The sequence below is a fragment of the Trachypithecus francoisi genome, unplaced genomic scaffold (assembly GCF_009764315.1).
Source record: "Trachypithecus francoisi isolate TF-2019V2 unplaced genomic scaffold, Tfra_2.0 Lachesis_group3, whole genome shotgun sequence".
NCBI classification, from domain to species: Eukaryota; Metazoa; Chordata; class Mammalia; order Primates; family Cercopithecidae; genus Trachypithecus; species Trachypithecus francoisi.
In genome coordinates, this window is record NW_022681468.1 from 114,366,959 (window position 1) to 114,505,020 (window position 138,062).

Below are 138,062 nucleotides of genomic sequence, written 5' to 3' on the forward strand. Positions count from 1 at the left end.
GGATTACAGGCTTGAGCCACCCCGCCGGCCTAGAGATGGGGTTTCACTGTGTTAGTCAGGATGGTCTCGATCTCCTGACCTTGTGATCTGCCCACCTTGGCCTCCCAAAGTGCTGGGATTACAGCGTGAGCCACGGCGCCTGGCCCTCTTTCTTTCACTTTTTTTTTTTTTTTTTTTTTTTTTGAGGCGGAGTCTCGCTCTGTCGCCCGGACTGGAGTGCAGTGGCCAGATCTCAGCTCACTGCAAGCTCTGCCTCCCGGGTTTACGCCATTTCTCCTCCCCCAGCGCCTCCCGAGTAGCTGGGACTACAGGCGCCCGCCACCTCGCCCGGCTCTCTTTCTTTCATTTTTAAGACAGGTCTCACTGTGTTGCCCAGGCTGTAGTGCAGTGGAGGTCATGGCAGCCTTGACCTCCAGGATTCAAATAATCTGCTCACCTCAGTCTCCTGAGTAGCTGGGACTACACGCATGTGCCACTGGGCCTCACTCCTTTTAAAAAAAATTTTTGTAGAGAAGGGGTCTCACTGTGTTGCCCAAGCTGGTCTCGAAATCTTGGTCTCAAGCAGTCCCCCGGCGCCAGCCTCTCAAAGTGCTGTGATTACAGGCATGAGCCACAGGACAGTCTTCCTACTTAAAGCCCACACCTTTCTGCCTTTGAGCTGAGAGCACAGGGATGATCTTTTTCTACCATGAGGGGCTGAACTGTTAGCTCTGGAGCTCCTATGCCTCTTGTTTCACATCTCCTCAAAACCTGTTCTAGGGAAGCTTGTTTGTGCTGACTGGTGAATTATGAGCCCTGATGTTCTGCTCTGTCAGGATGTCATCGGCACGTTAACTCACCCTGCTGTCCTTTATTTTGGTCATTGGCAGCTTTTAAGTTTCCTGCAGGTGTCAGAGAAGTCCTTGAAGTAATCCTTCCTGCCATTCATAGCATGAGTTTTCCCACTTTGAATCGCTTCAAGGGTCGAGCAAAATCAAAGGAGACTTGAACTAAGTAATTATACGCTGTCAGGAGAGTGAAAATGTTTTGCTTCTTTCTTGGTCTCAAGGTGTCTTAGCCAACAGGAGCCCTCAGAGCAAATTCTGATAACTTGTTCCTTAGAACATCAGGGAATTCTGAACATTCCTCTTGTAGCTTAATGTTTCTTGACAGAGCCTTTGCAAGGACCTTGTCTCTTATGTAAGGCAAACAGTCATCTCTATTCATCGAATAAAGAAAGATTTGCATTTTTTTTTCTGCCAATGTCTTCTGGTAACAGACTTTAATTACAAAACTGCTGCATACTGGGGTTTGGGTTTTAGTAGGATCTTGTAGCCTTATGGTGTATGCCGTATGTGATGATTTTCCATTTTTTATGTGTTTTTTTTTTTTTTGTCCTGTCAGAATCAGAAATAAAAAGTCTGATGCTGTCTGACAGAGAGGAAGTCAGTTGTCTAAAGATGCAGAGAGCTTTGCTCTAGTGCTAGCAGAGGGCAAGATAGTTCTACCCTGTATTAATAGCTGCTTGACAGTCTTAAACCTCATCTCGGGCTCCAAAAATGACTGTGCAAACTGTGGTAGAAGTAACTTCTGCATTCTAGCAAGACAGTCTGTCCATCAGGAAGCCCCAGGAAATGGCATGACGGGAAGCAGCTGTGGTCCTGTCAACCAGCCACATCTGGTGGGGAGTCCTGGGTGGGAAGGAGAGAGCTGGCTGGCTGGCTGCGATTTGCTCCTCTTCATCCTGGGCTGGGCTTTTCCTCTTGGCACACAGTGGTATGGGGAGAAACAGCTTTGGATGTGAGGCCTCTGAGTCTTCTCCTGGTCAGAGCTACCCGCCCTTTCCTTGCGATGGTGATGTCTGCTTCCCTGACTGCCAGGGCTGGGGTGTTGGGAGGTGCAGCCCTTGGGTGCCTGGGTGTGAGCCCAGCTTCATTTACTCAGGGTGTTGGCACCAAGCTCAGGAGAGAGCAGGTGGAAAAGCGACAGACTCAGAAACTGTCACACCTAGTCACACTCCAGAACAGTCGTTTTTATTTCCGTCATGCAGTGTAATGGTGGATTGCAAAAATATACCTGGTGTTCAGAGTCCATGGTTGACTGTTAGAGCTGAGAACATTCTTAGAACTCTATTCTAACCTCTTCAGTTTAGAGATGACGAAACCAAGACCTCAATGAGGATGGTATGTGCCAGAGTCATCAGCTGTTTAGCAGCTGGAAGGGGCTGACCTGGGTCTCATTCCCAGGACAGGGCTGTTTTAAAGGTTTTGAAGCTCAGACATTGGTGTTAAACTGCACTGGGGCTATTTTAGTCTGGCTAAGGAAAGAATGGAATGTAGCATCATCATGTTGTCACCATTCTTGAGAGTACTGGCAGTGGTGAAAGTAACAAATTAGTATTAGCTAAGCTACCTTTTTTCTCCAGTGTGAGGGGATGGAATAATACAGATCTTGTGCTTTTGTTTTTTAAATTTTTTATTTTTGGCCGGGCGCGGTGGCTCAAGCCTGTAATCCCAGCACTTTGGGAGGCCAAGACGGGTGGATCACGAGGTCAGGAGATCGAGACCATCCTGGTCACACGGTGAAACCCCGTCTCTACTAAAAATACAAAAAACTAGCCGGGCGAGGTGGCGGGCGCCTGTAGTCCCAGCTACTCGGGAGGCTGAGGCAGGAGAATGGCGTAAACCTGGGAGGCGGAGCTTGCAGTGAGCTGAGATCTGGCCACTGCACTCCAGTCCGGGCGACAGAGCAAGACTCCACCTCAAAAAAAAAAAAAAAAAAATTTTTTTATTTTTTATTATTGTTTGTTTTGTTTTATTTTTTTTTTTTTTTCCCACTGGAGAAAATTCTTGGGCTTTTAAGACAGTTCTTTAAAGCAATGCCAGTCCTGAAAGGTGCTCAGGGTTCTGTGGTCAAATAGGTTTGGGATTGCTACCTATTTCATTTTTGTTTCTTTGTTTATTTTTTTTGAGATGGTGTTTCGCTCTTTTCGCCCAGGCTGGAGTGCAATGGTGCGATCTTGGCTCACTGCAACCTCCACGTCCTGGGTTCAAGCGATTCTTCTGCCTCAGCCTCCCGACTAAGTGGGATTACAGGTACCCACCACCACACTCAGAATTTTTGTATTTTTACTAGAGACAGGGTTTCACCATGTTGGCCAGGCTGGTCACGAACTCCTGACCTCAGGTGATCCACCCACCTGAGCCTCCCAAAGTGCTAGGACTACAGGCATGAGCCACTGTGCCCAGCCTGTTTGTTTTTTCAAAGATTCACAAGGATTGGCCAGGCACGGTGGCTCATGTCTGTAATCTCAGCACTTTGGGAGGCCAGGGCAGGTGGATCACTTGAGGTCATGAGTTTGAGAATGGCCTGGGCAACGTGGCAAAACCCCATCTCTACAAAAAATACAAAAAATTAGCCAGATGTGGTGGCATGTACCTGTGTGCTCAGCTACTTGGGAGGCTGCAACAGGGGGATCACTTGAGCCTGGGAGGTGGAGGTTGCAGTGAGCTGAGGAGTGCCATTGCATGCCAGCCTGGGTAATAGAGTGAAACTCTATCTCAAACAAAGAAACCAAAATAAAGATTCACAAGGCTTGTTAGTTTGTTAAAGGCTCTGAGAAATCCTACAAAAAGACGTTGGCTCAGCTTTTTTTGACCCAACATTTCTCACAGTTATTCGACCATGGAATCTGTTTTCTGCTCACTTGTTATAGCCTTTGAAACTCCAGTGCACCATTTAGTTGACTTCCTCATCCAAGGTTCTTTATTAAGTGCCTGCTTCCACCCAGCACTGTGGGCGTGGGCTTTTATGACCTCTTCCTTGCATGTGGTTATAATTGGGATGATTAGAAAACTTCCTGTACAGAAAGAGCTGTGAATGGGAAGTTAAGATATGAGTGTGCCACAGGGGTTTGCCCACCTCCTAGGAGGAAGCAGGAAACTGCAAGCCAAGTGTTGTTGATTTCACAGCCTCCACTGGCACACCCTAATTCCTCTGTTGGTTATGGTGGCTGCTCTGTACCCTCTGAGTATTTCGGTCTCTGCTTCCGAATGATCCAGGGTGTCTGCTCCCAAAAGTTTCTCATTAAGTCTTGTCAGGTGATGAAGGGGTGGAAAGCTAAAGGGAGGCATTGTACCATCCATTTTTCGGCAGTCCACTAGAAATCAGACCACCCAGGCAAGTGCTAGGGCTGCTTTCCCACTTGGCACTTCTGCCAGATTATCCCAGGCAGACAGCATTGATCTCAAGGAGAGGAAGTGGAATAGGTAGTGGCATTGAACAGAGAAAACCTTTCAGTATTTGTAAGTTGCCAAGTCACACAATATCACTTTCACACATTGCCTCCTTGCAGTTAAAAGATAATCTCGGTGTTGTGGCTGCTTCCCAAGGATTTGAAATACTTCTCTCCTGTGGGAGGAGAAAGTGGCAGCAGAAACGTGATTTGGGTGTGAACAAAAGTTATTGAATTTCCCTGTGCAGACACTGGGACCTTCCCAGAGAGGGTCGGCCCCAGCTTGACTGTAACTTTGGGAATTCTTGGAACCACCAGATGGACCTGGTAGAACTTTACTGTGTAACAGCTCATTGTCTCAAGAAATTTGAAAATGGCAAGGTTCTTACAGCTTCACTGTGACTGCAGACAGCTGCCCAGATGGGAGGATTCCTGCCTTTATTGTTGGCACCTGGAGCCAGGTTGGGTGTTAAAACTTGGGTAGAGAGACAGATGAACTTTGACTCTTTTGTTAAGTCTTCTTGGAAACACTTGGGGTAAGATAATCTTGTGTTCAGAGAAATGGTAATATTTAACCAGGACAAACAAGGGGTACTTGCTACTCATTCAGAGAAGAGTGCTGTGCACATTTGCAAGCTGTGACCCATCATCCAGCAAGTGCTGCTTTGAGATGTTCATGTTAGTGCACATCACTAAGGTTGTGCTGCTCCGCAGGCCTGTGCAGGAGACCATGGTAAATGAGCACAGTATGTGGTCAATGGCTTCTGGCAGGAGAGCTAAGAAATACTCACGCCTGTAATCCCAGCACTTTGGGAGGCTGAGGCGGGCGGATCACAAGTCAGGAGTTCAAGACCAGCCTGACCAATATGGTGAAACCCCATCTCTACTAAAAATACAAAAGTTAGTCAGGCATGGTGGTGGATGCCTGTAGTTCCAGCTACTTGGTACGCTGAGGCAGGAGAATCACCTGAACCCGGGGGACAGAGGTTGCAGTGAGCCAGATTGCACCACTACACTCCAGCCTGTGCGACAGAGCGAGACTCCATCTCAAAAAAAAAAAAAAAAAGAAAGAAAGAAAAGAAGTGCTCACTGAGAGTGACAGCACATCACAAGTGGGATCAAGGCAGTGTTCAAAGGAGCTGGAAGGGCTCTCAGGAGGAAGGGCAGAGCCCTATGGCACAGAGGGCTTGGGCTGAAAGCAGAAAGCCTGGCAGGTGGGAAAACAGGGTTATTCATTTATTTTTTGAGACGGAGTCTCACTCTGACTCTGTCACCCAGGCTGGAGTGCAGTGGCACGATCTCAGATCACTGCAACCTCTGCCTCCTGGGTTCATGAGATTCTCCTGCCTCAGCCTCCTGAGTAGCTGGGATTACAAGTGTGCACCAGCAGGCCTGGCTAGTTTTTGTATTTTTAGTAGAGATGGGGTTTCACCACGTTGGTCAGGCTGGTCTCAAACTCCTGATCTCAGGTAATCCACCCACCTCGGCCTCCCGGAATGCTAGGATTACAGGTGTGAGCCACCACGTCTGGCCAGAAAACAGTATTTTTGGGTGAAGGAGTGCCAAGAACCAAAAGTCACTCCTGCTTGCTGTCATCCCTGCACTCCTGTGTCGACCCTCACCCCTGCACCCCGAGGCACATCCTCACTCTTAGATCTTATGGTCTTGGAGAGTCATGAGCCTGGGATGTGTCTGCTGCTTGTGACTCACATGCTTGTTTGGCCAGTCTCTTGAAATTCTCTCCATCTTTGGCCTCTTTTATCCTCGTAATTCTCACCTTCCTCAGCCTGTTTTCACTTCCTGTCTTGTACGTTTAGGAGTATTCCAGAGTTCTTTTTTTGTTTTTATTCATGCTATTGGAAGTTCAGAACTTAAACTTTTTCTTTCTTTTTTTTCTTTCTTTTTTTTTTTTTTTTTTGAGATGGAGTCTTGCTCTGTCGCTCAGGCGCCTGCCAACACGCTCAGCTAATTTTTTGTATTTTTAGTAGAAATGGGGTTTCACCGTGTTAGCCAGGATGGTCTCGATCTCCTGACCTCGTGATCTGCCCGCCTCGGCCTCCCAAAGTGCCGGGATTACAGGCATGAGCCACCACGCCCGCCTTTCTTTTTTTCTTGAGACAGCGTCTCACTGTGTTGCCCAGGCTGAAGTGCAGTGGCACAATCATGGCTCACTGCAGCCTCCATCTCCCAAGCTCCAGCAATCCTCCCATCTCAGCCTCACAAGTAGCTGGGACTACAGGCAAGCACCATCATGCCTGGCTTTTTTTTTTTTTTTTGGAGAGATGAGGTCTCACTTTGTTGCCCGGGCTAGTCCTGAACTCCTGGACTCAAGCAATCCTGCCTCACCCTCCCAAAGTGCTGGGATTACCCTGTTCTCACTTTATACCTTCATTTCTATGGCTTCAGAATAGCATCCACATTCCAGCGATTCCAGATCTAGATCTCTAGTTCTCAGCTTCCTCCTGAGCCTCAAACCACTATTTCTAACTCACACCTGCACCTTCCCAATCCTTCCAACCAGAAATATTCCACAGCTATCTCCAACCTGACTCAATATCTTCTCAGATCCTCTCCCTACCCCACCACACCCACCCTTGAAAAACCTGTTCCTTCTCTCCCACAATCACTTATTTTGGGCACTCCTTTCTTTCTTTTTTTTTTTTTGAGACAGAGTCTTGCTCTGTCGCCCAGGCTGGAGTGCAGTGGCACGATCTTGGCTCACTGCAAGCTCTGCCCCCCAGGTTTAAGCGATTCTCCTGCCTTACAAGTAGCTGGGAATACAGGCGCATGCCACCATACCTGGCTAATTTTCGTTTTTGTTTTTGTTGTTGTTTTTTTGAGACAGAGTCTCACTCTGTTGCCCAGGCTGGAGTGTAGTGGCACACTCTCCACTCACCGCAAGCTCTGCCTCCTGGGTTCATGACATTCTCCTGCCTCAGCCTCCCAAGTAGCTGGGACTACAGGCGCCCACCACCACATCCAGCTAATTTTTTGTATTTTTAGTAGAGACAGGGTTTCACCGTGTTAGCCAAGATGGTCTCGATCTCCTGACCTCGTGATCCGCCCACCTCAGCCTTCCAAAGTGCTGGGATTACAGACGTGAGCCACCGCGCCCGGCCATGCCCGGCTACTTTTTGTATTTTCAGTAGAGACGAGGTTTCACTATGTTGGCCAGGCTAGTCTCAAACTCCTGACCTCAGGTGATCCACCTGCCTTGGCCTCCCAAAGTGCTGGGATTACAGGCATGAGCCATTGTGCCTGGCTTCAACTCTGTTATTTCCCTTCCCTTACCTGCCCTATAGTCTTTCCATTCCCAGGCCAACCCGGAGAGTTGCTGAGCCCATGGCATTGACGTGAGGAAGGACTCTGAAGTCCCTCTTGTTCCTCTTCTCCGTCCCTAGCTGCTGTCCCCCAATTTGGTCCTCCCTTCACCCATGTTGACAGTTGTGTCCTAGCCAGTCTTCCCACTGTTGTCCTCCCATGCTGTTGCACTCCCTTCACTGCTATTTGATCATGGCACCCCTGCCTGCAAATCTCTAGTTTTTCCCAGTTGCCTGTAGAGCCACATCCAAAGTCCTACAGTCTGGCCCCACCCTCTTCAGACTGGTTCACTGATACCCCAGACTTCTCTCCACACACCCCTCTACAGCCTCTATAACCTTCTCTCATCTTCTGAACACATGCAAGCCGTTTTTAAAGATTCTCGGCCGGGTGCAGTGGCTCAAGCCTGTAATCCCAGCACTTTGGGAGGCCGAGGCGGGCAGATCACGAGGTCAGGAGATCAAGACCATCCTGGCTAATACGTTGAAACCCCGTCCCCACTAAAAATATAAAAAATTAGCTAGGTGTGGTGGCGTGCACCTGTAATCCTAGTTACTCAGGAGGCTGAGGCAGGAGAATCCCTTGAACCCGGGAGGCGGATGTTGCAGTGAGTGGAGATCGCACCACTGCACTCCAGCCTGGGTGACAGAGCGAGACTCCATCTCAAAAAAAAAAAAATATATATATATATATATATAAATAAATAAATAAATATTCTGTGGTTTTGCAAATGTGGTTCTTGCCTTCCTCTTTACTGTTGCTAAGTTTCTTTCATCTCTCAAGATCCAACTCAGATTCCAGCTCAGTAGAGCCTTTCCTGACTCTCCAGACAGCTTACTTGCTCTCTCCTCTATGATCACATTGTTTCTGCCCTCACCCTGTCACGGCGCTGATCATGTGCCATCACCTCTTGCCCTGGTTTCTGTGTGATTCTCTGTACTATTGCTTCTCGAAGGCAGGAATCAAGGCTTTTTCTTGGTTTCCCTAGCCCAGTGCTTGGCATGGAATGGTTTGTGTATGGAGAGACTACACGGAGGTGGGAGGAGATAGTAACTGTCCCATTTTGAGGGTAGACTCCTTTAGAGGAGTGGTACCAGGTCCTGGAAGGCCTTGAATGCCAGGCCAGGTGACTCAGACTTGCTTTTCTGGATGGTTCCACACATCGCAGCTAGTGGCAGGGAGCGAGGCCTGAGACTGTACCTTGCTTACTGACTGCTTTTTTTTCTTTTTCTTTCTTTCTTTTTTTGGAGATGCGGTCTGTCTCTGTCCCCCAGGCCAGGGTGCAGTAGCACAGTCATGACTCACTGCAGCCTCGACCTCCTGGACTCAGGCAGTTCTCCTGCCTCAGCCTCTGGTATAGCTGGTACCACAGGTACCCACCACCATACCTGACTGATTTTTTTTTTTTTTTTGAGATGGAGTCTCACTCTGTTGCCCAGGCTGGAGTGCAATGGTGTGATCTCGACTCATTGCACCCTCCCCGCCTCTCAGGTTCAGGTGATTCTCTTGTCTCAGCTTCCTGAGTAGCTGGGATTACAGGTGCCTGCCACCAACAGCTGGCTAATTTTTGTATTTTTAGTAGAGACTGGGTTTCACCATGCTGGCCAGGCTGGTCTCAAACTCCCAACCTCAGGCGATCTGCCTGCCTCAGCCTCCCAAAGTGCTGGGATTACAGGTATGAGCCACTGCACCTGGCCTAATTTTCGTATTCTCTGTAGAAACGGGGTTTCACCAAGATGCCCAGGCTGGTCTCAACTCCCGGGCTCAGGTGATTCTCTCGCCTCAGCCTCTTAGAGTGCTGGGATTACAGTCATGAGCCACTGTGCCCAGCCTATTTTTTGTTTCTTTCTCTTTTTAAAAATATGCTTGTGTGTGTGTGTATGTGCATGTGCGTGTGTATGGTGTTTTTTTGTTTTGGTTTTTCTTTTTTTTTGAGATGGAGTCTCGCCCTGTCACCCAGGCTGGAGTGCAATGGCACGATCTCAGCTCACTGCAACCTCTACCTCCCGGGTTCAAATGGTTCTCCTGCCTCAGCCTCCGGAGTAGCTGGGATTATGTATGTGTGTTTTTAAAATCAAAATAACATGATCACATTATAGAAAATTTAGAAAACAGAAAATAAGTCTTCTATATTTCTACCAGTCATTTGCAACCATTGTTGTTTGTTTGTTTGGTTGTTTGTTTATTTATTTATTTTGAGATGGAGTCTCGCTCTGTTGCCCAGACTGGAGTGCAGTGGCTGGATCTCAGCTCACTGCAAGCTCCGCCTCCCGGGTTTACGCCATTCTCCTGCCTCAGCCTCCCAAGTAGCTGGGACTACAGGCACCTGCCACCTCGCCGGCTAATTTTTGTATTTTTAGTAGAGACGGGGTTCCCCGTGTTAGCCAGGATGGTCTCGATCTCCTGACCTCGTGATCCGCCCATCTCGGCCTCCCAAAGTGCTGGGATTACAGGCTTGAGCCACCTCGCCTGGCCTTGTTTATTTATTTATTGAGATGGAGTCTCACTCTGTCTTCCAGACTGGAGTGCAGTGGTGTGATCTCGGCTCACTGCAGCCTCCACCTCCTGGGTTCAAGTGATTCTCCTACCTCAGCCCTCGAGTAGCTGGAATTAGAGGCACGTACCACCATGCCCGGCTAATTTTTGTGTTTTTAGTAGGGAGGGATTTCACCCTGTTGGCCAGGGTGGTCTTGAACTCCTGATCTCAAGTGATCTGCCCACCTTGGCCTCCCAAAGTGCTGGAATTATAGGTGTGAGCCATCGCACCCATCCTGTATTTTTTTTTTTTTTTGAGACAGAGTCTCACACTCTGTCACCCAGGCTGGAGTGCAGTGATATGATCTCGACTCACTGCAACCTCCACCTCCCGGGTTCAAGCGATTCTCCTGCCTCAGCCTCCAAAGTAGCTGGGATTACGGGTGCATGCCACCACACCTGACTAATTTTTGTATCTTTTTTTTTTTTTGGTAGAGACAGGGGTTCTCACCACGTTGGCCAGGCTGGTCTCAAACTCCTGACCTCAAGTGATCCGCCCGCCTCGGCCTCCCAGTGTTGAGATTATAGGCATGAGCTACCGGGCCTGGCCCATAATTTAGTATTGATGTAACAAAGCCCTTTCCTTTCCTTTTCCATTCCTTTCCCTTTCCCTTTCCCTTCCCTTCTTTCCCTTCCCTTCCCTTTCCCTTCCCTTCCTTCCCTTTCCCTTCCCTTCCCTTCCTTCCCTTTCCCTTCCCTTCCTTTTTTTTTCAACACAGACTCTCGCTGTGTCGCCCAGGCTGGAGGGCAGTGGCGCTATCTTGGCTCATTGCAAGCTCTGCCTCCCGGGTTCACACCATTCTCCTGTCTCAGCCTCCAGAGTAGCTGGGACTACAGGCGCCCGCCACCACGCCTGGCTAATTTTGCTTTTGCATTTTTAGTAGAGACGAGGTTTAACCGTGTTAGCCAGGATGGTCTCAATCTCCTGACCTCGTGATCCGCCCGCCTCGGCCTCCCAAAGTGCTGCGATTATAGGCGTAAGCCACCGCGCCCGGCCAGGAAACCTTTTCTGTATTGCTGCATCATCTTCATAGTTGTGATTCTTAGTGGCGGTGTGGGCCTTCAAGGAGATGGGTACCAAAACATACCTGTGCTCTCTGTCATTGAATGTTTGTTTCCTGCTTTTTTTTCCTATTGTAAGTCCTGGTCCTATGAATATCATTGCAGGCACAGAATTTTATATGTTTTTGTGATATTTTCTTAGGACAGATTCTCAGGTACTAGGTCAGAAAGCACCAAGGTCAACTGTGGCTCTTTGTGCACTGGGACCCAGCTAGCCACTCTGGAGATGATTGCTTTTTCTTGCTCTGTCACACTCAGCCTCATCTCCAAAGCCCATAGGACTTCACAGAGGTTCCAGAGTGTTGCTGACTCTCTGCCTCTCAGCGTGACCCTGAATTTTTAATTTTTAAAAATTTATTTATTTATTTATTTTTCCCTGAGTTGAGTCTCACTATGTTATCCAGGCTGGAGTGCACTGGCACGATCTTGGCTCACTGCAACCTCTGCCTCCCGGGTTCAAGTGATTCTCCTGCCAGCCTTCAGAGTAGCTGGGATTACAGGCACCCGCCACCATGTCTGGCTAATTTTGTATTTTTAGGAGAGACGGGGTTTCACCTTGTTAGCCAGACTGGTCTTACACTCCTGACCTCAGTTGATCCACCCGCCTCAGCCTCCCAAAGTGCTGGGATTACAGGCATGAGCCACCATGCCTGGCCAAAATTTATTTATTATTATTATTGTTTATTATTTTTTTGAAACAGAGTCTTGCTCTGCTGCCCAGGCTGCAGTGTGGTGCCTGCTGCGATCTCAGCTTACTGCAGCCTCTTCCTCCTAGGTTCCAGTGATTCTCCTGCCTTAGCTTCCCAAGTAGCTGGGACTATAGGCGTGCACCACCACACCTGGCTAATTTTTTCTTTTTTTTTTTGAGACGGAGTCTTGCTCTGTCTCCCAGGCTGGAGTGCAATGGCACAATCTCGGCTCACTGCAACCTCCACCTCCTGGGTTCAAGCGATTCTCCTGCCTCAGCCTCCCAAATAGGTGGGATTATAGGCGCCTGCCACCACGCCCAGTTAATTTTGTATTTTTAGTAGAGATGGGGTTTTGCCATCTTGGCCAGGCTGGTCTCGAACTCCTGACCTCAGGTGACCCACCTGCCTCGGCCTCCCAAAGTGCTGCAATTACAGTGTAAGCCACCACACCCGGCCAATTTTGTATTTTTTTTTTTTTTTTTTGAGGCGGAGTCTCGCTCTGTCGCCGGACTGGAGTGCAGTGGCCGGATCTCAGCTCACTGCAAGCTCCGCCTCCCGGGTTTACGCCATTCTCCTGCCTCAGCCTCCCGAGTAGCTGGGACTACAGGCGCCTGCCACCTCGCCCGGCTAGTTTTTGTATTTTTAGTAGAGACGGGGTTTCACCATGTTAGCCAGGATGGTCTCGATCTCCTGACCTCGTGATCCGCCCGTCTCGGCCTCCCAAAGTGCTGGGATTACAGGCTTGAGCCACCGCGCCCGGCCAATTTTTGTATTTTTAATAGACATGGGGTTTTACCATGTTGGCCATGTTGGCTGGTCTGGAACTCCTGTTCTCAGGTGATCTGCCTGCCTTGGCCTCCCAAAGTGCTGGGATTACAGGCCTGAGCCACTGCGCCAGGCCTCAACTTATTTTTTATTTTTAATATTAAAAAAAAGAGACAGGGTCTGGCTATGTTGCCCAGGCTGATCTCAAATTGGCTTCAAGCCATCCTTTCACCTCAGCCTCCCAAAGTCCTGCATTACAGGCTTGAGCCACGGTGCCCAGCTGGCCCTGAATTTTTTTTAGTGCATGAGATAGATATTTATTTAATGTGTTTTTTGGAGTCTGAAATAAACCTCACACTGGGAGCCTGGGTAGAATACAGGAAGGGAAGGCAAGGAAAAGTCACAGAGAGCTCAGACAGCCAGCACCTGTGAAATGCATAGAACGAGGTTTCCAAACCAGTGACAAGTGTGGTTTTCAATTAGCTGGGCGTGGTGGTATGCACCTGTAATCCTAGCTACTCCAGAGGCTGAGGCATGAGAATCTATTGAACCTGGGAGGTGGAGATTGTAGTGAGCAGAGATCGCGCCACTGCACTCCAGCCTGGGCAACAGAGCGAGACTCCGTCTCAAAAAAAAAAAAGTGTGGTTTTCATGGCCCTTCCCGGCAGAGCTGCAGCCTAACTCTGCCTTCCTCTCTTCCCTCACGGCCTTTACCCTCCAACTATGTGGAAGTGCCCCACTGTCCTGCAGTGGTGGGGAGCCTTACTGATCTGGACCTTTGCTCTCTGTCTTGCTTCTGCAACCTGGCCTTTCTTGAAGCCCACTGAGGTGTCTCCCCTTCTTCCTGTTTTTGCTCTGCACCTTGCTGTGGTCCCCAGCACCCCCTCAGGGGGTGTCCACTTGTCTCAGATACCAGATTGTGGACTCCAGAAGGGTGAGAGCTGTGTCTTATTCGTTCCTCACACTATAGCTGGTTGCCGAATGAAAATAACTGAGGTTAAGAGCCTTTTATTTGTTATAAATTCAGTAAAGGGCATTAGCCAGTCTGAGTGGCACTGCAGGGGGTTTTAGGTTACTCCTCCTTGTAGGTGAGACTTAGCCCTCACCATCCTAGGGCCGGGCACGGTGGCTCATGCCTGTAATCCCAGCACTTTGGGAGGCTGAGGCGGGCAGATCACAAGGTCAGGAAATCGAGACCATCCTGGCTAACACAGTGAAACCCCATCTCTACTAAAAATACAAAAAAATTAGCCGGGCGTGGTGGTGGACGCCTATATTTCCAGCAACTTGGGAGGCTGAGGCAGGAGAATGGCATGAACCCGGGAGGCGGAGCTTGCAGTGAGCCAAGATCGCGCCACTGCACTCCAACCTGGGCAACAGAGCAAGACTCCGTCTCAAAACAAACAAACAAAAAACCCCAGCTCTTTGAAGGAAAGAAGAAAGCAATGAAACAAGCGGAAGCCCTTGTCAGTGTCTTCCTGGAGTGGGGTTCATTCATTCAGCCACATATTCACTGAGTGCCTTCAATTTGTCAGGCTCCATACCAGGCTTCGGGATGCTTTGCCCACTCAACTTTACCATCTTGTGTCCCTGGAGACAGACTTGGATTCACTGACTACTACCCCTGAGATCTTAAGACAAGCTACTTCCCCTCTCTGAGCTTGAACTTTTCCAGCTGCAAAATATAAATATTCCTCCCTCATAAGGCTGTTGTGAGGGTTAAATGAGGAGCTGTATTGTAGCTTTTCTCAGCCAGGGTCCCGAGCTGAGCCACAGAACAGAAAAGCTGATTGGAGTGACTCTCTCAGCTCTCTCAAGTATGGAGTATAACTAGTACCATCCTAGGTAACAGGGGAGAAGTAAAGCCATTATAAATAGTGGATTAGGGGGTCATAAGTCTCTCGAAGAACCAGGTCAAGGAAGGCCAGTACAACCCTCTTTTCTGACAGCTCGACATAGTGGCCAGTTCTAGGGCAACTAGAATTTCTCAGTAGCATCATTATGTGGTGAGTTTGGCACACCGTAGACACTAAGTAAATGTCAGCTTCCTTCCCCACTCCCTCCTCCTCCCTCCCTTTCTTGCCAGGACTCAGCTTCTCTTAAAGCCACGCACATCTTTCAGAAAGAGCCTAGGTTTTCTTAAATGGGAAAATATCCACTTGTCTCAGCGTTTTAGGTCACTCTTCCTAGGCACCGTGCTTCTAGGCCCTTGGGCTACTGCTGTGATGAAGGTGCCTCCTGTTTGCTATGCCCTGGCACTTGGGCAGTGCTTCCTAGAGAAGGGGGAGGCCCTACAGCATGCTGCATGTCTTCTCAAACCACTGAGCTGCTGTGCTGCCGCAGGCCCTTCACCAAGCACCAGGGAACTCAAGTATGAACTAGACACAGATGCACATGGCTGCAGGGAGTTTCGAGCTTACTAATGGAGATCAGATTTGTTTATGAGGAGCCCAGTGAGGGGTGCCAGGCCATGTCTTTAAGATTTTAGGAAAAGGGGAAGGATCAGAGTGAACAGGGCAGTCACCCTATCATCCCCATCACAGTCCCCTTCTGTCTGCCATTCATAAAGGAAATGGCATCTCTTTGTGGGCCTGGAGGTCACCTGTTAAACATGTGCACCTTGGCCAGATGTCTGTATGCTAGCACCTGAAAGTGCTACCAGAGCGGCCCCTCTTCTTCTGTCCTCTGGTGACTCAAGACTCGAGGAGCCAGTTCTGTGGATGGTAGATCCGATTTCAGTGACTTCAGCGGTGGCTAGGTTCTGCTGAGTCTGAAAGGGGAACAGATACCAAGCCCCAAATCCTCCTTGCAGGAAGCCAGATGATTCTAGTAGTAAACCGCTGGTCATTCAGGCATGAAATAACCTCAGGGCCAATTCCTCAGCAACACAGAGCCTCCTGAACTTCACCTTGGCACTTCGTCCAAGTTGCAGGAGCCATCAGGGCAGAGTTGGTATTCAGCAGGAAGGACACAGCCAGTCTGTCACAGAGGAGGTTGGAAGGGGTGGAGGCTGTAGTATGAGGCCCGTCCAGACACAGTGAGTTCTGGCTGTATGCCTGGGGGCAGTCAGTCATACCCTCTATGAACTGATGACTCAGGTGGGAAGATAAGAGGTAGTATCTGTGATAAAACCAGAGAATATTCAATGCTGACCCTCAGCTCTATGAATGTTTAGAGTAAGGAGAGAGCTCCCATTTTGGGTCCTTGGATCATGGTGAATATCAGTTTCTACATCTGTAAACTAAGGGGGTCACTCTGTGGATGCATCTGATATTAGCATTGTATTTAAGAATCGGATCTGGACAAGGTGAGGTAGCGCTTTGGGAGCCCAAGGTGGGAGGATCACTTGAGCCTAGGAATTCAAAACCAGCCTGGAGAACAAGGCAAGACCCCATCTCTACAAACAAAAAGCTTTAAAAATCAGCCAGGCCTGGTGGCTCATGTGTGTAGTCCCAGCTACTCAGGAGGCTGAGGTGGGAGGACTGCTTGAGCCCAGGCGTTTGAGGCCACCATGAGCTATGATTGCACCACTGCACGCTAGTCTGGGCAACAGAGTGAGACGCTGTCTCTTAAAAAAAAAAAAAAAAAAGAAAGAAAGAAAAGAATTAGAGTCCAGGTGCAGTCCTGCCCAACATGGTGAAACCCCATCTCTACTAAAAATACAAAAATTAGCTGGGCGTGGTGGCAGGCGCCTGTAATCCCAGCTACTCAGGAGGCTGAGGAACGAGAATAGCTTGAGCCCAGAAGGCGAAGGCTGCAGTGAGCCGAGATCGCACCACTGCACTCCAGCCTGGGCGACAGAGCGAGACTCCGTCTTAAAAAAAAAAAAAAAAAAAGAACTGGCTCTACAGAGTCTTCCGGTGGAGGTGAGGCTGGGCCTGAAGTATGGGAGCATCTGGTTTAATAATTAGGGGTGTGGGGTGAGGTGTGGAACCCAAGCAGTATCTCCACAGGCAGGAACAGCCCTGAATTTGGCCACCCTCAGGGCTGTTCCTCATGGAGCCCAGGCATGGCTGTGAAGCTGGACCTGAGCCCTGCATCTGTTACCAGGAAGGGGAGGGTGCGGAGGAGCTCTCCTGGGGGCAGGACAGGGTGAAGACAACTGCCCCAGGCCAGCAGGGGCGCAGTAAAGAGGATAGCAGAGCCCCATGCAGAGATCAGATGGGAAAAGGAGACAAGGTTGTGTTCTGAGGACATTCTTGGATTTTATGAAAAGATTTTTTAAAATCCCCAAAACCCAAAAACATTTTCTTGGATTTTCATCTGAGCCTGTCATGTCTCTGCTCTTAGCAAGTGTGCCCAATTTAATAAAATCAGTACTGGCAGCCAGCAGCATGTTTTTGTTCTAGAACCTTAGACTATCTTTTTTTTTTTGAGACAGAGTTTCGCTCTTGTTGCCCAGGCTGTAGAGCAGTGGTGCGATCTGGGCCCACCACAACCTCCACCTCCCAGGTTCAAGTGATTCTCCTGCCTCAGCCTCACGAGTAGCTAAGATTACAGGCATGCGCCACCACACCCAGCTAATTTTATATTTTTAGTAGAGACAGAGTTTCTCCATGATGGTCAGGCTGGTCTTGAGCTCCCGACCTCAGGTGATCCACCCGCTTCGGCCTCCCAAAGTGCTGGGATTATAGGCATGAGCTGTGTGTGACTACCTTAGACTATCTTTTGGAAAATAAGAGGAATGGCCAGGCACGGTGGCTCACGCCTGTAATCCCAGCACTTTGTTAGGCCAAGACAGGCGGATCACGAGGTCAAGAGATGAGACCATCCTGGCCAACATGGTGAAACCCTGTCTGTACTAAAAATACAAAAATTAGCCAGGTGTGGTGGCAGTCACCTGTAGTCCCAGCTACTCAGGAGGCTGAAGCAGGAGAATCGCTTCAACCCAGGAGGCGGAGGTTGCAGTGAGCCAAGATTACGCCATTGCACTCCAGCCTGGGCGACAGTACAAGACTCTGTCTCGAAAAATAAAAAAATAAAAAATAAGAGGAATAAATGAATAATAAATAAAACAGTAGAGAAAGGTTATAAAGTCAATAGTAAGTCTCTGCCCTCACCACCCCATTCACTTGCCCCTCAGCACCCCACCCTGCAAAAAACAAAAGAAAACAAAAAAACAAAAAAAACCCCACTCCCTAGAGGTAAATACTATGAACCATTTTGAATCTGTATAGGGTACCAACACAACAGGAGCCTGTGTGGTGTGTACTCTCAAGCTTCCGGGTAAAGCTTGCTCTGGGTCTCTCCTGGGCTGAACCTTTTCCAGGGAGAAGGGACTACAGCTGTGGTGTGGCAGGGGCAGGCACAGAACCCTTCCAGAGAGAGGTTTCTCAGGATCCCAGGAGCGTGATCACCAGCCCCACTTCAGTCAGGCGTCACCGGCTTGCCCGCCGGCCCTGGCCAGGGTTTTCTCCTCTGTGTCTGAGGGCTCTTTTTCACCTTCTCAGGATCCCTCTGTGACCCAGCTGACGAACGCCCCACAGGGCGGCCTGGCGGAATTCAACCCCTTCTCAGAGGTTGGTGAGCAGGCCCTCTTTCCAAGTCCCGTGACCCTCTGGGGTGGTGCCGGGGTCTCCGGGGCAGGGAGCCTTGGCAAGGACAGAAGCAGCTCTGAGAAGCGGCAGTCCTCAAAAGGACAGTCCTAACATGAACCCGGGAAGCAGGGTAAGGATGGGAAAGCCACCAAACGCTCTGTGAAATTCTTCCCTTGAGATCTGTGACCAGGGCCCCTCCCCAAGGAGGTCAGGGCAGTGCCCAAGAGTGCTGAACCCAGCGAGCCCAGGGGTGCTGGGTTAGGGATCAGATGGCCTGAACCTGAGGCTTGTTGGCTGGGAAGCCACAGGGGAAGGCCCAGTGCAGGCCCTAAGGGTGTCCCCTCACAGGCAGGGGCACATCACCCATCCTGCTGTGGGTTTGCCCCCTCGTCACCAACTAGTGGAGTCCCACTCACTTCTGTCCTTTGATTTGTTCCATGTAGACAAATGCAGCGACAACAGTTCCTGTCACACAACTCCCTGGGTCCTCGCAGCCAGCGGTTCTCCAGCCATCAGTGGAACCAACCCAGCCGACCCCCCAGGTACTGCTGACAAAGAACTCTGGTCTTTTCTCTCCAGTGAGGGAATCACCCAGACCAGTAGCTGAGCCCTGAGGCTCGGGGCAAGCAGAGAGCCTTCAGCCTTGGCCCCCTAAGGGCCCTCTTGCTAATTTGTTTGGAGCTGCCCACCAAGTAGAGGGGCTGCTCTGCCAATTAATATCCTTACTCCCTCCATCCCATCCACCACCACCACTGAGAAATAAGCTCTACTCACCAGGCTGGGCTCCTTGGTGCCTCCAGAGAGGGCATTTGTCCCTGTTGTACCCCTCCAGGTCCTCCTCAGGCCTTTGACTTGTTCTCTCTTCCTTGGGGCCCAGAATCTCTCTTCTTTTTTCTTTAACTTCATTGATTCTCACCTTCCTTCCTGTCTTCCTTTGTCCCTTCACCACATACTGTGAATCTTTTCTGCTTTGTGCCTGGTGCTCCACTGCACTGCCTCACTGCCCTCCCACCGCGCTCCTCGCTGCCCCTGTGAGCGTGGCCCACGGTGGAGTTGTGTGTTGCAGCTCCTGCTTAGACAGGCCGGCAAGTTCCTGCCTGCCCAATTCCTGGCAGCGAGCGAGCTCTCAGAGAGGCAGATGCTCCTAGGAGGAGAAAGTATTCTCAGAGACAGCTACATGCGAAAGCTTCCGAAGGTAGGCCTAGTGTAGATGAGCAGGAAGAAGGGCAGGGCACCCGGAGCCTGCCCAGCGCTCCTCCCAGGCCCCAGAGCCCTGTGGAGGTGAGGCAGCCCTTACATGTGGAGGTGCCTTTCTGTGCAGCTGGGTGGTGGGCTATAGGGAGCTGGGTCCTTCTCAACTGATGTCACAGACTTGGAGGAGGTCAAGACCCCCAGTGTGGCACAGCGGGGTCAGTTCTGCTTCTGCTTCTGCCACCAGTGCCTGAAACTTGCCTCCCCAAGGCAGCCTTAGGTCTTTGAAGAGTTTTTGGAGAGGTTGATGTGTGTATACATGTGTGTGTACACATGTGCCTGGTTTGTCATCCTGTGAGATGACCAGTTTGAGATCTCTCCCTAAAAAGGACTGGAGTCTCATCTATCAGGAGGAACCTGGCCCAAATGGCAGCAGCTGCCAGCAGGTGCACGCCCCGGGGCCAGGTCTGTTCAGCCTCATGTATAGTCAGTCCCTTACTGTCACTCAGAGGCTCTGCCCTGCCTGGAGAGGAGATAAGTGTGGACTCTGCACACCACTAAAGCCAGGCAGGGCAGGGCAGGGCCACACCTAAGGGGCTGTCCTGGGGTGTAGCCAGTCGCAGTTTAGGGGGACCTCAGGAGGCAGCTCCTGGGGGCAGGCCAGGGGGCAGGGTGCTTGTACAGATCCTGAGGCTCAGGCACACACCATCTGCCCTCACGTCTCCCCTTTCCACTCACTGCTAGCAGGCTTGCACTGTTTTCCTTCTCACACATACACCCAGGCTCTTCAAATGAGGCTTGGGTCTGTGGGTTTCTTGTTATAGTTTAGTTTCTTGTGAGGTCTTTTTCCCAAAGGTCACAATCACTGAGCTCTGCCTTGACCCAGTATGAGGAAGAGGTGGAGAAGCCACTGGGGATAGTTTTCCCAACTCAAGCTTAGGGATGAGGGCAGAGGAGAACCTAGTCATGGCCAACGGACCAGGAAGGTGCGGGGGCAGTGGAAGACAGGTTGGCCTCTCTAAGGTGGTCTCTGGTACCTAAGACAGTCTGGGAGGCGCGGACTGCTTCTGGGACTCCTTGCTGGCTGTCCCTGCCTGGGGCAAGGCCTCTCTGCCTGCCCACCCAGGCTGACACTGTTTCTGTTTGTTGTGTCTGGCTGTCCCTGTACCTCCCCTGTTCTCTCCAGGCTGTGGTGTCTGCAGCCCAGGCAGGCCTGCTTCGGCAGCAGGAAGAACTGGACAGGAAAGCTGCTGAGCTGGAACGCAAGGAGCGGGAGCTGCAGAACACTGTAGCCAACTTGCATGGTAAGGGAGGCTGCTGGGGCCTGGGGCTGCCCTGCCTGGCATAGATGAGTGTCCTGAACCCTGTGTGGAAGGCCTCCCAGCGTTCACCCTGAGCTGCCTCGGAGTTTTGTGGGGCTCTTCTCATCACAGGATGCTGGTCCTCGGAAGAGCAGTACATTGCAAGTCAGGAGACCTGTAGTGTGGTTGTAATGGCTGTAGATTACTTTCTGCACTCCTTCCTAGCTCTAAAATGCCTTGATTCTTTGATAGCATAGGGGCATTGGTCCCACAATTCCTTGCTAATGGTGATGAACTGAGTTATCACACTTGTGGGCTGCTTGTTAATAAAAATAATCACTTAGGCCGTTTACTCTGTATTTCCCAGTGCATTTGGGATCTGTTATCTCAGTGTGAGCTTGTTGGTATCTCTTTGGGTTCCATTTCTGTTCGTCCCACTCCATGCTCCATGCAGACTCCAAGCCCTGCTTGCTGGAGCCCCTCTGGGAACCCTGGTTTGGCCCATACACTGTGCTGGCGTGCACGCACCTCGATGCCCCTTCTGAGGCTGGGCCCTCACCTCGTCACTCCTTTTCCCCCACACAGTGAGAAACAACAACTGGCCCCCCCTGCCCGCGTGGTGCCCTGTGAAGCCCTGCTTCTATCAGGATTTCTCCACAGAGATCCCTGCCGACTACCAGCGGATATGCAAGATGCTCTACTATCTGTGGATGTGTGAGTCCCGCTCCTGCCCTCCAAGCTTAAGGGCGAATTGGGTGTGACTTCAGAGCCCCATCTTGGCCCTGGCTGCTCCTCCCTGGTAAACAGGCTTTTAGCAGACTCCAGCTTTCCTCAGTGCCTGGGCTGGGTTGGGGAGATGACTCTGCCCACAGGCTGCCCCCTGTCTGGAAACCTCCTTGAAAGGGGCAGTCCAGACCACAAATCATGGAGGGTGGGACTAACTAGAGGCTTCCAAGTTCCTTCAGAGCTCAGTGCACTAAAAGGCCCTCCTTAGGTGAAGGCCTTCCCTGTCCACAGGCCTGTGGATTCTGAAGGGTGAGGAAGAAGACTTCTCCTGCAGCTCCATCGGGGGCCATCCAGGGCCAGGGAAAAGCATTGCTAAAGGAAAGACTTCCTTCCCCGAGGACCAGCCCTGGGTCTGCATCCTCCCTCCACACCCCTCAGATACCCGGGCTGTCCCATCACCTCTTAGGAACATAGTTTGATCCCTGGTTTTGAGGTCCCATAAAACCAGGATTTGGGAGCTATCCCTGCCTACGTACAGAGCGGGCTCCTCTGTCTCTGCAGCTGCCTTCGCAGCATGAACCTCACCTCTCCTAGGGAGTGGCCGCCACATTGGAGCCCCTCAGCCACCGTGGCACAAGTCATACTCTGTCCTGTCCCCTTCCCCAGTGCATTCAGTGACTCTGTTTCTGAACCTGCTTGCCTGCCTGGCCTCGTTCTCGAGTGACAGCTCCAAGGGAGTGGACTTCGGCCTCTCCATCCTGTGGTTTCTGATCTTCACTCCCTGTGCCTTCCTTTGTTGGTACCGACCCATCTATAAGGCCTTTAGGTGAGTGAGGCCGGGGCAAGGGGTGAGATTTTATGGCTGGCACCCCAGGTAGCAGGCTAAGGGCTAGAGGCCCTGGGACCCCATCCAAGTCTTAGAGCAGAACAGAATGTAGGGAAATCCACTTTCCCTACATTCTGTTCCTCTGTTCCCACCCAGAGCAGAGATTGGGGGCCCTGTTCTTCAGTTTCTGTACCTGAGGTCTACTCTGGGCCCTGTCCTTGGACCAGGCACAGGAGACTTAGAGAAGGGACCTGCCATCCCACTGCTCCCAGTCTAGCTGATGCCGTAACTGGGAAGAGGGAGGGGACGCTCTTTGGGAACTCCCTTCTGAGGCTCTAGGGTGTGCTTCTCTCGTAGTGTCAGATGAGTGCTCTCCAGGGCTCTTCTCCATGACTATTGATGCTTCCCAATTACTCAGAGTGCCAACACCTAAGCTAGGTACTGGGAACATAGCTGGATACACCTTACACACCCCCAGGGGTTCTGGAATTGTACCTCAGGGTTGATGCTTTCAGGGCTGGGAGCCCAGCAGGCCCTGGGAAGAGGGGATAGGGCAGTCGCTGAACCATCCCTGTACCATTGGAGGCCCTGAACCCTCACTGTGCTCTAGCCCTCAAGGACACAGAGATGGAAGTCCTGAGCTCTTGAGAGAGTTTTGTCTGGTGTCCCCTATTCTCCAAATATTTTTTTATTCCACTCAGATGTACAGGTTTTGTTTTGTTTTGATTGTTCTTTGTTACCACATATCCTTAAGTTCTATTGTTTTTTTTGTTTGTTTGTTTGTTTGTTTTTGAGACGGAGTCTCACTCTGTCGCCCTGGCTGGAGTGCAGTGGCCGGATCTCGGCTCACTGCAACCTCCGCCTCCTGGGTTCAAGTGATTCTCCTGCCTCAGCCTCCCGAGTAGCTGGGACTACAGGCGCCCGCCACCTCGCCCGGCTAGTTTTCTGTATTTTTTTAGTCGAGACGGGGTTTCACCGTGTAGGCCAGGATGGTCTCGATCTTCTGACCTCGTGATCCCCCCGTCTCGGCCTCCCAAAGTGCTGGGATTACAGGCTTGAGCCACCGCGCCCGGCCTGTTTTTTTGTTTTGAGAGGGAGTCTCACTCTGTCTCCCAGGCTGGAGTGCAATGATGCAATCTTGGCTCACTGCAACCTCCTTCTCCTGGGTTCAAGTGATTCTCCTGCCTCAGCCTCTGGAGTAGCTGGACTTACAGGCGCACACAACTACACCTGGCTAATTTTTGCATTTTTAGTAGCGATGGGGTTTCACCATGTTGACCAGGCTGGTCTTGAACGCATGACCTCAAGTGATCCACCTGTCTTGGCCTCCCAAAGTGCTGGGATTATAGGTGTGAACCACCGTGCCCGGCCTGTTTTGTTTTTTTGAGACAGAATCTCACTCTGTCATCCAGGCTGGAGTGCAATGGCGCAGTCTCGGCTCACTGCAACCTCCACCTCCCAGGTTCAAGTGAGTCTCCTGTCTTAGCCTCCCAAGTAGCTGGGATTACAGGCACACACCACCATGCCCAGCTAATTTTTGTGTTTTTAGTAGAGACAGGGTTTTGCCATGTTGGCTAGGCTGGTCTCAAATTCTTGGCCTCATACAGTTTTATTATTAGAGATTTATGCCTTTGGCTTAGTTTTTCTTGCCTGTTATGAAACGCAAGTACTCCAGAAGATGGAGTGTTAGGCTCTTTATTTTTTAATTTACTTATTTTTCTGAGACAGTGTCTTACTCTGTTGCCCAGGCTGGAGTGCAGTAGCACGATCTTGGCTCACTGCAGGAGCGTTAGGCTCTTTATATTGTCCTTTGGGGGAGCAACTTTATCAGCTCTTTGAGGAAGGGGCCAAGCACTGACCCCTTAAATTGGAAGGCAGTGAAAGGCAAGCTCTTCTTGATTATGGTGGGGTATGTGTGTGTGTGTGTGTCCCTGTGGATGGTGTGGCTGGGCCCCTGGAGCTCTGTCTCTTGCCCATGCTGCCTCCTAGCTCCTAGTGAAAAGAGATGTCACACCAAGTAAGGATGCTGAGGAACATGGCCCAAGCCCTCTTGTGACTTCTCATTTCCCTCTCTCTCCACAGGTCCGACAACTCTTTCAGTTTCTTTGTGTTCTTCTTTGTATTTTTTTGTCAAATAGGGATCTACATCATCCAGTTGGTTGGCATCCCTGGCCTGGGGGACAGGTGAGACCTGGGCATCACAGAGGGAATTAGGCTTTGGATAGGGGACTCAGCCTCTCTTGCCCTGTTTTCTAGCTCCCAGAGAGCCCCGCCAGTGCCCTGCTTTTCCTGTGGCGGGGAGTGGGTGAGTGGGCCAACTCAGATCTGCTTTGGGCCTTCTTTCCAGTTCTTTATCAGTAGCCACTCACTTTTTTTTTTCTCCTTGATGCTAAAGGCATCAAAAGACACTCATTATCGGTCGGGCGCAGTGGCTCATGCCTGGAATCCTAGTACTTTGGGAGGCCAAGACAGGCAGATTGCTCGAGCCCAGGAATTCGAGACCAGCCTAGGAAACACAGGGAGACTTTGTCTGTACCAAAAATAAAAAAAAATTTGGTGCAGTGGCATGCACCTATATAGTCCCAGCTACTTGGGAGGCCGAAGCAGGAGGATCGCTTGAGCCCAGGAGGTTGAGGCTGCAGTAAGCCATGATTGCACCACTGGACGCCAGCCTGGGTGACAGAATGAGATCCTGTATCAAAAAAAAAAAAAAAACTATCTTTCCCTGCTCTCCACTTTCTAGGGTGTTGTGGGTGAACTTGACTTGACTCTTTAGGCTACCATGACAGTGTCCTGCACTGGATTGCAGCCTCTTCCTTTTCTCCTGCCACACCCTCCTGGAAGCTGATGGATGCCCAGGCCTTTGCAGACTGAGCTGCGACTTTTTTCAGATGCCTTGTAACTAAAGGAGACAGGTCCCTCACCTCCCCTGGACAGGCTGCTTCTGGCTGCCCTCTTTGAGCATACAGCTGGTTTGAGTTTCCAGGATACCTCAGTCCTCAGCTCAAAATTAATCTCAAAAGAAAAGCTGATGGCTTATGTTTTCCTTTCTGCTCCAGTGCACAGGGAGCATTGCAGAAAGGTCAGACTGGCACTTGGCTGACAGCCTGAGCCTGGAAGGGCGGTGCTATTTTGGTCCCCTCCCTCCGGCAGAGCTGGCAAGTCCAGAGCAGTGGGGAGAGAAGGGCTGCCTCCCCTTACCCTCCAAGCAAGTGCACGCTGCCCTCCCACCACCCCTCATGCTTCTTGCCCTGCTGTTGTTAATCTGGTCCCTTTTGACCAGTGACCCAATTTCATTACTCGTTACCTAAGTAAGACCCTGGTAGAAAAACTGTGATTCATGACGGCCATTTGCACCTGGACTGGGAATCAGAAGGCTTGAGTTGGCCGGGTGCAGTGGCTCACGCCTGTAATCCCAGCACTTTGGGAGGCCGAGGCAGGTGGATCACTTGAGGTCAGGAGTTCGAGACCAGCCTGGCCAACATGGCAAGCCCTCATCTCTAAAAAAAAAAAAAAAGGAAAAAAATACAAAAAAATTAGCCGGGTGTTTTGGTGGGAGCCTGAAATCCCAGCTGCTCTGGAGGCTGAGGTAGGAAAATCGCTTGAACCTGGGAGGTGGAGGTTGCAGTGAGCCAAGATTGCGCCACTGTACTGCAGCCTGGGCGAAAAGAGTGAAACATCATCTCAAAAAAAAAAAAAAAAAGTGTTGCTGTGTCACCCAGACTGGAGTGCAGTGGCAAAATTATAGCTCACTATCACCTTGACCTCCTGGGTTCAAGTGATCCTCCTGCCCCAGCCTCCTGAGTAGCTAGGACTACAGGCATGCACAACCATGCCTGGCTAATTTTTAAAATTTTTTGTAGAGACAGGGTCTTGCTATGTTGCCCAAGCTGGTCTCAAATTCTGGCCTGAGGTTATCCTCCTGCCTTGGCCCCTCAAAATGCTGAGATTACAGGCATGAACCACCGTACCTGGCCTACATTAATTTTTGTATATGGTTGAAATAAGTATTTAACTTCATTTTTCTGTATGTAGATATCGTCGTTTCAGTACCATTTGTTGAAGAGACTATTCTTTCTCTTTGAATGGTTTTGGCATCCTTGTCAAAAATTAATTGACCGGCCGGGCGCGGTGGCTCATGCCTGTAATCCCAGCACTTTGGGAGGCCAAGACAGGTGGATTACCTGAGGTCAGGAAGGAGTTGGAGACCAGCCTGGCCAACATGGCAAAACCTCATCTCCACAAAGAATACAAAAATTAGCCGGGCGCATTGGCAGGTGCCCATAATCCCAGCTACTCGGGAGGCTGAGGCAGGAGAATTGCTTGAACCCAGGAGGCAGAGGTTGCAGTGAGCCAAGATCATGCCACTGTTCTCCAGCCTGGGCTACACAGCAAGACTCAATCTCAAAAAAAAAAAAAAAGAAAGAAAAAGAAAAATTAACTGACCATAGGCGTATGGGTTTATTTCTGGAATCGCAGTTCTATTCCATTGATGTATTGATCTATTGATCTATATGTCTATCTTTATGCCAGTCCTACACTATTTTAGTGACTGTAGCTTTGTAGTAAGTTTTGATGTCAAGAAATATGAGGATATCCCTTTTACAGATGAGGACATGGGGCTCAGACAGGTGACAGCAAGTTGGCCAGTGATCCTCCTTCCAAGAAGGTGGGTCCTCAGGAGTGAGCAGCCACGCTTTCCATACTCCCCACCAGCAAAGCATCAGAAAAAGGCCCAGCCCAGTGCTACCTTATTTATTTATTTTATTATTATTATGTTTTGAGATGGAGTCTCTGTTGCACACGCTAGAGTGCAGTGGTGCGATCTCTCACTGCAAGCACCGCCTCCCAGGTGTTCACAACATTCTCCTGCCTCAGCTTCCTGAATAGCTGGGACTATGTAGACATCTGCCACCACCATGCCTGGCTTATTTTTTGTATTTTTAGTAGAGATGAGGTTTCACTGTGTCAGCCAGGATGGTCTCAATCTCCTGACCTCGTGATCCGCCTGCCTTGGCCTCCCAAAGTGCTGGGATTATAGGCGTGTGCCACTGCGCCTGGCCCTTTTTTTTTTTTTTTTTTTTTTTTTTGAGACAAGGTCTCACTCTGTTGCCCAGGCTAGAGTGCAGTGGCGTGATCACGGCTCACTGCAGCCTTGAACCTCACAGGCTCAAGTGATCCTCCCACCTCAGCATCCCGAGTAGCTGGGACCACAGGTATGTATGACCACAGCCAGTTAATTTTTTTTTTTTTTTTTTTTTGAGTCGGAGTCTCACCCTGTCACCCAGGCTGGAGTGCAATGGCATGATCTCGGCTCACTGCAACCTGCACCTTCCAGGTTCAAGTGATCCTCCTGCCTCGGCCTCCCGAGTAGCTGGGATTGCAGGCGTGTGCAACCACGCGCAGCTAATTTTTGTATTTTTAGTAGAGACAGGGTTTCACCATGTTGGCCAGGCTGGTCTCCTGACCTCAAGTGATCCGCCTGCCTCGGCCTCCCAAAGTGCTGGGATTACAGGCACAAACCTGGCCTTTTTAAATTTTTTGTGGAGACAGGGCCTCTCTCTGTTGCCCAGGTTGGTCTTGAACTCCTGGGCTCAAGTGATCCTCCTGCCTCAGCCTCCCAAAGTGCTGGGATTACAGGCAAGAGCCACAGCACCCAGCCTAGTGCTACTTCTGACTCTGTGAAGGCAGCAACCACATCCTCCCTTTCAGACCTCACATAACCAGAAGATTCCCCTTGTGAGTGGGGTAGTGTGGGCCCGTCAGCCTTCATGGAGGTCTGGCCTCACAGTCCAAGGGCTTCTGGCTCAAAGGGCTCCCTGTGCTGTGGGGAGATGCCAAGGTGATGGTCAGGACACAGTGGCCAGTTGGAGAAGAGCCCCTTATGCTGACTCTTGGGGCCCACTACCACTTTGTTCCCTCTGGCCTCTTCTTTCCTTATAGCGGTTGGATTGCAGCCCTGTCTACACTGAAGAAAGGGTCCCTGGCCGTATCAGTCATCATGATGGTGGTGGCTGGCTTCTTCACCCTCTGTGCCGTGCTTTCAGTCTTCCTCCTGCAGCGGGTGAGTGGTGTGGGCAGGGCTGACAGCAAATGGGAGGAAGCAGGCAACTGTTTCCTGCCCTTGACACGAGATGTTCTTCACCACTGCAATTGGGTCTCCTAGGCTCCCAAAGGTCTAGCACCTTTCTCCAGGGATCTGGGTGGGGGGTCAGGCAGTGCCAGGCTTCTGGTGACCCCTTTGGGAGTATGTCCTGGATGGCTGGGTTCCTGGTGGACCCAAAGGGCAGGCTCCTCTCACCCCACCCCTCTTCGCCAGGTGCACTCCCTCTACCGCCGGACAGGGGCCAGCTTCCAGCAGGCCCAGGAGGAGTTTTCCCAGGGCATCTTCAGCAGCAGAACCTTCCACAGAGCTGCTTCATCTGCTGCCCAAGGAGCCTTCCAGGGGAATTAGTCCTCCTCTCTCTTCTCTCCCCCTCAGCCTTTCTCTCGCCTGCCTTCTGAGCTGCACTTTCCATGGGTGCCTTATGTGGTGGTGGTTGTGCCCAGCACAGACCTGGCAGGGGTCTTGCTGTGGCTCTTCCTCCTCCCTCAGCGACCAGCTCTCCCTGGAAGGGGAGGGACAGGGACTTTTTTTTCCCCCTCTATGTACAAAAAAAACAAAGCTCTCTTTCCTTCTCTAGTGATGGTTTGGTAGGATTCTTTTGTCTCTGGAAGCAGTGGGACTGAAGTTCTCTTCGTCCTGTGCACACACAGACACCCCCACACAGTTGGGATCACAGGCTGACCTGGGCCCACCCCAGCTGGAGTTTTCTGCCAGGGTCCTGGGCCTTGACTCCCCTACCCTGCAGGCCTGGCCTGAATTTGGCTTCTCAGACACAGCCCAGCCCTTCCTGCCCCGGCTGGGGATAAGCCTCTCACAGGCTCTGGTGGACAGATCTGTTCCCCAGGTCACTCCAGTGGTCTCCAGGCTTCCAGAGAAGGCTGGTTGCCTCAAGCTCTTGCCTGCCTCATAAATGGATCCAGAGAAGACTGGCTGCCTTCGGCTCTTCCCTGCCTCACATTCCTCATAAACGGATTCATAGCTCTTTAGCCCCCTGCACCCTCCTGCAGGGGACTGCACTTTGAGCCCTCTGGAGCCCTCCCTTGCTGAGGCTTACTCTCTTCAGACTCTGAATGTGCAATGCGGTTGGCTGGGGTTTGGGGACCGGAAGGGACCAAGGACACTGACCCCAAGCTGTCCTGCCCAGCGTCTTCCAGGAGGGCAGGGTCTGCCTGTGCTGGTGTGGTTGGTTTGGCCCTGTTTGCTGTGACTTCCCCTCCCCTGAGGGACGGCTGCCTTTGCCTCTGCCTCAGATGCCACCTGCCCCACCCATGCTCCCCATCAGCAGCATCCAGACTTTCAGGAAGGGCAGAGCCAGCCAGTCCAGAACCGCATCTTTCAGCAGGAACTGATGAGCCATCTCTTGGAGGGCCCCCTAGTACCCAGTGGAGTCTGGCTCACACCCGGGGGGGGGGGGGGGGGGGGTGTCACTGTGATGGACAACTAGGAGTCCACCTTTAAGACCAGCACCCTGTTCCCCTAGGCTGCCGAGCGGGTGTGTGGACTGGGGGGGGCCTTCCCACAAAACTAGCCTCTGGCTCAGCCCCAGGCAGCCGCAGGCCCCGAGCCACTGAATGATACTGGCAGCGGTTGGGGTTTTATAAACTCCTTTCTGGTATTTTTTCCCCTCTATGTACAAATGTATATGTTACGTCTCAATTTTGTGCTTAAATAAAAATAAAAAGACATTTTCAGACAACACTGGTCCACATGTCTGGTGGACTTGGGAGGACGGGGCAGCCCACAGAATTAGGGGCTGGGCGCTGCTGCTAAGATTGGAGAGCTGGCACAGTTAAGATGCAATAAATAGGTCCTCAAGGCCCTTCCTCAGAAAAGTGAAAAGCAGCTGGGAGGTCCGGGAAGCCAACGCGGCCTCTTCCAAAGACGCCTTCTTGTTCCAGTACCTCTGCTTTCAGAGCTGCGGGTCCTGGGGAGGGGCCCTGGAGGCCTCCCGGACGCCATCGCCCCCACACACATCCGCTCCTCTGGAGCCCGCGTCCTCACGTGGGCGATCTCTAGACGCCTCTGCGCCCGCTGGGAGTCCCCAAAGACCGCGCCGGCAGTCCTCCGCTCACTTCTAGGCTCGCGGAGCCTCTGTGTCCCCACGTGGGCCCTGCAGAAAGTGGCGGGGCGCATGACCCGAGGAGGTGTGGGCACAGGGGAGGGGCGCTGGGAGCAGGGCGGAGCCGCGTCTCCGAAGCGCGCTGCATTTCCGGCGGGCGGCGTTGGGGGCAGCGTGGAGCAGCCCCGTGCTCGGCCCGTCCCCCAACCCGCCGGAACCGCCGCCCGCAGCGAGGAAGCGCCTGCGCGGGCGCGGGCGGCCGGGATGGCGGGGCCCGGTTGGGGTCCCCCGCGCCTGGACGGCTTCATCCTCACCGAGCGCCTGGGCAGCGGAAAGTACGCCACGGTGTACAAGGCCTACGCCAAGGTGGGTGCCGGCCCCGTGCCCGCCCGAGCTAGCCCGGCTGGTGCCGGCCAGGGAGACTCCGAGAGGTTAGCGACAGTGTGGGAACAGTTAGGGGCGGGAGGCTGGCTTCGTCCCAGCCAGACCCTCGGCGGAGGTTGGAGCCGACCGCCACGCTTAGGTCTTAAAGGGCGCACCTGCACCCACCTGCAGGGTCAGTGGCTGAACAGGCTCAAAACAGGTTACCTAGTGGGCTGGGAGGAGTCTGGGACTGGAGCCAGTTAGGAGGCAGAGTGGGCGGTTCTGGAACTCTGAGTGACATGCCTCTGCTGGGAGCAGTCCAGAATGCAAAGAAATGGATCATCTAGCTGAGGGTTGGAGAAGACCAGGCTGAGGCTGGGTCGGGAAGCCAGGACTCCAGAATCAACATTCCTCACTGACTTCACAAGGGAAAGCTGGGAAACCCGTTGCTGGTGTGCAGTAGGTAGACCCGGGGAGGGGGCGGAGTCGGGGGACAGAGGGAACCAGACAGAGCCTTTCCAGTCAGGCAAGGTCCTGGCCTCCTCAAGGCAGAGCCCGCAAATCTCCTGTCCCGCAGAAGGACACTCGTGAGGTGGTAGCCATAAAGTGTGTAGCCAAGAAAAGTCTGAACAAGGCATCGGTGGAGAACCTCCTGACAGAGATTGAGATCCTCAAGGGCATTCGACACCCCCATATTGTGCAGCTGAAAGACTTTCAGGTGCGAGCCTTGGGCGGGGCCGCTGCCAAAAGGGAGCTGGAGAAGGGACACTCTCTTCAGGCTGCCTCTCTACCTCTAAACACAGTGGGACAGTGACAATATCTACCTCATCATGGAGTTCTGCGCAGGGGGTGACCTGTCTCGCTTCATCCGTACCCGCAGGATTCTGCCTGAGAAGGTGGCGCGTGTCTTCATGCAGCAGTTAGGTAAAGGACTGTGACCTCAGCCTGCCACTCCGTCCCTTGTTCTCTGCCCCCCACCATCCCACCCCTACCCTAGGCTTAGAGCCCTGGCACACATTGCAGCTGCCTCCTGCACAGTCTGAAATTTTGGGGTCCTGTTTATCTCATACACTCAACCCTTGCTCAGGGATGCTGTGGGACAGATGAGGGAGTAATACCCCTCTGTGGGGTGTTGAGGCTTCCATACATAGAACATAACATAAGGACCTTGTAGAACATTCCAGAGTCCTGTAGGTAGGACTCAAATGCTTTGCCAAGGAAAAGAGCAAGATTCTCAAGGACTGGGGCATCCAGAGAGGCTTCTGAGAGGCGGGGAGACTTGTGAAGGGGCAGAGGGGAGGAGGGTGGGCACTCGAATGGGGTGGCAAACTCCTAGAAGTGGTGGGATCTTGGTGCTTATATGGAAAACATTAGACTAACCAGGCAGGAACTGGGGTTGTGTAGGCTTGAGGAGGCAGATGTGAGCCGGGCAGGCAAGAGGCAGGTGGGAATGGGCTCTGAACTGTCTCTTTGTGGGTCCCACTCCTCAGCTAGCGCCCTGCAGTTCCTGCATGAACGCAACATCTCTCATCTGGATCTGAAGCCACAGAACATTCTGCTGAGCTCCTTGGAGAAGCCCCACCTAAAACTGGCAGGTCTGTGTCTGAAACAGCAGGGATGAGGTTTGGAGAGTGCAGAGGCCCCCCTCTCCCTGGGCTCACTCAGCAGCCCTAGTTCTCATGGAGCTCTCTATAGAGTCCTCAAAGAGTAACAGGCTGCAAAGTCTGGGGTTGGACCCTGTCATCAAAAGGCAGAACCTTTCTCAGGCTACCCATGCTCAAGTCCAGCAGCATAATGGGTGGAGTTAGGGCTCAGTCTGTGGCCAGAGTTGGGACTCGCTGTGTGTCCAGGTTTGGGGGTCAGTCTGAGAACAGTGCTGGGGTTCAGTGTGTGACCAGCATCAGGGATCACTCCGTGGTCAGGGACAGGACTTGGTCTGTCATCAGAATTGGGGCTCAAGTCTGTGACTCCATCTGTGGCCACATAGGAGAGTGTGTGGTGGGGGAGTAGGAGGGGGTGACCCTTGATAAGATTTGGACAGGAATTGACACTGGAGGCCAGAGACTGTGGAAAACCTAAGCCTGGGGGACAGTGAGAGGGTGGGGGCTTATCCATGTAGCTAGTGTGATCAGGTGGCCTTCCTAGGAAAAGGTGCCCAAGGGAGCTGTGCAGGATGGGTAGGTTTTACACCCCAGAGGCAGATATGAGAGGGTGTTCCAGGCTAATGATGAGCAGAGGCTTGGAAATAGGGTTGATCGGGTCTGGAGGGTGGAGAGGAGCCTGGGGTGAGGCTTTACAAGCCAGGAGTGGAAGCAGCTGGAATTCAAACCCTGCTGCCTCACCTCTTGCCTGCAGACTTTGGTTTTGCACAGCACATGTCCCCGTGGGATGAGAAGCACGTGCTCCGTGGCTCCCCACTCTACATGGCCCCCGAGATGGTGTGCCAGCGGCAGTATGATGCCCGCGTAGACCTCTGGTCCGTCGGGGTCATCCTGTATGGTGAGACCTCTTTTCCCTGCTTCTCACCCTGAGGCCTATACTGTGTCCTCAGGCAAGGCCTCTCTGGGCCACTCCTGAAGGGTTCTGATGAAAACTGACTGCTGGCCCAGGACCCCTGCTGAGGGGCTTCAGGCCAGGCTTGACCTATTCCCTCCCAGCCTCCGCTCTGCCTCCCTTCCACAGAAGCCCTCTTCGGGCAGCCCCCCTTTGCCTCCAGGTCGTTCTTGGAGCTGGAAGAGAAGATCCGTAGCAACCGGGTCATCGAGGTGGGTCTAGCAGGGCCTTAGCGACCACTGGGGGGCAGAGGGAGTCAGGGCCCTGAGGGTTTACACCTCGTTCTCACCTGCAGAGACTGGAGTGTGGGCTCCAGGCTGCCTTTGTAGTGGAGGGGCATGCTCTAGACTGGAAGTCGAGGTGCCGGGCCGTCCCAGGGACTTAGGTCAGCCCACAGCAGGCAGCACAGTGCCTATTTTGTAGGCCCTTGTGGGGAAAAAGCCAAAGCAGAGCCAGACCAACCTTCCCAGGAACATAGTCCAGGGAGGGAAATAAGGACCCAGAAACACAATTCTAGCTCAGCTCAGGGCTCCAGCGAGGGTGCGCCAGGAGCCCAGGGATGGAGGCCTGGCTCCTCACTGGCTCCATCATCTTGACCCACCTGCTCCTCCTCGGTCTTAGGTTCCCCACCTGTCCAACGCATACCTTGGGTTCCTCGCCGACCCCTGGGCTAGGGGTTGAGGGGCTGGAGCCCAGTGTGATCTGTCCCTGCCATTCCCTTCCCTACAGCTCCCCCCGCGGCCCCTGCTCTCACGAGACTGCCGGGACCTACTGCAGCGGCTCCTGGAGCGGGACCCCAGCCGTCGCATCTCCTTCCAGGACTTCTTTGCGCACCCCTGGGTGGACCTGGAGCACATGCCCAGTAGGGAGAGTCTGGATCGAGCAGTGAGCAGGCGGGTGGGGCTGGGGTGGGCTGAGGGTGGGCTGAAGGTCTTGTTGACCCCTTTGGTGGTGAATAGGTGACTCACCCAACAGAGACAGAGGGTGGGCTCAGGGGAGCTGATCTCCCATCTTGGTGAGCGTGGGAGGGTAGGGAGGTGGACCTGACCCCGCTCTGCCCATCCCCCAGACCACCCTGGTGGTGCAGGCTGTGAAGAAAGACCAGGAGGGGGATGCAGCAGCCGCCTTATCGCTCTACTGCAAGGCTCTGGACTTCTTCGTACCTGCCCTGCACTGTGAGTCCCAGGCCATGCCTGAAGCCCCTGGGTGCAGCAGGGATGGGAGTCGTCTGTGGCTGCAGCAGGGATGGGAGTCATCTGTGGCTGCAATAGGTGGATTCCAGTTCTCTATCCAGAATGTTGTAGGCAATAAAGCAAAGCATAAACCTGGAATATTGTGTTTGGAGGGATTCCAGAGGGTTCGGTGTGGGGCAGGGGTTCTCCCAGACTCCTCATATGACCTCACTTTCTGCAGATGAGGCGGATGCCCAGCGGAAGGAGGCAATTAAGGCGAAGGTGGGTGAGAGTCCCCATGAGGAAGTGGGGGGGCAGGGGGTAAGGCCCTGAGATCTCAGGGCCCCTGGGGAATGGCTGTCTTAGAATTGGAACTTCCTCTCCTGCAATGCAGAGCTCGGAATGGGTCAGGCCAGCCTCATTTGCCCCCTGACATGTTTATAGCTTGAGGCAGTCACTAACAATGCAGAGGGAGAACTTGGATATGGGTTCTGGCAAGGGGAGCGGGTGAGACAGCACCTCCTCAGGCCCTTTCCCTACAGGTGGGGCAGTACGTGGCCAGGGCCGAGGAGCTCAAGGCCATCGTCTCCTCCTCCAATCAGGCCCTGCTGAGGCAGGGGACCTCTGCCCGAGATCTGCTCAGAGGTAGATTTCCTGTTCCTGGCTGACCCCAGGGGCCCCAGCAAACCTCCCCACAGCCTGAGGGGGAGGCGGGTGGGGAGAGGCATCCTGCAGGGAACAGGCGGCTTGCTTCCCCCACCCTGAGCCTTTTCACTCATCCCAGAGATGGCCCGGGACAAGCCACGCCTCCTAGCTGCCCTGGAAGTGGCTTCAGCTGCCATGGCCAAGGTTTGTGCCAGTGAGAAGGGTCTAGGTGGGACAAGATGGGGCGGGGCGGGGAGATATCCAGGCCATGACCCTAAGCAGCCTGGTGTCCTTGTGGCTGCAGGAGGAGGCCGCTGGTAGGGAGCAGGATGCCCTGGACCTGTACCAGCATAGTCTGGGGGAGCTGCTGCTGCTGCTGGCAGGTGAGGGCCCCCATTTCTGTCCCCCAGAGGGCCCCTGGCTGCCCTGCCCTCACCACACGCCCTCTCTTTACAGCGGAGCCCCCGGGCCGGAGGCGGGAGCTGCTTCACACTGAGGTGCCCACTGAGCTTGAGAGGGTTGGGAGGCTTCCTCTTCCCCTTTCTTTGCTCTTACCTGTGGGGATCTCTTTGGGTTCCCTCTGGAGTGTCCCACTCTCAGGGTGTTCCAGGTCTGAAAGTCAAAACCATAGGGCTGGGGTACTCAGACAGGGCAATGGAGGATCTGGGAACCCAGCAGCAAACAGTCTGGGAAGGCTTCCTGGAGGAAGGAGCAGAAAGGGACTCAGGAGGCAAGTTGTTCTGACGGGGCAGAGGGTTCTGGAGAGCATCAGGGTTGAGGAGGAGTTCCCTTTGAAACCCCACCCCCCGCCACTCTCCCCCACACCCAAGGGCGTATCTTTCCTTGGCAGGTTCAGAACCTCATGGCCCGAGCTGAATACCTGAAGGAACAGGTCAAGGTGGGCACATGGGGGCCACGCTGGGGCTAGGGTCTGTGGGTTCTATTGCTCTCTGCTTGTGGCTGTCATCCTTACCCTGCTGGTGTATGTCTGCTGTCCCACCTCCTCTGCAGGCCTCCCTGTCCCTGTATCTGCCCTTCACTCTCTCTCTTGCTCAGCACTGTGCACTGTGGCTCGTGTCCCCGTCCTTCACTCTCTCTCTTGCTCAGCACTGTGCGCTGTGGCTCGTGTGTCTGCCTCCTGGCTGCCTCTCATCCCTTGTGCTGCCTTCACATCCCACAGATGAGGGAATCTCGCTGGGAAGCTGATACCCTGGACAAAGAGGGACTGTCGGAATCTGTTCGTAGCTGTGAGTCTTGCCCTGGGGTCGATCCTCCATCCAAAGAGGGGTGAGGGCTGGGGGCCCTGGGTTCTGCCTCTCTTACCAAAGACCTGAGACTGACCCTCTCCCATTGCCTCCCTCCCCCCCATAGCTTGTACCCTACAGTGACCCCAGAAGAATGACTGGACAGACGTGAGCCATCTGGAGCAGAGGGATACTAACCCAGGCTGACGCCAAGAATGAAGTGGCCCACTGCAGCCCTGGCGAGCAGGCTTCTTGGGTAGACAGTGCTGAGACCCCCACATTCCAGAGTCCCCAGACTCCCTCAGGTTACTCTGCACCCCACAGACAGTTTGATGGCTGTGCTGTGTGCTGGAGGGGAGGGCAGGACTCTGGGAGAACAGCACTTCTTTCATGAGACCTTTGTTATTCGGTGGTTACTGGGTCCTGTGCCTGTCAGTTTTGGAGCATGCAGCCGTCTATCATTTTTTTGCTCTGAGAAGAGGGCAAGGGGCTCCTGCAGGGCACTTCTGTGCTTGCCCTCGCCCTGCCAGCAGGCAGCTGTGCCCCTGGCCTGCCCTTCCCGGGACCCCTTATTCCAACTCAGCTCCTCCTTGCACTGGAATGGGGCACTCCAGCACCCCTCAGGGACCACCCACCCCACAGTATGCACTCAGCGCCACAGAACCCGCCAGTCTTTCTGGGAACTCACACCTGCCCGCCATCTCGGCACTTCAAATCAATCCTTCCAGCATGGAAGTTGTATCTTTCGGGGTGGGGCAAATTGAAGAAACCCATTTCTTGTTCCTGCCCTGGCCTAGGGAGCACTCAGGAAGGTTCCTTGGTCCTCATCTCTCCCACCTCCGTTCCTCTTTGGGCCCCACACTAGCCACAGCGCGGGCCTTGCTGGAGTTTGAGCCTGGGAGAGGGAGACGGTCTGACCCAATGCACTCCAGGCTACCTACTTCTAGGCCTGCTCTGCCACTGTGGAGCCCTGGGCAAACCCCTTCCCCTTTGTGGGCCTGGGTCTCCCCATCTCTTCAATGGGGCTGATACCTCCACAGCCCACAGCATGGGCACTTATGAGGACAAAGTGAATTTAACCTGGAAAATAGTGTATTTGAGAGTTTCTTTTAAATAATCAGCGGGTGTTGGTGATTTCTAGCCCTTCTGCCCTTAAATGCCTCCTTGGGCAAGAGTTGTCTGTCCTCCCTGCAGGAGGCTGAGTGTGAAGAGTATAATTCACTGTTTCTCTATTAAATTATTTTCTTTACTTGGGCATCTCTTCTTGCCTTAAGAACAACAGGAGGGGGGGCCGCTGCCCACAGGCTGGGACAAGCAAAAGCTGCAGCAAAAGCTGGGGAAGCTGAGGTAGGGTTGGGGAGGTCACGGGGTGGAGGGGAATGCTGAGAATGATGCCCTCAGCCCCCAGGGATCCAGGAGAAAGGCTGACCAGGGTCATTCCTGCCCACACCCAGGCGACCGGTGGGGAGAGGAGCACAGGCCTGGGAGCTGGGAAGCCTTTTTCCCTCTTTGCTTCTCAGCTCAGCTCCAGGAGTGCAATCTTCCAAAATGCTCTGCCCTCCACACTGCACACTGTCTCACCCCAGACAGGATCTCTTGGCCTCCTATCCCTTCTTACCCTGGGCTAGTGAGGGAGCAGTGGGCTGGACTGGGGGAAAGGGCATCTTTTAAGGTATCATGCTCACACCCAGCCCCCAGGAGCTCCGTTTCCAGCAGACTCTGTACCCTGGCCTTCCCCCAACCCCACACACACCTCAGGTGTCAATCTGATCAGCACTTGTTGGGAGTAGGAGGGGAGCACATCCCCCGGCAGCCAGCAGGGGAGCAGTTCCTTAGACTTACCCATTCCCCGCGGGTTGCTCAGTCATCCCAGGGTTTTCCATACCTGGATGGGAACAGACCCTAGGAACTATTCTCCCTGAAGCCCCTGGCCTGGCCATCGGGGGGCAGTGGGGAGCAGTGTCCCAGAGGGCAGGAGGAGCTGCTAGAATTCTGGCTCTGCTACTTGGCCTTGAAGTTTGGGATCCATCCATTAGCCTGTTTCTTCATAAAATGAAGATAAGGGCCCCATGGGAATTTGTAGTGAGATACTGCACATGGGCATGGCATACAGTAAGAATACAATAAAATGGGACTTTCAGATCTAGGGAGAGAAATGTACTTCAGATTATCTCTGGAAATGGGCCAGACAAAAAAGCCTCAATATATAAAGTGAGGGAACAGGAGGGGAATGAATGGACCTGGTTGGGTGGATGAATCGAGAAGATGGGAGGGGTTGGGCATGGTGGCTCATGCCTGTAATCCCAGTACTTTGCAAGGCCAAGGCAGGTGGATCACGAGGTCAGGAGACGGAGACCCCCCTGGGCAACATGGTGAAACCCTGTCTCTACTGAAAATACGAAAATTAGCCGGGCGTGGTAGCAGGCGCCTGTAGTCGCAGCTACTCGGGAGGCTGAGGCAGGAGAATCACTTGAACCCAGGAGGCAGAGGTTGCAGTGAGCCGAGATTGCGCCACTGCACTCCAGCCTGGTGACAGAGCGAGACTCCGTCTCAAAAAAAAGATGGGAGGAAGAGTGGAAATGGAAGACGAGATGGAAGACTAGAGGAGAGACTTGAAGGGTGATAGAGAGAGGGTTGGCCCATCGACCCCAGTTGCTTATTTGTGATCACTGTATTGACTGGCTGAGAACAGAGGCCTGAAGTTCTTATTCAAGTAGGTGTGGAGAGCAGTGGGCCCCCACAGGGAGGACTCAGTACCGGAAAGGCCTGGGGACTGAGGCTGCTGGAGGAGCCTCTGGGAAGGGGCCCTCCTTGAATAAAACATCTAGATGGCCTCTAGGTTTTTCCTGTGTCCAAGCCGCCTGCCAAGCAGGGAGGCAGCCCAGTCGGAGGCTGGGGCGAGTAGGGGCAGGGCTTGCTTCTAATGGCAGAAGCCTGTAGGAAACGTGCAGATCCACTTTCCAAAGGTTTTCTTTCTTAGGAGACAGAGTTGTTTTCGCCTCTCACTTTCAACACTCTGAAGGTGCCTAAAGCAGGATGGCTACCTCCCAGCAACGTTCAGGGGACTGCCCTGTCCTCCTACCTCTATCCCAGTCACCCAAGCACAGAGCCAGCCCTGGGCCAAGCTAGGGGAAGCACCCGAGCCTTCTCCCACGGGGCCAGCCCTGGAAGACACAGATGGGCCTCAGGAGCAGAGAGAGGTACCCAGGTGTCCAGCTGGCCCTTCTTTATCCTCTTTAGCTGGGATGTGGGAGAGGACATAGAACCTTTGTTCCTGTGGAAGGTCATCTAGAAGGGCTCTTGTCCCCAGAGGCCGGGTTGCTGTCCCAGCCCTCCCTGAAAGGGCAATGGCCCAACACCGAGGCTGGGGCCTGAGGGAAGGAGCACACCAATGACAGCTTCCCTAGAGGAACTCATCCCTGCACCTACACACAGCAGATCCCACAGACAAAAGACAGCCGTGTGCAGGCTCATAAACCCCCGCAGGCCCCACACACATGCTCATGAGCACACATGCAGGCGCAGCTCCTGCTGAATGAGGCTGAGGCCTCCTCAGTGCTGCTGCTGCTCCCCTGATCTCAAACCTCAAATGGCCTCTGGTGACAGCTCTGCCTGGCAGGCACTGGGTTGGAGGCACGGCCGTGGGCCCTGTGACTACACCTCCAGCCCCACCTCAGGTCTGTGGGATAGAGGCCAGAAGCCCCAGCCTCACAGCTGAGTGTCAGCTGGGTCAACAGGCAGTGTCAGCAGCTCGGCTCAGCTGACAAGCATGTCCCAGGTGTCCTCAGTGCCTGCCTGGGGCCTCTGGTGTCTGAGGAGGAACCATCTGGCTGTCGAGGGAACAGGAGATCCTCCATGCTCCAAACCCTGGTCACCCTCCCCAGTTCCTCCCGGGGGACCAACTGGCCTTGGGAAAGTCACTTGTTTCTTGGCACCCTCTTCCTGCTGGCAACTGGGCCTGAGCTGTCCGGGTGGGTAGAAGGTAGGAGTAGGGGACTGCAGGCTTCTTGGGTAGGGTTTCCCTGAAATCTTTTGCATTGTGGAACCAGAGCCTCTGAGGGTGAGAGGTGGCGGAACAGGCAACCATCTTTGCCTCTTCCCTCCCGCTGAAGGGGTTTGGGGAAGTTGGAGGGGCTCTGTTAACTACCTTTTAACATTTTTTGTATGCTCAGACTGCCCACAAGGGTATGAAGGAGGAAGGAAAGGGGAAAAGAAAAGGAGGGAGGGGGCCGGGCACGGTGGCTCACACCTGTAATCCCAGCACTTTGGGAGGCCGAGGTGGGCGGATCATGAGATCAGGAGATCGAGACCATCCTGGCTAACACCGTGAAACCCCGTCTCTACTAAAAATACAAAAAATTAGCCGGGCGTGGTGGCGGGCACCTGTAGTCCCAGCTACTTGGGAGGCTGAGGCAGGAGAATGGCGTGAACCCGGGAGGCGGAGCTTGCAGTGAGCCAAGATCACGTCACTGCACTCCAGCCTGGGTGACAGAGCAAGACTCCGTCTCAGAAAAAAAAAAAAGGCCAGGCGCGGTGGCTCAAGCCTGTAATCTCAGCACTTTGGGAGGCTGAGACGGGCGGATCACAAGGTCAGGAGATCGAGACCATCCTGGCTAACATGGTGAAACTCCGTCTCTACTAAAAAATACAAAAACCTAGCCGGGCGAGGTGGTGGGTGCCTGTAGTCCCAGCTACTTGGGAGGCTGAGGCAAGAGAATGGCGTGAACCCGGGAGGCAGCGGAGCTTGCAGTGAGCTGAGATCCGGCCACTGCACTCCAGCCCAGGCGACACAGCGAGACTCCGTCTCAAAAAAAAAAAAAAAAAGAAAAGGAGGGAGGGAGGGAAGGGAAGGAAGGAGCAGGCCATAAACATCAGAGTCATAACTGCAGGGTACTAATGGGGTTCTAGGCAGAGGGTGAAATGGGAAGTTTTGGTGGCAAATGACTCTGTGGCCCTCACATCACACCAGGTGGGTGGACCAGTCACAGGACAAATATGTAAATATCCTATTTAGACATTGGATTGTCTAAATAAGAGAGGGTAGGAACAGCTTGGGAAGACAGTAGTAGTTGATGTATTCAGGGCCCAAGGGCTTGGGAGTTGGGGGCAGGTGAGAGGAGGAGCTCCAGTTGGGCCAAGTCAGTCCCCAGCTGCGGGCGGGTACAGGACAGGCACTGAGTCAGCAGAGCGGCAGTGGGTGAGGGCACACAGGTGAGAGGGGTGCAGACTGACAGAGACCCAGATTGCAGGGCTGATGGCGAGGGGGAAGGAAGAAGGGAAGCCAGGCATGCCCAACAGAGCTGGGGACCCCTCAGCCTGCCCTCATTGTCCATCTCTATCTGAGCCCCACAGCCTCCTCCACCCCATTCCAGGGGTAGTGCAAACCAGTCAAGGTTTCTTGGGGTTCCGTTCCCAGGGTGAAGGGGAAACAAATGTTTCCCTTTCTTTAATCCAGCTCCCGATCTTTAATCCAGGTTCCAACCAGCCTTGCTTTGACAGGGTTCAGGGAGCGCACGTCCCCCAGTGCCCACTGCCCACCACCCTCTCCGCCCTCTCCCTCTCAGCCCTGCAAAACACTGAGGGGGAAGGGGTCTGTCCAATCCCATTAGGCAGAAGGCCCCGGAGGGTGGAGTGCTGACGTGGGCCTTGCTGCTGATGCTGCGGAGGCAGCCCATGACCCCCCTACCCAGCTTGGGGCTCCGGCTTGGGTCTCCTCCAGCTCTGAGAAGGTCAGGAGGAGGCCCTGGCCCGGGACAAGCTCAGGAGTAGCTCAGAGGCCCCGGCCTGTTCCCTGGGGACACTCCAGGGCTGGGCCTGTGTCTCTTCCTGCCCTCTCGCCCCTCTTCCAGCCCCCCATGGCTTCCTGTACAGGTTCGATGTGCTTTGTTCTTATTTTACAAAGCAGATCTCATGGAAACTTTGCCCTTGAAACCCAACCCGCAGATGGCTGCTCCTGCCTGTGAACCTTGGCTGGCTTCCTCACAGGCTGGGCCCTGGACCTCGGGGTGGGGCACCTGCGGTTGGCCCCGTAGCACCTTCCTCCTGCCCAGGCCCCAGGGGTGACCTGCTTGGGGAGCTTCCTGGCTGGTTTCTGAAACCTCCCCTGCCCCCTGCCCCTCAGCGCCTGCCACAGGTGAGCAGGATGAGATCTGGGCTCTTCATTTTTTTAAAAGAATGAGTTACATTTATTGATAGTTTGTCACATGCTTTACAAATGGTCACCGTTTGAAACATGTATTATTACTATTTTGGGGAGGGGGCTCTTCATTTTACAGGGGATAAGCAAGACAGGCTCAAGGAGGGAAAGGACAGGCTCAAAGCCATCACAGTGTGGGACTGGAATGCAGTTGCCCTGCCTCCTTTCTTTTTGCACATCTTCCATCTCCAGGGTGAGGAGGGGTGTAGCACAGGCACCCAAGACAGCTGCGGTCCAGCCCTGGCCCCACCTGTGGTCTCAGTGACGCCCCAGAGGTCCTATCTTCCCCACATAATGAGGCTGCTCCATCCTCCTCAAAGCCAGACCTATTTCATAGGCCCCAGACCCCACCTTCACCCAGGGCCCCCAGAGAACAGAGCTGGAGACACTTCCACTCCTAGCAATGGATGCCTCCTCCCTCCTGTGAAGCTGTAGGTTGTGGGGTGGAGGACACCCCTTTAAGGCAGGCTCGGAGGGGCTGTGAACTCCAAGACTCCTGGAAGCCAGTAAGAAGTGGGAAGGTAGGCACACCATTTGGGATTTTTATTTTTCACTGAGTTAGGAGAGGAGATTCCAGCTATGGAATCCAGAGAAAGTTCTACAGGAACAGAACAGAAATTGGCTGGGCCCTGGGCCCAGAGAAGGCCTGGAGCCGCTTACTGTTCAGTGCCAGCTTCATCCTTGGCACTCTGCCTCTCACACAGCATCACTCTGGCTCCCAGAGCTCACAGTGGCAGCCGCTGGAGGCTGTGGTGGTAGCTGCTGCCCTGCCCAAGGAGGGGTGTGGGCTTGGCTCTGAAAGTCCAAACCAGAAAGAGCCTTAGAAATCATTCAGGCCATTCCCATTTTACAGGTGATAAAATAAGGCTCAGAGAGAGCAGGGGCTTTCAAGAACAATAAAGGTGGAGACTGGAACTCAGGCCTCCTGTCTGCCCAGGGTATCTGCCCAAGCTCTCTCTGAGAGTATCTCAGTGTTGGTGTCTAGAGGGGCTGGACACGCAAGGGAGCTGGCCTGTGCGTGCATGTCTGTGTGTGCTGGGATGCATCTGTGGCTTCTGTCTCTGAACGTGCCAGGGGTTTTTTGTCCTGTGTGTGTCTTTCTGTGGGTGCTCTTGTGTGCAGGAATTTGAGGCCATGGCCAGAGAGGGATGGGCATATTCCTGCAATCTTGGGAGGCCTCCACAGGCTGAGCTGGTGGGGAGGGTCCTGAAGAGTAAGGTGAAGATGGGGGCTTTGCTCCCAGCAGAGAGGAAAAAACCAGAAGATAGGGTTGAGGCATGGATGGGAAAGGTCTTGGAACTAGGATGGGGCAAGGAAAACAAAGCCCCAAATGGAGTATGGGTCTCTGGAAGTTGACACACTTTCAGCCCTCATGGGGGCCCAGCCCAGTGGGTAACCCCGGGGAAGTGGTCACATTACGTGACACTTCTCAGCTGATTGCTTGAGGTCCCCCAGTGTGGCCTGGGCCTTGTCCTTGAGTGAGCCCAGGTCCAAGCCAGGAAGGCTGGCCAGCTGCCCAAGGACTGAGGCCTTCTCCTCCTCCTCCTCTGTGTCCTCCTCGATCATCTTGGCCAGCTCCCGGGGCAGCTCCACATCTCCACCTGCCATCTGGATCTGGCTCTCATCTGTCTCGTTCTGAAGGGAAGAGAGGGTGGGGTGGAGTGGAAGTCTGTGAGAACCCAGAATTGAGAGGACAGGGAGGAGGCTTGGTCTGGGTTCCAGGCCCCTAGATTCTGTCTTATTTTTTTATATAGATGAGGTCTCCCTATGTTGCCCACACTGGTCTCAAACTCCTGGGCTCAGGTGATATGCCCACCTTGGCCTCCCAAAGTGCTAGGAATACAGGAGTGAGCCACCGTGCCCGGCCCCCTAGATTCTTGAGCCCCATGTGCCAGTGAGCTCAGCTCCCACCCCTACATCCCAGGATCAATCTTTGGATGCTTGGACATGGAGACCTTTCATATTACCTTATTTAACTCTGAGATACTGAAGGACCAGCACAGTGAGTAAAGACAAAATGAAAATACTTATGAGTCACACTGTTACAGTCAGCTAAGTCATGTTTTGACTCTTGTTATGCTTAAGGGTGTAACCAAAAATAGTGATGGGTACCATTTATCAAACATCTATTACATCTATTACATGGCGGATGTTGAGCTGGGTGCCTTTAATTCTCACAATGACCCTGTGAGGTAGGTAGGTATTGTTACTCCAACTTCACAAATAAGGAAATTGAGGTTTACAGGATTTAGGTAACTTACTTTAAATTTAAGTTACTTAACTAACTTAAGTAACTTAAATTGTCCAAGGTCACACAGGTAGGATGTTGGGGAGCTAGATTCAAACCTATGTCACTGATTCCAACATCTGTGTTTTTTTGCATGGCACCTACGATGGCCATGGCCCTTCACTGTTCTTCTGGGGGGCGCCTCAGGTCCTATTCAGTTGCATCCAAGTCTTGGTTCTTCTGCTCAACTCTGACTTCCCTGATGGCAGGTGTCTCTTATATGCCTAGCACAAGTATCTGAGGAATGACTTTATTTCCAGGAGAGTTTGCAGTGAGGCAGGCTTTCTGGACCGGTTTTTCCCTGTGAGAGATTTCCAAAAGATTGGTGCCCTGTGGGCAGTCAAAAGCAGCTGGGGACTTAGTAAATATTTGTTGAATAAGTGAATGTGATGTTCATATATTTGGTCATTCAATTCAAGTGGAAGATCAAAATCAGGAGCACTATAGCCCTGTGCTATTTTCCCGAGTCCAGCACAGTTCTGGGTGCAGCACGGTGATATTCTGGGAGAGATTTGTGCTTCAGTCCCCTCCTTAGACAACAGGAGCAGCACACTTACATGCCCTTCTGGTGCTGCACTGCTCAGGGGAGCATGGGGGCAGGGATCTCCTGAGACATACTCTCTGGCTGCTTGGCCAGCCAAGGGGGTACTTGGCTCTCTACAGGCAGACTCCATACCCTGGAAAGCAGCCTGGGGCCCTAGAGCAAAGGCAGGCTCATATTCACCAGCTTGAGGGCTGGTCCCAGCTCCATGGCTCACTGGCTGTATGATCTTAGCCAAGTCCCTCCATCTCTCTGAGCCTTAGTTTCATCATTTGTGGCTGTGAGTGATGGCTGCCTGGCAGCATTATTGGGGGTTAGATGAGAAAATGAAGGTCAAGTACTTGGCACACACAGGGCTTCTCTCCCCCACCTTAAGTTCTGCCCTCCAGTAGGTTCAGAAACCCCCAGAGCACTCACTTCTGCAGTCAAATCTACTGCTTTCTGCCTCCCCTGTGTCTTCCTCTGCCCAGGCCTGGCCTAGGCTTGGTGGGGGTACGGGGCGGGGGGGTGGAGGAGAGAAGAGGCCTAGATTGGCTCCAGAAATACAGACCTGTCAGTTTCATGAGAACTGGGGTCCCCTCAGCACAAAGCCCTGGCCCTTGGTGGGCACAGATTAACTATGAGTGAGCAAATGAATAAATGAACAAATGAATGAGAAGGAAGGATCTAACCAAGCACCCTGTGAGTCTTAGAACTGAGGGCTGTGGTGCCCAGAATGGGGCGAAGGAGTTGAGAACCCAGAGCTCAGGGTCCCAGATGTGCCTTGCAGCCAGGGCCAGCTTACCTTGGGTAGCCGGTATTTGTCTCGGAAGTGGCTCCGCAGTGTGGCCCGCTCTGCCTTCCTCTGTGTGAACTGTGCATCCCGCTCCATCCTGCAGGGTCACCGGGGGCAAAGTCACCATGAGGGCAGAGAGACGGGAGTTGGAGTCTTCGAGGGAGGGACAGAGGGGTCTCTGAGTCCTGGCAGCACTGCTGCATTGGTCCCTGTGTGTAGCAAAGGCACTCCAACCAGGACAGCCAGGTCTCTGCTGCCTCTCCCCATCACAGTGCCCTTTGTTGTCTCTGCTGCTGGATGGAACTAGGGGGCCAAGGTGGCAGTCTGTCTGGTTCTCTCTGCAGACCCTAATTATTTGTCCCTCATGGCCTCCAACTTGGTCTGTTGTTCCCTCACTGAGAAGCTATGTCGTGTAGGGAAAAGTATTCAGGCCAAACTTGGGTTCACACCCCAGCTCCACTACCATTTTAGGTATATCCTTAGGTAAGTCACTTACCTTCCTCTTCTGTAAAATGGGGATAAAGTTTTGCAACTCACAAAACTGGTATCAGGATTAAGTGAAATAATAGCTATCATTTATGAGACTTTATCATGTGCCAGGTGCTGCTAAACAGTTTACATGCATTGGCATTTAATCTTCATAAATATACAAGACATGTATTATGATTACCATCCCCACTTTCCAGAAAAGGAAACAGAGGCACAGAAAGGTTAAGTAACTTGCCTAAAGTTACCCAGCTAATAGGCAAAGCCAGGCTCTGAACCCAAGTAGTCTAGTAGCAGAATCCAGCCCCAAACTCTGTCCCAGCACTGCAGGCGCACAAGTAGGCTCAATGTCTGTGAGTGCCCCCATCTCAGGGTCTGCCTCCGCGACTCTGAGCCTCCTCGGCTGCACCACTTTTTTCAGAGCCTCAAGCTCAGAGGAGCCCCAGTTGGAAGACATAGGCGGCTGGGACCAGATCGGATTAAGGGATTATTGTTTCGTCAGAAACGCACGTGCATCCCCCTCCTCGTCCCAGACTCCGGTCGCCCCTTCCCCCACTCCCCCTTGGCCAGAGTATGAAGCTGGAGCGGGGTTTTGGGTTTGAGATGGGATGGGTCTGGGGGCAGTGTAGAGGACACCTCCCGGTCTCTTACCGTGTCTAGGAAGGTAGGGGAGAGGGGATTGGGACCTGAGGCTGGCCCGGGGATGGACTGAGCAGTTGTGGGGTTGGGGAGGGGGAGGTCGTTGGAGCCAAGAAGGAATCCCACTCACTTCTCTTCCACCAGTTGCTTCTGATACTCCTCGTACTCCTCCCGGCTCATGCCCTGAGCTTCCGCTGCCGACTTGTCCGCATCCCCCTTGTCCTCGCCGCCTCCTAGGCTCCCAGTGAGGTTCTTCAACTGGCCGCCCACCATGGTCTTCACCATAAACGCCATGGTCTTCGCCGGCTGGGGCACTGGGCGCCTGCTACCACGCGCTAGGCACCGGGCACGTCCGCGCCTACTTCAGCACTAGGTCTCGCGGACAGCTCCCCACGCTTGGCGCCGCCCGCCGCCCGCCCCCGCCCGGGCCCGCCCCCACCTCCCCAAACCCCTCCTCACGGGGGGCGGGGGGCAGCACGGGGCTGAGAAGGCTGGACCACGTGCCCGCTCCCCACTCCCGCCTCCCCCACGTGCCTCCTTCAACGCCGAGCTCCGCTGGGCACTGCTGACAGCGGATTAGAGCCTGCGGTGGTGGGGTCGCTCTCCCGGGAGAGGGGTTGAGCTGATACACTCCTGGAACCCTGTTCCCTAGCGTCTTCCAACTTTCTCCTTTCCTGGGCCACTGATAACTGGGATTTCAGCTGGGAGATCCAGGTAGCAGCAAGGGGTAAAAACCCAGCCTTGGGCGCCCCCCATTCTCCCCACCCACCCAACTCACTGAACTCAGCAGCTGCCCAAAGAGCTTGACGCTGGAAAAGGGAGGGAGACCTGAGGGCGCGAGCGGGAATCCCAGTTATGGTTCCGCGAGTTGGCCTCTCAGGGTTGCTCTGTCACGCGCCTCCCCTGCTGCCCCTGGAGCAGTTAGGAGTGGGGAGGGAGAGAGCTGCTCAGTGATGCTGGCTGAGCTGGAGGGACTCAGGAGGGACACTGCTCTCTGTTCTGGGTGAATTTGAGGACAGCATTATATACAGTCATGGCTCTCTTTTCCTCCATAGTCGAGGGTTCAAAGCCCGTGGGTATCTGGTCTTTTGGAGGTTAAGCCAGGCCTTGGCCTCCTTGCCTGCTTGGAGCGCACTCCTAGCCAGCTACTCAGAAGGGGAGGAAGCCTTCACAGAGATTAGGGTGAGGCTGGAAAGAAGACCATCATATCACAGCATGGGGAGAGGGAAATCACCTTTAATAAGGTGGGAGTGTGCTGAAAGCTCAGGTGTGGGTGGGAGCTGGGCACCCAGACGGAGAGGATGCTGACCAAGCACCCACCCCAGACACTGCCTACTTCCCAGTGATGCAAAGCAGGCTCTGAGGTGGGTCAGGCAGGCATGCTGGCAGGGAGAGGCTGCCTCCTGAGAATCCCCAGGGCCCTGGGGGTGTGTGGTGCAGGACCCAGAGGAAGGCTGCCTGTGGACAGACACTCCTGCAGACTCTCGTTCAGCTCCTGCCTGCTGCAAGAGAAAAGGTTACAGGCTACTTGTATCTCTCCTTTATGGGCTTTCGAAAAATCAAGACTCTCGTGCTTGTCTTGCTACACTCACTGCACCACAACTTCCCCTGTTCTTGGACTTTCTGCGGCTCTTTGGCCTGCTGCATATGATCCACGCTTTCCCCCCGGGCATGTAAGGTCTGTCCTAGTAGCTCTAGGCTGATTGCCACCACTGCACTCCTGTGCATGTGCTGAAGCCTGTGAGCATTTCCACCTTGTGCTTTTTAAAGCTTAGCTCATTTTACTCCTCCTCCAGGACCATCCCAGCCCACACGGACTCTTCTTGTCTTGAAATTCCACCAACAAGGATTGTCAGTCTCATTGCTGAGGCCCTTAGCACACCCCACATCTCTAAATGGTGCACGTTCATTCAGCAAACACACACCAAGCAAAACTAGTGACCTCCTCTCACTTTTTCAGATCTCTTTGCCCAATTTCACAAAGGTCCTGCCCTTTGCTCCAACACTACTGAACTTCCCACTTTTTCTCTAAAATATTATGTTTTTCTCACACCTCCCTGCCTTTTCTCATGCTGTTTCCTCTGCCTCTATGCCTTTACCTATCTTGTCAGGGTGGAAAACTCCTAGTCACCTTAATGACCATATCAAATGTCCCTTCCAGGTTGATTCCCTAACCAAGGGGGGTCAAGTATGTTCTCCTGCATTCTTGTAGCCCCTCAGCTTCCTGACATCATGGCATTGACTACACAGGGTCAGTTAAACCTGTGTGAGTGAGCTCCGTGAGAGCAGGACCCAGATGGGGCTGGGGGCTGAGCAGGTGGTCAGTGGTGCTTGGTGAGAGAATGGGCCCTATCCTGCACTGTGCTCTTTGTGATTTGGGGACTGGGCAGGTCCCCTCTGGGCTGAAGTGTCCCCTCTCCTAAATCCAATGGCTATAGCTGAGAACCAGGAGATGCCAGTGCTGTAGGAAGTCCTACTCACGGGGTGGCCCACCTGAAGTGCACGTAGCTGAAGAAGCCTACAGTCTGAATGAGGAGGAAGAACAGGAAGATGCCAGGATGCAGGCACGAGGAGGCCTTTGGGGGCTGGCCAGGTGGGCGGGGGGCCTTGGCCGCTGCCTTCTGAAAGGGGAAAGTCTAAGGTCCTAGCTTAGTTTCTTACTCAAAAGGAGAGGGGACCTGGAATCTAGGCCATGTGCATGCTCCGTTTCCTTTCCCCAGGCTCGGGGTGTCCTGGCTCTCATCCAGGGAACTTGGAGAGGGGGCAGTGTACAAAGCTGCCTCCCTCACCCCAGCTCCCATGGCTGCATTTGTGGGAACAGCTGGGAAGGCCTGGGATCATCAAGGGGCCCAGGGCTCAAGAGAAGAGAAAGAGAGAAGTAGAGAGCCAAAGACAGGGTGAGCAGAGTGAGGGCGAGGGAAGGAGGATGGGACAGGGCATGGGGAAGATCCGACTCCACCACTGGACTCTGAATGATCTTGGACATGGCCCACCCCATTTGGATTGAGGGGTGTCCAGGGCCCTGCTGGTGCTGAATCTGTGGGACTCTCCAGAGAGCAGAGAGGGCAGAGAGAAGATGAGATGTGTGCTGGCATGTATGCATGCACATACAGACACTGACACAGGCACAGATGTGCTTGCCAGCAGTCCTGGGAGGGGAGGGCAAAGGCAGGATGGCTTGGGGCTGCCAAAGTGCTAGAAGAAGGGTGGCTGAGCCCAGACATCAGGGTTGGGGACCCCATGCTCCCCGCTCCTTCCCCCTCACCGCCGGGCCCTGAAGCTCCTTCTGCAGGAGGCCCAGGATGTGGTCCAGCTCTAAGAAATGATGCTCAGTGCCCACAGGCAGGTAGGAGACCTGGGCTTCTGCGGCCATGCGGACAGCTGCATCCCTAATCGGGGGTGGAAACCAAGTAAGATGACTCATTACCTCTTCTGCTTCCACACAAATGGCCTAATCATTTCCCATCTCCCCAGGGGCAGCACATGGGTGGGGAACAGGTACCATCCATGGGGCCCCTTCTTGGGGGCTGGTCTTTTCTCCTCCAACCTTCTTCCTAGATCCTGAGACTTTAGCTCAGATAAAGATCTCCCTAAAGCTATCTGTGTCAACCCCAGGCTCCCCAGCTCTGCCTTCCATCCTGGATTTAACTCCTTTCCTTCTTCTCATCTAGGTGCCTTTCCACCCCCAACCCTAACCATCTAGCTCTGTGTGTACAGGGGGGCTTTAGGCTTCAGGTTGGGACGCATGCCTCCTCCACGGCGTCCCCAGAACTCCCCCAACCCCCAGGGCTCCAGAGATCCAGCCTAGAGTGGGATAACGGGAAGCTAATGGGGGCGCAAAACCAAGTCAGGGACTGCCTCCTCCAGCGGGTCTGGTCTTGGCTGTGCTCCCTCTCCAAGAGCCCCCATCAAAATGCCCCTCATCCCAGGAGCTGCCGCTGAAGGAACGCTCAGATTTCTTAACCCTCCTGAGGGTGGGAGTGTCTGAGGCGGCCTTCATGATGGGCTTCTCCTGGAGAGAACTGCTTTTCAACAAGGACTTGCAAAACATTAAACTTGATTCAGTTAAATTCAAGTCAACTCAACAAACCTAACTCCACCCCCAGCCCTTCCAATTGACAGGCTGTGTGCTGGGCGCTCAGGAAATGATGGAAGGAATGAAGGGCTAATGGAGGAACTTCAGGCAGAGAAACAAGGTGGTGGAGGGGTCTCCACCCAGTCCCTTACCTCATCTCTTGCAGGGCCTGGAGCAGAGTCCTCTGTCCATGGAGCAGGGCATCGACCTTAGAAGAGTCCTGCAGGAGGGCCAGCCTCTTGTCTAGGCCCCAGGACACAGCCCCTCTCTTGTCAGAGCCCACCTTCCCAGGTTCACTGCAGCCTCTTCCTTCCAGAGGCCTTCCCAGATTACCAGGCCTTCCTTATTTGGACACACTGTGTTTCTCTGACCTCGTCCACAGGGGCTTCCCACATTCCCCCTCCACTCACACCCCTCTCCCCAGGGTGGTTGTTTCCTCCCAACAGTGGCCACTTCAGGGTTTTCTCAGAATACCTCTCCCTTCTTATTTATTTGAGATGGAGTCTTGCTCTGTCGCCAGGCTGGAGTGCAGTGGCACAATCTTAGCTCACGGCTACCTCCGCCTCCCAGGTTCAAGCGATTCTTCTGCCTCAGCCTCCTAACTGGGACTACAGGAAGTAACTGGGACTACAGACGCACGCCACCACGCCCAGCTAATTTTTGTATAATTTTTGTATTTTTAGTAGAGACAGGGTTTCACCATGTTGGCCAGGATGGTCTCGATCTCTTGACCTCGTGATCCGCCTGCCTTGGCCTCCCAAAGTGCTAGGATTACAAGCGTGAATCACCACGCCCGGCCAAAATACCTCTCCCTTCTAAAAGTGGTTCTGTCCCCTGAAGGAGGCAGAGGCCCAGCCTAGTCCTCTCTTTCCCGGTTCGCCCAGGGCACTATCCAAGCTGGGGCCAGTGCTGGTCAACACCCAGTGTTTGGGTCCCTGCCTTACTAAGTGGTGTCCAGGGCCTGGCGGTAGGATCAGAGAGGCCTGGCCCTGGAGTGTGAATCCCCTCCCCGTTTCCCCACACTAGCAGCCCAGCCTAAGCTGCTCTAACACAAGATTAAAACCTCGAGCTGTCAGAGTCCAGCAAAGCCCGCAAGAGCTGCTGGCCTCCTCTGCCCAGTATCTAACACCTTGGCTGAGTTTAGCTCTCAGGCCCCCAGGCTGGGCATGACCCGAGGCATGACTCCCTGGGGGAGGAGCCAGATGGCAATGGAGATGAAATGAGGCTTCTGGTGCAACTGAGCATTAAGCAAGCCATATGCAAATTGCATGTGAAGCTACATGCAAATTAGCACCTAGTCTATTTCTGTCATTCATCTACAGAGCCAAGTCCAAATATCTGGCATCTCCTGTCCCCAGCCCCAGCCTCAGCCCCAGCCCCATGCACATTTGGTTGTGCAGAGATGCTATCCCGCATGCTGCCGTACCCCATCCTGTGACCTGCAGCATTTCATCCCTGCCCTCCTTTCCCTCCAGGCCTTAGGGAGACTAGTTGCTTACTACAGTTCTTGCTCCTCTTTCAGGCCCGCAGGTGGAGCCTTGGATGCCTGTGGGGCTACTCACCCAGCCTCTATCAGGCCTGGCTTGGCCTGGGGGCCCCAGCTGCTTCTTCCATTGCCTCTCAGCCTGGGCCAGCTGCTCGGAGAGACCCCGCAGAGCCTGAAGGATCCGGCTGTGTCTGCCCAGCGTCTCCTCCAGGTCAAAGAGCCTTTCCCCTGGGGATTAGGGCAGAGCTGGGATGGGCAGCCAGCCATGGTGGCATAACACAGCCTATCTTATCTTTGGGGGGGCTTCTTGGAGGGGGTGCCAGAAAGTGTGGCTGCTGCCTCCAAGACCCTCTCCTGGAAAATGAATCTGAGTGGTAAGGTGGGGATAGGACAGAACACTTGGGCCCAGGGCCTGCTTAGATATGGCCTCCTCAGGCCTCAGTTTCCCTTCTGATTAAAGGACTCCTGGTCATAAGGGTGGAGGATGCTGTGACACTCAGATGGGCGCCACCTGCCTGCTCTCTCAGTCCCTACCTTCCCCTTGAGCTTCAGAGCCTGACTTTGGAGTTACATCCTCCCTGGTGCCCAGGCCCAGCCTTGCCCGCAGCCCTTCCAGCTGCCTCGCCAGACGGAGTTGCTCCATCTCCAGGAAGGGCTGAGGGGGAACCTGGGGGAGGAAGACAGAAAGTCGGGCCCCAAACCCATGGGAGATCCAGAGGCGAGGGGAGCCTTCCCACAGGCTTCCCCACGAGCCCAGTCTCCCTCCCTGGCCATCTGGCCCTGCAGTTTCCAGCCGTGTGAGTTCTGCCTTCACACAGATCCCCACCCTCTTCCCTCCCTGCTATGGCCTCAGGCCTGTACGTGCTGATCCGCGGCTCTTTAAGCTCATCTCCTCCAGGCAACCTTCCTTGACCGCCTGGCTGGTCGGGACCCCTCCTCTGTGCTCCCACAGCCCCCTGTGCCTTTTGAGACCTGGCACCGATCACTCTGAACTGTAATGTCACAGCCTGAGCCAGCCAGCCTGTGAGGCCTTGCAGACCGAGCCTGGCCCACAGCACTGCCCAGCACAAGGTCTGGCCTGAGCAGAGCTCAGAGGCCAGGTGGAGGTAAGGGCTGGAATGGCAGGTCTGAGGGCACCATGACATGGGCAAGGGCAGGGTCCCTGGGCTGCCATTCCCAGGTAGGCCAGGGCTGGCATCACCTCTGGGCTGGGCTCACTCAGGCTGAAAGTCAGGAAGGACAGGACATCATGATCATCTGGAAGGGGACAGATGAAGGAGAAGTAAGACCCCTCCACCTAGCAGCCCCCTTGCTCATCCCCCACCTTCACCGCCGTGATATCCCACTGAGGCAAGAGGTGTGACTTTGGGCCATCATCTGATGCTTGTCTTGCTCACTTCATAGGAAAGATGTGAGGGTTGACAGGTAGATGGGTGGGTGGTGAGGGTTGACCCGCACACTCAGTCAGAGGCAGGCCCCTGTGAGTGGCAGAACTGGACGATCCCAAAACATCCTGGGCTAGAGCCATGGCAGCAAACCAAGTGACACGCTCAGGCCCCCAGAGCACAGTTGCTACTGGTAGTAGCAACTACGCAGTGGCCCCCTCTCCAGCATAGCTCTGACCGCATCACTCTCCTCCTCAGAAACCAGACTAAGGTCCTGGCATTCAAGGACTCCCACGCTCTGGTTTCCCTCAGCTTTCCCACTGTGGGATCCTCTGTGGACTCTCCATGGCATCACATCTCTTTGCTCCATTTTCCTAAATGTCCCTCCTTGCTGTCTGTCTTCCACTTGTCCCACAGCTCCCAGCTAGGGGCACTTATGGGGCCAGCACTGAAATCAAAGTTTCTCTTGTTTTATCCCATTTGAGACTTGCAAGTCTCAAGGCAGATGTGACTTCTCCCAAGGGTCATGGAGGCCCAGGTCATGTGGTGAAGTGGCTGATGCCACCCCAGTGCATTTTAAAAGGGGTGCTCAGGGTGATTCATTCATGACTGCCCTTCTGCTCTTATCTGACCAGTGGGATACTCACCTGCCAGGGTGCCAGTGGCTGCTGAGACCCCAAAGAAACCTCCAGGGACCAAAAGCAGGGGCCCCACATTCACACAGAACTCATCTGGATCACTGGGAGTGAGGCCGCTGTTCAAGGACACCTGAGGGACACGGAGGGAGTGAGCGGTGGGGGGTTGTCCTTACCTCTGACTCCCTGGCTCCCCTGGCCATAGGAGGGCAGGTGGCCCTAGTGCTTGGTATCAGAATGGCATGGAGGTGACCAGCACTCCTGGTCTCATGTGAGCCCTTACATGTATGTGCTCTGGGTGAGTGTTAGGATTCTGTGTAGGGATGGAGGATCCCCTGTAGATGTTGGCCCGTGTGTGCTAGGGGCCTCACGTGGTGTCACAGGCACTGGTATGTGGGGGCCATGGGCACGCACACACAGCAGCTCTGTAACTCAGAGCCCTGTCAGAAGCAGGAAGTGACTCACGCGCAGCCTCTGCCCCCAGTAGGTGATCCGTGCTCTGAAGGGGTGTGGCCGGTTCCGGAAGTCCCGATGACAGGAGCCCAGCACTTGGCTGGCTCCATACCTGTGGGCAGTTTGTTCATTTGTTTGTTTTTGAGAAAGAGTCACACTCTGTTGCCCAGGCTGGGGTGCAATGGTACAGTTGTGGCTCATTGCAACCTCTGCCTGCTGGGCTTAAGTGATCCTCCCACCTCAGTCTCCCAAGTAGCTGAGGCTACAGGCATGCACCACCACGCCTGGCTCATTTTTGTATTTTTAGTAGAGATGGGGTTTCACATTGTTGGTCAGGCTGGTCTCGACCTCCTGACCTCAAGTGATCCGCCCGTCTTAGCTCCCAAAGTGCTGGGATTATAGGAGTGAGCCACCGCGCCTGGCCTTTGTGGGCAGTTGGAATCTGCCAGGATATACAGGACTCAAGGCCTGGCCAGTGAGGGCAGTCCCAGAAGCCACTCTGCCCAGATCTGCTGTGCCACCTCCCTTTCTGCTGGGTGAGCTGGCATGGGATAGGTACCTTGTCTAGCTTAAGTCTCCCTTCTTGTAGCCTGCTCCCTTGGCAGAAGAGAGAGGGGCAGGGGAAGCAAGCCCTGCCTGGCAGAGTGTTGGGACATGGATTTACAGAAGGGACTAGGGGCCTCCCTGTGGCCCGTCCTCAAGGGGACAAAGGCCTGGACTAACAATGCAGTTTCTACCCTCCATCCCCCCGACCCACCTATCACCCTCGTCCTATCACCCGTCCCTCCCTCCTTCTTCTCTCTCTCTCTTTTTTTTTTTTTTCTGAGATGGAGTCTTGCTCTGTTGCTCAGGCTGGAGTGCAGTGGCACGATCTCGGCTCACTGCAACCTTTGCCTCCTGGGTTCAAGTGGTTCTCCTGCGTCAGCCTCCCGAGTAGCTGGGATTACAGGTGCTCGCCACCATACCCGGCTAATTTTTTTTTGTTTTTAGTAGAGACGGGGTTTTACCATGTTGGCCAGGCTGGTCTCAAACTCCTGACCTCAGATGATTCGCCCGCTTCAGCCTCCCAAAGTGCTGGGATTACAGGCATGAAATACCACGCCTGGCCCTTCCCTCCTTCTTCTCTTAAGCTCCAAGTCCCCTGTGCCTCTGGCTTCCCCTTCCTCTCCCAGCTGACTCAGGATGGATGACCTGGACATGTCCTGGCAGCCAAGGACAATGTGACCAGGCTGCCTCCCTGACGGGTCGGCATGGCAGGGTCTGGGAAGTCAGGAGAAGAGTGTTAAATGCTGAGTGTCTCTGGACACCTCAGGCTACTCACAGCAGAGTGTCTGACAGTGCCGCCTTCCGCCAAGAGGGAGGCAGCACAGGGCAGGGGAGAAGCCAGCACCAGAGCAGCCACCTGGGTTTTGTGCCCCGAGCTGTGTGACCTTGGGCAAGCCATCTCATCTCTCCAAACCCCAGTGTTGCCATCTCTAAAATGAGGACGGTAATTGGAACGACCTCATAACAATGTTATGAGAGTTAACTAAGACAGTAAATGAGAAGGACTTGGTGCTGGGCCTGGCATACAGTCAGCTCACTCCATAAATGCAGGCAATTACTCTAATTGTTATGAGCCGAGAGAAGGTTGCTGAGAGACACTGACAAACTGGCCCAGCTACTGAGGAGGCATCGGGGCGGCTGGGGAGGGACAGAAGCCAAATCATGTGGGAAAGTGAAGGGACAGCTAAGCAGGGAAGAGCGGGGACCCTTCAGGGATAAATCTGGGCTCAAAGTTCAGCTCTGCCCACAGCACGTCCATTCCCCTCTCTGGGGCTCAATGTCCTGACCTGTAAATGGCACGAATAACCCCCACTTATGGAGGGTGTTGGAGATGGGATGAGATCATGGGAGCGAAGATACTCATCATAGGCCAGAGCCTGTGTCATTTCACCTGGGGCTGTTGGGTTGCAGGAATCAAGCCCCAGGGGGGTGGACTTTGGCTGAGTGAGAGTCCAGCAAGAATGGCAGCTCTGGGAGGGTGGGCCCCCTGCTGGAGTAGGCTGGGGCAGGGGCTCGGATGGGGGGGATGGGCCCCTCCCAATGCAAAAATGGAGGTGAGGGGTCAGTCTAGACAGGCCCTTACCCAGGCTGCTCAGAGGGGATGTGCCCATCGTTGGCCAGCACACGGATGGCAGGACTGTTCTGCAGGGAGGTGAGAAGCAGCCTGAGCCGCAGGCACGGCGGGAGGGGGAGGGTGTGGGCGGGCAGGGGGGCTGGCAGGCAGGAGACAACTACGCACCTGAGTATCCTCTGCCGAGGAGTCAAAGAAGATCCCGATGCCGTCCCATGAGGCCAGCCCCCCGAGGACAGAGCCTACATGGCCCCTGCCTTGGGTGTACCACACAACCTGTAGGTCCGCAGCCCCTCAGCTCAGGGAACCGTGTGAGATACTGGGACCCCAGGGCTCATCACCCGCCTCCCTGACCCACCCTGCTCTGTCAGCTCTGGGAGAGGACACTCACCATGCCCTGGGCTCCCCGGCGCCCCAATCCCGTCACCCTCATCTGCACCTCTACTTCCCAGGCAGAGAAGAGGACAGAGGCCCTGCTCCACACGGCGCCACTCCGGTTCCTCATGGATGGCGTCAGCCGCACTTCCTCCAGGCCCAGGATGGCGTCTGTGGACCAGGGCAGTTCAAGCCCCCGGCCCCACTACACCCCAGTTCCCCCTTCAGTCTCTCTCACCGGCCTAGGCTGGGCTCCCGGAAGAGGAATAGACAACACCAAGGCCTGCCATTAAATAACCAGCCAGCCAGGGAAGCAGGAGTCAGAGCCCAGCACAGCTGGAGGGGCGTTTGCCGGGGAGGGCAATGAATGCCAGCACTGTCTGCGTCGTCAGTGAAGCCTCACTGCAGTGTGTGTTGTCTGTTTTTATAAGACCCCATCTAACAGATGAGGAAACTGAGGCTCAGAAAAGTTAAGGAACTAAGTGGATTGGACGGAATTCAGCTCCCTATGACTCCTAAGTGCAAGCTTTTTCCACCACGAGAGAGATATGTGTCTAACTCTTCCCATTTCTCAGATGAGGAAACTAAGGCCTTGTGACCAAAAAGGAAGTGCCTGAGACCACAGAACACAGAAGAGCACTTTAGGAGAAGTAACTGCAAGGAGGCCCAGGACTCTAGGCTGTGGCCAAATGAGGCCGGAGCTTCCTAGTGGACAGGACGTAGAGGGAATTTCAAGGTGAGGAAAGCAGGAAAGCCAAGTTGCAGAGGTGAGAACTGGCCTGCAGAATGGCAATGAAAGAGTGCAGGACAGAGTGTGTGTGTGAGAATTGTCACTGGCGGTGGTGAGGTGGGGAGGAAGGAGCCCTGCATGGTAGGAAGGAGGAATGGGAGAGAAACTGAGGCAGTCTTGGCAAGAACTGGGGGCAGGGAACTCAGAGGCCCTACTCCAGCTTGCTCCCCACCCTCCAACCTGCCAGCCTGGAACCTGGCCCAGGGCCCAGACTCTACCAGGACGTTCTGGAGGCTGCTAATCCAGCCTGTTTGCTCTATAAAGGCCAGGGATGGGGGTAGGGAGGCTCGGAGCTGCAAGGCCACAAGTCCCAGGGCCTCTGGAAGCTGTCACTGCCTCTGAAATCCTTGCAGAAGGCAAGGATTGCCCACTGTCTACTATGCTTTCAGCCTTACAAGGCCTGTGGGTGAGACCTTGCCCCAGACCATGGGCTCCTTCAGCCTGGCTCTACCCTGTGTCTCTGGGCTGGGCACAGAGGAGCATCAGGGTGAACCAATGAATAGACAATGCACACATCACTGGGTGATCTTGGAGAAGGTGCCTCTGCTCCCTTACATGATCTGTGACACCCAGACTTGGCAAGGCCCAGAGCAATGAGTGTTGTATAAGCTTGCCATCCTAGTCCTGAGGCAGGGGCCAGTATGGTGTTGTGAGAAACAGCCCACTTTTTTGTTACCTCCTGTGTGTCTATGAAAGAGGACTGGAAGAAACCCTACTGATAGGGCCTATCATCTTAAAGGGATACATTTTGGGCTGGGCGTGGTGGCTCACGCCTATAATCCCAGCACTTTGGGAGACCGAGGCGGGCGGATCATCTGAGGTCAGGAGTTCGAGACCAGCCTGACCAACATGGTGAAACCCCGTCTCTACTGAAAATATAAAAATTAGCTGCGTGTGGTAGCACGCACCTGTAATCCCAGCTACTCAGGAGGCTGAGGCAGGATAATCACTTGAATCCGGGAGGTGGAGGTTGCAGTGAGCAGAGATCACACCATTGCATTCCAGCCTGGGCAACAAGAGTGAAATTCCATCTCAAAAAAATAATAAATAAATAAAAAGGGATATTTTGTCCTGGCCTTAGTCAGGAATCATGCCATTTCTCAGACCTAACTTTTTTTTTTTTTTTTTTGAGACAGAGTCTGGTTCTGTGGTGCCCAGGCTGGAGTGCAATGGCAGGATCTTGGGTTCAAGCGATTCTCCTGCCGCAGCCTCCTGAGGAGCTGGGACTACAGGTGCGTGCCACTACACCCAGCTAATTTTTTTATTTTTAGTAGAGACGGGGTTTCACCATTTTGGCCAGGATGGTTTCGATCTCTTGGCCTCTTGATCCACCTGCCTCGGCCTCCCAAAGTGCTGGGATTACAGGCGTGAGCCACTGTGCCTGGCCAAGATCTTATAGACAGAAATCCACAGCTGATCTGCTTTCTATCTTTGCTTTGCCTGCTAAGAGGCTCAGAATTAAATTTATGGCCTAACTCTGAGGTGGACAGACCTCACAGCGTATGTTTTGGAAGCCATGCTCCTAGACTATTTCATGCTCCACTCTAATCCTCATTGTCCTTGCTCACTCCTAATGTAAGTAAGCTCCCCTCTATCGTGTAGTTCCATCATCACAAATCCTTTTTGGAACAAGATCTGGTAGAAGACACACTCTGTAGGTCCAGGTTTGGAAGTCCCTGAACACAAACCTATGGGCTAAGATGCTCTCATGCCTGCTTCCACCCACAACACACATACAGGGAAGGGCTGGTGCCCACTCACCTGGAATGAGGATGCCTCCCTCCAGGTAGCCCCCAGTTCTCATGGCCAGCCACAGGCCTGCCGGGATGGAGCCAGGAGAGTGGAGGTTTGTGCTGGTCCACATTGCCTTCTGTGTGTCTGGGACTTAGTGTGTGAGCATGTGTCTGTGTGTTCACAGGTCAGAGAGGCAGAGGAAGGGCAGGGGTCCAAGGAGAGGCAGAGGAGAAGAGAGAAGTCCTGGTGCAGGGAAGCAGAGAGGTAGAGGAGAAACAGCCTGGGCAGGGTTCGGGAGTGTTGAGGGGGTGGAGCAGGAGACAAGCCTGGGAGGGGTCCTGGGGTGCCTGGCACTGTCCCAGGCCCTACCTCACCCTGGACAGAGGATGGCTGTGACAGACACATTCCCCATCAAGTCACAGCCCCTCCAGCACTTTGAGGGACCCTGGGCATGGCTGGTCCCTATCCCTGCCCCTCACCTCCATGATGGCTCCAGAAGGGTATTCCAGCCCCAGGCAATGCCAGCCTTGGGCCTTTGAAGCTGAGCTTGTACTCAAACCTGCGCAGAGGAGGACGCCCCATCTCAGGACTGTGGGGTTCCAGGAGCAGGAGGAGAAGGCAGAACAAGGGACCTGGACCACTGACCACCGGCATTGTGAAGGCACTTGATGTCTGGGCCCTGGGGTAGATCATAGCTGAGAGGCCGGGGAGGGGATCCTGGGATAGGGCCAGGCAGGGAGGAGCTGGGGACTGGCCAGGAGCTGGGTTTTGGCACTGTCCTCTCTCTTCCTCTCCAGCATAGACATCCTGTTCCTTCCAGGCCTGCTGTCAGGCCCCGCCTCTCCCTCACCTCCAGTCTGACGTGGGCAGCGGGACCCCTCAACAACCCAAGCTCTGCCCCTGCTCCTGACTCAGGCCGTCTTTCTATCTCCCCTCACGTCCAGCAGCTGGATGTGGTGGAGGGAGGGGGGCACCCAGGGTTGGGCTCCAGCCTTCAGCAGCCCTGGCCTCCTCTCCCAGTTAGGGAGACAGGCTTCCACATCCCGCCTGTGTCCCCCAGCATGGGTGGCACGTCTATCCGAACACCCATCCTTCTCTCCTCCCTGCCTCCTCTCTTCGTCTCCCTCATTCCCCCAGGCTCATCCTTCCAAGCAGCCTGGTTTCCTCAACAAATGCATTACATGAAAAAAAGAAAGGGAGTCTTTAGAGACAGCACAAAAATGCAACGTGCAGACCTTGTTTGGAGGCAAATTTTAACCCAACTGGGAAAACAAAAAAAAGATATTGGGGAAATTTGAACAATGGATATTTTTGAACAATGGATATTTGACTATATTGAAGAATTGTTAAAAAAATTTAGGGCCGGGCACCGTGGCTCATGTCTGTAATCCTAGCACTTTGGGAACCCAAGGTGGGTGGATCACCTGAGGTCAGGAGTTCGAGACCAGCCTGGCCAACATGGTGAAACTCCATCTCTACTAAAAAAAACATACAAGGGCCGGGCGCGGTGGCTCACGCCTGTAATCCCAGCACTTTGGGAGGCCGAGATGGGCGGATCACGAGGTCAGGAGATCGAGACCATCCTGGCTAATACGGTGAAACCCTGTCTCTACTAAAAAAAATACAAAAAACTAGCCAGGCGAGGTGGCGGGCGCCTGTAGTCCCAGCTACACGGGAGGCTGAGGCAGGAGAATGGCGTGAACCTGGGAGGTGGAGCTTGCAGTGAGCTGAGATCCGGCCACTGCACTCCAGCCTGGGTGACGGAGCAAGACTCCGTCTCAAAAAAAAAAAAAACAAAACACACACACACACACACACACACACACAAAATTAGCCAGGCGTGGTAGTGCATGCCTGTAATCCCAGCTACTTGGGAGGCTGAGGCAGGAGAATCACTTGAACCCGGGAGGCAGGGGTTGCAGTGAGCGGAGATTGCTCCATTGCACTCCAGCCTGGGTGATGAGTGAAAATCTATCTCAAAAAAAAAAAAAAAATTAAGGACTAATATGGTATTGTGGTTATGTTTTTTATTTTTTATTGTATTTATTTATTTATTTGAGACTGAGTCTCGCACTGTCACCCAGGCTGGAGTGCAGTGGCGCGATCTGAGCTCCCTGCAAGCTCCGCCTCCCGGGTTCACACCATTCTCCTGCTTCAGCCTCCCAAGTAGCTGGGACTACAGGCACCCACCACCACATCCGGCTAATTTTTTGTATTTTTTAGTAGAGACAGGGTTTCACCGTATTAGCCAAGATGGTCTCGATCTCCTGACCTCGTGATCAGCCTGCCTCAGCCTCCCAAAGTGCTGAGATTACAGGTATGAGCCACCGCGCCTGGCCTTTTTTTTTTTTTTTTTTGATAGGTGGTGTCTTCCTATGTTACCCAGGATGGACTCAGACTCCTGGGCTCAAAGGATGCTCCTGCCTCCTGAATAGCTGGAAATAAAGGCATGAGCCACCACACCTGGCTTGTGGTTATTTTATTTTATTTATTTATTTTTTTGAGACGGAGTCTTGCTCTGTCACCCAGGCTGGAGTGCAGTGGTGCGATCTTAGCTCACTGCAGGCTCCACCTCCCAGGTTCATGCTATTCTCCTGCCTCAGCCTCTTGAGTAGCTGGGACTACAGGCACCCGCCACCATGCCCAGCTGATTTTTTGTATTTTTTTTTTTTTAGTAGAGACGGGGTTTCACTGTGTTAGCCAGGATGGTCTTGATCTCCTGACCTCATGATCCGCCTGTCTCGGCCTCCCAAAGTGCTGGGATTACAGGCGTGAGCCACCGCGCCCGGCCTGTGGTTATGTTTTTAAAGTGTTGTCTTTTGGAGAAACATACAAAAGCTTTACAGATGAATTGCTGTAATTCATGGATTTGCTTCAGAATATTTCAGGGCTTGTGGGGAGCAGGTGGGGTAGAGATGAGACATAATTGACTTTGAGGTGGTAAGTGCTGAAGCTGGATGGCAGGATGCAGGGGTTCCTTATATCTTCTCTCTACTTTTATTATTTGTTTAAACAGGGTCTCACTGTCACCCAGACTGGAGTGCAATGGCAGGATCGTAGAGGAGCTAAGACTATAGGCATACACTACTACTATGCCTAACTAGCTATTTGTTTTTTTTGTTTGTTTTTTTTTGAGACAAATTCTTACTCTGTCGCCCAGGGTGGAGTGCAGTGGCGTGATAAAAGTTGGTTTTCCAGAATGACTTATTTGCCAAGAATTCTGGATAGCTGAAATTTTACTGTGCTTTGGAGGTTCCCACTAGGAGTCGGTGACTGAAGCTTTACAAATGGATTAAAATCAAAGTTGTGAAATGTTAAATGTGAAATGTTAGGACATGCTATAAGAAATCATTTCACAGGCCAGGTGCAGTGGCTTACACCTGTAATCCCAGCACTTTGGGAGGCCGAGGCAGGCAGATCACCTGAGGTCGGGAGTTCAAGACCAGCCTGACCAACATGGTGAAACCCCGTCTCTACTAAAAATACAAAATTAGCCAGGAGGCTGAGGCAGGAGAATCGCTTGAACCCCTTGAACCCAGAAGGCAGAGGTTGCGGTGAGCCAAGATCGCGCCATTGCACTCTAGCCTGGGTGACAAGAGTGAAACTCTGTTTAAAAAAAAAAAAAAAAGAAAGAAAGAAAAAAAAGATACTATTTTGCAACACCAAGTCTTCACCTGCCTCCATCTGCTCCTCCTGCCTTTACAGCCACGCTGGTGGATAGGTGGTCCATTCTGTCCCCACCTCCTCACTGGATCCTCAAGCCCCTGGCTTCCCGCTCCTGTCCCCACCACTCCATGGAAAACGCCCTTACAAAGGCCTGAGCAGTGATGCCTGTTCTTTGGTCCTAGGAGACCCTTCTCAACCCAGTCTCTGCTACTTGAAATGCTGCTGACATCCACCTTTTCTCCATGACCCCTCCTGCACCCTGAGTCCCTCCAAGGCCCACCTGCTTCTCTCCCTGGCCCTGGCTGCTCCCTTCACTACTCCCTTGCCAGCTGCTCTCCCTGCCTACCCCCATAAGCCTCAGGGCTTGCTTCTCCCCAACCCCACATTCCCTGACCAAGCTCCTCCATGCCCATGACTTCAAGCACATCCCTGTGTGCACTCTCAAATTTACTTCTAGCCAGCCTCTCCTGGAAGACTTGAAAGAATGTGTCTCTTTGCAGGGGACATCCCTGCTTGGATGTCACTAAGGCCCTCAGGAATTCCAAACTGAATTCCTCTTCTCCAGCCCCTTCATCCTCCTCTAGGCCTCAGGTCTCCCAGGCGGCACCACCCCCTTACACCACAGAGTGGAACTGCTCCCATATCCTTCCCTCTGCCTCATCCCCACATCTAGCCGTAGGCAGGCTCTTATATTTGTTCTTGCCATTCATACTGTGTTACCTGGTTCCTTAATCTTGTCAAGCCTTAGTTTTCTTATCTATAAAATGGGAGCATTAATGGCATATACCTCCAAGAGTTGTTTGAAAAGTTACATGGAATGTATTTAGAACAGGGCCTGGCAGACAGTGCTCAGCTCAGTAGGACAGCAGCTCCTTCATCCTCTTCCCCACTACCTGCTGACTGCAGCCTCCTCACCGTCTCCCAGACTGCAGTGAGAAAGGTCTTTCTAAAATGCAGATCTGGGCCAGGTGCAGTGGCTCACGTCTGTAATCCCACCACTTGGGAAGGCCAAGGCGGGTGGATCACCTGAGGTCAGGAGTTCCAGACCAGTCTGACTAACATGATGAAATCCCATCTCTACTGAAAATACCAAATATGCATGATGGTGCATGCCTGTAATTCTAGCTACTTGGGAGGCTGAGGTAGGAGAATCGCTTGAACCCGGGAGGCAGAGGTTGTAGTGAGTCGAGATTGCATCATTGCACTCCAGCCTGGGCAACAAGAGTGAAACTCTGTCTCAAAAAAAGAAAGAAGGAAAGAAAGAAAGGAGAGAGAGAGAGAGCGAGAGAGAGCGAGAGAGAGAGCGAGAGAGAGCGAGAGAGAGAGAGAGAGAGAGAGGAGAGAGAGAGAGGAGAGAGAGAGAGAGAAGAAAAGAGAGAAAGAAAAGAGAGAAAGAAGGAAAGAAAGAAGGAAGAAAGGAAGAAAGGAAGAAAGGAAGAAAGGAAGGAAAGGAAGAAGGAAAGAAGGAAAGAAAGGAAGAAAGGAAGAAAGGAAAGAAGGAAGAAAGGAAGAAAGAAAGAAAGAAAGAAAGAAAGAAAGAAAGAAAGAAAGAAAGATACAGATCTTGGCCAGGCGCGGTAGCTCAAGCCTGTAATCCCAGCACTTTGGGAGGCCGAGACGGGCGGATCACGAGGCCAGGAGATCGAGACCATCCTGGCCAACACGGTGAAATCTCGTCTCTACTAAAAAACTACAAAAAACTAGCCGGGCGAGGTGGTGGGCGCCTGTAGTCCCAGCTACTCAAGAGGCTGAGGCAAGAGAATGGCGTGAACCCGGGAGGCGGAGCTTGCAGTGAGCTGAGATCCGGCCACTGCACTCCAGCCTGGGCAACAGAGTGAGACTCCATCTCAAAAAAAAAAAAAAAAAAAAAAAAATACAGATCTGGCCACGCCACACCTCTGTCCTAAGCCCTTCAATTGCTCCTGGCTATCTTCCCACAAAGTTGAGCACCTCATTGGGCCTACAGAGGCAGGTGAGGTCCAGGCCCCTGCTTTGGCTTCAGACTCACTGACTCCCAAGCCACACCCCTTGGCATCTGAGCCCCAGCAAGCTGGTCAGTTTGCTGTCGCACCTCACCACCTTTGGCCAGGCAGTGTCCTTCCTTTGCCAGGAAGGCCCTTGCTGTCCCTGCCTGTTCTTTGAGTGTCTGAGAAGCCTCCCTGCACTTCCCACTGCCTCTGCCTCATTGGTGGGGTGCTGGTAGCAGGTATTCCCCCACTTTTCCAGACAGCAGACGGAGTCCTGAGAAGGCTCCCCATCAGTTCACAAGCTCCTTAAGGGTAGGATCTATGTCTTGCTCATCTGTGATGAGCCGGTGGCCAGAGCAGAGAAGGGAGAGATGAGAGAAAAGAAAGAGGAAAAAAACAAGTAGAAACAGAGAGAGAGGCTGGGTGCAATGGCTCACACCCGTAATCCTAGTACTTTGGGAGGCTGAAGCGGGCAGATCACTTGAGGTCAGGAGTTCGAGACCAGCCTGGCCAATATGGCAAAACCCCCTCTCTACTAAAAATACAAAAATTAGCCAGGTGTAGTGGTAATCCCACCTGTAATCCCAGCTACTGGGGAGGCTGAGACACGAGAATCGCTTGAACCCAGGAGGCAGAGGTTGTACTGAGCCAAGATCATGCCACTGCACTCCAGCCTAGGTGACAGAGCTAGACTCCATCTCAAAAAAAAAAAAAAAAAAAAAAAGGAAAGATGAATGGGAACATCCAGCCACCTGGGCCTGCAACCCTTAGGGTCCCATTGGCTGAGCCTGTCCTTTCACTCCCGTTTGTTTTATGCCTGGCCCATCGCTCTTGTGTTGCTTGGCTGGCCCCTGTTGTGATCCTATAGCCACGGGCTTCACTGTAGGTTTCTGAACCCTGGCTAGCTTAGACCAGCTGTGAGAGCTGATTGCTGGAATCCCCATCCCCCGCTGTATTCAGTGAAGTCAGGTTGGTAGCTTGAAATTGACCACAGTGAGAGTATTAACTCCACGGATATCAGCAAATGCTATAAATCAGAGCTACCCCACCCAGCCCGTGTCCTAGATTTGGATATTAAACATTCACCAGTGCACCACTGCCTGAGTCTCTCTCCTTCTCTGCACTTTCAGAGGGACTATCCCTCTCCCATCTCAGGCTGGTTCCCCCATGTTCTGGGTTCCCACCACCCACCCCCTGCTCTAAGGAAGGCTCTACCATCTATATACCACCCCTCCTGTCTATATCTCTTGCCTCACTCTCAGTACTCAGTACGACTTGAAGGTCAATGTCCTTCCCTTTGGCAGCCAAATTTGCTCAAGACTCTGCTGTCTTAAATCTACCAGCCGGGTGCGGTGGCTCATGCCTATAATCCCAGCACTTTGGGAGGTGAAGAGATCGAGACCAGCCTGGCCAACATACTGAAACCCCGTCTCTACTAAAAATACAAAAATTAGCTGGGTGTGGTGGCGGGCACCTGTAGTCCCAGCTACTCAGGAGGCTGAGGCAGGAGAATCATTTGAACCTGGGAGGCAGAGGTTGCAGTGAGCTGAGATGGCAGCACTGCACTCCAGCCTAGGCGACAGATGGAGACTCCATCTCAAAAAAAAAAAAAAAAAGAAAGAAAAGAAAAAAACTAAATCTACCACATCCTTCTGTCACTCTTCCTCTCTCATCTCTCCATTACAACTTCATTTCTCAGACTGTCCACCTCTTGTGTTGCTCACACCCTTCTCTAGTCACTGTGGAATCATCCCTTATCAACACAGGCGTTGTGGCCAAACCCAAGGGGCAGTTTGGCCGGGTGCAGTGGCTCATGCCTGTAATCCCAGCACTTTGGGAGGCCGAGGTGGATGAATCACTGAGGTCAGGAGTTCAAGATCAACATGGCCAACATGGTGAAACCCTGTCTCTACTAAAAATGCAAAAATTAGCCAGGTGTGGTGGCGGGCACCTGTAATCCCAGCTACTCAGGAGGCTGAGGCAGGAGAATTGCTTGAATCCAGGAGGCGGAGGTTGCAGTGAGCTGAGATTGTACCAGTGCTCTCCAGCTTTGGCAACAGTGAGACTCCGTTTCATAAATAAATAAATAAATAAAACAAAACCAAGTGGCAGACTCAGCCTTCATCTCTGTGCCTTCTGGGAGGCGGGGACCCTGGTGGCTTCCTCCTCTTGAAGTTCTTTTCCCTTGGCTTTGATGACATGGCACTTGCGTGGTCAACCTCCTCTTCTTGACCTTTTTTTTTTTTTTGAGATGCACTTTCGGTCTTGTTGCCCAGGCTAGAGTGCAGTGGCATGATATCGGCTCACTGCAACTTCTGCCTCCTGAGTTCAAGCAATTCTCCTGCCTCAGCCTCCTGAGTAGGTGGGATTACAGGTGTGCACCACTGCCCCTGGCTAATTTTATATTTTTAGTAGAGATGAGGTTTCACCATGTTGGTCAGGCTGGTCTCTAACTCCTGACCTCAAGTGATCCGCTGGCCTTGGCCTGCCGAAGTGTTTGGATTACAGGCGTGAGCCACCGCGCCCGGCTTCTTTGCAGTTTCAAAGCTTCACTTAAAACTCAATGTGTGGCTGGGTGTGGTGGCTCACGCCTATAATCCCAACACTTTGGGAGGCTGAGGCAGGAGGACTGTTTGAGCCCAGGAGTTCAAGGCTAGCCTAGGCAACATAGGGAGACCTTGTCTCTGCAAAAAATTTAAAAATCAGCCGATCATGGTGGCATGCACTTGTAGTCCCAGCTACTTGAGAGGATGAGGCAGGAGGACTGCTTCAGCCTGGGAGGTCAAGGCTGTAGTGAGCTGTGTTTGCACCACTGGACTCCAGCCTGGGCGACAGAACGAGACCCTATATCAAAATAACAAAAACCTTAACATGCCCTTAACAGAGCTCGTGATGCTCCCTCCTAAGCATGAATCTCCTGTCCTCGCTCAGCGGATGCCCCCTGCTGCCCTCCCTGCATCCGTTCTGCTCAGTCAGGCCTTACTGTGGCCCCTCCTGCTCCTCCACCCTCATACTGAATCCATAGCCAAGTTCGGTCAATTTTAGCTCTGGAGCTAAATCTCTCTGGAGACCATCTCTCATCTGGTCCAGTCCTCACTGTGCTCCCTGAAACTCCTCTACCAGTAGCTAGGGTGGTTTCAAAAACACATATCTGGGCCGCGTGCAGTGGCTCACGCCTGTAATCCCAGCACGTTGGGAGGCTGAGGTGGTGGATGACTTGAGGTCAGGAGTTTGAGACCAGCCTGGGCAACACGGTGGAACCCCATTTCCACTAAAAATACAAAAATTAGCCAGGCGTGGTGGCACATGCCTGTTGTAATCCCAGTAACTTGGGAGGCTGAGGTAGGACAATCGCTTGAACCTAGGAGATGGAGGTTGCAGTGAGCTGAGATGGCACCACTGCACTCCAGCCTGGGTGACAGAGTGAGACTTCATTTCAAAAAAAAAAAAAAATTATCTGACATGTCACCTTCCTGATGAAACTTGTTGTTGGCTTCCCATTATTCTGTTTGATAAAAGCCAAGTCTTTGCCACAGCCACCGTCTCACCTCTCAGGCCTGGCTGTTTGTACATCCTCACCCACCTTCTTGGAGATTTGACAAAGCTGCCCTCCCTCCAGTCTCAGCATCTCTTCCTGGAATGCTGCTAACTCCTGCCGTACAACCTGTTCATTCCGCTTCAGATCTCAGCTTAAATGCTGCTTCTTTCCAGAAGCCCTCCCTGATCTACAAAGATTCCCATGTTTTGTGTTCCTCATGTAGCACTTAAGTTTGTCACCGCCTATATGTGACTATTTGATTGTCTTCCCAACTGTGGACTCCACAGGGTGTGTTTTGCTTACTGATGAACCCCAGTCCTAGCAAACAGTAGGTATTCAAATATTTGTTGTTGAATGAATGGTGTAGTTTTAGAAAAATTAGTCTGGCAGTGTGCAGAGAAGATGGAGTGGAGGTGGCAAGGAGGCTGTTGCACTGGGCCAGGAGAGATCATGGTGGATGGAACTACAGCGGGGCTGAGGGACAGACACAAGGTAGACTTCAAAGTCAGATCTCCCTGGATTTCAGGTCCTGTTGGCTGGTAGAGGAAGGGTCAGGGCCACAACAGGACAAGGGGAACACCCCACCTGCCTGCCTCAGGGAATACGTGAAGCCTCCTCACACCTTCAGAGGTTCTGTACTGACCACTGCCCCTGGACAACCTGCGTGAGGGGAGAAAAATCTCATAGCTGGTCCATATTCCCTGTATGTGCCCTGACAAGGTGGGGTGGGGAGGGTGTCCCCCTGACTGGAAGGTGCCAAGATTTCCTCTCTGCCCTGCATCCTCAGCCCCTGCCAAGTCGGGTATGACATCAGGCCTGGCACATGGCAGGGGTGGGGACAGGGCAAAGCTGTGACATCGTGGGTAAAACTGGAGAACCACCAGGAGCTTTCTTGTCCCCCTCCAGGTCAGCATCTTCTCAGGCATGAGACACTTCTCTTCCTACCAGAGGAAGCCCACCGGGCCCACCATGGCCTTTTCTCTCTCTTGCACAGGGGGCTTGACTAGAATCCCATTCCCATTTGTGCAGGCCTGGGCTCCCTCCCATCCCTGGCTCTAGCCCTCCTTGTGCTGCAGGCTTGAACAACACACCAGGGGAGGCAGCTGGAACCCCCAGGCAGCATCCTGTGGATGGGGCTCCAGAGCCGAGCTCGGCAGTAGCTGGACAGTGGGGCGGGTGGTGAGCACTTCCCTGAGGGCAAACACAGGACACTCACTCGTGCAGCTGACACAAAGCGGTGGCTACATCCCCCGGCCATGCTCCCCACCCAGCCCCACTCACAGAGACAGGGGGATGGACAAAATGGCATGGGAGGGACGACCGGGCAGGACAGGCAGGCTCGGTGGAGGAAGCGCCGAGGCGGGCGGCGGTGTCCTCATGGCGTGGTTTATTACGATTCCATCTCACAAGGCGGGTGGGCGGGTGGCAGCGGCACACGAAATCCAAGCCCCTGACAGACGTCTGCCTCGGGCGCATGCAAACAGTGCAACATGGTCAAGCGCAAACACGGGGCGACCGAGGAGACACGGGACATGGGACACGGAATGGGGAATGAGGCTGGGGCGAGGGGTCCCTAGAGAGGGGCCCGGTCCCCCCCACCCTCACGGGCAGGACAGGAAAAATAAGATTCGTACTTCTTGTAAAATGCCCATTTGCTGGGTACTTTCTTTCTCCTTATCTTGAAAAATAATAAAAAATAAACACACGGAAAAAAAATCTCAAAAAAGGAAAGAAATAAAACTCTTTAAGAAGGCGAGCGGCGGGAGGCCAAGGAAGCCCGACGTGGTGGGGCGCTGCCTCCCGCTCCGTGGCCTCCTTCCTCCCTGGCCCCTCAGTGGGCTCCCCAGGCCCCACACGTGGGTCCAAGAGAGACGGGGCCGGAGGGATGCAGGCTGGGACGCAGGAAAAAGGCCCACCAGCCCGCTGGGGCTCAGTTCAGGCTCGGGCCCAGTGAGCAGGGGCACCAGGTCCATGATCTTCCAGGTTCAGTCCCCACAGGCCCACGACCTGGGCGGAGGCCAGCCGTCACAGGTGCAGCTCATGGGTTTTGATGTGCTCAAGCTGCTCTCGGAGCTGTAGGAAGGATGGCCGCATGGCGGCGTCCAGATGCCAGCAGTTCTTCATGACCTCATAGACTGCGGGCGGGCAGCCATCGGGGGCATCCATCTTGTAGCCCTTCTCCACCCGAGGGACGACGTCCTTCAGGGGCTGTGGCCAGGAGGATGGCAGGAGTCAGTCCAGGGCCTGGCCCCAGAGAAGACATCTACCCAGCAGCCTCTCAGGGATGCCCATCAGCTCTGCCCCAGACCCAGGCCCGCAGAGTGGCCTGTGAGCTCCCCAGGGCAGGCTTGAGGCTTCCAGGCCTTGACTGGGGAGGCAGGGCCCAAGGAGACTCATGCCCCTGCCAACCCCTCCGTTGCTCCAAGAGCCACCCTGATCCCAGTACCTATACTCACAATTCTTGGATAAGGCACTCGCCCAAAGGAGTAGATTTCCCAGAGAAGGATTCCGAAACTCCACACGTCAGACTTAGTGGAGAATTTCTGCCATGTGGATGTAAAAAGCAGCGTCAGATCCCGGGACTCTAGGGGTGGGGAGTGACCCAGGACTCCTGCCCACCTCTGTAGGCCCCAGGGGAGGCCTGCCCCACCTTCTCTCTCAGGGCCTCAGGGGCTGTCCACTTGACTGGCAGCTTGCCCGTGTCCTGGGTGCTGGATGCCTCCTTGGTGAGACCAAAGTCGCTGACCTTGGCCACGTTGTCCTCAGACACCAGCACGTTGCGGGCAGCCAGGTCTCGATGCACAAAGTTGTTGCCCTCCAGGTATTCCATGGCCTCGCAGACATCTCTGGGGGTAGGCCAGGTACACGTCCCTCAGACTGGGACCCCCATAGCGGGGCAGGGTACCCCTCAAACCCTACCCATCCAAGAGGCTGCTTCACTCACAGCGAGAACTTGAGGAGACAGTCTCCGCCCAGCACTGACCGACCCCGAGACCGCAGGTAGTCCACGAGGCTCCCCTGGGGGAAGGAAGGACAGACCAGGCCCAGAGGTCAGATGTGCCCTGCAGCCCTCTCACACAGCAGGCTGGGGCCCAGTGGGTGTTGACACTCCAAGGAGGTGTGAGACAGGGAAGGAGAGGGGAGGGGCCAGGACATCCGTGCTGGACACTGCACTGTGTTATTCATGCCTTATCCCTTGACTCTTACAAATCTCTGGGATAAGCTGTTATTATCTCCATTTTCCAGATGTGATGCTGAGGCTTGGAGGTGACATGATTTGTCCAAGGTTACAGTCAATAAATGCTAAACCAGGACAAAAGCCCAGGCCTGGTGACCTCAAAGCTCACTTGGGGTCGGGGGACCGAGGGAGCAGGGGCCCCAGAGCACAGTGGGGGTTTCGGGCCAGTTGGAAAGTCCGAGTGCCGGGTCTCAGCAGGTTCCCACCTTGGCCATGTACTCAGTGACGATGTAGAGCCCGCCCTTCTCCTCCACGATCACGCCCAGGAGCTGCACCAGGTTGCTATGCCGCAGTTGCCTGGGGCAGGACGAGAGTGGTCAGAAAGGGGAAGCCGGAGCCTCACTCCTAGCCTAGGCCAACCTCCCCACTACCCCGCCCCCACTCACGTCATGACTGAGGCTTCAGCCAGGAAGGCCTGGGCGGTGGCGTCGTTCTTAATGCACTTGACAGCGACTTTGTTCCCTCGGTAATCGCCCAGCATCACGTCTGGGGGCAGAGAGGTCGGCTTGTTCCCAAGTTCTGAGTCCCTTGGTGCCCCCCCTCAGGCAGCCCGGCCCAGCTCACCTCCGAACTCCCCCTTCCCAATGGTCTGCAGTAGCTTCAGCTCCTTCATGTTCAGGGCCCAGCCACCTGTGGGGAGAGGCCAGTGAGGGCCTGGAGGCTGCTAGGGACATGGCTGGGATGACAGAGGCTGACTGGACTATCAAGCACATGGGGTTCTCTGGAGATTCCTGGAGGGGGGCAGTGCCAGGAAGCCTGCGTGGGAGGAGGTGGGTGGGCAAGAGGTCTGGGGTGGGGTGCACTCACTGCGGTAGAACTCATCCTGGGCTGCCACCGTGCCCTCCATGACCTTTGGTTTAATGAGGCGCGTACAGAGTCCATCTGCGTCTGAGGTGTAGTGCTGCAGGGTGTGGGGGGCAGGGTGCTCAGAGACAGCCCAAGGTGCCCCATATGCACCGTCTAGGCCTGACCACCAGGGGGCGGCAGAGGCCGGCCCCGCCCAGCCTGGCGTCACTGAGTGGGGAGGGCTCCCCATTTCTGGTAGGGCAGGGGTTAGGGAAGTCCCGGATTATGACGTATGGCCCATTTCCCATGCCACCCTACATGTGGCTGCTGGACACTCAGCTGTTGCTACCACTCTGGACCCCACCGGTATCCAATGCAGAGGGCAACCTATGGCTTGGTCCTGACACCAGCCTCTAGCCAGGAGTGCCCAGGACCCCACCCTCACCTGCCACAGGCCAAGCCAGGCCAGCAGGGGAGAGAGATGAGAGTAAATACAGAGGGACACGGGAGGCTGCCTGTGGCTACCGGATGCCAGGTGTGGCCTGGCCAGGACTGGCAGAGCGGGCCTGGGAAGCTGCAGGGACCCATGGGCATGTCCATGCAGGTGCGAGAGCCTCAGGGGCCCTGGCGATCAAGGCGCATGGCTCATGCTTCTGCACACACTTCTGGGCATGCAGGTCTGTGAGTGGCTGATGGAAAGTTAGCTCTGGGATCAGACAGACTCAGAATCTAGTCCTGGCACCAAATTATAGCTGTGTGACCTCAGGTGGGTCCCCTAACTGCTCTGAACCATCGACTCCTGGTCTATAAAATGAGGATAAGGCTCCCCTCCTCGGGGTGGCACTGTGGGGTCAGAGGTGAGTCCTGGCACACAGCAGCTGCTCCACCAAGGTGTGAGGAAACGAGGGCTCACAGAAGCTGCCCCACAGGCCTGGTCACCCGGCAGAAGCAGTGGGGCAGGAGCTAGAAGCCAGGGCTATGTGCAAAGGCCCCAGATGGGTTTAGGGTGTGTGAGGGTGGGAGCGAGGACCCACGGATACCTCCCGCTCACCTCCACCAGCTGCATGAGGTTCTCAAAGTACACCTCCTCGTCGATGCTGAGCTTGCTGGCATGGTACATGATGCGATAGTGCTCCACCTTGCCGTCGCAGCTCACGCACAGCGTGTAGTCCCCGGGGTAGTTGGTGCTCTCCCGCACCAGGAACAGGCCTGTCTCCGGCGGGTACAGAAGCCGCTCAGCCTGCTCCCGTGTGATCTTGCCGTGAAACCAACTGGGGAGCAGCAGGGCCGGAGGTCACGGTGGCCCAAAGGTACTGACCCTGGCTCCCCTTTCTGAAGGGTTTCCCTCTGCTTGGCACCCGTGGCTCACACTCGCTCAGTCAGGCATTTGAGGCTCTCCTCTTCTGCTCCCTGTCCCTTCTTCGACACCCTCCTGCCTCTGCTCCCAGCCCTGCTCTGTGAGGTCCCGCACCCGTGCCCTATACCTCCCTGCTGAAGCCCTCCCCAACACCCCAGCCCCTCACTCTGGCCTCCCTGCTTGTTCCTGATGCTTCTCCAGGAGGACCAGGGCCCCTTCCCTCCCCAACCCCTCCTTGTAGTACTCACGGCATGAGGCTGAGTTTGGTACCCGCCTTCACGCCCTCTCGCTTCTGGACGTAGTTGGCTGGGATGATGCCCTCACGGCCCACCTTGTTTTTGGCTTTGTACCAGTTGGGGTCCTGGGGAGAGGGCAGCCCAGACATGCTCTCAGGCCCACCTGCCCCTGCAGAGGGAAGGCCCAGCAGTGGGAGGGTGGGGTGGGCGCCACCTGATTACCTTGGTGACGGCCACAATGGTGAGCACGTCTCCTTTGCAGAAAGGCAGGTCTTGCTCGGCGGTGCCGTGGAAGTTGTACTTGGCAATACATTCTGTACCGGATGGCCAGGCGGCCTGCAGGACAGGTGACAGGTGGGCAGGTGCAGCCTGGGACCCCTCCAGCCACCTGCCCGGACACCCTCGTGGTCACAGCCTCTAAGCTGGCCTCTGTGGGCCTGGGTGAGGTGCTCTGCCCAGAGAACGAGCCCTGGGTCCCTTCCTGTTGAGACTCCCCCACTTCCCCCAGCCTATGTCTGACTGAGTGCTGGGAAAAAGGGGAGTGGGTTGATCTAAGCTGCATCCTCTCTCCTCCACTAAGCACCCGCCAGGGCTGGTGGGAATGCTTGCATGTCCCAGACCCTCACCCTTGTGGTACCTGTATTGCTGACATCTTCTCAGGAGCTCTGGTGTCCCCGAGTCACAGTAGAGCCGACCCGTCACTTGGTACCATTAGACCTGTGGGGAAGAGCATGCAGAATGAGGAGGGGTGTGAAGAAACGCCCCCCAACTGCTGAGATCTGGCTCCTCACTGGGCGTAAACCAGTGCCAAGAGCATCCTGCGCTGGAATTTGACACACGGGCCATTCTCTCCACTCCTGGCAGGCTGATGCTACTGGGTAGAGGAGCATGAAGGCTGAGGACCCCCAGGGACAGAGGGAGCCACCAACCTTAAGGCCACAGGGGCCCTTTCAAGACTGACAGAAAGGAGCCAAGGGGGCTTAGAGGGCTAGCAGGACTACAGCCAACTGCCCATCGGCCCCATCAGCCCCAGGCCTAGTTCCAGCTACTGTTCTGTGGGGAAAAGGGCCCTGGGGCAGCTCTGAGAAGGGGCTGTGTGATCTAGGAAAGTCCCTTATGCTGTGGGCCCTCAGGTCCTTCACCTGCAAAAGCCTGCCTGGGCATCTCTAAATGTATACCAACCCCACTTCTAGGTATACACCAAGAGAACACAGGGCATGTGTCTACTTAGACAGACATAGGAGGGCTACAAGCGGCATGCTTAGTAATAAACCTCAAACTGGGAGCTGCCCAGATGCCGATCCAGAGGAAAATGGATAAACAGTGGCATATTCACAAAAGGGACTACGAACGGCAGCAAACTCCAATCATCAAATAAACTCCAACACAAACTCCAACCATCAAATAACCCTGATGAATTTCTTTTCCTTGCTTTTTTTTTTTTTCTGAGATGGAGTCTGGCTCTGTCGCCCAGGCTGGAGTACAGTAGCACAATTTCGGCTCACTGCAACCCCCACCTCCTGAGTTCAAGTTCTTCTCCTGCTTCAGCCTCCTGAGTAGCTGGGATTACAGGCACATACCACCACACCCGGCTAATTTTTGTATTTTTAGTAGAGATGGGGTTTCGCCATGTTGGCCAGGCTGGTCTCAAATTCCTGACCTCAGGTGATCCACCCGCCTCAGCCTCCCAAAATGCTGGGATTACAGGTATAAGTCACCGTGCCTGGCCAATCCTGATAAATTCCGAAACATAATGATGGCCAGGCACAGTGGCCCACACCTCTAATCGCAGCACTTTGGGAAGCTGAGGCAGACAGATGGCTTAAACCCAGGAGTTCAAGACCAGTCTGGGCAACATGGTGAAACCCAGTCTCTACTAAAGATACAAAAATTAGCTGAGGGCGGTGCTGCGTGCTTTTAGTGCCAGCTACTCAGGAGGTTGAGGTGGGAGGATCACTTGAGCCTGGGGAGGTCAAAGCTACAGTGAGCCAAGGTCACACCACTGCACTTCAGCCTGGGTGACAGAGCGAGATCCTGCCTCTAAATAAATAAATACTGTAATCCTAGCGCTTTGGGAGGCCAAGATGGGTGGATCACAAGGTCAGGAGATCGAGACTATCCTGGCTAACGTGGTGAAACCCCGTCTCTACTAAAAAATACAAAAAACTAGCCGGGCGAGATGGCGGGCACCTGTAGTCCCAGCTACTCGGGAGGCTGAGGCAGGAGAATGGCTTAAACCCGGGAGGTGGAGCTTGCAGTGAGCTGAGATCCGGCCACTGCACTCCAGCCTGGGCGACAGAGCGAGACTCCGTCTCAAAAAAAAAAAAAAAAAAAAAAAAAAAAATATATATATATATATATATAAATAAAATGTTAACCAAGAAGCCAGACACAGAAAAGTACATATTATGTAATTCCATATGAATAAGTTCAAAATCTGGCCAAACTAATCCATGCTGTCAGGATAGCTGCTCTTGGGACAGGGAGACTGGAAGGAATGCAAGGGGACCTGTGGGGTTGGTTGTCTGACTGTCTGAGCCGAATCATGAAGTGGGTCCACTCTGTGACAGTTCACTGAGCTGTACCCTTGTGATCGGCACACTTTTTGGTGTACAGTTGACCGTTGAACAACTCGGGGCTGAACCGCGCAGGTCCAGTTACACATGGATTTTTTTCCTTTTTTCTTTGAGAAACGGTCTCACTCTATTGCCCAGGCAGGAGTGCAGTGACGTGACCATAGCTCACTGCAGCCTCAACCCCTGGGCTCAGCCAATCCTCCTGCCTCAGCCTTCTGAGTAGCTGTTACTATCAGTATGTGCCACCACACGTGGCTGGATGTTTTTCAATAAGTTACACTGGGTGTGCCTGCGTTTTCTGCCTCCCTTTCCACCTCCTTCGCCTCCACCTCCGCCAACTCTGTGATGGCAAGACCAGCTCTTCCTCTACCTCCTCAGCCTACTCAATGTGAAGGATGAAGACCTTCATAATGATCCCCTTCCACTTAAAGAACAGTAGATATATTTCCTCTTCCTTATGATTTTCTTTTCTTTTTTTTTTTTTTTTTGAGAGCGGAGTCTTGCTGTGTCGCCCAGGCTGGAGTGCAGTGGCGCCATCTCGGCTCACTGCAAGCTCCGCCTCCCGGGTTCCCGCCATTCTCCCGCCTCAGCCTCCGAGTAGCTGGGACTACAGGCGCCCGCCACCGCGCCCGGCTTCTTTTTTTTTTTTGAGACAGAGTGAGACTCTGTCGCCCAGGCTGGAGTGCAGTGGTGGGGTGACTCACGGCTCACTGCAACTACCTCTGCCTCCCAGGTTCAAGTGATTCTCATGCCTTGACCACCTGAGTAGCTGGGATCATAGGCGTGCCCACCACAGCAGACTAATTTTTGTATTTTTAGTAGATACAGGGTTTCACCATATTGGCCACGTGGGTCTCGAACTCCTGGCCTCAAGTGATCCGCCTGCCCTGGCCTCCCAATGTGCTGAGATTACAGGTATGAGCCACTGCACCTGGCCATATGATTTTCTCATTTTATTTTCACTAGCTTACTTTATTGTAAGAATACAGTACATAATATATGTAACAAACAAAATGAGTGTCAACTTTACAAGGCTTTCTGACAACAAAAGGCTATTAGTAGTAAAGTTTTTGAGGAGTCAAAAGCTAATATACACTTTTTTGACTGCAGGGAGGAGGCTGATGCCCTCAACTCCTGTGTTGTTCAAGGGTCAACCATATATTTACTTCAATAAAGTTGACTCCCAAAAAAAGCTACCCTAGTCAACCCCATTCCCTAAGAGCAGCAACCCACCCGTCTGCACACACATACTTTGTAGTCCCAGCCCAGGGCCCCCTTGGACCTGTCTCAGGGAGCACAGGGGCTGGAACTACTGTTTCCTTTCTACAGGTGAAGAAACTGAGGCTGAGAAAGAGCCAGTGGCATCTTTGTGGTCACAATGTGTTAGAAGAGAAACTCCTCCACGAGCCTCTTTGCTGGGCTCTTTGATACAATGGATAAGGTCTGGGGGCTAGCCTGACAGTCACAAATATTGCTACCTACCCCAATGGAAGAAGACATTTTATTTTATTATTATTACTGAGATGGAGTCTTGCTCTGTTGCCCAGACTGGAGTGCAGTGGCATAGGAGAAGACATTTTAGTGCAAAGTGCTGGGGGTGCAAAGTAGGCAGGGACTGCAGAGCTTAGGCAGGCTCCCTAGAGGAGGGAGCTCTGGGGCTGAGCCCTGAAGATTGCAGGGCTTAGACACGCAGAGGGCGGGCCAGGGAAGGCAGTTGGTGTAGCAGTCTGAGCAACAGTGTCAGGCAGGGGACCGGCACAGTGTGAGAAACTGGCCCGGGTGGAAGCCGATGGTGAGGGAAGAGGGGAGGCAGACCCTGCCCATCTGGGGCTCTAGGACCCCACATGCTTCCAGAGTCCACCCTGACCACCGCTGCTCGGGGGACACTGTAGGGGATGGTTTCAGGTGGGCCTGGCATAAACTCTGCCAGGGAGCAGGGGGGCTTCCACTGCCAATGTGAGGAACCAGGGTTTGATTCTGAGGGTGATGGGGCAGGGGAGCATGTGATTGTGGAGAGCAGAAGGAGCTGGGGAGGAGACAGCTAGGGAGAACCAACACTTCCAGGCCACACACCTGGCTCTGTAGTCAGGCTGGGGCTTAATACTTGGCTCTGTTGACTGTGCGACTTAGGGTGAGTGACTCAACCCTTCTAAGTCTCACATCCCTTACTTACACTGAAGGAGAGGACAGGGATCCCCTGCAAGCTGGCTGAGGAGGGGCTGGAAAGAAACCCTGAACTTGGAAGTATCTGGTGCGCACCTGCCCCATCCCCTGGACGAAAGAGCTTCTGTTCCTCCCAGAACACAGGCCCTTCCTATTCCCAGAGGCCAGGCCATCAACTCCTGCTATTTAGGCAGGGACACTGAGGCCCAAGGAGGATGAGCCTGAAACCTGCCTCCATCCACATGACTCAGTCACCTCTGAGTACAGGAACCACCCCTTGCCCCTGCCTCCCGTGAACTGTAAGCTGTGGAGGTAGGGATGGCGGGGACCCCTTGCCCCGGCCTCCCATGGACTGTAAGCTGTGGGGGTGGGGGTGGCGGGGAGGGAAGGAGGATTATGAGCTCTTCTGACCCTCTTACCTCCATTTTACAGAAGCAGAAACTGAGGCTCAACTGGTTGAACAATTTGCCTGAAGTCACATAGCTAGTTAGGGGTGACAGAGCTTGAATTAGGGTGCCACTAGGGCTGGCTGGGCCCCCAACCTTTAGGTCCTTCTGAATAGGGGCCCTGCTAGCATTCCACATCCCCATGCCTCCCTCTTCCTCCCCAAACTCCCTGCCACCACAGCGGGGCGCGGAGGCTGCTGCGCTGTTAGTCACCCTTCCAGCTGTCAGTTTGCAAACACTCCCTTCCTGGCCTACAGCTGCTGCCACCGCCGCCTCCTCACTGCCTTGATGATAATAATAAAAATAATAACAGGCCCTGTTTTCTGAGCACTTATTCTGTGCCAGGCCCTGTCCTTGGCACGTTATGGCTCATCATATCCTCTAACAACTCTGAGACAGACAAGCTATTATTATCCCCATTTTGCAGATGAGAACCCCAAATTCTCATCTGGGGTTCTTGCCCCACAGGGGCAAGACGGGCGTCCCTAGGGCCACACCTTGAGTGAGCATCCTGTCCCACTCAGGTGTCAAACTCCTGAGCTGCTGAGCCAGCCCTACCCACAGCCCCGTGCCTCCCTGCCTGACAGGCCCCAGGAGTTGCCATGGGGACCACACTAGCCTAGGGGAAAGAGAGAGAGGAAGGAGGAGGGAGGAGGGAGAAGCAGCCAAGAGGGGCACAGGGGCAGCACTAAGGGAAGGGTGAGCCTAGGAGTGGTCAGGGTGGGCCGCCTCAAGGAGCTGGGTTCTGAAGGCCTCAGAGGGTCTCGAAACAGGGAAGAGGGCTAAACTCATCACCTCTACTCTGCTGGCTGTGACTCTAGGACCCAGCTTTTCCATCTGTGCAATGGACTGGTGATAACCCTTGGCTCTGGGAGCTGCTGTAAGGACTGGAGTTGGGCTCTCAGCACCAGAACGGTGCATGCCTTGCCACAGACATCCTGCAAGTGGGAGCTGCTAACCCTCTTGGACGGCTCCTCCCTGGTGGGATCATCAGCCCCCCGAAGGAATGAATAAATGAACAAACAAAAGGGGGAATCCAGTCTGGCTACATCACACTGAGGTCCCATAACCAATGAGACTATAGTTAACTCCAAAGTTAACCCCAAAGGGATAGCAGCTATCACCCACCCCCACAGAGCTAGGGGACAAGGGGCTTGGGATGTGGCAGGACCGGTGCTTCACTCTGACTTCCTACCCCAAACCCGGCTCCCAGTAGCCCTTGTGCTGGGGTCCTGGAACAGGCTGGCATTGTGCCCAAGTGCTGATGTCAGAGACCGCAGCCAAGATGGCTCAGTGGCCTCCCAGCCAGTGCCTCGGCTGGGGTCTCCTTCTTAAAACATCTCCAGAAGGTGAGACCATCCTCCCACTCCAGGCCAGAGGCTGAGAGCCAGAGTGGCTGGGAGGAGCTACTGCAAACTTAGGATTCCACAACTCAGCAGGGGTCAGGCACAGAGAGGCGGTCTTTCCTGGGGTTATTTAAACTTAAGAGTCGGGCTACTCTATGGAGCAGTGCAGGAACATCGTCCTGGGTGTCAGAGGCTCTGAGTCCTGCACCTGGCTTTGCCATCAACTTGCTGTGTGACCTTGGGAAAGTCACTTGACCTTTCTGGGACTTGCTGGCTTCTGGTACCTTAGCCAGACCTGTTTCCCATCTGCCGTTTCCAGGACACCTGTGCCCTGTCTCCCTCCCGGCCTTGCCATTCCCTTCCCACTCTCTCCTCCTTCTTTACCGAGGGACTGCCACTCAACCTTGGGGGTGCAGCTGAGGAACTGCTTCTGGAGTACCCATGCCTTAAAAAAAACACAGCAGGACAGTCCCTCCAGTGCTGTCTGTAGTAGCAGGAGATGATGGAGAGAGAGCCCTTACGTCCCTCAGTGGGGGGCTGGGTGGATAAATTACAAGATGTCCCTAAAAGGGGACAGCATAGCTCTAGCTGTGATGGGGCCAAGGGAGATCTCTAGGTGCCGATACTGAACACTCCCCCATGATAGAGTATGGAAAACGGCAAAACACCAGCTCAAGTCATTGAAGAAAAAGTTGCCAGGGGAGCAGAACAGACACAGCTTCCAAGTCCCATCCCACAGGCTAATTGGAAAGACGAAGGAGCATCTGCTCTACACGGAGACGTGCAGACACCCTTGGAACCAAGGGATCCAGTGAAGCATCACCAGCAAGGCGACGCATGGACACTAAGTGCCTCCTGGAGGACTCTGCATCGCCCAGCGGGGTGTGCCGGCCAGAGCTGCTCCACCTGACTCCAACCAGGGAGAAGCAATCAGACAAATCCACAACAACTGGCCCGGACTCTTCATGTCAATGTCATAAAAGAGCAAAACAAAAAAAGGGCTGGAGAATGTTCTAGATTAAATAGGACACTAAAGAAACATGACAACAAGATTCAATGAATGATCTGGAATTGAATTCTCTATCAAGGGGTGGTCGGGGAACAGCTATAAAATCACTTGGGGACAGGGGAAATGGACATAACAAATAATATGGAATTAATGTCAATTTTCTTAAGTGTGATCATGACATGATTATGTAAGAGATACACGCTAAAGTTCTTACGGTGAAAGACACAATGCCTACAACTAACACTCAAATCAGCAAAAAATACACACAAACGCCTATGTAGATAAAAGAAGAGCTAGAGTAAATGTGGCAAAATGTTAAGAACTCGCAAATCTGCATGAAGGATATATGAATATTCATTATACTATTACTTCAACTTTTTGGTAGGTTTGAAATACTCAACATAACAGGCTGTGAAAAAAAGCCAGGTGCAGGTTCTCTATGGAATACTACAAGTTGTGTTTTTAATGAGGTATTAATACAATACCTCCCTAAACTCAAATATGCCTTGATTATCTTTGGAAAGACAGAGGAAACTGGTAACAGAGGTTGCTTCTAGGATGGGAAGGGCGAGTGAGATCAAGTTCAAGGGAAACTTACTTTTCACTGTTCATTTGCTATTTTGTCCTTCTGGGCTTTTAAAAAAAGCATTATTATTTTTTTAAAGCCACATGCATCTATTACCTTCCCCCTTAAAATGAAATAAGAAACTTTTTGTAAACCACCTCTCCCTGGAGCCTTCCTTGGGTCCCCAGCTGTGTTGGGTGCCGAGGCCTCCGAGGCCTCTCACACATCCCTGTGCTCCAGTGAGAACCTCACTGGTTGTGGCCTGTGGTTTAGGGTGGACTGGGAGCTCTGCAGGGGGAAAGTGAGGATCTGATTCACGTCTACATGGGCTGGGCCCAAAGTGGCTGCTCAGGAAATGAGTGCTGAATGAATGAATGAACCAACGAACAAAAGGGGATGTCAGGCTTGTGGTACATGGCTGTACCACACAGAGGTCTCATAACCAATGGGACTATAGTTAAACCCCAAAGGGACAGCAGCTGTCACCCCATTCCCACAGGGCTAGGGGACAAGAGGCTTGGAATGTGGCAGGACCAGTGCTTCACTCTGACTTCCTGCCCCAAACCCGACTCCCAGCAGCCCTTGTGCTGGGGTCCTGGGAACAGGCTGGCATTGTGCCCAAGCGCTGAGGTCAGTGGCTGCAGCCTCAGGCAGGCCTTTCTTGGGAGCCCAGGCTGACGAGGCGTGGGGAGAAAGAACTGGGAGCCCAGAAACTCCCAGGCTGCCCTTTTCCTACCCTGGAAGCAGCTGTAGACCCCCAAGGCCAGGCATGTGCTGAGGGCCAGGGGAGGTCAAGGGGCTCCCTTGCCCTTCCCCCGTTGCCAAAACTCTGCTGCCTAATGGGGCGTGGGAGCCTTCAGTAACTGTTTACACCCAGCTAAAAATACCCACTGAAAAGGGAAGTGCACAAAAGACCTGGGGGAACTCAGGGCCATGGCCCCCGGAGACTCTAGTGCTGCCACAGGACCCAGCTGGATGCTCTGGGGGATGGGGACAGCCACTGCAGGCAACAGGCAACAGGCAACAGCAAGGTCCACCTTGCCTTCTCATTCTTTGAGCCAGTGTTCTGGAAGCTTTCCTGTGTGCCCAGAGCCATGCTTGGTGGGCCAGGATATCCGGGTGGAGAAGGAAAGGACTCAAGAGATCCTGCCTTTGGGGACCCAAGGTCACCATTCACCTGCCTCTTCTCTGTGCACAGGCCAGGGCTGGATGCTGGGAACCCCTATAAAATACAGACCTGGCTCCTGTCCTCCTGGTTACTGGATGGTCAACCATGGCCTGGTGTGCTCAGTGCCTCCACAGACTGTGAGACAGGGGCTACCCAGGAAGGCTTCCAGGAAGAAGGGTGAGGGGAGCAGGAGCTAGAAGGCTTTGAGGGGAAAGTGACTGAGAGAGGGGTGCCTTGGAGTAGACCAGGATTAAGACTGCAAACTGTGGTACAGAGCGAGTTAATGAAGACTGAAGAAGGTTCAGGATGGGGGCCCAGGGAGCCTCTGAGCAGGGCCTACAGGTCATAGTACAGATACACGCAGAATTAAGTTTCAAATCTGGGCCCGCCCCTCCAAAGGGCAGTGCACCTGAGGAGGGCGGGGCACCCACCAGCAGTTGGGCAAGTTTGGCAGCAATAAAATCAGCCCCACCTCTGGTTCTGCAGAGGACACCAGGCTGAGGCACTGTGACATTCCCCACCGCACATCAGGCAAGGAAGGGTGCTGGAGGGCTTCTACTGACCCCTGCAGCCTGTGCTGGTGGTCCACCCCCACTGCATAGGTGTCTCAGGGTGGGCAGCAGCAGAATTGGGCGCCAGGACCTTGGAGATGCCTACACCTCCCGGGGGGTCACGAAGGAACAGAAGAATGTCTGCTCTGGCTCCAGTGCACGCTGCCCTACCCCTATCCCGGGGCTCCTGTCAGCACCCTGACCGAAGGAGGGGGCAGATTTAACGGATAAATACCAAATTACAGCAACTCACTGGCTTTTTTTTTCCTGCCCCCAATGGTTCAGTAGGACCGGAAATCCCGTCTAGCGGTTTGGGAGAGGTGGGGGCTGGGGTTAGAGCAGGCTAATGGGGAGCCTCCTCCCCAGGCACCGCTGCGGCTTGAGGCTGCCATTCCTGGCCCAGAAAGGTTTCTAATTACCGCTCAGGATCCTAATTACCTACGTGCGCTGGGCAATGGGGACTCTGGGCCTCCCCAGGGCCCTAACCCAGGCCTCTGCTCCTCCACCCCCTTAGCACAGGATGTGGTCTTTGCATCTTCATTTGCCTGCATTTACATATAGCCTCTCAGCACTAACCTTCAACGAACGCTTCAAAGTCATGTTCTTGTCCCTCACCCCAAAGTCTCCCGGCCACATTCTAGGTGGGGAGACTGACGGCTAGAGGCCCATGAGCGGTCTAGAACTTTGGCCCCCAGATTTCTGGTCTCCCCACTTCAGAACCAGGACCCGCAGAACACACAGTTCAGAAGGTAAAGCTGTGGGGACCAACACAAAGGACAGACTTGCTACTACTTAAGGGAGATGGGGGCGTTACCAACACCCTGCTCTAGCAGGAAGGCTGCAGAATGAGAGCATGGGAGTTACAGCCTACTGATCCAGCCGGGTTTGGGGCACTGCATTAGTTACTTAATCCTTCAAACATCCCATGGGGCAAGGACTGGTGATCTCTGGCAGAGGAGGAACAAGCTGTGTGGGGACTTGAGCTCAGAGTTGTCTGAACCTTGGTTAGGGGACCTTTCTTCCCACCTTTCCCTGTGCAGGACAGATGACATCCTGCAAATGGACAGGTGGGGGGCACCGAGGGAAGGTCTGCCCAGAGCTTGGCTGTTCTGCTCTGGGAAGCAGAAGTTCTTCTGTGCCCACTTCTTGCTTGTCTGCACACCCCGGCCTCTCAGAGAGGCCAAGAGCCTGTCGAGGGACACACAGAAAATAGCCAGCAGCCCCAGAGAGGGCAGAAGCTCCAAAGAAGGACCTCTCTCCCTACCATGCTTCTTCTTCAAACGCTTCTTGACTTTCACAGGCCCTTCCCCTCCGGGAGGCCCTCCAGGCTGCCCCAGCCCACGCACAGCCCCAGCTTCAGCGCTCCTACCAGCCCTGCCAGGAAGTGAGAACCACAGGCCTCCCCTCACTGACTCCTGGTTTCCTCCACCCGCCAGCAGAGGCGCTCTCAGGGTTTGTTCTTCATCCTTCCCTCCTGTCTCCCTGCAGCATGGACAGCACAAGCTGCAGATAGATGCGCGAGTCTGCATGAGGACCAGGTGTCAGGCTGGGCTGAGAAGCAGCAGCCAGGGTCCAAGGGGGGCAGATTATGCCCAGGTTTTCACCTGCCTACAAGGCTTACAACCATGCCATGATCAGGACAGCCAGGGAGGCACCAAGCAGCCTCTTCTACTTGTTCCTTCGACTCTGGGCCCAGACCACAGAAGGAGGGGTGGAGGGAAGCTGCGGTTGGAGGGTGTGTGCACAGCTAGTGTGTGATGAGAAGCTGCCTTCATTTTAGCACCTTAAAACCAGGAAGAGAAACTAAGCAGGCAGAAAGGGCAGGCTGGGCTGCACAGGGCCCTCCAGTCCCTGGGGGCCTGCTGAGGGGAGCTCTCAAATAGTCACTGGACAAACCACTTCTCCTTTCTGGGCCTCAGTTTCCCCATGGGAAAAATGGGATTTTTTTTTCTAATGGGTCCTGCCAGTCTGCCCTGATTGGTGCTGTCTACATTTAATGGGCCACGTCATGGTAGATAAAAGAGCACCCCCTCAACTGGTGGAGTACTCCTGATCCCGAGGAGCAGGGGCTCAGCCACCCAAAGTCAGCCTCTCCCTGTTCACTTCTCCCCTCAGCCATGCAGGGAGCACCAGCTCTTCCTTCACCAGCTTTTTATTTTTAGGTCTGAATTTGACTTTAATCATTACTTAGCGGATTCTATTTCCAGCCCTTGGATGAAGGGACCCAGAGGGGAGGAGGAAGGGAGGCAGTGCTCCCTGCCGGGCGCTGGGGGTGGCCTGCTCCTCCACCCATCCTGTCCCCAACCAAGGGCGGGGGAAACTGAGAAACACCCAAAGGGCTCTCATCTGAGCCAGGCCAGGCCAGCATCTTGGGACGGACCCCACCCTGTGACCTCATCCCATCCCAAGCTGTGGGACAGGAGGGCAGCTGTCATGCCCACTTCCCTTACACTAAGAGCAGGGAGGAGGGAGACACTCCACGGCCAGAGTATGGCAGCTGGAGTCTGAGGTCGTGTGCCCAAGGGACCTCTGCACTGAATGGGCCACCTGGGGGAGGACCCCTTCCCTAGGTTAGTCCTGGGCCACCCTAGGGTCATCCGGGGCTACAGTCTCTTAGGCCCAGGGTTGCCAAGTAGAGACCGGTGTCCTGCTACTGCCCACAGGGTGGCTGTAGGAGGGCACTCCCAGTTACTCTGGTCTCCATAAAAGCAGAACAAGAGGAAGCAGGTATGTCACAGTGAAACACACTCAGGTTAGACCTGGGGAACACCTGCTGAGAAGGGGGAGGCTAACACATGAGTTTCCTGGTGTGTCCAACTCCCTTCTGGGAAGCTCTGGGAGGCTCCAGAATCCCCCTACCCTCAATCTCCCAGCTTCCTTCCCTTCCTTGGCTACTGGGACAGGGTGGGAAGATGAGGCTGGCATGGCTGTTCTTGGGCTGGGGTTCGGGATGCCTGGGTTCCTTGTCTAAGTCTCAGGCTAAGCAGGCCTCTATTTCCTCTGGGAAAATGCCGAACTGGGCTGACCTAGCCAGAGCTGGGAGGTGGGAGGCAGCCAGGCTCTTAAGAGGCCTCGTCGGCTGGGTGTGGTGGCTCACACCTGTAATCCCAGTACTTTGGGAGGCCGAGGTGGGCAGATCGCCTGAGGTCGGGAGTTCGAGACTAGCCTGACCAACATGGAGAAAACCCATCTCTACTAAAAACACAAAATTAGCCAGGCGTGAGGGCACATGCCTGTAATCCCAACTTGGAAGCCTGAGGCAGGAGAATCACTTAAACCCGGGAGCCGGAGGTTGTGGTGAGCCAAGATCATGCCATTGCACTCCAGACTGGGCAACAAGAGCAAAACTCCATCTCACCAAAAAAAAAAAAAAAAAGAAGATACCTTGTCTATTCAGCTCTGATGCTGGGAGACTGGAAAGGGAAACGGTGGAGTCAGGTCCTGGACCCTAACCAGCAGCCCATCTTCCCAGGGCCAGCCCCATGCCGTAGGCCAGGCAATCACATGGTAATGGGGAAAGGGGAGGGCACTGGCCATAGTATTCTAGAACCTCAGGGCCAAGGGGGTTCAGAGGGGCTCCCCAGGCAGAGACCACCTGTTTGCCAGGTGAGTGGTCAGCCAACATCGGCTCGTGGCTCAGGCACCTTCCCCACAGGTTGAGGCAGCCAGCCGTTGACACTCCTTCAACAATGCCAGTCCTACTCCTAGAGGGAGTGCAGGAAGGACTGTGCCAGGCACTTCAGAGTCCCTTGGTTAGTTAGTTGACACTGTTCTTCCACCTTCCTCTAAAGTAGATGTCACCATCCTGTTATTTATATAAAGGCAGCTCAGCAGGTCAGTGACCTGTCTAATGTCCCTCCACCCTGGGTCTAAGTGGTATGTCTGAGCCTGGAACCCATATTCAGTTGGGTGCCAAGTTGCCCGTGCCCTCCAACACCCTGGCTGCTTTTGGGACTCACAGTAATGACAACCACAACAGCAACAGAGGGGAAAAATGCACACGCTCCTGTGTATGGGTGATGGCGCTGCAGCAGGCCAGCCTGGAATATTCGGTAGCTTTTTAGAAGCAACGTTACTTAGACCATGTAGCACCATGAGAAAATGCCCACAGACGCAGTATTAAATGAAAAAAGGTGTCACGGCACACACACTCCAGTGACAACGGCGATGAAGGAAAAAGACGGGGAAAAGACCAGCAGGGAACTCCAAAATGCTAACACAGTCACTGCCTGCTGAAGAAATAGTGGGTGATTTTTGTTCGTTTTCTAAATTTCCTGTAGCGCTATTTTGTTATTTTCTAAATCAAGAAAATGAGTACATTCATAGTTTCCCTAGAATGAGCTCAGATCCACTTCCCTGGGACCCGCCTGCTCCCTAGCTCTGGCCCAGGTGTCTGGGACAACTTCTGCCACAGGATGCCTTTCTCATTTGGGACAGTCCCTCAGACACAGGAGAATCTGACCCTACTTTCTCTTTCCCAGACTCAATCAACATCCCTGGTTCTTTGAAGACGACTTGTCAAGGTTTTAAAATCCTTCAAAAGATGGAGCCCAGAACCGCACCCAGACAGGTCTGCCCCCTTTGAGGGGCAGCCACATCACACTGTGGATCATGGGCCTCAACCCCTACCTATATTTGTTTGGAGGAAGCTGCATTCTGTCCCCAAACTTTCCAACCCTTGCCGTGGGCCACTCTGTGTGGCTCAGCCTTTTGGGGTCTGGCCCCCCTGCAGTGGTAAATGGGGATATTTTCTGGTCTTTCCTTGCCCCTGACCCAATGCAGAGAGAAGAGCAGCCGCTTCTGAGAGGGAGGAGGGCACCAAGCTCACTCCCTCTCAGAATGCATGAAAAGCACATCCCTGCACACGTGCTAGCCAGAAGCCAGACTCCTTTCTTCAAAGGCCCTGGACCCTGGGTCGCACCCTCATAGCTCACAGTTGGTAAAAATAAAAATAAAATAAAAATAAAAAAGGCTGGCTTGGGGTGGGAGGGAGCCAACCATGTCAGGCTCCAGCCCCAGTCCCTCAGGCTGGAAAGGAAGTTAAGGCTGGGTGTGGGGCCATGTGAGGGGAGTCTCACAGGCCCAGGACATCTGGGTCTCCTCCACTGTGCATGTCAGGACAGCCAGAAAAAAACTGAAAAAACAAAAAAACCTAAATTGTGAGCAGGGACCCAGCAGGACAAAACTGCCAGCAGCTCCAAGGGAGCCCAGACACCACTCAACACCCTCTAGGGCAATGCCTACTCTCCTGGGCCAGAGGATCCTGCCAGGCCCCAACTTCACCCCTGCTGCCCTTGCCCTGTTCCTGCTGTGGCCACAACCAAGAAAGGTACTGGAACGGCCAGGGTACTAGGAGCTTAAAATAGGCCCCCTGGGTGTCCCCACTCTGTAGCCTGCTGCCAGTGGAGACAGGGCTTCCACGGTTCCCATCTGACCCCATTTATATTCTGAACTTGGCTGCTCCTGTGCCAGCTGGGCCATAGGTGTGGGGAGCGCTGGGTCAGGACTGACCACCAGGTTGTTTCAACTCAGAGCCGGGGCCAGGACCCGGCCTTCCTGCCACACCACACAGATGGCCCCACACCACACATTCCCCACATCTCCTGCTAGCTGACCCAGCCACAGCTGGGGCCAGAAGCCCTTTCACTGCCTCCAGCCCTCTGCAGGGAAGCACGTGCTCAACCAACAGTCCCTCCGGGGCCAGGCTGGGGGGCCTGTGTACCCACTGGGTGATGGTGCCTGTCTGGTTTCCTTCTACCCACAGCCATCCAGCCCTGCAGAGCTGGGGATGAGAGGATAGCCAGCCTAACTCCACTAGGGGCCTGGGGTAGCAACTTCTCCCTTTGAGCCTTGGTTCTCGGGTGTACAAAATGGGCGGGGAAGTGAACTGGTAGTTAAGCTCCAAAAATCTGCTGGCTGGACACACCCCTTCCTGACACCTGGTCTGGACCACAAAGAGCCTAGGAGAATGGGTGCCCCAGGGTGCCAGAAGGTGGGGGCATGGTGCTAAGCTCAGTTACCTCCACCCGGGCGGAAGGCCTGCCCAGTTTCCCACCCAAAGGTCAGAGGTCCCTTGGCTTAGGCCTGGTCTTCTGAGAGGCCAAGGGTGACAGGCTCAGTCCCAGGACCTGGGCTTCTAACTGCTCACCCGAGGTGACTGGGCCCTGGGCTTGCTTGCAGCCCACAGGGTCATGGTGGGATAATGAGGGAGGGGTCAGAACCAAGCAAGTCAGGGCACCTGCAGGGAGGCCCTGGACAGGGAACGGCAGGGGAGTCCAGCACTCTCTCTAGGGACCTGGCCCATACAGATCCTCTTCCTCCAGACTCCAGCCACCTCCTACTCTGAGCTCCACAGACGGGGGACTCGGGATGAGAAGATGAGTCCGTGGAGCTGCAGGGCAGTACGTCCCTCGTGCACTCCCTTCCCATTTGGGTTCTGACAGTGGCTCCTGGGAGAATTCGAACCCTTGCAAGGGAGTAAAGGAGAGAGGGGATAGAGAGGAGAAGCGGGGAATGGGAGTGGACGCGACAGTGGCAGCAACAGAGACCAGACGCGCGACCTCCACCCTCTTCCCTCCAGGGGACACTCCGGGACGGCCAGGCACTCACCTCTCTTGGGGCACTGCGGTCCAGGCCACCCCGCCGCGGGCGGCATCAGCGGCCTGCGGGACGGTCCATGCGGTCAGGGGGGAGGGGAGGGGCACAGGGGTCCCCAGGGGGTGCGGTACAGAGGGGTACGAGTGCGAGGCGAGGGGAGGAGGGACCGCCAGGCAGAGGCAGGGGGACCGCCGCAGGGCCCGGGTAGCGGAGGGAAGAAAGGCGGGGGAAGGGGGCGGGAGGGAGTCGGGGGGAGGAAACAATGTAGCCGGCGCGGACCCGGCAGAGTTCCGCTTCCGAGAGCCGCCACTGAGGTTCGATTTTGGAACGTCGCGCTGGCTGCCGGGGGCCGCCCCGGACGCTCGATCGGGGCCGCGCGGCTCCTCGCGCTCCACGCCCCGCGGGCTCCGGCGGCCAGAGACTGGCTGGGGCTGGAGGGACGGCGGGCCGGGGTATGGCCCCGACGGCGGCGCAGGACCCCGCCCCGGCAGGACCCCCCGGGCAAGGCGCGGGTGGGGCAGGAACGGGAAGGCAGCAGCGGGCTCGGCGGCGGCCGCCAACCTCGGCTCGCCCGGGGCTCCGCTGGGAGGAAGCTCGCAGGCCTGGCGAGAGGAAGCGCGGCCCGGATCCTCCGCCCGCGGCAGCGCGCCTGCGCGAGGGGGCCTGCCCGGCGCGTGGCGGGGCGTGGGCCGGCGGGGTGGCGCCCCCTGCCGGGCGCCGGGGGCACTGCGGGGGGTGTGTCCGCGCCCACGCCCTGCCCCCACTTGCCTGCCTGGCTACGTTGAAGGCTCCAGGGTCTCCCTCACAGCGCACACCAGCCGGCCTGGGAGCAACCTCCCAGCCTTCTCTGGACACAGCTCTCCCGCTGCCGAAGCGCTGAGGGCCGGGCCTGGGCCCCTCTCCTCAGGTCTGTTTGTGGAGAGTGGGCCTGACTCCCAGCCGAAAGCCTTAATTCATTCATTCACCAACATTTCCTGGCGCTGACATCGTGGCGGAGCCTGCTCTGGAGTCTATTGGCAAGATCATTTCACTACCGTCAAGGCGTTCTCGGTCGGGTGGGGGTAGGCTGACAGGCCAACAGACAATCGCAAGGAAATAATTGATCAAAGTGGAGAGGTGGCGGACACGGTTCCCAGGGGGCAGAAAGAAAGCGAGGGCTAACGGGGAGACCTCACAGAGCCGGGACCAGGCAGAGGGGAACTGCATGCACAAGGGCGGGGAGTGCGGAGGGAGCTTGGTGGCTTCTGGGATCTAAAAATAGCTCAGGCGGCTGCCACTTGCAGTGTGGGTGGGGGAGAGTGGTGGGAGATGGGTTCCTGCAAACAACAGGGGCAAAAAAGATCTGAAGAGCCTCATGGGACTTTCTTGGAGTTTATGTTCAGCCTGGAGGCAATAAAGAAGTTGTCAGCAGCTCCGTGACCTTGGGCAAGTTACTTAACCTCTCTGTGCTTTAGTTTCCCCGTTTGGTAAAATAGGTGATGTATAATGGCACCGACTTCTTAAGTTTTTGTGGGGAGGGGAGGAAATTAGTTAATACATTTAAAGTGCTTAGTGTGCAGTAGTTGGCACGTGAGGAGCCCTCCCTTAAGCAAGAGCTGTTATATCATTGTTAACAAGAAGCAGGGAGATGACCTGCTCTGAGTCACAGGAGAGGACAGCGTGCTCAGGCGTGAGGCGGGTGGGAGAGTGCAGGGTGGCGGGGGAACAGAATGGGGGGTACAGTGATGAGGGCGAGACCGGGGAACAGAATGGGGATACAGTGATGAGGACGAGACCAGAGACTCCAGCGTAGGCAGGAGGTGAAGGTGAGGGACTTTCTAGGGACTAGACTCTGAAGCAAGGGTCAGGCTTATGTGGACAGAGGGAAGAGGCATTCTTGGGGTTGGTGGGGAGGAAGTGGGGCATGCTGACAAAGTCTTGGAACACAAAATAAGCATGAAGAGGCCCAAGGGAGCGAGAAGAGGCCAAAGAGCCCTGCGGGAGACAGAGCTGGGAGACAGTATGGCTGCAGTTGTTTTAAAGAGCCTCGGATGCCAGGAGCAGGAGCTGCCCCCAAAACCACAGGTTGGCCCTCTGACCCAGGGCACCCTTAGGCCGGTTTCCCAGCTGAAGCCAGCCCTTTGGGGAGGGATGTCCTTTGAGGAGACAGCCATGAGTTTCAGCGATAGGTGTGGTGTGACAGAAAAAGGATGAATTTGGGGTTCAAGTCTCCAAGTTAAATTTCAACCCGTCAACTTACTAGCTGTGTGACTTAGGGCTAGTTACCTAAGGTCTCTGAGCTGTTTCCTCTTTTGTAAGATCAGGCTCAAAATACTCTTCTCTCATGATAGATAGTGCAGATTCAGCAAGATAACGGCCGGGGGTGAGGGAGTGGAAAGGGTGCTCAGCAGAGCTGGTTTCCCTTTCTTTCCTCTGAGGTCAAGATGGAATGATAATATGGGGTGGGATGGGGGGCCGCCTCTCAGCCTAAAAGAAAGCACTTCAGCAGCTCTGCAAAGGCTTCTGGGAGGAAGAAATTGACATCTCCCCTCCCCTGGCTGAATCAGCTAGCAGAATGGGAAAGAAAGGACTAGGGATTTGGGGAAAATACTCTAATCCCTGTTCCAGTTTTGTCACCAACCTTTCTTTATCCCCAAATACACTTGACTTTTTCCGCTGCGTGTGCTGTGGCCCAGCTGTGAACTTTGGAGTCAAATAGACCTGCATTTGAATCCTGGCTCCACCTCTTCTCAGCAGGGTGAAATAAATTTTTTAATCTTCCTGTACTCCAGACACTGGGGATAAAACCATAAACAAATCGATAAAGGGCCCCACTCCCACAGACCTGTCCTCTGGTGGAAGAGCCAATTAACTTCTAACATCATCATTCATTCATTCACTCATTCATTCTCTCAACAAATGCTTATTGAGCACCTACTAAGTGCTAGGTGTGAAGTGCTAATTAGGGAAAGGGAGTCAGGTCGGTGGGAGCAAGGGAAAGCAAAAAGAGAAATTCGATAAGCTATGAGTCTGCCTTTCTTCATGTCCAGGACATAGCTCTCTTCATGTCCATTGCAAAGAGCTCTCCTGTGCAAGCAATTCACAATCTTCCTGTGCCCAACTATCACCAGACTCCTGCAGGTTAGCTCACTACACCCTCGGCGTTGTCGATACTGCACAAAAACCTCAACAGATAGCATAACACTATTCTATAAAATCTCCAACAACCTTTTGTTTCCTGACAGTCAGCTTCTCTTCTACCTTCTTGCAATGTATTTTCCTACTTTTTCTAATAAATCTGCCTTTATCTACAACTGTCTTAGTAAGTTTTTTATTTTGTTTTGTTTTGTTTTGTTTTTGTTTTGAGACGGAGTCTTGTTCTGTCACCCAGGCTGGAGTGCAGTGGCATGATCTCGGCTCACTGCAACCTCCCGCTCTAGCATCCAAACATTCTTCTGTCTCAGCCTCCCACGTAGCTGGGACTATAGGTGTGTGCCACCATGCTCAGCTAATTTTTTATTTTTAGTAGAGATGGTTTTCACCATGTTGGCCAGGCTGGTCTCAAACTCCTGACCTCAAATAATCCACCCGCCCTGGCCTCCCGAAGTGCTGGGATTACAGGCGGTAGCCACCACGCCCGGCCTTGGTAAATTCTTTTACCTCCGCACCACCGGTCACCCGCTACACTAGGCATTGTTCTGGATGCTGGAGATGAAGGAGTGAGCAAGATTGCCAAGGTTCCTGTCCAAGAGGATATGGAAATAAAGAGAGCAAGCAGGCACATGTGTGAAGGCAATGAGCTATCTTCATCCATGGGTGAGAGACATGGAGACATGGATGAGAGAGGACTAGGGCGGCAGAGCTCAGCCTCCAGATCTCAGGAAGAGGTCTGGGCCAGTGTTGGAGGAGTGGGGGAGGGTATTCCAGGTGAACAGGAAGATAGTGAAAGACCCTCAGGCACAGAAAGCCTCAGTGGCTCAAGGAACAGCCGGAAGGCCAAGGTGATGAGACCGGCAAGCAGGGGAGAGTGGTGTTCTAGGAAGGGACAGGCCCACCTAGGGTGTTGTGGGCCAGAGATTTTTATTACAGGAGTTTGGGTTTTATCATATGAGCAATGGGGAGCCGTTGAAAGATGTTTATAAGCAGGGTAGTGATGTAATAAAGAGTGAAAGTCAGCTGGGTGCTGTGGCTCACGCCTGTGATCCTAGCACTTTGGGAAGCTGAAGCAAAAGGATCACTTGAGGCCAAGAGTTTGAAACTAGCCTGGGCAACAGAGTGAGATCCTGTCTCTACAACAACAACAAAAAAATTTCTAATTTCGAATTAGCCAGCCTCCAGGAGGCTGAGGTGGGAGGATCACTTGGATTGGGGAGGTGGAGGCTGCAGTGAGCAACTTAAGCCTGTGCAACAGAGCAAGACCCTGTCTCCAAAAAACAAAACAAAACAAAACAAAAAAAAGAGTGAAGATCAAAGGTCAAAGCCCTAGTGAGGAGGCTGTTGCATGGCCTGGACCAGGGCTGACGGGTCTGGCCCTGGTGGAAGCAGCGGGATAGAGAAGTGAATGGACAAAGGCAAGTCCCAGGACAGCTCTCTGTGAGGGGTTGTTTGTGGGGAGTGAGGCCACAGGAGAAATCAGACGTGACTTCTCAGTCCTCAGGTGTGGCTGGAGCACTTGGGGAGATGGTGTGAGATGGGAGAACCTGGGGAGAGTGCCAGGCTGGGGGAACACTCAGGAGTTCGGTTTTGGGATGCCTGTGAAACGTGGAGTCAAGGCAGTGTTGGGAACTGAGCACTAGCTTTCTGAGGCTGGGCCACTTCTGCCTGGTTATGGGGCCTGCCCCAGGAGAACAGAGAAGAGAGGAGAGGTTGGAGGCCCACTCCTGGATGTGGGGAACCAGACAGAAGCTTCTGGTCGCATGTTGATGACACAAGCGCCAAATGGGCTAGCTCCATGCAAAGTTGGGTTGGCCTGCAGCAGTCCGAAGCTTATGCACATGTATGTGCATTTATACACTTATGGGGTCCCCTGGGAAAGGAAGGGCTGCTCCTCCCTCCACCCAGCCTCCTTCCCTCCCCCAGCCTCTTTGTACGGAGATGACAGTTTAGAGAAGCTGGCGTGAAATAGCTTGGAACTCGGACGGTCTGGGCAGTCCCCCAGGGCAGAAAACAGGAAGCCAAGATTAAAGGCAGATTTCCAGCAAAGTCCCCTTCTACTTCCTGCAGAGCAGGTGCTCAGGCTGAGCTGGCTGCTAGAAGAGGGGCAGGGCAGCTTCCCTTGCTGACAGCACCTCCAGGCCTTCCACAGTGACCGGCTTTCCAGCTTTGGGAGCTGTCCTTTGGCCCTGTCATCACCATCCCCACCAGGCCCTTAAGGAATGCACCTCCTCTGGAAAGAGGCTGTGGTGGGAGTCATCACTAGGAAAGACTCTTAATAGTGGCACAGACAGGAAGCAGCATTTGGGGGCACCTGGGAGGCAATGGGACCAAGCAGAAAGGGCATGGGCCGTGGGGGTCACTCAGGCCTGGTATGAATCCAGGGTGCAGGGTGCAGGGTCTCACTGAGCTGTGGGGATGGGTTGAGAGGTGAAAGCAGGGAAAAGGGGCCTTCAGGGAAGGTGGCCATGGAGATCCGGCCAGTGCTGGGGGCTGAGAGTCTCTAGGGAGAAACAGGGAGAAGCCAAGAGGCCACACTAGCCCCTGTCATCTTGTTGCCAGGGGCCTGTTGGCTGAGTGCCAAGCTCAGGCCCACAGGTATCAAAGACTCAGGGAACCAGGGGCCAGGACAGGCCTCCCCTGTGACTTCTGCCCCTTCCTGACCCACGGGAGAGCAGGCTCTTGGGGGTTCCATCAAGTCAAGCAGCTGAGACTTCCTCATGCAGAGATAAACCTTGGCCTTCCTAATAACCCCCCTTGCCTTCTTTAGGAGGCCTGAGTTCCCATCCTTCCAAAGCTGTCCTTTGGAGGAAACATGTCTGCCTGAATCCAGGCACAGAAAACCTTCCTCCTAAGGCTGGACAAGTTTATTATGAGGATGAGGCATTGGCCCAGGACACCCAGGTTCTAGGGACACTGCTTTTTTTCTTTTTTTTGTTTTGAGACGGAGTCTCGTTCTGTCGCCTAGTCTGGAGTCCATGGCGTGATCTCGGCTCACTGCAACCTCCGCCTCCCGGGTTCAAGCAATTTCCCTGCCTCAGCCTCCTGAGTAGCTGGGATTATAGGCGCCACCACCACGCCAGGCTAATTTTTGTATTTTTAGTAGAGATGGGGTTTCACCATATTGGCCAGGCTTGTCTTGAACTCCTGACCTTGTGATCCATCCGCTTCGGTCTCCCAGAGTGCTGGGATTACAGGTGTGAGCTACTGTATCCGGCCGACACTGCTTCTTACTTTGGGCTAGTCCTCCTCTAGGCCTGTTTCCCTACCTAAAAACTGAAGGGTTTGGATTTGGCAATCCGTAGGTCTGAATCCCTGTGTACAAGTGGAGGGCCTTGGGAGTAAGGTGGGTGACGGGCTGTTGACTGCCTCTAATTTCTGTCCCCGTGGGACCAGAGAACTATCATTTACTGAACATCTGCTATGTGCCAGGTACTTTATTATTATCATTGATAATAGCTGCTAGTATTTATTGAGCACTTACTACGCACAACCACTTTTCATGTCAGACCAAGGTCGGCTCTCTCCACTGCACCAGTTTGGTCCAAGGGGATTTCCTGGGAAGTTAGTTTTTGTTTCTGGTCATGATGGTGGTAGAAGTCCTGATCTGGTGGCTTGGTGGCTTGAGTGGTGTGGTGGTGATCTAACTGAGAGGCCATTGGGAGCTGGAGGACCCCACGCTCAGGGCCTGAGGCAGCCAGCACTCAGGGGTTAACTGGCAGACCCCTGATCGCAAAGGTTGTGGGTCCTGGGCTTCCTGATTTGATATCTCCCTGGAGAGGGCAGATCCGGAGACAAGTCTATGATAAGAGTTGGCCGAGGTGCCTGGGATCCCTGCAGGCTGTCCCAGCGCCTCCCCCATGCACACAATTCCCTCCTCCTTGGTTCCTATCTTCTTGGAATGTTCTGTCTTGTGGGGGCAGAGGTGTTCAACAAGGCGATGAAATTCCCAGAGGGTTGTGCACGTGCAGTGTGAGTGCAGAGCAGAGACCTCTCCTCGCCTGAGCACTCAGACCCTGCAGGAGGAGAGGTGGTGCCTGGGGGTCTGGCAGAGGGGGCAACAGGAGCAGAGGCCCTGGAGCTGGAAGGGATTAAGCTTTGGGCAAAAGGAAAACAGGCCAGGATGGGATGGGGTTAGAGCCTTGGAAGCAGAGGCACAAATGGCCAGAGCCTGTAGAACAGGGGAATCTTTGGACTTCATCCTTAGGGCATTGGGGCCCTGCCCCTGTGCTATTTGAGAGTTCACCACAGCCTTAGCTGATCAGATTTACATGTTAAAAATATTACTTCTGCTTCTGGTTGGAGAATTGACTAGCTGTCTTCGAGAAGCTTTGATGACCTCTTCCCATATCCCAAGGCTGGAAGCCTCCCCTCTGCTATTGTCCCTCACTGGCCCGCTTCTTAGTATTATAGCACTGACTACCCCCTTTGTACTTGTGTCCTGATCTGCTCCTGGAGGCTGAAGCCTGGTACTCAAACGTTTGTTGAATGAATGAGTGATATAAATTTCAATTAATAATAATAATAGGCAATGCTAATGTAGGTGTTACATGTGCTAGCATCATTCTAAGCATTTTACATGTCTTTTTGTTTGTTTGTTTTTGAGACGGAGTCTTGCTCTGTCGCCCAGTCTGGAGTGCAGTGGTGTGATCTCATCTCCTGCAACCTCCACTGCCACCCCCCTCCCCCTGCCCTGGGTTCAAGCGATTCTCCCACCTCAGCCTCCCAGCAAGTAGCTGGGACCACAGGCACGTGCGTGCCATCACACCCAGCTAATTTTTGTATTTTTAGTAGAGACGGGGTTTTACCATCTTGGCCAGCCTGGTCTGGTACTCCTGAGCTCAAGTGATCCCCCTGCCTTGGCCTCCCAAAGTGCTGAGATTACAGGTGTGGGCACCTCACCCTGCTGTTTACTTTTTTTTTTTTTTTTGAGACAGGGTCTTGCTATGTTGCCCAGGCTGGTTTTGAAACTTCCAGGCTCAAATGATCCTTCCGCCTCAGCCTCTCAGAGGAGCTGAGACTACAGGGGCCTGCCTAGCTATTCTACATGTCTTCACTGTCATTAGATCCTCCCAATCTCTTTACAATGTAGGTATTATTATTACCTCTATTTGCAGATAAGAAAACTAAAGAAGGATTTAAGGAGGAAACAGTCACCAGATCCCAGCTGGGGGAAAAAGGACCCCGGATGCCATCACGTCATTCTTGCTCAATTTATTACAAAGGCTTCCAAGGTTAGAGTCCTGGCTGCACCCCTTCCCAGCCTTGTGACCTTAAGCAAACGTCACTGAACCTTTCTGAGCCTCAGTTTCCTCATCTCTAAAGTGGGACTGGGAGGACCCATGTCACAGGGGACTTATGCTAAACTGAGATGATGTAAAGTTGCTTGCTTAGCAGGGTTCTTTGACACAAGGCAGACTTTCCCGCCACGGCGGTTAGATGAATATTTTTTCTCTCACTCCTGAAACAGGCTTTGTAGTTCTGGCTCTCCCCTGCTGGGTTCAGTCGGGCTTTCCAAGGGTAGGGCCAGGCCTTTTGTCTGCTCCTAGGCCTACAGTTTCACAATGGCTGATGAACTGAAAACCCTCATTCATCCATTCACTAAATATTGAGGGCGTGTTTACTAATTTCCAGGCACTGGAGCAGCTGGAATTGGGCAGGGCCAGAGCTAACTGGTTCCCACCTGGAGTCCTGGGCTCACAGCAGGCTGACACATCTCCCTCCGTGCTGTCAGGGGTCATTTTTGTGCTGGACCCAATAGTCCCCTGGCTCTGCCTTGCTGACTGGAAGCCGCAGTTGGTACTGTTCTGGCTTCCTCCTGGGAACTCTGGGCAAAAGCAAGAAAAGAGGCCCTGGGGTTCTCTGCAGTGCAAAGGTTAGAGACCTGGCCCAGGGTGGGGCAGGTGAGGAGAAGGAGCAGGAGTTTTGCTCTGCGAGGGCTGGGAAGAGAGAGCAACTGGGCACTGGTGAGCCTCAGGCCCAGCTTTTGCAAAACCTATGCAAATGCCCCCGCCCAGGTATTACACCTGTGAAGAAACCTGTGTGCCAACATTGTCCCTGTGAGAGATCAGGGGAGCTTTTGAAAGACCTCCTTGCCTGACTGGGGGTGGAGAGGAACTGGGCTGGGGGCTGGGGCCAGGGGTAGATCCTCCCTGAGCCGGAGGAGATTTTGGAAGACCCTGTGAGTCAGGGCGAGGCCTGGAGGGCCCTTTGTCAGGGTACTCCAGAGGACCTGGAGGGAAATGCCCCTTCCTTTTGGCCCGTATGCCCCCCAGAATTTTGTTCTAAAGAGTGTGTGTTTGGGTGAGGTGAGCTCCGTGACGACAGGGACTGGCTCCCTTTCCTCTGTCTCTCCATGGGAAGGCACAGATCCTGTAGCCATAAATGTGTGCTGAATGAATACGTGAGTGATCGAATTCTCCCCAGGGGTCTCAGGGCTCCCATTCCAAGGAGAAGCTCCTTGCCTGCATCCCTATTGCCCATCCCCCAGTCTATCTTCTCAAATCCCTAACTGGAAGCTTTGGGTCTCCAGGAGTGCTCTCCTGACATTGAGGTAGCCCCGGGAGGTCCCAGTCACCTCTCCCTCTCTCCTTCTTTTTTTTTCTTTTTTTTTTTTTTGAGACGGAATCTCACTCTGTTGACCAGGCTGGATTGTAGTAGAGCCATCTTGGCTCACTGCAACCTCTATCTCCCAGGTTAAAGTGATTCTCCTGCCTTAGCCTGCTGAGTAGCTGGGACTACAGGTGTGTGCCACTATGCCTGGCTAATTTTTGTATTTTCAGTAGAGACGGGGTTTCACCATGTTGGCCAGGCTGGTCTTGAGAACTCCTGACCTCAAGTGATCCACCTGCTTTGCCCTCCCAAAGTGCTGGGATTATGGTGTGAGCCACCGAACCGAGGGCCGGTCCTTTTTTTTTTTTTTTTTCTGAGTCAGGGTCTTGCTGTGTCACCCAGGCTGGAGTACAGTGGTGCAATATCAGCTCACTGCAACCTCCGTCTCCTGGGCTCAAGCAATCCTCCTACCTCAGCCTCCTGAGTAACTGGGACTACAGGCACGCACCACCATGCCCAGCTACTTTTTGTATTTTTAGTAGAGACGGGGTTTCACCATGTTGGCCAGGATGGTCTCAATCTCTTGACCTCATGATCTGCCTGCATCGGCCTCCCAAAGTATTGGGATTACAGGAGCGAGCCACCGCGCCCAGCCTGTGGCCAGTTCTTATCCCGCAAAGATTCCCACCTTCACCCTGCAGCCAGGCTTGTCTCCTGCAGCCTGCAGCCCTCAGCGACTCCAAGTCCACTGCAGCCGGTGGTGTAGCCAGCTCTCAACGCCCGTCTCCACCGAGCGACCAGCCAGCAGGGTGCTTGGCAGCTTACTGAGGAGGCCCACCTTGTGTGGGGCCTGGCGCGGGTGCTGACACCCACTCTCCACCCTCGCTTTGCTGAATGAGTGAGGACTGATGTTGGGGTGACAGGACCAAAGCTTGGGAGGAATCAGGCCGGCTAGGGCCAGGGTGTGTGACTGGGGCCCGGGGAGATGATGTTTGGTGGCAGTGCCCTGTTCCAGCCGCACTGGAGCCCTCACCTTCCCTGGGTGACTGCCCTATCCCCAGCTTGGTTCTCTGCCTTTGTGAGCAGGGCATTTATGTTCTGCTAATGTTAGCTGGAGGTCAGTCTCTGTTGTTTGTGACTTAGAAGCCTGACTGGTGCCCCCTGACCCCACCCCCATCGTGGCGGGTGGGAGGATGAGGTCAGGTCTTGTGTGGGAAGTGCCAGATTCACAGTGATTAGACAAAGGCCATTGTCTTCCCTTGCACTCCGGGTGATCACTTGCCTCCTGCCTCTTTCAGAATCCAGAATCCAGGCTGGGCTTGGTGGGTCACGCCTGTAATCCCAGCACTTTGGGAGGCTGAGGCGGGCGGATCACTTGAGCTCAGGAGTTCAAGACCAGCCTGGCCAACATGGTGAAACCCCATCTCTACTGAAAATACAAAAAAATAGCCAGGTGTGATGGCTCATGCCTGTAGTCCCAGCTACTCAGAGACTGCGGCAGGAGAATCGCTTGAACCCAGGAGGTGGAGGTTGCAGTGAGCAGAGATCGCGCCACTGCTCTCCAGCCTGGGCGACAGAGTGAGACTCCATCTCAAAAAAAGAAGAGAAAATCTAGAATTCAGTCTGGTCTCTGGTGGTGCTGGCCTGTTGGTCTACTCGGGTCTGCGGGAGAACAGCCCCACCTGGTGGCCACAGCGCAGAGCTCAAGGGGAAGGGATGAGAGAGCCACAGAGAGGCAGACAAGGTCACACCGCCATTAGGCAGGCCCAGAGGCACGCCTGGAGAGCAGGCGCATGTCTGCTCTAGGAAAGATGAGCCATTTGGCTCCTGGGAGGACCATGTCCCAGACTTACCTAGGTCTGGAGCCAGAGCTGACTGTTCCCGATTGGGAGCATCACAGGGCAGGTGCTGGGTGGGTGAGGGCAGGGAGCTGGAAGGTGCCCCATCTGGCTATGGAAGAACTTTTCTAGGTGAGGTGCTGGGGAGCGGGTGAGCCAGATCAGCACATGGCTGCTGGGATTCCACAGGGCCCCGTACCATGGGCTGCTCCCTGATTTGAAGGCCACCACCACACTGGCCCCTGGGGATCCTGGATTGGCCTCAGTGTTGCTGACATCCTCAGATTTTCCTGAGCAATAAGAGCAAAGTGAGGACAGGTAGGAAGGCACACTTTGTTGAACACCTGCTCTGTGCTGGGTGTTTGCACATTTGCTCTCATTTGATCATCTCCCTTCAAGGAAAACAGTAGCATCTAGATCTTATCTGTAGGGTAAGGGACACCCACAGAGGGTGATTTACAGAACCACCCCAGAGCCTGAACTCTTTTTCCTGCCCCATGAGGAGGTTACCAGATGGCAGCTGCAGAGACCCCAGACCCCAGGTCCTAGGTTTGCTCAGCAGTGAAGGGCTGCAAGCTGGGGGAGATGTTTGCCTTCTGCCTGCTAGCCCTCCATCTAGGCCTTCAGAAGCTTCTGGTGCAGGGGCCATCTCCTGCTGGACATGGTTTGGGTAGGAGGGTCTGGTTGCAACAGTCCTAGACCTCAAGGTGGGAGGCAGAGATAGGGCACAGGTGGAGGCAGGGCCAGGAGGGAGGAGCATGATGTAGCAGACTGGGGTCAAACTCCTGACTTCACACTCTGCCCTGAGCCTTCTCCACAGCTTTCAGCTTGGCCCAGGCCCTTTGAGGGGAAGCACAAGTATTGATGCCAAGTCGGAGGGTCATGTGTTGCCCCCGTCACTTCTGCATGGGCTCCAAGAGCCACCAGCAAGCTTGAGGCCAGATCCAACTCTGCAAATGACTAGAGATGTCATCCTGGGCAAGTGACCTCCTGTGCCTCTGTCCCCATCTGCCCAGTGGGCATTAGCGCGTCGCTATTCCAATGAGGACTAAGTGGGGCAAAGTGCCAGGAGGGACCTGGCATAGAGCAGGTGCTCGGGGAACTCTGGCTGATTCTCAAGAGAATTCTCCTGCCTCAGACTCCCGAGTAGCTGGGACTACAGGCTTGCTCCACCAAGCCCACGCCCAGCTAATTTTTGTATTTTAATTTTGTATTCTGCTTTCTCAAGTGAAAGCAGAAGCAAGGGGACAGCTGGACTGTAGTCATCTCCAAGATCCTGGAATTTAATCCCTTTGAATATAAGATCCCTGAGGAGAGGCAGGTGGGGGTGTAGGTCCGTGAAGAACTGGCTGCTCTCATCCCCGTGCCTTTGGCGCACTGGCAACCCTCGTTTTCTCACCTGTTGCTCCAGCTAAGTGGGCAGTGTGAGAGTCCCAGGAAGTTACAAATGGATCTGCACCATCAGTGTTCCCAGTGCCCCAGCACAGAAAAGATAATGGATCAGCCTTGAGGGTAGTGAGCTCTCTGTTCTTGAAAGTATGAGAACAGAAGTTGAACTCCTGGCAGGGAATTGGATGAGGAAAATTTATTTATTTATTTATTTGAGATGGAGTCTTGCTCTGTCGCTCTGCCTGGAGTGTAGTGGTGTGATCTTGGCTCACTGCAACCTCTGCCTCCTGGGTTCAAGCAATTCTCCTGCCTCAGCCTACTGAGTAGCTGGGATTACAGGTGCCTGCCACCACGCCTGGCTAATTTTTTTTGGTAGTTTTAGTAGAGACAGGGTTTTACCATGTTGGCCAGGCTGGTCTTGAACTCCTGACCTCAGTTGATCAGCTCGCCTCAGCCTCCCAAAGTGCTGGGATTACAGGTGTGAGCCACCACGCCTGGCTTCACAAGGAATTTCTACTCCAGGTGGGTCTATGAGGACCAGGCCGGGGAATGAGGGAGGGGAAGTGGGGGGCTGTTCTCTGGCCACTCTTAGTGGCTTCTCTAGAATTTCTGCATAGGACGGACTTGAGACTTGTCTTGAAGTTGTATTTGCAAAACAAAGTCACTTATTCCTTAGGTTGCCTTTTTATTTGGGGTGGGGTCCCCAAGACACTGGGTAAAGGCTAGCAGCTATGAGAAACATGTGCTTCTCTAACTGCCCACGAGGGGGCAGCCTACACTGCATTTTCGGCTCTTCTTGGCTGGGGAGAGTGACGCGGGCAGATCCTGGCCTGAGGACAGGGCTGGGGGCCGACGGATCGGGAAGAATTGGGCAGCAGATGAGTGTGGGGGCGGGGGTTGTTCTTCTCCCCATAGATCACAAGCCCGACTTTTTTGGGGTTAGGAGGAACAGGCAAGGTGGGAAGCTTTCCTTTCAACGGTAGATCCTGCCACTGGAAAAATTTAGTAGAATTTGAAGACCACAGTTGTAGCAAGTGTCCAGGAAGCCTTTCAGCTTGACATTTCGGGACAGATTCCTGCTCCCCCGGGGCAAGGAACACGTGACAGCATGGCTGCTGGGAGGAAGGGAGCCTCCTGCACAGGAAAAGAAAAGTCCCCGGAGGGCAGCACTGAGCTCACACAGGACAGTTAAGCAGGGCACTTGAGGCACGGTGGTGAGCAGAAGCCCCTCTGTCATCCCCTGGGTGGGAGGACCCTGGTGTTGGCTTGTGTGTAGTGCGCATTTGCCCACTTCAGCCTCCCAAAGTGCTGGGATTACAGGCTCACTGCAGAGCTCCTGGCCTTTTCCCCGGGCAGCCACTCGCAGCAGGCCCAGTGACATCCTGGGTGGATGAGGGGAGGGAGAGCGGCTGGAGGGCAAGGAGATAAGAAAGGACCATTTCTGGAAAGCATGGGCGGATTGGTCACTCAGAGAACGGCAGAAGCCAGCCCTTCCAGGAACCATCCCCAGAAGCCCCTTCTGGCTCTGGAAGGGCTTTTCTAGATGGGGTGCTGCAGGGGTGAGCCTGATCCATATGTGGCTGCCAGGACTCCCCACAGTCCCCTGAGTCTGAGTCCCTGTGCATCCACAGCTTATGCATGTAGCATTCTCAGCACAGGATGCTCACACTGGTTTAGCACAGTGCACCTGTAGGCACCAGGAAGTTCTGACCCTCTCTTGGAGTGGGGCCGGAAGCCCCTCTCTGGGTGAGGAGATGGCCTCACCTCTCTCTGGGTGAGAAGGCAGCCCCTTCTCAAACTTATCAGGTGCCTCCCTGGGACACAGGGCAGAGAGAACAGTGACCCCCTTTGGGCTCCATGTTGGGGGTGCAGGGCAAAGGCCAGAGAGCTCAGCCAGAGCCTAGCAGACTCCAGGCACGCAAGGAGGAAATCGTGCCCAGTCCCACCCACTGCCTGTTTGCCCAGCTGCAGGGGAGCCTGGCAGGACCCAGGATAGGATTCCGCAGCCCTGGGGCAGCAGGGACTAGGAGGGGCCTGGCCTGGCAGGATGAAGGCTGGGTTTTAAGCCTTGCCCATACACCACCTTCCTGGGTGCCTATCTAGACCTCAGTTTCCCCATCTGTGCCACGAGGCTTACTCACTCATTTATTCATTGCACATTTACCTAGTGTTCAGCTAAGCACAGGGGCCTTGCCATTTTACACCCCTGGCTTTGATCCCTCCTCTGCTACTTACTTTCTGGGCAGTCGTTGGCACTTTTTTGTAACGTCTCTGAGCCTCAGTTTCCTTACCTGTAAAAAGGAGCGTGTGCCTCATAAGATTGCTGTGAAGATTAAATTGTTGTTATTATGGAATTAGGAAAGTGAGACCTGGTTACTGTCCTCAGGGAGCACTCAGTGCAAACACACTGAGAGCACCAGGCACGTAAGCTTGTAGATGCACAAGAACATACATGTTCAGGTTTTACATCAAGGAAGCAGCATTTTAAGAGAGGTACATTTCTTTTTCTTTTTGTTTTCTTTTTTTTTTTTTTTTGAGACGGAGTCTTGCTGTGTTGCCCAGGCTGAAGTGCAGTGGCATGATCTGGGCTCACTGCAGCCTCTACCTCCCAGGTTCAAGCAATTCTCCTGCCTCAGCCTCCAGAGTAGTTGGGATTACAGGCACCCACAACCTCACCCAGCTAATTTTTGTATTTTTTTGTTTTAGTAGAGACGAGGTTCCACCATGTTGGCCAGGCTGGTCTCGAACTCCTGACGTCAGGTGATCTACCCTCTTCAGCCTCCCAAAGTGCTGGGATTACAGGTGTGAGCCACCATGCCCAGCCAAAAGAGGCACATTTCAATGGCTAGGGTGCAGGTGGGGCAAAGAAGAAGAGGGCCTGGCTGGGCGCAGTGGCTCACACCTGTAATCCCAATGCTTTGAAAGGCTGAGGTGGGTGGATCACTTCAGCTCAGGAGTTCAAGACCAGCCTGGGCAACATGGTGAAATGCTGTCTCTACAAAAAATACAAAAAAATTAGCTGGGCATTGGTAGCATGCACCTGTAATCCCAGTTACTTGGGAGGCTGAGGCTGGAGAATTGCTTGAGCTCGGGAAGGGTGGTTGTAGTGAGCCAAGATTGTGCCACTGTGCTCCAGCCTGGGCAACAGAGTGAGACCCTGTCTCAAAAAAAAAAAAGAAGAAGAGGAGGGTTAGACTCCAGGTGCAAGGTAACCCAAGGAAAGTTAGGGGCTCAGTTGTCTTTGGCCATGGTTGGTGCTCATGACACGTGTGTAGACATTCAGATATGCCTGCAGCTTCTGATGTTTTGCTCTCCCTCAGTCCTTGAGATGGGGAAGACAGAGCCAGGAATCAACTTCTTCCCCTCTTTCCTTCCCGTCCTGGTCTTTACAATCCTGCAAAAGGTCCCCAAATGCATAGCTGGAATGCTGCTGAGTTCATAGAGCCAAAAAGATCTAGGTTTCAGTTCTGGCTCTTCTGCTTTCCTGAAGAAGCCATCTTCCCTCTCTGAGCCTCTGTCTCTCCATCTCTAAATTTGGGTTATTTCACAGGTGAGGCTACACCTTTCCTGAGAGGGGTGAAAATTTGTCTACAAGCACACAATAACCCTTTTCCTGCCTTAGGACCTTTGCACAGGTTGGTCCCTGTCCCTTTTTCCTCTTTTCTTCCTTCAGGCAGACTCACTCCGTCACCTGGGCTGGAGTGCAATGGTGTGATCTTGGCTCACTGCAACTTCCACCTCCTAAGTTCAAGCGATTCTCCTGTCTCAGCCTCCCGAGTATCTGGGATTACAGGTGCATGCCAGGACGACCAGCTAATTTTTGTATTTTTAGTAGAGATGGGGTTTCACCATATTGGTCAGGCTGGCCTTGAACTCCTGACCTCAGGTGATCTGCCTCCTCAGCCTCCCAAAGTGCTGGGATTACAGGTGTGAGCCACGCGCCCAGCAATGTGCTCTTCTTTAATTTTAACTCTGAGAAGCCCGTCCTACTTAACCCATCTAAAGTCTTCATCTCTGGGCCAGGCACTGTGTGGCTCACACCTATAATCCCAGCACTTTGGGAGGCTGAGGTAGGCAGATCACCTGAGGTCAGGAGTTCAAGACCAGCCTGACCAATATGAAGAAACCCCATCTCTACTAAAAATACAAAAATTAGCTGGGTGTTGTGGCATGTGCCTGTAATCCCAGCTACTCGGGAGGCTGAGAAAGGAGAATTGCTTGGACCAGGGAGGTGGAGGTTGCAGTAAGCTGAGACTGCACCACTGCATTCCAGCCAGAGTGACAGAGTGAGACGCTGTCTCAAAAAATAAAATAAAATAAATACAAAATAAAGTCCTCACCCCTGTTTATCCCTTCCTAGTAGCCTTGCTGTTTTTTTTTTATAGCACTCTTTATACTTTGTAATTGGGTATTTCTTTGCATGCTTACTGTTTTAGTGTCTGTCTCTTCACTAGACCATAAGCTTTGTGAGAGCAGAAGGTATTCATGTTGATCTTGTTCATTGTCACATCTCCATCAGCTGGCACAGCACAGCGTCTGGTATGTAATAGATGTTCAACCAATATAATGTAAATTGCTTTTTTTAAAATAGAAAAATCTATATACATGTTACAAAGCACAAAAATTACAAAAGGATAAATCTCCCTCAAACCCATGTCCCCCCTCCCCTACACATCTGTTAGCTTCCCTAGAGATGAAACTTACTTTTTATAGTACAGCCTTCAGGATAGTCCCTGCATATATATATATATATTTATTTATATATTTATATTCATGCATATATAATATATTTATGCATATATATTAGCACATACTTGTGTTTAAAAACAGAAATGGTGACAAAACTATATAGCTTGCTCTCATTCCTTTAAGCTGCTTTATTTTAAAAAATTTATTATTATTTTTGAGATGGGTCTCACTCTGTCGCCCAGACTGGAGTGCAGTGGCATGATCTGGGCTCACTGCAACCTCTGCCTCCTGATGCCCAGCTAATTTTTGTAGTTTTAATAGAGACAGAGTTTCACCATATTGGCCAGGCTGGTCTCAAACTCTTGACATCAGATGATCCTCCCGCCTCTGCCTCCCAAAGTGCTGAGGTTACAGGTGTGAGCCACTGTGCCCAGCCAACCTCTTTTTTTTTTTTTAATGGGCTGTCGTTCTGTCGCCCAGGCTGGAGTGCAGTGGCCCGACCTCGGCTCACTGCAAGCTCCGCCTCCCGGCTTCACGCCATTCTCCTGCCTCAGCCTCCTGAGTAGCTGGGACTATAGGAGCCCGCCACCTTGCCTGGCTGGTTTTTTTTTTTTTTTTTTTTGGTATTTTTTAGTAGAGATGGGGTTTCACCGTGTTAGCCAAGATGGTCTCAATCTCCTGACCTCGTGATCCATCCGTCTCGGCCTCCCAAAGTACTGGGATTACAGGCTTGAGCCACTGCGCCTGGCCCACTGTGCACTTTTTTTTTTTTTTTTTTTTGAGACAGAGTCTCGCTCCGTTGCCCAGGCTGGAGTGCTGTGGCCGGATCTCAGCTCATTGCAACCTCCGCCTCCAGGTTTACGCCATTCTCCTGCCTCAGCCTCCCGAGTAGCTGGGACTACAGGCGCCCGCCACCTCGCCCGGCTAGTTTTTTGTATTTTTTAGTAGAGACGGGGTTTCACCGTGTTAGCCAGGATGGTCTCGATCTCCTGACCTCGTGATCCGCCCGTCTCGGCCTCCCAAAGTGCTGGGATTACAGGCTTGAGCCACCGCGCCCGGCCCCACTGTGCACTTTTTAAGTGCACAGTTTAGAGGTATTAAATGTACTCATAATGTTGCGCAACCATCACCACTGTCCATCTTCAGGCCCTTTCCATCTTGTAAACCTGAAACCCTACCCATTAAATAGTAACTCCCCATTCCCCCTTCTCCCCAGCCCCAGGCAGCCACCGTTCTACTTTCTATCTGTATGATTTAGACTAACCTAGGTACTTCGCAAAAGTGGAACCATATGATATTTGTGTTTTTGTAACTGGCTTATTTCACCTAGCATAATGTTTAAAGTTTTACTTTTTAACTAAAATTCACTTTCACCAATGATGAATATGAGTGCCTACTTTTCAGCACCCTTGCTAATACCATACATCTTTCTCAATCTAATTGGTTAAAAATTTTATTTGTAGAGATGGAGTCTTGCTCTGTCTCCCAGGCTGGAGGGCAGTGGCGCGATCTCGGCTCACTGCAAACTCCGCCTCCCGGGTTCACGCCATTCTCCTGCCTCAGCCTCCCTAGTAGCTGGGACTACAGGTGCCTGCCACCACACCTGGCTAATTTTTTGTATTTTTAGTAGAGACGGGGGTTTCACTGTGTTGGCCAGGATGGTCTCAATCTCCTGACCTCGTGATCCACCCACTTCTGCTTCTCAAAGTGCTGGGATTACAAGCGTGAGCCACCGTTCCTGGCTAGCAATGACTTGACTTGAAGAACTCTAAGAGACTGAAAACTTACAAGATAGGAAGTTACCTCGGTAATTTTTTATATGTTTTATACAATTTCTGTCATGGAGTCAGCAGGCATGTGAATAAAACCTAAAAGGGAAAAAAAATTCTATTTGTGGTTTTAAGTTATAGTTCACTGATGCCAGGCATGGTGGCTCACACCTGTAATCCCAGCACTTTGGGAGGCCAAGGTGGGTGGATCACTTGAGGTCAAGAGTTGGAGACCAGCCTGGCCAACATGATGAAACCCTGTCTCTGCTAAAAATACAAATATTAGCCAGGCATGGTGATGTATGCTTGTAATCCCAGCTACGTGGGAGGCTGAGGTGGGAAGATTGCTTGAACCTGGGAGGTGGAGGCTACAGTGGGCCAAGATTGTGCCACTGTTCTCCAGGCTGGGTGACAGAGTGAGACTTCATCTCAAAAAAAAAAGTTGTAGTTTGCTGATTGTAAGTGCAGCCAAGCATCTCTTTATATTTTAAAATGTATTTGTGTCTGTTAACAGTTCATGTTCTTCATCTATTTTTTACTGGATTTTTTTTTCTTTTTGTTTTTTTGAGATGGAGTCTCGCTCTGTCGCCCAGGCTGGAGTGCAGTGGCGCAATGTCAGCTCACTGCAACCTCCGCCTCCCAGGTTCAAGCAATTCTCCTGCCTCAACCTCCTGAGTAGCTGGGACTTCAGGCACGTGTCACCATGCCCGTTTAATTTTTGTATGTTGGCCGGGCGCGGTGGCTCAAGCCTGTAATCCCAGCACTTTGGGAGGCCGAGACGGGTGGATCACGATGTCAGGAGATCGAGACCATCCTGGCTAACATGGTGAAACCCCGTCTCTACTAAAAACTACAAAAAACTAGCCGGGCGAGGTGGCGGGCGCCTGTAGTCCCAGCTACTAGGGAGGCTGAGGCAGGAGAATGGCATGAACCAGGGAGTCGGAGCTGGCAGTGAGCTGAGATCCGGCCACAGCACTCCAGCCTGGGTGACAGAGCGAGACTCCGTCTCAAAAAAAAAAAAAAAAATTTTTTTTGTATGTTTAGTAGAGACGGGGTTTCACCGTATTGGCCAGGCTGGTCTTGAATTCCTGACCTCGTGATCCCCCCGCCTCGGCCTCCCAAAGTGCTGGGATTACAGGCGTGAGCCATTGCGCTGGGCCTGGATTTATTATTATTTTTTTAAATAGGAACTCTACGTATTAAATAAATTAACCTTTAATCTGTGCATTATTCAAGGTCCTAGCAGGAAACAGTTTAATTCGAGGAAGGTTTAATACAGAGAATATTACAAGGGAGTAGGCAAGGAACGGTGGGGGCCTAGTGCCCGAAAAATGCTGCAGGGGGAAAGAGCTGCCTGGAGAGGGCCGCCTCAGAGGACACATCCCCATCTCCTGTGAGAGCCTCTGTTCCATGAACCCATCTAGGAGCCAGAGGGCCAGGGAGCCTGTGGATGGATGGTCCGCAGGGCATCCCACACGGAGCACAGGATGGAAGGGGACTCTGAAGGGGAGAACTGGAAGCCAACCAGCTTATGTTCCTTGTGTTGCTTATATGTCTTCTGACTTGGTTATGATTCTTTGGAAGGCAGAAATGATTGGTTTTTTTTTTTTTTTTTGAGACAGAGTTTCGTTCTTGTTGCCCAGGCTGGAGTGCAATGGCACCATCTCGGCTTACCGCAACCTCCGCCTCCCAGGTTCAAGCGATTCTTCTGCCTCAGCCTCCCTAGTAGCTGGGATTACAGGCATGAGCCACCGTGCCCGGCCCAAAACAATTGATTTTTATGTCGTGGCATCAATCTTTTATTTTATTGCTTCTGGACTTGTGTCAAACTTAGAAAGGCTTTCTCCACTCATACTGCTTTAAAAAATCGATTTCTTTCTTTCTTTCCTTTTTTTTTTGGCTTCTTATGGTTTTATTTCTATTATTATTATTATTATTATTATTATTATTATTTGAGATGGCGTCTCGCTCCGTCACCCAGGCTGGAGTGCAGTGGCGTGTTCTTGGCTCACTGCAACCTTCTCCTCCCTGGTTCAAGCAATTCTCTTGCCTCAGTCTCCTGAATAGCTGGGATTACAGGCATGACCAGGCTGGTCTCGAACTCATGACCTTGTGACCTGCCTGCCTCGGCCTCCCAAAGTGCTGGGATTACAGGGGTGAGCCACAGTGCCTGGCCATGGTTTTATTTCTAACATTTAAATCTTAGATCCATTTGAATTTATTTAGGTAGGTATCCTTTTTTTAACATTAGGTATTCAATAACAGATCATTTCCCCACTGATTTGTTACTTTTAATAAAAACTTCTGAATCAAAGAATGAATTGATAGCATTGCTGGGAATGGGTACTCACTGCTGTATCATCTACCCCACAGCATTGCACCCCATTCCCAAATCCTGCTCCACCCTCTAGTGTCCTCTGGGTCTCCCAAGTGGCAATGGCATGGGGTCTACCAGAGGTGAGGTTCCTGGGGTGGCCCAGCTGAAAGTGCCAGTGGGCCGGTGGGGGCTGGGAGCAGGCGTGGGCATGCATTTTGAACAGTAGTCTCAGGTGTGTCGATAAGGCAACAACAGATGTGAGTGCCAGCTCTCAGTGGGTGCGTGTGTATGGGCAGATGTGGCCTGGAGTGATCAGGAGGATGCCTGTGCGTGAGTTCTCCAGGTGTCAGTTCAGGTAGCTCAGCACGCAGGCCAGGTATGTGCATGTTTGTAGCCAGGCATGTGTTTACAGGTGTGCCTCTATCTCCTGTGCCCTCAGGGCCAAGGGAGCCGCTGGCTTGCATGTCTGAGAGTCCTTCCTGCCGTGAGAATAGTGGAATCTCAAAGTCCCCAGATTAGTGCTTCCTCCAAGGTGGGGGCTGGAGTGGGTGTGTGGCTGGCCGGGTAATCGGGCAGGTTTGGGAAGCATGCTTCTACTCCTGCTGGCGGGTCATGGTTACATCTGACGGCTGGGAGACCTGGACTGATAACACTACCTCCTTGGACAGTGGTAGTGGTGGCTGGGAGCTGAGGCCCTGCCCAGAGTTTTGGGAGTCCGCAGTGATAAAACAGGTAGCTGAGCACAATTGGGCAGATTTCAGCAACCATCGCACACCAGACAGGCTGCGCTCTGGGCCAGTTCCTCCACCACACTCCAGGTCAGCAGGGCCCAGGGCAGGGTCAGTTTCAGCCAGGCCCCCCAACTCTCCATATTTTCTAGCTGGGGAAATTGATGTCCAGAGTCTCTGGTCGGCAGCCAGCCTTATGGGAACCCTCTGAGCTATCCTGCTAAGTGTGGATAGGCACAGTGGGAGAGCAGCTCCTCATCTCCTCCTGGCCTCCTCCCTGACCCCTGCCTCTAAGAGCCCCCATCTGATGGTGGACCCCTGGAATGAGTGTGATTGTGCGTGAGACACAGAGAGAGGAATGCAGGGCTGTAAGGGAAGTGAAACTACACAAATGAAACTGAGCTGAGTGTTTCAAAAAATTTGAGGGGAGAGCATCCCCCAGCCCTTAACAGCATATCCTGTACTCTCCAGAGGCATTTCTAGGACCTCACCACTATCTGCAGCACAGGCGTTTTGGCCACTCTGAGCTGGGCCCTTCTCTCTCTCATGTTTTCTGGCTCAGCTGCTGGGTCCCTGATCACCGCTGGTCTGGCTCCTTTCCCTCAGCCTCTCATGCAGTTGGCCAGCATTCCTCGAGACAACTCTGGAACAGGCTACATGCGGGGGACACAGAGATGAATGAGAACAGGGCCCTGGACTCTTGGGGGGAACCCAGCTCAGCCCCAGAGAGAGGGTCGGGGACTATATTCTCTGAAAGAAGGGGCGGGGGAAGCCAGTCCAGGTGGTGAAAACAGGATGTCCCAAGGGTGACAGGCCTGGAGCGCACAGAGGCCCACCCCTTGAGCAACATGGGGGTCTCCAGGCTTCCCTGGGGCAGACGTCAGGGGGGCGGTGTCCTGTCCCACTGGGAGGTGAGTTTCCTTCCGGCAGCTCCTTCTCACGCAATGGGCAGGAAGGGGTTGGGGGCCCATTGTTCCTTGGCACGCTAGCACCCCCAGCCCTCCCCAGCTTCTGGGTGGGGGGAGCAGTGGAAGGAAGTGGGCTGAGCCCAGGCCCTGGCAAGACCCCAGTGAGAGATCACAGGGTTTGGGGAAATGCTGGCTCACATGTGGGCCTGGTGTGTGCACAGCTGCACATGCCACACATGTGTCGGGGGTCCATCTTGCCCTGTGACCACCTTCCTCAGGATTTCTGGTGTGCGTGTGCGTGCGTGCATGTGTGTGTGTGTTGCACCCTGACCTGTAACTTGGCACTTTACACACATTATCTCATTAAACCACCCACCCAACCTGTAAGGTAAGATTATCATCCCCAGTTGTGAGATGAGAAAGTCTAGACTCAGGAAGTTTATGTCACTGGTCCAAGGTTAGTGGGTGAGCTGGGATTTTCTTCTGGATCTGTGAGTCAGCCTCCAGCCTCATCCTCTTTCCCTTTCCCAAGCCCTGTAATTATCTTAATACAGGCCTGGGGTGGAGGGGTTAGTACAGAGGTGAAGGCCTGGGGGAACCCACTGAGTATTACCTACACCGCCACGTTATCCTAAAGCCAGAAAAACCCGCTGGGCTGCAGGGCCCACGGGTAGAGCACAGGTCCCTCAACGCAGAGCAGAGTCTGCTTCCCTTATTAGTGCAGAGTGACGGGCATCGGGCAGGTTCCTTGCCCAAAAGTGCCTCCCTCCACCCCATTGCACTGCTGTTCTCCAGAGGCCCCATCGCAGCTGTACTCCAGAGGACTCTAGTGAGTCTGGTGTTATGTCATGGTGGAAGGGTGGGCAGAATGCAGGGTCTCAGAACTAATTTCGAGGGAGATCATTAAGGAATGGGGAGCTTGGCTCAAGGTATGGCTACCTCTGGTGGCAGTCCCCTCTCAGGGACAGGAGCCAGTGATAAAGTAGAGGGCAAGCTCATGGACTGACACTAAATTGCATAAACTCTGGTCTAGCCAGTCTCTGCTTGGTTCCCCCATCTGGATGGTGTGCTCACTACCATTCTTTCAGACAGTCTGCACCCTCCTCAGTTTCCTTTGTCAACTGGAAAATCCTTCCTTGGGAGGCAAGTTATTTTAAGACTGAGATTTGGCTGGGCATGGTGGCTCACACCTATAATTGCAGCACTTGGGGAGACCGAGGTGGGTGCATCACCTGAGGTCAGGAGTTTGAGACCAGCCTGGACAACATGATAAAATCCCATACTCTAATAAAAACATAAAAATTGGCCGGTCATGGTGGCATATGCCTGTAGTCCCAGCTACTTGGGAGGCTGAGGCAGGAGAATTGCTTGAATCCAGGAGGCGGAGGTTTCAGTGAGCCAAGATCACACCATTGCACTCCAAGCTGCGTGAGAGTGAGACTCCATCTAAAAAAAAAAAAAGAGAAAGAGACTGAGATTTACCTGGGCAGATGTGGGTGAGGCGACCCCAGTGACTGAGTTCATTGGCATAGGAACTGAGGAGATCCTGGGAGGGAGGTCACCCTGAGGGAAAAAAGAGCCAGGCAAGACCACCTGACCCAGTGTTCCAGCCTCCTTTAGAGCAGGGTGAGCTGGTTTGCAATAGGAGCTGTGATAGATCTTTCTCTAATTTGTTGTTAGGAGGCCCAGCCTGGGAGTCACAGGGAAGGCTGAGAGCAAGGGTGATTTTCTCTGCAGTGGGGTCGTGAGGAGGGGTGGGCAGGGCAGAAAAGCAACAAATGGTGGCTCTTGTGTGTTCTGCTAGCTTTCCACTGTGCCATTGTCTTTCCCGGGACTTGTGTGCAGGGGTCCCCTGCTGAGGTAGCCTAGACCCTGTGACCCTGACCCTGTTGGCTGTGCTGTTTACCAGGGTAAACACTGCTCCAAGGGGACCCAACCACTGACTGACTGTGGCCTCTGAACTGTATGGCCTGGCTGAAAAAGACGAGCTGAGCCAATCAAACCCCTCTCTCAAGAAGCTGAACTAGGCCAGGCGCGGTGGCTCAAGCCTGTAATCCCAGCACTTTGGGAGGCCGAGACGGGCGGATCACGAGGTCAGGAGATCGAGACCATCCTGGCTAACATGGTGAAACCCTGTCTCTACTAAAAATACAAAAAACTAGCCAGGCGACGTGGCGGGCGCCTGTAGTCCCAGCTACTCGGGAGGCTGAGGCAGGAGAATGGCGTGAACCCGGGAGGCGGAGCTTGCAGTGAGCCGAGATCCGGCCACTGCACTCCAGCCTGGGCGGCAGAGCGAGACTCCGTCTCAAAAAAAAAAAAAAAAAAAAAAAAAGAAGCTGAACTAGCTTGGCACAGTGGCAGGAGACTGAGGCAGGAGGATATTGCTTGAACGCCAGGAGTTTGAGGCTGCAGTGAGCTATGATTTGCCACTGTACTCCAGCCTGAGTGACAGACCCTCATCTCTTTAAAACAACAAAAAACAAACAAACAAACAAAAAAAACCCGTACTAAGATATAAACGAAAGATCTGGTATCTGGTTGGTGGTAGATGCTTGACATACAGGGAGCTGGGGATCTGAACTGAACAGTTGGGGAGGCCTAGAGAAGTCTTTTAATTTTCCCTACAAGGCAGAGGTGGGATTCCCAGCTCAAGGTTTTTCCCATCATTCTACCGTCTTTCATTCCACCATCTCTGCCAAAAATCACCCCTCCCCGGGTGCACTGCGCTTCAAAATTTGCCAGACCCTCACTGGATTTGCCCACAGCCTTATTAAGCAAGAGGCTGGCAGAGCAGAGGTCATTGCCAGTGGCCTGAACTTCAGGCTAATGGTGTTGGAGAAGACCTCACAGGAGGCTGAAGATGGGATCGAGGCCTGTGAGGGGTGGGACTTGCCCAAGGTCACCCACACTTGGAACCTGAGCGCAGGTCTCCTAGCCCTGTGGCCAAGAGCTCTTTCTAACTCTCCATGCCGTTCCTTGATCGTGTGTTTCCAGGCTGCCCTGTTCCAGTCCCACAATCCTGACTCAGGGAGAGATACAGGTAGGGAAGAGACCCTGGAGGTGGGATAGAGCAAATGGTGCAGTCCTGAGTCCCTCCACCACCCATGCTCTCCTCGTGCTTCCTGAGCCTCAGGCTTCTCATCTCTAAAGTGGGTATAACAGTGCCCATCTCCTGTGGTTGTTGTGAGAACAGCCTGAGATGATGCGTGTCCAGGGCCTACTGGGAAGAGATAGAACAGGCTGGTCCCACCTGCCTCCTGCCTGCTGTGGGAGGCAGGAATGGCAAGCAGCGGGGTGAAGTCTCCAATTCCTCCTCCCTTGGCTCTGGCCAGAGGGGAGCTCTAGGCCAACCGGTTAAAGATTGGCCAAGTGTGCGTGAGAAGCTCAAGCCATCTCCAGACCACAGTGAGCCAGATGGGGCAGTGGCCGTATGGTTACCATGGAGCCACCTCAGATCTGTCCTGAAATTACCTCAGGGATCTGGGCCCTGCTGAATCTTAGGTTGGCAAAGTATGAAAATACCTGCTTGTGGCTTGCTGGGAGATTTTTTTGTGTGTGTGTGTGAGACAAAGTTTTGCTCTTATCGCCCAGGCTGGAGTACAATGGCGCGATCTCGGCTCACTGCAAACTCTGCCTCTGGTGTTCAAGCCTCAGTCTCCTCCTGCCTCAAGCCTCTCCTGCCTCAGCCTCCAGAATAACTGGGAATACAGGCACCCGCCACCATACTGGGCTAATTTTTGTGGTTTTAGTAGAGATGGGGTTTCACCATGTTGGCCAGGCTGGTCTTGAACTCCTGACCTCAGGTGATCCACCCACCTTAGGCTCCCGAAGTGCTGGGATTACAGGTGTGAGCCACTGTGCTCAGCCTGCTGAGAGTCTTTATATGTGACATTAGTGAGCTTGCCAGCAGTCTGAGGGCTCTGGAGGATAGGGCCATGTCCCCCTCAGACTGCAGGTCCCAGGGACAGGCCATGTTTTCTCTCTCAGACCGGGACAACTTGTCCTTTCCTGAGGTTCTCAGGGCTGGGCTGCCTGTGATGGAACCATGTTCCTTTCAGTTTAGGGATCTCAGAGAAGGGCTCTGCCTCCCCACTGAGATTGGACTCTCAGGGCAAGGCCATGCGTGTGGGCTCTCCCAGGACAAGGCTATGTTTCCTCTCTCAGATAAAGGATCTCAGAACAGGGTTTTTTCTGACACTCCAAGGGCTGGGCTGCGTCTCCCTCCTCAGATGGGACTCTCAGTGCAGCATAATTTTCTCCTCAGACTGCAGCCCTCAGGCAGGGCTTTGTCTACTCTCCCAATCTGTGATGTCTAGGGCAGGGTCATGCCCTGCTCAGCCTTGGGATCCCTGGACAGGACTCTGTCTTCCCCTTCAGACCAGGGCTCCCTAGCTCTCCTGAGGATGCTGTGCCTTCCTGAGTCTGAGAGATGAACTGGGCCTTCTCTCAGATGGAGGTTTCTTGAGGAGTTTGCTTTGGGTTATAGGACAGGCATGGACACAGACCAAGCTCAAGTGAGGCACTTTCTCTCTCCGGGATTTTAGCATAGACTCCAGTTGATTTTACTTCTTCTTCTTCTTTTTTTCCCCCAGAGATTGGGTCTTGCTATGTTGCCCAGGCTGATCCCAAACTCCTGGGTTCAAGTGATCCTCCCACCTTGGCCTCCCAAAGTGCTGGGATTATAGGTGTGAGTCACTGAACCTAATGATTTTACTTCTCAAATGTACTATTTTTTTCAAACTCACACAGTCATTATTATTTTCAGAATGTTGAGGCAAAAATACCACTGGATGAACTCTTTATTTATTTGTTTTTTGAGGTGGAGTCTTACTCTTGTCGCCCAGGCTGGAGTACAATGGCATGATCTCTGCTCACTGCAATCTCTGCCTCCCGGGTTCAAGAGATTCTCGTGCCTCAGCCTCCCAAGTAACTGGGATTACAGTCGCCTGCCACCACACCTGGTTAATTTTTGTATTTTTAGTAGAGGTGGGGTTTTGCCACATTGGCCAGGCTGGTTTCGAACTCCTGGCCTCAGCTGATCCTCCCACCTTGGCCTCCCAAAGTGATGGGATTACAGGTGTGAGCCACTATGCCCAGTCTCAGATCTTCATTTCTAAAGAGTTCATCTAGGCTGGGCACAGGATGAACCCGGGAGGCGGAGGTTGCAGTGAGCTGAGATTGTGCCACCGTACTCCAGCTTGGGTGACAGAGTGAGACAACATCTCAAAAAAAAAAAAAAAAAAAGAAAGAAATGAAGATCTGGTTCATTATTATTCCACCTTAGAGAATAATAATTTGTAGGACAGATACAGCTGAGCTTTGATTAATAATAAAGACAGCAAACATAAACTAAAGGAATTTTTTGGCATATATTAGACAGCAGCTCCTGTTGGTCAAGGATGGCATTGCAGCCAAGCTCTATTAGTCTTTGTGAAAAAGTGGTAGCAATTAAGGTCCAACAGGCATGTGCATGGTGACATAAAGAGGGCTCCTTGGAAAAGGGTGCTAGGAGGGTCAAAGCCCTATAAACTCACTCCTAGGACTATGGCACCCTGGGGTTGGTCACCATTTGAACTACCTTCTTACTAAATTTTCAACTTGAATTACTAGTGGATATTTCTTCTGCAGAGCACATCTCTAATACAGTTATAAAAAAGACAATAGGAAAAGAGGGTTTGCTTTGTAGAGATTCATTCCACGGCCCATGTGGCTGGGTAGTCCATTCCAGACAACAGGGTGTCTAAGTCAATTTTCTGTTGCTATAACTGAATACTACCAAATGGATAATTTATAAAGTACAGAGATTTATTTAGCTTATGGTTCTGAAGGCTGGGAAATCCAAAGTTGGGGGACCACATCTGGTGAGGGACTTCTTGCTGCTGGTGACTCTCTTCAGAGTCCCAAGGTGACTCAAGGCATCACATGGTGAAGGGCTCACAAGAGACTCACTCTCATGATAACTAACCCACTCCCTTGATAACCTGTTAATCCCTTAATCCATGAATGGATTAGCTCATTCATGAGGGCAGAGCCCTCTGACCCAATCACCTCCTGAAGGTCCCATCTCTCAACACTAATGCACTGGGGACCAAGTTTCCAACATGAGAACTTTTGGGGACACATTCAAACCATAGCACAGGGGGTCATGATAGATGGGTGGGCACAGCCATTCTTTTCTGTGTCATTTCCCTTCTACCTCATTCTTGGACTCTGAGTATTCCACCATCATTTTTTTTTTTTCCTTTATCTCCCACACCTAGGAGGTACCCTGGAATTGCTCTATAGCCAGATGTTCCCTCCAAGCATACAGCTGTGTCTTCAGAAACTAAGGGGACTGGCTGGGCATGGTGGCTCATGCCTATAATCCCAGCACTTTGGGAGGCTGAGGCAGGTGAATCATCTGAGGTCAGGAGTTCGAGACCAGCCTGGTCAACATGGTGAAACCGTGTCTCTACTAAAAATACAAAATTTAGCCGGGCATAGTGGTGGGTGCCTATAATCCCAGCTACTTGGGAAGCTGAAGCAGCAGAATTTCTTGAACCCGGTAGGTAGGCAGAGGTTGCAGTGGGCCAAGATTGCGCCATTGCACTCCAGCCTGGGAGAAAAGAGCGAAACCCTGTCTACAAAAAAGAAAAAGAAAAGGAAAAGGAAACTAAGGAGACTAAGGAGGAGGCAGAGAGACAGTCAGTTCAGATGTGTGGGTAGCGAGGGGAGATGCCCAAATCTCAGCATCTACAAGTTCTGTCTTCCTGTCTCTATTTTTCAGTGGAGAGGGGCCTGGCTCCCACATAGGAGATAAAACACAATGAACAGCCCTCTCATTTTGTAAAGAACACAGCAGATTCATAGTGCACTTATAACCCAGGGCTCTTATGAGAGCAACTAATCCAAGTCTGCCTCATTTTGTAGGAGGAAGCACTGGGGGTGAAATTAGGGAGCAGCAGAGTAGAAATAGGGGCTCTGTCTATGGGTGTGCACAATGTCCCCAGCCTTGGCTGGGTGTGGAGTAAGGGGAAGGCCTGCACTTAAAAAAACAATTAATAGGAGCCTTTTTTTTGTTTTTTTTTTGGTAGACGGAGTCTCACTCTGTCGCCCAGGCTGGAGTGCAATGGTGTGGTCTCGGCTCACTGCAACCTCCACCTACTGGGTTCAAGCAATTCTCCTGCCTCAGCCTCCCGAGTAGCTGGAACTACAGGCATGTGCCACCACACCCAGCTAATTTTTGTATTTTTAGTAGAGACAGGGTTTCACTATGTTGGCCAGGCTGGTCTCAAACCCCTGACCTCATGATCTGCCTGCCTCGGCCTCTCAAAGGAGATTTTTAAAAAGGAGTTTTAGCAGCCGGGTGCGGTGGCTAACACCTGTAATCCTAGCACTTTGGGAGGCCGAGGCAGATGGATCACCTGAGGCCAGGAGTTCAAGGCTAGCCTGGCCAACATGGCGAAACCCCGTTTCTGCTAAAAATACAAAAATTAGCTGGGCATGGTGGCGCATGCCTGTAATCCCAGCTACTAGGGGAGCTGAGGCGGGAGATCACTTGAACCTGGGAGGTGGAGGTTGCAGTGAGCTGAGATCGTACTACTGTACTCCAGCCTGGGCAATAGAGCGAGAAACTGTCTCAAAAAAAAAAAAAAAGAGTTTTAGGGTACAGAAAAATTAGTGGAAAGTACAGAGCGTTCCCATATACCCAGTTCTTCTTATTATGAACATCTTGCATTAGAGGGTGTATATGTTACAATTGACAAACGAATATTGATAGATTTTTATTAACTAAGACCCATAGTTTACATAGTTTACATTAGGATTCACTCTTTTTTTTTTTCCTGAGATAGAGTCTTGCTCTGTCACCAGGCTAGAGTGCAGTGGCGCAATCTCGGCTCACTGCAACCTCTGCCTCCCAGGTTCAAGCAATTTTCTGCCTCAGCTTCCCGAGTAGCTGGGATTACAGGCGCCTGCCACCACGTCCAGCTAATTTTTTGTATTTTTAGTAGAGATGGGGTTTCACCATATTGGCCAAGCTGGTCTTGAACTCCTGACCTTGTGATCCACCCACCTCGGTCTCCCAAAGTGCTGGGATTACAGGCGTGAGCCACTGCCCCGGGCTTTTTTTTTTTTTTTTTTTTGAGACAGCGTCTCCCTCTGTTGCCCAGGCTGGAGTGGAGTGGCGCGATCTCAGCTCACTGCAACCTCCGCCTCCTGGGTTCATTTGATTCTACTGCCTTAGGCTCCCGAGTAGCTAGGATTACAGGCATGTGCCACCATGCCCAGCTAGTTTTGTATTTTTAGTAGAGATGGGGTTTCTCCATGTTGGTCAGGCTGGTCTCAAGCTCCCGACCTCAGGTGGTCTGCCCGCCTCGGCCTCCCAAAGTGCTGGGATTACAGGCGTGAGCCACTGCACCCGGCCTATATTTTTTTAAATTTAAATTTAATTTTTATTTTTTGAGACGGTGTCTTACTGTGTCTCCCAGACTGGCGTGCAGTGGCACGATCTCGGCTCACTACAACCTCCACCTCCCGGATTCAAGCAATTCTCCTGCCTCAGCCTCTGGAGTAGCTGGGGTTACAGGTAACTGCCACTACACCTGGCTAACTTTTGTATTTTTTTGGTAGAGACAGGGTTTCACCATGTTGGCCAGGCTGGTCTTGAACTCCTGACCTCAGGTGATCTGCCTGCCTCGGCCTCCCAAAGTGCTGGGATTACAGGTATGAGTCACCATGCCCAGCTTATATTTTTAATTTTTATGGGTACATAGTAGGTGAATATGTTTATGGGGCATATGAGAGATTTTAATGCAGGAATACAATGTGTAATAATCACAGTAGGGTAAATCGGGTATCCATCACTTCAAGCATTAATTTTTTCCTTGTGTTACAAACATTCCAATTGTACTCCCTCAGTTATCCCAAAATGTACTGCAAATTATTGCTGACTGTAGTCATTCTGTTGTGCTATCAAATACTAGAGCTTATTCATTGTATCTAACTGTATTTTTGTATCCACGAAGGTTCACTCTTGGTGTTGTACATTCTATGGTTTTTGACAAATGTGTAATGACATTTATCCATCATTACAGTATCATAAAAAGAAATTTCACTGCCCTAAACTCTGTGTTTCTCTTTTTTTTTTTAAGACGGAGTCTCGCTCTTGTTGCCCAGGCTGGAATGCAATGGCACAATCTCAGCTCACTGCAACCTCTGCCTCCTGGGTTCAAGCGATTGCCTCAACCTCCGAAGTAGCTGGGATTATAGGCATGTGCCACCACGCCTGGCTAATTTTGTATTTTCAGTAGAGACAGGGTTTCTCCATGTTGGCCAGGCTGGTCTTGAACTCCTGACCTCAGGTGATCCGCCTGCCTTGGCCTCCCAAGGTGCTAGGATTACAGGCATGAGCCACTGCCCCCCGCCCTCTGTGCTCCTTTTATTCATCCCTCACTCCCATGTCCTGAACTCCTGGCAACCACTGATCTTTTTACTGTTTTTATAGTTTTGCCTGTTTCAGAATGGCCTAAAGTTGGAATCATAAAGCATGTAGCCTTTTCAGATTGGCTTCTTTCACTTAGCAACATGCGTTTAAAGTTCTTCCATGTCTTATTGTGGCTTTGATAGCTCATCTTTTTTTTTTTTTTTTCTTTTGAGACGGAGACTTCCTCTGTCGCCCAGGCTGGAGTGCAGTGGCGTGATCTCAGCTCACCGCAACCTTTGGCTCCCAGATTCAAGCAGTTCTCCTGCCTCAGCCTCCCGAGTAGCTGGGAATACAGGTGTGTGCCATCACATCTGGCTGATTTTGTTTTTTGAGACAGAGTTTCACTCTGTTGCCCAGGCTGGAGTACAATGTCGTGATCTTGGCTCACCTCAACCTCTGCCTCCCAGATTCTCCTGCCTCAGCTTCCTGAGTAGGTGGGATTATAGGCATGTGCCACCATGCCCGGCTAATTTTTGTATTTTTAGTAGAGTCGGCGTTTCACCATGTTGGCCAAGTTGGTCTCGAACTCCTGACCTCAGGTGATCTGCCCGCCTCGGCCTCCCAAAGTGCTGGGATTGTAGGCATGAGCCACCACGCCGGGCCTACACCCGGCTAATTTTTGTATTTTTAGTAGAGACAGGGTTTCACTATGTTGGCTGGGCTGTTCTCAAACTCTTGACCTCATGTGATCCACCCGCCTTGGCCTCCCAAAGTGCTGGGATTATAGGTGTGAGCCACTACACCCAGCCAGCTCATCTCTTTTTATTGCACACAATTTATTGTATTTTCTGTGGCTAGGCATGGTGATCTTTAAAAAATTTTTTGGTTAAAATATACATAAAATTTATCATTTACCCATTTTTTTTTTGAAACAGAGTCTCACTCCATTGCCCAGGCTGGAGTGCAGTGGTGCAATCACAGCTCACTGCAGCCTCAAATTCCCAGGCTAAGGTGATTCTTCTGCCTCAGCCTCTGGAGTAGCTGGGACCACAGGTGTGCGCCACCATATCTGCCTAATTTTTTGTAGAGATGGGGTCTTGCTATGCAGCTCAGGCTGGTCTCAAACTCCTGGGATCAAGCGATTTTCCTGCTGAGATTGCAAGTGTGAGCCATGGTAACCAAGTGGTAACCCTATGTTTAAATTTTAAGGCCCTGTCAAAGCATTCTCCACAGTGGCTGCACCGTTTTACATTCCCATCAGCAATGCACAAGGGTTACAATTTCTCTAAATCCACACCAACACTTACTAGTCCTTTTTTTTTTTTTTAATAGCCATCTTAATTGGTGTGAGGTGGTATCTCATTGTGGTTTTGATTTACACTTCTTTTTTTTTTTTGAGATGGAGTCTTGCTCTGTTGCCCAGAATGAAGTGCAGTGGCACAATCTTGGCTCACTGCAACTTCTGCTCCCCTGGTTCAAGTGATTTTCCTGCCTCAGCCTCCCGAATAGCTGGGACTACAGGTGCACGCCACCATGCCAAGCTAATTTTTGTATTTTTAGTAGAGATGGGGCTTCACTATGTTGGCCAGGCTTGTATCTAACTCCTGACCTTAAGTGATCCGTCTGCCTCAGCCTCCCAAAATGCTCGGATTAAAGCGTAAGCCACCGTGCCCAGCCTGATCTACATTTCCCTAATGATGCTGAACATCTTTTCATATGCTTGTTGATGATAGTGTGTGTGTATATATATCCTCTTTTTTTTTTCCAGGAACAAAGTCTCATTTTTGCCCAGGCTGGAGTGCCGTGGTGTGATCACAGCTCATTGCAGCCTCCAACTCCTGGGCTCAAGCCATCCTCCCACCTGAGCCTCCCTAGTAACTGGGACTACAGGTAAGCACTGCCATGCCCGGACTGTGTATTTTCTTTTGTAAAAATTTCACATTAAATTTTTTTTTTTTTTTTTTTTTTGAGACGGAGTCTCACTCTGTCGCCCAGGTTGGAGTGCAGTGGCCGGATCTCAGCTCACTGCAAGCTCCGCCTCCCGGGTTCACGCCATTCTCCTGCCTCAGCCTCCCGAATAGCTGGGACTACAGGCGCCCGCCACCTCGCCCGGCTAGTTTTTTGTATTTTTTTAGTAGAGACGGGGTTTCACCGTGTTAGCCAGGATGGTCTCGATCTCCTGACCTCGTGATCCGCCCGTCTCGGCCTCCCAAAGTGCTGGAATTACAGGGGTGAGCCATCATGCCCGGCCAGGAGTTCTTTATATATTCTATATATAAATGCTTTAACAGCTATATGTTTTGCAAATATTTTCTCTCATTCTGTGGGTTGTCTTTTCAGTTTTTTGGGGTTTTTTTTGTTTTTTTTTTTTTTGAGACAGAGTCTCACTCTGTAGCCCAGGCTGGAGTGCAATGGCAGGATCTCAGTTCACTGCAACCCCCACCTCCTGAGTTCAAGTGATTCTCATGCCTCAGCCTCCTGAGTAGCTGGGATTACAGCCTCGTGAGCACCTAGGATTACAGTCTCCTAAGCAGCTGAGGCTAGCCACTATATTCAGCTAGTTTTTGTATATTTGGTAGAGATGAGGTTTCACTATGTTGTCCAGGCTGGTCTCAAACTCCTGACCTCAAGTGATCCGACTGCCTTGGCCTCCCAAAATGCTGGGATTACAGGCGTGAGCCACTGTGCCTGGCCTCCTTTCAATTTCTTGATAGTGTCCTTTGATGAGACCTGGGCCTTTTTCAAATAACCCAAGCACTTCTGGGAAGCTTATCCGCCCCTGGGCTGTGAACGAAGAAATCAAGGCCTTGTGAGAAGTCATGCGTTCTGCCTTTTGAGAATGGGACGGGGGGATCCCCATCCACCCAACTGGGTTTGGCCCTGAGACTGGATCCCTTTCTCCTTGTTCCCTTCAATTGTTCAAAAACTGGGGTCAAACAACATGAAAGGAGAGAAGAGAGAGGAGTGAAGGAGGTGCCTATCAACGACTGAAGAGAGCACAGACCTAGACCCGGTCTCAGGACTCAAGCACCAAGGGCTTACTGACACACACAACACACATGAGCCTTGAAAACATTGTGCTAAGTGAAAGAAGCCAGTCACAAAAGACCACTCATTGTGTAATTCCATTTATATGAAATGCTTAGTGAAGGCAAATCCATAGACACAAAGTAGATTAGTAGTTGCCAGGGCTGGTGAGGCAGGGGAGGAAGGCTAGGGGGAAATGTGGAGGGACTGCTAATGGGTGCAGGGTTTCTTTTAGGGGTGATGAAAATGTTCTAAAATTAATTGTGGGCCAGGCATGGTGGCTCACACCTGTAATTCCAGCACTTTGAGAGAGGTCGAGGCAGGCAGATCACTTGTCACCTAGGAGACAAAGGAAGACTCCGTCTCAAAAAAAAAAAAAAAAAAAGGCTGGGCACGGTGGTTCACACCTGTTAATCCCAGCGCTTTAGGAGGCTGAGGTGGGTGGATCATGAGGTCAAGAGATGGAGACTATCCTGGCCAACATGGTGAAATCTCATCTCTACTAAAAATATAAAAATTAGCTGGCCATGGTGGCACACACCTGTAGTCCCAGCTACTTCGGAGGCTGAGGCAGGAGAATCGCTTGAACATGGGAGGTGGAGATTGCAGTGAGCTGAGATCGTGTCACTGCACTCCAGCCTGGCAACAGAGCGAGACTCCATCTCAAAAATAATAACAACAATAAAATTAATTCTGGTGATGGTTGCACAATTCTACACTAGAAGTCATTCGACACTTTAAGAATGTGAATTAGGCTAGATGTGGTGGCTCACACCTGTAATCCCAGGACTTTGGGAAGCCAAGGCAGGTGGATAACTTGAGGTCAGGAGTTCGAGACCACCCTGGCCAACATGGTGAAACCCCATCTCTACTAAAACTACAAAAATCAGCCAGGCATAGTGGCTCATGCTTGTAATCCCAGGTACTTGGGAGGCTGAAGTGGGAGGATCACTTGAACCTGGGAGGTGGAGGTTGCAGTGAGCTGAGATCCCACCACTGCACTCCAGCCTGGATGACAGAGTGAGATTCTGTCTCAGAACAAAAAAAAAAGGAAGGTGAATTATATGGTATAAGGATTATATATATACACACACACACATATATATATATATTTTTTTTGAGACATGGTCTTGCTATGTCACTCAGGCTCTTGGCTAATTTTTTTTTTTTTTTTTTTTTTTGATAGAGGCAGGGTCCCACTACGTTGCCCAGGCTGCTTTCCAACTCCTGGGCTCAAATCATCCTCCAACTTTGGCCTCCCAAAATGCTGGGATTACAGGCCCTGCACTTGGCTAAAGCTGCTATTTTTTAAAAAAGAAAGGAGGAGAAACAAGGGCTGAGTCCCCGTGGTTGGCCCCCACTCGCTCTCTGGCCTCAGCATGGTGGCGTCTCCTTCACTTGATGGAGAAGCGCAGCCGCACCTGGAAGTGTTCACAGCGGGCGTGCTTCATGGTCAGCCCATAGATGGGAGTCAGGTCGACTTTCACGCCCGGCGGCATGCTGAACTCCAGTTGCTGTAGCAGGATGGCCAGGAAGAGGAAGACCTCCCACTTGCCCAGGACCTCCCCGATGCACCGGCGCTTGCCCAGGCCAAACAGCAGTATCTTCTCACTCAAGGGCTTGTTAATGGTGGTGCCTTCGGCGGTGAGGAACCGCTCCGGCCGGAACTCAGATGGGTCCCCCCACAGCTCCCTGCAAGAGGAACAGAGGAGATAGAACTTCAGGGCTGGGGAGGCCCTGGGAGGAGGGGCCTGGGGGAGGGAGACTTCTGTTGAGGTCACAAGTGTGAGGACATGTTGAAAGCAATGAAGGATAAGTGGGAAGGAACCAATCTGAACTTTGATGCTTATTCTTTTTTCCTTTTTCTTTCTTTCTTTTTTGTTTTTAGACAACCTCTGGCTCCTATAAGCCAGGCTGGAGTACAGTGGTGCCATCTTAGGTCACTGCAGTCTCTGCCTCCCCAGCTCAAGCCATCCTCCCACCCGAGCCTCCTGTGTAGCTAGGACTACAGGCACCATATCCGGCTAATTTTTTTGTGTGTGTTTTTTTCTTTTTTTTGCAGAGACGGGGTTTCAGGGATCTCAGACTCATGAGCTCAAGCGATCCACCTTCCTTGGGCTCCCAAAGTGCTAGGGTTACAGGCATGAGTCACCACACCTGGCCTGATGCTTATTTCTTTTACAAAGCTCTCTCTAAAATGACCAGCCTTAAAGATAGTGCCTTTTAATATTAATTTACTTTAAATAATACTTTATCTAAAAGGAATTTAAAGAATTAAAACAGGCTGGTTTTGGTGGCTCACATCTGTAACCCTAGTACTTTGGGAGGCTAAGGCAGGAAAATCCCTTGAGCCCAGGAGTTCAAAACCAGCCTGGACAACATATGGAGACCTTGTCTCTATTTAAAAATTAAAGTTTAAAAAAAAGAAAGAAAGAAAGAAAGAAAAACATACGTCTCTTCATCCTACTGAAAATATGCCTCCCGGCCGGGCACGGTGGTTCAAGCCTGTAATCCCAGCACTTTGGGAGGCCGAGACGGGCGGATCACGAGGTCAGAAGATCGAGACCATCCTGGCTAACCCGGTGAAACCCCGTCTCTACTACAAATACAGAAAACTAGCCGGGCGAGGTGGCGGGCGCCTGTAGTCCCAGCTACTCCGGAGGCTGAGGCAGGAGAATGGCGTGAACCCGGGAGGCGGAGCTTGCAGTGAGCTGAGATCCGGCCACTGCACTCCAGCCCCGGGCGACAGAGCAAGACTCCTTCTCAAAAAAAAAAAAAAAAAGAAAAGAAAATATGCCTCCCAAGGGGCCTCAACAGTATGTCCTGGGTTATGTTTATTGTTTTGGAGTAATGATGACTAGCATAAACATTGATAGCGTCTTCACACTCAAGTGTCCCAGTGTGGATGGTAAATTATATGGTCCCCCTACCCATACACCAAAGTGGGGCTTTCCAAAGAGAGGTCTCTGGGCCATTCACATCAGAATCGCCTGAGGCACCCCACCTGACACCACAGTAGAATCCTAGGGGAACCATCAGCTGTAACAAACATCTTGGTTGATTTTTTTTTTTTTTTTTTTTTTTTTTTTGAGGCAGAGTCTCACTCTGTCACCCAGGCTGGAGTGCAGTGGCTCGATCTCAGCTCACTGCAACCTCTGCCTCCAGAGTTCAAGCGATTCTTCTGCCTCAGTCTCTGGAGTAGCTGGGATTCTAAGCACACCACCATGTCTGGCTAATCTTTTTCTTTTTTTTTTTATTTTCAGTCGAGACAGGGTTTCACCATGTTGCCCAGGCTGGTCTCGAACTCCTGACCTCAAGTGATCTGCCTGCCTCGGCCTCCCAAAGTGCTGGGATTACAGGCATGAGCCACCACGCCTGGCCATCCTGGTTGATTCCTGTGCACTAAAGTTTGTGAAACCTTTGTAAATATTGTCATTTAGAGCAGACTATACAGCAACTGAGGTTCCCTCCTTTCATTATATAAACAGTTCCTAGCGGGGACAAACAGCCTTCCTGACTGCTGAACCTGCACACATTTTTCCATGAGGGGTGTGTACTCACGAGTCGTGGTTGACCTGCCACTGGTTTATGAAGACACAGCATTCCCTGGGGATGTAGAAGCCGTTCAGTGTTGTGTCCCTTGTGCTGAGGAGGGAAGAGGGCACTGTGAGACTCAGGGCTGGAAAGCTGGGGTGTGTGTTGTTCCTACCTCCACCCCATCCTGATAGCCTGCCCACTGCCATCTCCATCCCTACACTGGGAGGAGAGGGGAGGAACAGGGAAGGGGTAGAGTCATCCTCCCTCTTCCTTGCCTCCTGTTCTTTAACTTCAGCAAGTATTTACTAAACTTCTCTTTGTGTCTGGCTGTGCACTTGGCTGTTCTCTGGAGCCAAGAAACAGGCAATTTCAGATAAATGTTTTTCTATTTTCTATTAAAAAAAAAAAAAAAAGCACGCAGCCTGGGCCAGCCCTGGGGAGTTTCTAGCCTGGCTGGGGATTCAGGCCTCTTACTCTAGGAATACCTGGAACAACATTTGGGCGGAAGTAAGTGCTCACTAATTCTCTTGACATTGTTAAAATTTCGGGGCATGATCAAGTGCTGATGGCTGTAAGTCCTATAAGACATCAGGAGTGGTCCGGGCGTGGTGGCTCAAGCCTGTAATCCCAGCACTTTGGGAGGCCGAGACGGGCGGATCACGAGGTCAGGAGATCAAGACCATCCTGGCTAACACGGTGAAACCCCGTCTCTACTAAAAAAAAAAAAATACAAAAACTAGCCGGGTGAAGTGGCAGGTGCCTGTAGTCCCAGCTACTGGGGAGGCTGAGGCAGGAGAATGGCGTGAACCCAGGAGGCGGAGCTTGCAGTGAGCTGAGATCCGGCCACTGAACTCCAGCCTGGGCAACAGAGCGAGACTCCGTCTCAAAAAAAAAAAAAGACATCAGGAGTGAAGCTGTGCCAGCTGGATGAGTCAAAAGGCTTCTGGGGAGAGGAAGCTCGCATCAGCATTGACTTTGAGCAAGGGTAGGATTCTGGTGGTCAGAGAAGAGACTAGAAGGCATTCCAGGCAGAAGGTTCAGCGTTACCAAAATTCGAGGCCAGTAGGGTCATACTTGTGAGGCTGAGGCCGACCTGGCTGGCACAGAGGGCACTGGGAGGGAGGGAATATGAGCAGAGGGGAATGAGCGCTGAGATCACAAGTGGAACTTTCTTCTGAGAGCTGGGGGTTAGATTATGTTTGGACTGGATGGGGGCAGACTGAGGCTGGGATCTGTGTGGAATGAGGTCGGGAAGGAGATGCTGAGCCAGGGCCAGGGCTGAGAAGCCAGGAAGAGAAAATATGGCAAGGACTTCAGAGGGGGGAGGGCAGAACCGGCAGCCCTCACGGTGAAGGGGACGAAGGAGGAGTGTCGGAAGGTCTCCAGGATGAAGGCCTCCAAGTAGGGCAGCTAGGGTCTGTCAGAGAGCCGGGGTTGCCGCCCCCTGCCAATCACAGCATCTGTAGAACACAGAGGGCAAGCAGAACTCATGGGCTGCCCTAACTGCCCCATGAATTGTCCCCTCTTATACCCCATGTCACTCTATATAAGACTGTCTATTCACAAGTCTGCGACCCCACTAACCTCCCACATCTTCTAGGCAAGGGCAGGCACTACTGTGTGCCCAGGGCTTGCACACAGTAGGCACATAACAGGTGTTTGTAGACTGAACGCACAAACTGGGTCTCAAGGCTTCTCCTGGCCATAGGGTTGGGGGCCCCCATGTACCCAGCTCCTTCTGGATCTTCCTCTGTATCTCGGGCCTGGCCACAAGGTACATGAGGCTCCAGGAGATGGCTGTTGCAATTGTGTCAAATCCTGGACCGTGTAGGGTAAGGTGAGGAAGGAAGGAAGACAGAAACAAGGAAACCAGCATTTCCCAATTATCTACTATGTGTGTACCCAGCATTAGCTTTCTCTCGCCCTAGCCCGTGAGTTTCCTGAGGACAGAGGCTGGGTCTTTTCAACATAAACTTGAGATACAGGTTTCAGAATTAGCTGCCAGAATTACAGGGGCCTAGACTTACAGGCCAGAGAACACTTTGTTGTTCAGATGGGGAAACTGAAGTCTAGGGGAAGAGGAGGACTTTACTGTGTCTCCACTGGGAATTGGTGGCACCGCCCAGGCTCAAACCCTGATCCTAGGCCATGTCTCAGTATGTTGTACCATCTGGTGTAGGGTTGGCGGGTTGTTTGATGGACTGAGGGACTGGGCAAGACTGTGGGTGAACAGCAGGCATTGTTGGATGGAGGGGCAGGGTTCTGACACCTGCTCCGAAGATGTCATTGACAAGGTTGACAATCTTCTCCTGGGGGATGAGGTTGCCGCTGGCTCTAGGCCCCTTCTTGCTGTGCTTGAACAGGGCACCCGTGATGTCCTGGACACTGTTCTGAGGGGGCACACACTTAGAGGTATCCCTGGCACTTCCAAGGTCAAAGGCTGAACATTGCTCCACACCCCTCGCCTGTCCCTGGGGGCTACTCCTCCCACTTGGTCTCTAGGCAGGGGGCTGTAGCTCGCAGCAGGAGCTGGTAGCAGCCCTGGGTATGACATAAAGTGTCATTTTATGCCCCATTGACCCTTCTTTCCAATAACCCCAGGGGTCCAATTTCAAAGGAGGAAAAGGTTAGTGTGAACACAGGGAAGCAACGTGATGCCAGAGCTGGGGATTAGCCTCTGTTGAGATTCAGGTTTCTGCAGAATGAAAGCTTTCTCACTCATCGGCCCCCTACATTGCAGGGCTCTGCTAGGGCCCCATTTCCAGGACTTTTTTCTTGGGGGCTTTGAGGAGCCCTGAGAAAGGGGCTTCAAGGATGAGGAAACTGAGGCCCAGAGAAGGGGAAGAGTTGGCTCCAGGTCACACAGCTGGTCTGAGGTATCCAGAGCCTTCCTAGGCCTTGGCAACACAGCAGCTGTGTGAGCATGCTAGAGCTGGGAGGGAGGGGCCATACCCAGGCCCTGCAAGGTGCCCCTCGCCACCTGTACCCCAGGCTCACCTTGTCAAAGTCCTGATAGTGTTCCTGGACTGTTTTCTGCAGGAAACGCCGGAACCTCTGGTTGAAGGCCTTGAACCTCTGCAGGGCAGTGTTGGTCAGGTAGCAAAGGATGGGGAAGAAGTCCACCGGGTTCCCGGAGGAGGCACTCTCTACGAACTCATGACTGTTCTTCACGAGGCTGAGCATCTCATCACTGCTTTCGGGGAAGTGCTGTCCAAAGCACATGGCACCAATGACGTTGGCCACTGACACCACCACTTGATTGTAAGGGTCGAAGTGCCCAGGCCCTACCATCAGCTCCTGCAACCTGCTGATCAGGGCCTCAGCCTCCTTGCTCACATGCTCCTCCTGCTACCTGGAGGCTGGGTCAGAGGCGATGGAGAAGGTGTTGAGGGCTTTCTGGGCCAGGTGCCGGCGGGCAGCCCACACTGGTCCAGAGTCTGGGCTGAAGGACATGCTCTGGCCATCAATGATGAAGGTGAAGCTGTAGAGGTCAGGCCGGCCCTTGAAATCGTCACCCTGCCGCACCAGGGCCTGCCGGATGGTATCCAGGCTGCTCAGCACCAGCACGGGTGTGGAGCCAATGCAGATCTGCAGCACATCTCCATAGAGCTGGCTCATCTTTGACAGTGCCAGGTGCGGGTTCTTCCCCAGGGTCAGCACATGCCCGAGCAGGGGCCAGCCCCATGGCTCTGGTGGACTTTTCCGGCCTTTGGGGACCCGAGGCCTCAAACCCCTGAGCACCCAGAATACCAGGCAGAAGATGGCAGAGGCCAGGAGAAGCTCTGTGGCCGAGAAGGGAACAGACTGGGACAATGCCATCTGTACCAACTACAGGGAAAAAGGAAGGAGGGACCAGGCTGAGGGTTGAGATGGAGACATTCGTTCATTCATTTCCTCAGTCATTTGATAAACACTGATGTGTGTTCTGTGCTTGGCTTCCAGCTGGATACCAGAAAGACTAAGATTCATCTACCATGTGTCCTGTGCCCCCAGAGCTCACCCTTTGAGCATCACAGAATCTGAGAGCTGGCAAGAAGCCTCAAGATTCCCAGCCTGAACCCTGGCTCTCTCCTCCACCCCTACTCTCAGTTTCTGCTTCTGGGGCTAGAGTAGAGGCAAGTGACCACCCCAAAACGGGGAAGCCAAGGACAGCACCCTTGTCAGCCCTTGGCACAGCATGCACGTGTGGCACAGGATCAAAGGGTCCCTGCCAGTGCTGGCTTTCTGCTGATACCATCTACACACCCAGGGGAGCGGGAGCTCCCCCTACCCAGTGACACTGAGGAGGCCAAGGTCCCAGGGCTGATTCAAATAGCCTGTGATGCCCCCTTCCCAGGGCACTCTTTATCAATACCAGGAAGGGCATCTCCTCCAGGGATGAGTCCCCATCCTCTCATAGTCTTGGAGGTTGAGGTTGGGCTGCAGCCAGGGCCAGGGCTGCCCTTGTGCTAAGGGGGAAGCCCTCCCCATCTCTCTCCTTAAAAATGGCTTAGTCCAAACTGCTCATTTAAAATGGGGAAACACAAGTCAAGAGCTGAGTAGCAAAACCTGGAACCCAGGCCCCCTACACCTAGCCCAGGCTCCCCATCTTTCTGTCTCCACTAGCTCCCAAGTTCTATAATTGGGGATCCCAGAGATTAGAAACTGGTCCCAAGAAAGCTACGTGTAGAGGCAGGTGCTTGAGATTAGCAGAGTTGTAGTGGCTGGTCTGGAGCATCTGGCTCTAGGTGGGTGGCCTTTTTATAAACACCACCCGCTATCGGATTGGCCTGGTTGTCCTGGTCACCTAATATCAAAGCTGGATCACTGAACAAAGTTGGAAGGATCAACCCTTGACCTTGGGCCATGATCCCTCAACTCCACCTACTACCCAAGGCCCAGGGTGACTCTTTGGGGATAGGCCAGAAGGGGTGCTGGGTCCCTGGGGATGAAGGTACAGCTTTCTTCAGGGTTCAGGGTAGGGAGCCTATTTCTCTGAAGAGTAGGGTAGGGTCTGGGAGTGTGGGTTAGGCCTTTGGACTGATCTGGGCTTCTTTCCCATCCACACATGAGGAAGAGCTCTGCCAGGGCACTCAGTCTAGGCCAACCAGGCTCACGGCCCCTCTCCAGAAGGATGTTCTTCTGTATATCCTCCAACAACCTGCAAAACCAGACAATAAATGGGCATGTTCCAGCCACTCCTGATTTTCAGCCCAAGTCTCCAAGTGGAAAAGAAGAGATGATAAGGATTTTGCATACTAAAGAGAGGCCTCCCTCATGCAAAAAGAGACATAACCAAATGCAATATGTGAACCTCGACTGGATGTGGCATTTAACCAAAAAAAATTTAAAAATTTACAAAAGGCTTTTTGGGGACAATTGGGGACATGTGAGCATGGACTGGAGATTAGATGATATTCTGGAATAAATGTTAATTTTTTTAGGTATGAACAGAGTGTCATGGTATGTGGGAGTGTATTCTTGTTCTTAGGAGATTAATGCTGCAGTGTGGAAGTGTCAAGATCCCTGCAACCTCCTTTTGAATGGTTCTGTTAAAAAATGTATACCTTTAGGCCAGGTGCGGTGGCTCACACCTGTAATCCCAGCACTTTGAGAGGCCGAGGTGGGTGGATCACCTGAGGTCAGGTGTTTGAGACCAGCCTGGCCAACCTGGTGAAACCCCATCTCTACTAAAAATACAAAAATTAGCCGGGCGTGGTGGCGCATGCCTGTAATCCCAGTTACTCGGGAGGCTGAGGCAGGAACATCGCTTGAACCCAGGAGGTAGAGGCTGCAGTGAGCTGAGATCGTGCCACTGCACTCCAGCCTGGGCGACCGAGCGAGACTCAGTCTCCAAAAAAAAAAAAGTACACCTTTAAAAAGTATAATTGGATTGTTTGTAACTCAAAGGTTTACCCTTGCTTGAGAGGATGGATACACCATTCTCCATGATGTGCTTATTTCACATTGCATACTGGTATCAAAACATTTCATGTATCCCATAAATATATATACCTACTATGTACCCATAAAATTTAAAAAAGTATACCTATCTATCAATAAATCAAGAGAAAGTAGATATGAGAAATGTCAGCTATTCATGGACTTACGTGAGGATATATGGTGTTTGTTATACTAAAGGAGTCTTTTTTTTTTTTGAGACGGAGTCTCGCTCTGTCGCCCAGGCTGGAGTGCAGTGGCCGGATCTCAGCTCACTGCAAGCTCCGCCTCCCGGGTTCACGCCATTCTCCTGCCTCAGCCTCCTGAGTAGCTGGGACTACAGGCGCCCGCCACCTCGCCCGGCTAGTTTTTTGTAGAGACGGGGTTTCACTGTGTTAGCCAGGATGGTCTTGATCTCCTGACCTCGTGATCCACCCGTCTCGGCCTCCCAAAGTGCTGGGATTACAGGCTTGAGCCACTGCGCCCGGCCCCTAAAGGAGTCTTTAATATGGACCCAGATCTCAGTCAGGTCTAAGAGGAGGATGAGGGCAAGCCTTAAATTGGATGTGAAAAGGAAGTTTTCTATCTTTTTTTTTTTATTTTTAAGATACAGAGTCTTGCTTTGTCACCCAGGCTGGGGTTCTGCACCACAGTCATGGCTCACTGCAGCCTAGACCCCCTGAGCTCAAACAATCCTCTTGCCTCAGCCTTCTGAGTAGCTGGGACCACAATCACAGGTGTGTGCACCTTGCCTGGCTAATTTTTTATTTTTAAACATTTTTTTTTGTAGAGAGGAGGTTGGACCATGTTGCCCAGGTTGGTCTTGAACTTTTGGGCCCAAGCAATCCTTCTGCCTTGGCCTCCCAAAGTGCCGGTATTACAGGTGTGAGCCACCGTGCCTGGCATGGATGTGAGAGGGAAGTTTTGATTTAGACGTGAGTGGGCTTTTATTCCTGAAAATGAGAAAACTGTGGGATCAACCTGTGAAGATGCCAAGGCACATTGATGGGGAGTCCAGAGGAACAGAGCATGTTGGAAGACCATGAATGGGAGAAGAGGAAGGTTGTTTTCTGCCTATATCTCCATTGGGTTCGGATGACTCAATGAAAAAGGTTAAGGTTTGAGGTCAGGCTCAGTTTTATAGAAAATGGACTTTTTCTTTCTCTCTGTCTGTCTCTCTAATTAACTAAAGTCCATGGTTTACTTAGATTCCCTTGGGTTTTACCTAATGTCCTTTTCCTGTTCCAGGACCCATTGGATATCACATGACATTTAGTCATCATGTCTCTTTGGACTCCTCTTGGCTGTGACAGTTTCTCAGGATATCCTTGTTTTTGATGACCTTGATAATTTTCAGGAGTACT

The 138,062-nt window shown here is 52.9% G+C and overlaps 6 protein-coding genes across 19 annotated transcripts; 2 read left to right on the forward strand and 4 right to left on the reverse strand.

The window, feature by feature from the left end:
* The first annotated feature begins 16,594 nt into the window (after positions 1-16,594).
* On the forward strand, positions 16,595-29,968 carry SCAMP2 (secretory carrier membrane protein 2). Its single transcript, XM_033190866.1, has 9 exons — positions 16,595-16,677; positions 17,993-18,104; positions 18,566-18,664; positions 20,500-20,617; positions 21,200-21,328; positions 22,007-22,166; positions 24,249-24,350; positions 28,110-28,230; positions 28,486-29,968. Exons 1-9 carry the CDS (start codon positions 16,595-16,597, stop codon positions 28,618-28,620), a joined length of 1,059 nt encoding a protein of 352 aa, XP_033046757.1. The 3' UTR covers positions 28,621-29,968.
* Positions 29,969-30,475: 507 nt separating this feature from the next.
* On the forward strand, positions 30,476-37,557 carry ULK3 (unc-51 like kinase 3). Of its 12 annotated transcripts, none has more exons than XR_004431885.1 (16): positions 30,476-30,697; positions 31,272-31,412; positions 31,498-31,618; positions 32,185-32,289; positions 33,050-33,193; positions 33,377-33,459; positions 33,977-34,132; positions 34,317-34,422; positions 34,661-34,701; positions 34,962-35,064; positions 35,204-35,268; positions 35,369-35,447; positions 35,521-35,794; positions 35,915-35,962; positions 36,245-36,311; positions 36,436-37,557. XR_004431885.1 is itself a non-coding variant. In XM_033189355.1 (16 exons), exons 1-16 carry the CDS (start codon positions 30,596-30,598, stop codon positions 36,450-36,452), a joined length of 1,419 nt encoding a protein of 472 aa, XP_033045246.1. In that variant the 5' UTR covers positions 30,479-30,595; the 3' UTR covers positions 36,453-37,557. The 12 variants fall into 12 exon arrangements, 2 of the variants coding, with proteins under 2 accessions (XP_033045246.1, XP_033045247.1); XM_033189355.1 differs by having other exon boundaries at positions 30,479-30,697; positions 35,521-35,561; XM_033189356.1 differs by having other exon boundaries at positions 30,545-30,697; positions 31,575-31,618; positions 35,521-35,561.
* A 5,450-nt stretch (positions 37,558-43,007) lies between these two features.
* CPLX3 (complexin 3) lies at positions 43,008-47,666 on the reverse strand. The gene is made up of 3 exons (XM_033189358.1): positions 47,363-47,666; positions 46,117-46,204; positions 43,008-44,139 (listed from the first exon to the last, which is right to left on the reverse strand). Exons 1-3 carry the CDS (start codon positions 47,524-47,526, stop codon positions 43,915-43,917), a joined length of 477 nt encoding a protein of 158 aa, XP_033045249.1. The 5' UTR covers positions 47,527-47,666; the 3' UTR covers positions 43,008-43,914.
* Positions 47,667-48,448: 782 nt separating this feature from the next.
* On the reverse strand, positions 48,449-61,596 carry LMAN1L (lectin, mannose binding 1 like). The gene is made up of 13 exons (XM_033189357.1): positions 60,761-61,596; positions 57,774-57,928; positions 57,551-57,658; positions 57,395-57,453; positions 55,279-55,378; positions 54,826-54,946; positions 53,995-54,050; positions 53,328-53,460; positions 52,870-53,021; positions 51,460-51,527; positions 50,498-50,621; positions 49,726-49,853; positions 48,449-48,731 (listed from the first exon to the last, which is right to left on the reverse strand). The coding sequence occupies exons 1-13, from the start codon at positions 60,972-60,974 to the stop codon at positions 48,602-48,604; spliced, it is 1,548 nt and encodes a 515-aa protein (XP_033045248.1). The 5' UTR covers positions 60,975-61,596; the 3' UTR covers positions 48,449-48,601.
* A 9,195-nt stretch (positions 61,597-70,791) lies between these two features.
* On the reverse strand, positions 70,792-92,116 carry CSK (C-terminal Src kinase). Of its 3 annotated transcripts, none has more exons than XM_033189359.1 (13): positions 91,503-92,116; positions 75,707-75,786; positions 75,292-75,405; positions 75,082-75,194; positions 74,528-74,747; positions 73,498-73,591; positions 73,255-73,320; positions 73,077-73,176; positions 72,897-72,987; positions 72,397-72,470; positions 72,103-72,298; positions 71,909-71,995; positions 70,792-71,660 (listed from the first exon to the last, which is right to left on the reverse strand). In XM_033189359.1, exons 2-13 carry the CDS (start codon positions 75,719-75,721, stop codon positions 71,478-71,480), a joined length of 1,353 nt encoding a protein of 450 aa, XP_033045250.1. In that variant the 5' UTR covers positions 75,722-75,786; positions 91,503-92,116; the 3' UTR covers positions 70,792-71,477. The 3 variants fall into 3 exon arrangements, with proteins under 3 accessions (XP_033045250.1, XP_033045251.1, XP_033045252.1); XM_033189360.1 differs by lacking the exon at positions 91,503-92,116 and adding an exon at positions 91,042-91,072; XM_033189361.1 differs by lacking the exon at positions 91,503-92,116 and adding an exon at positions 86,502-86,587.
* A 36,520-nt stretch (positions 92,117-128,636) lies between these two features.
* On the reverse strand, positions 128,637-134,598 carry LOC117071589 (cytochrome P450 1A2). Its single transcript, XM_033191693.1, is given in 6 exon segments — positions 128,637-128,934; positions 130,804-130,887; positions 132,092-132,239; positions 132,508-132,597; positions 133,049-133,169; positions 133,777-134,598. Coding segments are annotated over 6 exon segments (1,563 nt in total).
* Between the last annotated feature and the right edge of the window lie 3,464 nt (positions 134,599-138,062).

Bases quoted from the DNA above. Each gene is read 5' to 3' on its own strand.
- LMAN1L (XM_033189357.1), bottom strand. From the start codon at position 60,974: ATGATCTACCCCAGGGCCCAGACATCAAGTGCCTTCACAATGCCGGTG. The intron at 57,659-57,773 runs GTGAGTGTCCTC...GCGGACCTACAG, and splicing joins GCCGGGGAGCCCAGGGCATG to GTTGTGTGGTACACCCAAGG. The intron at 48,732-49,725 runs GTGGGCCACCCC...CTCTTGCAGCAG, and splicing joins TTCAGCTACGTGCACTTCAG to GCAGGAGCTGAACGAGAGTC.
- SCAMP2 (XM_033190866.1), top strand. From the start codon at position 16,595: ATGGCTGTGAAGCTGGACCTGAGCCCTGCATCTGTTACCAGGAAGGGG. The intron at 18,105-18,565 runs GTTGGTGAGCAG...TGTTCCATGTAG, and splicing joins AATTCAACCCCTTCTCAGAG to ACAAATGCAGCGACAACAGT. The intron at 18,665-20,499 runs GTACTGCTGACA...TGTTCTCTCCAG, and splicing joins CAACCCAGCCGACCCCCCAG to GCTGTGGTGTCTGCAGCCCA.
- CPLX3 (XM_033189358.1), bottom strand. From the start codon at position 47,526: ATGGCGTTTATGGTGAAGACCATGGTGGGCGGCCAGTTGAAGAACCTC. The intron at 46,205-47,362 runs GTGAGTGGGATT...GTGACCCTGCAG, and splicing joins AAGCAACTGGTGGAAGAGAA to GATGGAGCGGGATGCACAGT. The intron at 44,140-46,116 runs GTAAGCTGGCCC...TCTTCCCTTCAG, and splicing joins ACAAATACCGGCTACCCAAG to AACGAGACAGATGAGAGCCA.
- ULK3 (XM_033189355.1), top strand. From the start codon at position 30,596: ATGGCGGGGCCCGGTTGGGGTCCCCCGCGCCTGGACGGCTTCATCCTC. The intron at 30,698-31,271 runs GTGGGTGCCGGC...CCTGTCCCGCAG, and splicing joins TGTACAAGGCCTACGCCAAG to AAGGACACTCGTGAGGTGGT. The intron at 34,702-34,961 runs GTGGGTGAGAGT...CTTTCCCTACAG, and splicing joins AGGAGGCAATTAAGGCGAAG to GTGGGGCAGTACGTGGCCAG.
- CSK (XM_033189359.1), bottom strand. The intron at 73,177-73,254 runs GTGAGCTGGGCC...CTCTGCCCCCAG, and splicing joins TGGGAAGGGGGAGTTCGGAG to ACGTGATGCTGGGCGATTAC. The intron at 72,299-72,396 runs GTGAGTGAAGCA...GCCTACCCCCAG, and splicing joins TGTCTCCTCAAGTTCTCGCT to AGATGTCTGCGAGGCCATGG.